The 124,852-nt window shown below is 42.9% G+C and overlaps 2 protein-coding genes across 2 annotated transcripts; both read right to left on the reverse strand.

The window, feature by feature from the left end:
• Positions 1 to 38,384: 38,384 nt before the first annotated feature.
• Positions 38,385 to 40,004, reverse strand: LOC138671533 (eukaryotic translation initiation factor 3 subunit A-like). Its single transcript, XM_069759710.1, has one exon. The coding sequence runs from the start codon at positions 40,002 to 40,004 to the stop codon at positions 38,385 to 38,387; it is 1,620 nt and encodes a 539-aa protein (XP_069615811.1).
• A 9,214-nt stretch (positions 40,005 to 49,218) lies between these two features.
• STYXL2 (serine/threonine/tyrosine interacting like 2) lies at positions 49,219 to 121,568 on the reverse strand. Its single transcript, XM_069760596.1, has 6 exons — positions 121,455 to 121,568; positions 109,321 to 109,444; positions 76,178 to 76,272; positions 62,314 to 62,545; positions 58,090 to 58,307; positions 49,219 to 52,194 (listed from the first exon to the last, which is right to left on the reverse strand). The coding sequence occupies exons 2-6, from the start codon at positions 109,431 to 109,433 to the stop codon at positions 49,481 to 49,483; spliced, it is 3,372 nt and encodes a 1,123-aa protein (XP_069616697.1). The 5' UTR covers positions 109,434 to 109,444; positions 121,455 to 121,568; the 3' UTR covers positions 49,219 to 49,480.
• Positions 121,569 to 124,852: the final 3,284 nt, after the last annotated feature.

Below are 124,852 nucleotides of genomic sequence, written 5' to 3' on the forward strand. Positions count from 1 at the left end.
AGTTATATTCTTGTACACAGGAGCAGTATTATAGTAGTTATATTCTTGTACATAGGCGCAGTATTATAGTAGTTATATTCTTGTACATAGGAGCAGTATTATAGTAGTTATATTCTTGTACACAGGAGCAGTATTATAGTAGTTATATTCTTGTACATAGGAGCAGTATTATAGTAGTTATATTCTTGTACATAGGGGCAGTATTATAGTAGTTATATTCTTGTACATAGGAGCAGTATTATAGTAGCTATATTCTTGTACATAGGAGCAGTATTATAGTAGTTATATTCTTGTACATAGGGGCAGTATTATAGTAGTTATATTCCTGTACATAGGAGCAGTATTATAGTAGTTATATTCTTGTACACAGGAGCAGTATTATAGTAGTTATATTCTTGTACATAGGAGCAGTATTATAGTAGTTATATTCTTGTACACAGGAGCAGTATTATAGTAGTTATATTCTTGTACATAGGAGCAGTATTATAGTAGTTATATTCTTGTACATAGGGGCAGTATTATAGTAGTTATATTCTTGTACATAGGAGCAGTATTATAGTAGCTATATTCTTGTACATAGGAGCAGTATTATAGTAGTTATATTCTTGTACATAGGAGCAGTATTATAGTAGTTATATTCTTGTACATAGGGGCAGTATTATAGTAGCTATATTCTTGTACATAGGAGCAGTATTATAGTAGTTATATTCTTGTACACAGGAGCTGTATTATAGTAGTTGTATTCTTGTACATAGGGGCAGTATTATAGTAGTTATATTCTTGTACATAGGAGCAGTATTATAGTAGTTATATTCTTGTACACAGGAGCTGTATTATAGTAGTTATATTCTTGTACATAGGAGCAGTATTATAGTAGTTATATTCTTGTACATAGGAGCAGTATTATAGTAGTTATATTCTTGTACATAGGGGCAGTATTATAGTAGTTATATTCTTGTACATAGGGGCAGTATTATAGTAGTTATATTCTTGTACATAGGAGCAGTATTATAGTAGTTATATTCTTGTACATAGGAGCAGTATTATAGTAGTTATATTCTTGTACATAGGAGCAGTATTATAGTAGTTATATTCTTGTACATAGGAGCAGTATTATAGTAGTTATATTCTTGTACATAGGGGCAGTATTATAGTAGTTATATTCTTGTACATAGGAGCAGTATTATAGTAGTTATATTCTTGTACATAGGAGCAGTATTATAGTAGTTATATTCTTGTACATAGGAGCAGTATTATAGTAGTTATATTCCTGTACATAGGAGCAGTATTATAGTAGTTATATTCTTGTACATAGGAGCAGTATTATAGTAGTTATATTCCTGTACATAGGAGCAGTATTATAGTAGTTATATTCTTGTACATAGGGGCAGTATTATAGTAGTTATATTCTTGTACATAGGGGCAGTATTATAGTAGTTATATTCTAGTACATAGGGACAGTATTATAGTAGTTATATTCTTGTACACAGGAGCTGTATTATAGTAGTTATATTCTTGTACATAGGAACAGTATTATAGTAGTTATATTCTTGTATATAGGAGCAGTATTATAGTAGTTATATTCTTGTACATAGGAGCAGTATTATAGTAGTTATATTCCTGTACATAGGAGCAGTTTTATAGTAGTTATATTCTTGTACATAGGGGCAGTATTATAGTAGTTATATTCTTGTACATAGGAGCAGTATTATAGTAGCTATATTCTTGTACATAGGAGCAGTATTATAGTAGTTATATTCTTGTACATAGGGGCAGTATTATAGTAGTTATATTCTTGTACATAGGAGCAGTATTATAGTAGTTATATTCTTGTACATAGGAGCAGTATTATAGTAGTTATATTCTTGTACATAGGGGCAGTATTATAGTAGCTATATTCTTGTACATAGGAGCAGTATTATAGTAGTTATATTCTTGTACACAGGAGCTGTATTATAGTAGTTATATTCTTGTACATAGGGGCAGTATTATAGTAGTTATATTCTTGTACATAGGAGCAGTATTATAGTAGTTATATTCATGTACACAGGAGCTGTATTATAGTAGTTATATTCTTGTACATAGGAGCAGTATTATAGTAGTTATATTCTTGTACATAGGAGCAGTATTATAGTAGTTATATTCTTGTACATAGGGGCAGTATTATAGTAGTTATATTCTTGTACATAGGAGCAGTATTATAGTAGTTATATTCTTGTACATAGGGGCAGTATTATAGTAGTTATATTCTTGTACATAGGAGCAGTATTATAGTAGTTATATTCTTGTACATAGGAGCAGTATTATAGTAGTTATATTCTTGTACATAGGGGCAGTATTATAGTAGTTATATTCTTGTACTTAGGAGCAGTATTATAGTAGTTATATTCTTGTACATAGGAGCAGTATTATAGTAGTTATATTCTTGTACATAGGAGCAGTATTATAGTAGTTATATTCCTGTACATAGGAGCAGTATTATAGTAGTTATATTCTTGTACATAGGAGCAGTATTATAGTAGTTATATTCCTGTACATAGGAGCAGTATTATAGTAGTTATATTCTTGTACATAGGGGCAGTATTATAGTAGTTATATTCTTGTACATAGGGGCAGTATTATAGTAGTTATATTCTAGTACATAGGGACAGTATTATAGTAGTTATATTCTTGTACACAGGAGCTGTATTATAGTAGTTATATTCTTGTACATAGGAGCAGTATTATAGTAGTTATATTCTTGTATATAGGAGCAGTATTATAGTAGTTATATTCTTGTACATAGGAGCAGTATTATAGTAGTTATATTCCTGTACATAGGAGCAGTTTTATAGTAGTTATATTCTTGTACATAGCGGCAGTATTATAGTAGTTATATTCTTGTATATAGGAGCAGTATTATAGTAGTTATATTCTAGTACATAGGGACAGTATTATAGTAGTTATATTCTTGTACACAGGAGCTGTATTATAGTAGTTATATTCTTGTACATAGGAGCAGTATTATAGTAGTTATATTCTTGTACATAGGAGCAGTATTATAGTAGTTATATTCTAGTACATAGGGACTGTATTATAGTAGTTATATTCTTGTACACAGGAGCAGTATTATAGTAGTTATATTCTTGTACACAGGAGCTGTATTATAGTAGTTATATTCTTGTACATAGGAGCAGTATTGTAGTTATATTCTTGTACATAGGAGCAGTATTATAGTAGTTATATTCTTGTACATAGGAGCAGTATTATAATAGTTATATTCTTGTACATAGGAGCAGTATTATAGTAGTTATATTCTAGTACATAGGGACAGTATTATAGTAGTTATATTCTTGTACACAGGAGCAGTATTATAGTAGTTATATTCTTGTACATAGGAGCAGTATTATAGTAGCTATATTCTTGTACATAGGAGCAGTATTATAGTAGTTATATTCTTGTACATAGGGGCAGTATTATAGTAGTTATATTCTTGTACATAGGGGCAGTATTATAGTAGCTATATTCTTGTACATAGGAGCAGTATTATAGTAGTTATATTCTTGTACACAGGAGCTGTATTATAGTAGTTATATTCTTGTACATAGGGGCAGTATTATAGTAGTTATATTCATGTACATAGGAGCAGTATTATAGTAGTTATATTCTTGTACACAGGAGCTGTATTATAGTAGTTATATTCTTGTACATAGGAGCAGTATTATAGTAGTTATATTCTTGTACATAGGAGCAGTATTATAGTAGTTATATTCTTGTACATAGGGGCAGTATTATAGTAGTTATATTCTTGTACATAGGAGCAGTATTATAGTAGTTATATTCTTGTACATAGGGGCAGTATTATAGTAGTTATATTCTTGTACATAGGAGCAGTATTATAGTAGTTATATTCTTGTACATAGGAGCAGTATTATAGTAGTTATATTCTTGTACATAGGGGCAGTATTATAGTAGTTATATTCTTGTACTTAGGAGCAGTATTATAGTAGTTATATTCTTGTACATAGGAGCAGTATTATAGTAGTTATATTCTTGTACATAGGAGCAGTATTATAGTAGTTATATTCCTGTACATAGGAGCAGTATTATAGTAGTTATATTCTTGTACATAGGAGCAGTATTATGGTAGTTATATTCCTGTACATAGGAGCAGTATTATAGTAGTTATATTCTTGTACATAGGGGCAGTATTATAGTAGTTATATTCTTGTACATAGGGGCAGTATTATAGTAGTTATATTCTAGTACATAGGGACAGTATTATAGTAGTTATATTCTTGTACACAGGAGCTGTATTATAGTAGTTATATTCTTGTACATAGGAGCAGTATTATAGTAGTTATATTCTTGTATATAGGAGCAGTATTATAGTAGTTATATTCTTGTACATAGGAGCAGTATTATAGTAGTTATATTCCTGTACATAGGAGCAGTTTTATAGTAGTTATATTCTTGTACATAGCGGCAGTATTATAGTAGTTATATTCTTGTATATAGGAGCAGTATTATAGTAGTTATATTCTAGTACATAGGGACAGTATTATAGTAGTTATATTCTTGTACACAGGAGCTGTATTATAGTAGTTATATTCTTGTACATAGGAGCAGTATTATAGTAGTTATATTCTTGTACATAGGAGCAGTATTATAGTAGTTATATTCTAGTACATAGGGACTGTATTATAGTAGTTATATTCTTGTACACAGGAGCAGTATTATAGTAGTTATATTCTTGTACACAGGAGCTGTATTATAGTAGTTATATTCTTGTACATAGGAGCAGTATTGTAGTTATATTCTTGTACATAGGAGCAGTATTATAGTAGTTATATTCTTGTACATAGGAGCAGTATTATAATAGTTATATTCTTGTACATAGGAGCAGTATTATAGTAGTTATATTCTAGTACATAGGGACAGTATTATAGTAGTTATATTCTTGTACACAGGAGCAGTATTATAGTAGTTATATTCTTGTACACAGGAGCAGTATTATAGTCGTTATATTCTTGTACACAGGAGCTGTATTATAGTAGTTATATTCCTGTACATAGGAGCAGTATTATAGTAGTTATATTCTTGTACACAGGAGCTGTATTATAGTAGTTATATTCTTTTGTACATAGGAGCAGTATTATAGTAGTTATATTCTTGTACACAGGAGCAGTATTATAGTAGTTATATTCTTGTACACAGGAGCAGTATTATAGTAGTTATATTCTTGTACATAGGAGCAGTATTATAGTAGTTATATTCTTGTACATAGGAGCAGTATTATAGTAGTTATATTCTTGTACACAGGAGCTGTATTATAGTAGTTATATTCTTGTACACAGGAGCTGTATTATAGTAGTTATATTCTTGTACATAGGAGCAGTATTATAGTAGTTATATTCTTGTACATAGGGGCAGTATTATAGTAGTTATATTCTTGTACATAGGAGCAGTATTATAGTAGTTATATTCTTGTACACAGGAGAAGTATTATAGTAGTTATAGTCTTGTACACAGGAGCAGTATTATAGTAGTTATATTCTTGTACACAGGAGCTGTATTATAGTAGTTATATTCTTGTACATAGGGGCAGTATTATAGTAGTTATATTCTTGTACATAGGAGCAGTATTATAGTAGTTATATTCTTGTACATAGGGGCAGTATTATAGTAGTTATATTCTTGTACATAGGGGCAGTATTATAGTAGTTATATTCTTGTACATAGGAGCAGTATTATAGTAGTTATATTCTTGTACACAGGAGCAGTATTATAGTAGTTATATTCTTGTACACAGGAGCAGTATTATAGTAGTTATATTCTTGTACATAGGAGCAGTATTATAGTAGTTATATTCTTGTACACAGGAGCAGTATTATAGTAGTTATATTCTTGTACACAGGAGCAGTATTATAGTAGTTATATTCTTGTACATAGGGGCAGTATTATAGTAGTTCTATTCTTGTACATAGGAGCAGTATTATAGTACTTATATTCTTGTACATATGGGCAGTATTATGGTAGTTATATTCTTGTACATAGGAGCAGTATTATAGTAGTTATATTCTTGTACACAGGAGCAGTATTATAGTAGTTATATTCTTGTACATAGGGGCAGTATTATAGTAGTTATATTCTTGTACATAGGAGCAGTATTATAGTAGTTATATTCTTGTACATAGGGGCAGTATTATAGTAGTTATATTCTTGTACATAGGAGCAGTATTATAGTAGTTATATTCTTGTACATAGGAGCAGTATTATAGTACTTATATTCTTGTACATAGGGGCAGTATTATAGTAGTTATATTCTTGTACATATGGGCAGTATTATGGTAGTTATATTCTTGTACATAGGAGCAGTATTATAGTAGTTATATTCTTGTACATAGGAGCAGTATTATAGTACTTATATTCTTGTACATAGGGGCAGTATTATAGTAGTTATATTCTTGTACATAGGAGCAGTATTATAGTACTTATATTCTTGTACATAGGAGCAGTATTATAGTACTTATATTCTTGTACATATGGGCAGTATTATGGTAGTTATATTCTTGTACATAGGAGCAGTATTATAGTAGTTATATTCTTGTACATAGGAGCAGTATTATAGTACTTATATTCTTGTACATAGGGGCAGTATTATAGTAGTTATATTCTTGTACATATGGGCAGTATTATGGTAGTTATATTCTTGTACATAGGAGCAGTATTATAGTAGTTATATTCTTGTACATAGGAGCAGTATTATAGTAGTTATATTCTTGTACATAGGAGCAGTATTATAGTACTTATATTCTTGTACATAGGGGCAGTATTATAGTAGTTATATTCTTGTACATATGGGCAGTATTATGGTAGTTATATTCTTGTACATAGGAGCAGTATTATAGTAGTTATATTCTTGTACATAGGGGCAGTATTATAATAGTTATATTCTTGTACATATGGGCAGTATTATAGTAGTTATATTCTTGTACATAGTGGCAGTATTATACTAGTTATATTCTTGTGCATAGGGGCAATATTATAGTACTTATATTCTTGTACATAGGAGCAGTATTATCTACTATATACTGTAATTGTTTAAGGGTCACTTCCGTCTTTCTGACTGTCTGTAACGGAAATCCCAAGTCGAAAAACTGCCACGACCAATCAGCGACGGGCACAGACCGGTGGCAAAATGGCCGCTCCTTCCTCCCCGCAGTCAGTGCCCGCTCCATACACCCCTCCAGTCAGCGCTCACACAGGGTTAATGGCAGCGTTAACGGACCACGTTATTCCGCGGTGTAACGCACTCCGTTAACGCTGCTATTAACCCTGTGTGACCAACTTTTTACTATTGATGCTGCCTATGCAGCATCAATAGTAAAAAGATCTAATGTTAAAAATGATTAAAAAAAAATAAAAATCATTATATACTCACCCTCCATTGGCCCCCCCGGATCCAGCCGAGGCCTTTCCCGCACCTCGCGACGCTTCGGTGACCGGTCCATGCATTGCGGTCTCGCGAGATGATGACGTAGCGGTCTCGCCAGACCGCACGTCAACATCTTGCGAGACCGCAATGCACTCTTGGGAGCGACGGGCACAGTCCGGCCACTCCCTACTCCCCTGCAGTCAGTGCCCCCTCCATACTCCCCCCTCTTCCCCCCCTGTCAGCGCCCGCCGCCCACATACCGTTGTAGCAGTCCGTTAAACCGACTGCGTTACACCGCGGCATAACGTGGTGTAACGCAGTCTGTTAACGCTGCTATTAACACTTTGTGACAAACGTTTTACTATTGATGCTGCCCATGCAGCATCAATAATAAAAAGATATAATGTTAAAAATAATAAAAAATCGTGTCGCCTCTGCAGCAGCTTTTCCTGCAGCTCGCGATGCTCCGATTCCACCGCTTTGCTGATTGCTGGCACCCAGCCGGCGCGACCAATCAGCGCCATTGGCGCGGGATCTAATGTTAAAAATAATCTAATATATAATTGCCTAGAATACTACTTCCTGCAATTTGTGCCAACTTCCGTGGCTTTGTCCGGAGCTAATGTCCGGAGCTAATGTGCGGAGATTAATTGCCTAGAATACTACTTCCTGCAATTTGTGCCAACTTCCGTGGCTTTGTCCGGAGCTAATGTCCGGAGCTAATGTCCGGAGCTAATGTCCGGAGCTAATGTCCGGAGCTAATGTCCGGAGATTAATTGCCTAGAATACTACTTCCTGCAATTTGTGCCAACTTCCGTGGCTTTGTCCGGAGCTAATGTCCGGAGCTAATGTCCGGAGATTAATTGCCTAGAATACTACTTCCTGCAATTTGTGCCAACTTCCGTGGCTTTGTCCGGAGCTAATGTCCGGAGCTAATGTCCGGAGATTAATTGCCTAGAATACTACTTCCTGCAATTTGTGCCAACTTCCGTGGCTTTGTCCGGAGCTAATGTCCGGAGCTAATGTCCGGAGATAATGTCCGGAGATAATGTCCGGAGCTAATGTCCGGAGATAATGTCCGGAGCTAATGTCCGGAGATAATGTCCGGAGATAATGTCCGGAGCTAATGTCCGGAGATAATGTCCGGAGATAATGTCCGGAGCTAATGTCCGGAGATAATGTCCGGAGATAATGTCCGGAGCTAATGTCCGTAGCTAATGTCCGGAGATAAGTGACGTCAACAGTGTCCAGTGTCTGATTGGTTGCCGCCTGCTGCGAGCGACCAATCAGAAACGTGCCGTACTGTGACACACTCCGCCCGCCATTTTGGTGTGATTTTTGAATTTTTACCTCACAGCAAGTTTCTACTGTGTGGAGGCGGGCCCAGTGACGTTGCTCTTCAAGCTCCTGCCGAATTTCGTCAAAAAAATGATAATACCATTTACCAAAACTATATATATTTAGTTGTGAAGTGGTTCAGTGACATTTTCACACCAATTTTGAACTTTTGTTTGGTGTTTTCTCCATATACTGCCTATTATTCACTGACTGTTATACTGAGAGACTGCCGTTTATTAACCTCTTCTTTGCCACATTGGGTATATTGCTCTATTATTTGCCACATAAGGACATTGTCCATTATTGCCCAGCAATTTCTCTGCAATATAAACTGCCTATTTATTAATATCTGCATTCCTGCAAAGAACTATTGCCTATTATTAACTGGCTATTTTCCTACTACCTGACACTGCCTCTTATTAACCTGTTGTTTGCCACCACCACGCTTAAAGCTGTTTAGCTTAGCCAACATGAGCTCTAATAGTAAGGATACTAATGACACAGAGCCCAAAGCTGCTGATGGCGCACGTAAGATTAGGTCTGATAGAAAGTATACTAATAATGCAGAGCAAAAAGACGCCGATGCCGGACGTAAGCGCAAACAGCGTGCTAACAAGAGTACAGAGGATAGATGCAAGTGCCTGGATACTGTTAAGTATACTAATGACACAGAGCCCAAAGCTGCTGATGGCGCACGTAAGATCAGGTCTGATATAAAGTACGGTAATGATGCAGAGCGAAAAGCCTTAAGCAAAGAACCGTTGTTGTGGCAAAGTTGTCGTCTGATGTCTTTCATCCCTCCCCTCATAAGCATGTTCATGGATCCTGTGTAACTGTACCTTAAATAACAAGAATTGTCAAGAGCTGGTGAGTGCAGCCATTTTTTGTTCTTTCTTACTATTATTTATTAATTGTATTATTCTTACATTTGAATAAATAAAGTATATATGGATTCTAGACTCCCGATTCTTTAGAATCGGGCTGCCATCTAGTTAAAAATAAAAAATCATTATATACTCACCTTCCAGATCCAGCCCAGGCCTTTCCCACTCCTCGCGACGCTCCGGTGACCGTTCCATGCATTGCTGGATCTGGGGGGCCGACGGAAGGTGAGTATATAACTATTTTTTATTTTAATTCTTTTTTTTAACAGAGATATGGTGCGCACATTGCTATATACTACGTGGGCTGTGTTATTTACTACATCTCTGTGCTATATACTACGTGGCTGGGCAATATACTACATGGCTGAGCAATATACTACGTGTCTGGGCATTATACTACGTGTCTGCTATTTACTACGTGGCCTGTGTTATATACTACGTGGCCTGTGCTATATACTACGTGGCCTGTGCTATATACTATGTGGGCTGTGCTATATACTACGTGGGCTGTGCTATATACTACGTGGCTGGGCAATATACTGTTGTGAATTCTGCTTTTGGGTTCCCTCCAGTGGTTGTAGGTGGTAATGCAGTTGTCCCTGAATTGCAGTCCTGGCCAGGTGTATCTGCTGATTGCAGTTCTGACTGGGGTATTTAGGTGTGCAGGATTCTTTAGTCCTTGCCAGTTGTCCATGTTTCTGGGAGGTTTTGGATCTTTGTCTGGTTCCTCCTGCCTTGCTGCCAATTCAGCAAAGGTAAGTGTCTGGTTTTTGTTTCTGTGGCACACATGCTGTGTGCTTAATAATTCTGTGCTATTCATTTGTTTTCTCTTGTCCAGCTTAGATTGTGTCAGTGTTTTCTCAGTCTTGTTGGATTCTCTGGAGTTGCAGATATACGCTCCACATCTTTAGTTAGATGGTGGAATTTTTTGTATTTTCTGCTGTGGATATTTTTGGAAGGGTTTTAATACTGACCGCTTAGTATTCTGTCCTATCCTTTCTTATTTTAGCTAGAGTGGCCTCTTTTGCTAAATCCTATTTCCTGCCTGCATGTGTCTTTTCCTCTACTACTCACAGTCAATATTTGTGGGGGGCTGCCTATCCTTTGGGGTTCTGCTCTGAGGCAAGGTAGAATTCCTATTTCCATCTATAGGGGTATTTAGTTCTCAGGCTGTGTCGAGGTGTCTAGGGTTTGTTAGGCACACCCCACGGCTACTTCTAGTTGCGGTGTTAAGTTCAGGATTTGCGGTCAGTACAGTTTCCACCAACTCAGAGAAAGTTCCATGCGGCTCCAAGGTCACCGGATCATAACAGTACAACTGGCCGATAATGAGTTAAATGCATCTCAGAAGAAGGGAAGAAAGGTGTTGAGCCTTTTTTTTCTGCACTCTGCTTTCTCTTCTCTTCCCTCTTTTTCTCTGGGTGGCTGAGGAGTCTTGTGCTAGCATGGATATTCAGGAATTAGCTTCTCGTGTGGACCAGCTTGCTGCTAGGGTACAGGGTATTTACATAGTAACATAGTAACATAGTTAGTAAGGCCGAAAAAAGACATTTGTCCATCCAGTTCAGCCTATATTCCATCATAATAAATCCCCAGATCTACGTCCTTCTACAGAACCTAATAATTGTATGATACAATATTGTTCTGCTCCAGGAAGACATCCAGGCCTCTCTTGAACCCCTCGACTGAGTTCGCCATCACCACCTCCTCAGGCAAGCAATTCCAGATTCTCACTGCCCTAACAGTAAAGAATCCTCTTCTATGTTGGTGGAAAAACCTTCTCTCCTCCAGACGCAAAGAATGCCCCCTTGTGCCCGTCACCTTCCTTGGTATAAACTGATTATATTGTTCAGACTCCTGTTTTAGAGCCGAAGATTCCTACTCCTGATTTGTTTTTTGGTGACAGGTCCAAATTTTTGAGTTTTAAAAACAACTGTAAGCAGTGGCGTAGGAAGAGGGGTGCAGGGGGGGGGGTGGCCGCCCCGGGCGGCACAATGTGGGGGCGGCTATCAGCACGGCTGCGCGCACTCATTCTCTGCTCCTTCCTCCCAGCATTATGAGGACTGGAGCAGAGCGCTGGCAGTGCGCGCGGCCGTGCAGAGTTGCTGGCTGCAGTGTAGCAGGGGCACACAGTCACACACGCTGTGACTCACCCCCGCACCTGCAGTCAGCAGCAGAAGCTCCGATCCCGCCCCTCCAGCAGCGTCACAGTTCTCACAATGTGAAGAGCCATGGAGGGGCGGGGCTAAATGTCGGGGGCGGAGCCACGGACAAGCAGGAAGAAGAGGCAGAAGGAAATATGAAAATCAGAGCGGGAGACAGAAAAGATGTGAGAACAGAGACAGAAAACAACAGAGAGGCAAGACACAGGTGAGAAGTATATATATATATATATATATATATATATTACATCATTGTCTAAGGGTCACACTTCCGTCTCTCTGTCTGTCCTTCTGTCTTTCTTTCTTTCACGGATATTCATTGGTCGCGGCCTCTGTCTGTCGTCGCTGATTGGTCTCGGCAGCTGCCTGTCATGGCTGCCGCGACCAATCAGCGACGGGCACAGTCCGATTAGTCCCTCCGCTGCAGTCAGTGCCCGGCGCCTGCTCTATACTCCCCACAATCAGCGCCCGCTCCATAATCCCCTCCAGTCACCACTCACACAGGGTTAATAGCAGCGGTAACGGGCCGCGGTGTAACGCACTCCGTTACCGCTGCTATTAACCCTGTGTGTCCCCAACTATTTACTATTGATGCTGCCTATGCAGCATCAATAGTAAAAATATGTCATGTTAAAAATAATAAAAAAATGAAAAAACCTACTATACTCACCCTCCATCGCCTTTCCCGCTCCTCGCAACGCTCCAGTGCCCGCCCCATGCAAGCGGCAGCTTCCGGTGCCAAGGATGGTATGTGAGAAGGACCTGCCATGACGTCACGGTCATGTGACCGCAACGTCATCACAGGTCCTGCGCTCATACCAACCCTGGGACTGGAAGCTGCCTCGTGCGATACAGGGCCAGAATTCATCGGAGGGTGAGTATATGTTTATTTTTTATTTTAAGTCTGTATACTACGTGGCTCTGTGCTGTATACTCCATCACTGGGCAATATACTATGTGGCTGGGCAATATACTACGTGACTGGGCAATATACTACGTCGCTGGGCAATATACTACGTGGCTGGGCAATATACTACGTGGCTGGGCAATATACTACGTGGCTGGGCAATATGCTACGTGGGCTGTGCAATATACTACATGGCTGTGTTATATACTACGTGGCTGGGCAATATGCTACGTGGGCTGTGCAATATACTACATGGCTGTGTTATATACTACGTGGCTGTGTTATATACTACGTGGCTGTGCTATACGCTATGTGGGCTGTGCTATATACTGCGTGGGCTGTGTTATACACTACGTGGCTGTGCTATATGCTACGTGGGCTGTGTTACATGCTATGTGGCTATGCTATATTTCTCTGCTGTATCTGCATCATGAATCATGCTATGTGTTAAAGGGGGGGCCCACTGAGACTCTTTCGCCCGGGGCCCTCTAAAACCGCGGCCGGCGCTGCACCTGTTTAACGCTATTGACGTGCGGGCCCGCGCCCGCACGTCAATAGTTAACAACAGCCACCAGCCATTTGGAGGCTGGCAGCTGAAGTCGGCCGCAGCGCACACGTCGACGGCTTCTGACGTCATTGTCAGTCGCCGGCGAGTGCACGCTTCAGCTGCGTGGAGAGAGCAGGAGCGCGGTCAGGTAAGCAGAACTTGTTTTTTTTTTTTTGCAGACCCTATCATGTGTGTTGCCCTATTTTTGGTAAGCTTTGTGTGTATTGAGCCGAGGGGGGGGGGGGGGGCGCCAAACTCGGGAGCAGCCCCGGGCGGCAAAAGCTCTATCTACGCCCCTGAATGTAAGCTGTTTTTTGGCTCTGAGACCTCGATCCTCTGGTGATTCCATTCAGCAGGTTAAAATCATCATCTCCCTGCTGCGTGGCGATCCACAGGATTGGGCATTTCCCTGGAATCTGGGAATCCGGCTTTGCTTAATGTAGACTCCTTTTTTCAGGCTTTAGGATTATCATATGATGAACCTAATTCTCTGGATCAAGCGGAGAAGACCTTGTTGGCCCTGTCTCAGGGTCAAGAGGTGGCAGAATTGTATTGTCAGAAATTTAGAAAATGGTCTGTGTTGACTAAATGGAATGATGATGCTTTGGCGGCAATTTTCAGAAAGGGTCTTTCTGAATCCGTTAAAGATGTTATGGTGGGGTTTCCCACGCCTTTCGGTCTGAGTGATTCTATGTCTCTGGCCATTCAGATTGACCGGCGCTTACGGGAGCGCAGAACTGTGCGCGCTGTGGCGTTATCCTCAGAGCAAATTCCTGAGCCAATGCAGTGTGATAGAATTCTGTCTAGAACGGAACGACAAGGTTTCAGACGTAAGAATAGGTTGTGTTATTATTGTGGCGATGCTTCTCATGTCATTTCTGTCTGCCCTAAGCGGACAAAGAGGATCGCCAGTTCATTTACCATCAGTACTGTACAACCTAAATTTCTGTTATCTGTGTCCTTGATCTGCTCATTGTCATCATTTTCTGTCATGGCGTTTGTGGATTCAGGCACCGCCTTGAACTTAATGGACTTTGAATTTGCCAGGCATTGTGGTTTTTCCTTGCAGCCTTTGCAGAACCCTATTCCTTTAAGGGGCATTGATGCTACACCTTTGGCTAAAAATAAGCCCCAGTTTTGGACACAGGTGACCATGCGCATGGCGCCAGCCCATCAGGAAGATTGTCGATTTCTGGTGTTGCTTAATTTGCATGATGCTATCGTGCTGGGTTTTCCGTGGTTGCAGATACATAATCCTGTTTTGGATTGGAAGTCCATGTCTGTGACTAGTTGGGGTTGTCAGGGGATTCATAATGATGTTCCTTTGATGTCAATCTCCTCTTCTTCCTCTTCTGAAATTCCAGAGTTTTTGTCTGATTTTTAAGATGTATTCGATGAGCCCAAGTCCAGTTTCCTTCCACCGCACAGGGACTGTGATTGTGCAATTGACTTGATTCCAGGCTGTAAGTTTCCTAAGGGTCGACTTTTCAACCTGTCTGTGCCTGAACATACCGCCATGCAGAATTATATTAAGAAGTCTTTGGAGAAAGGGCATATTCGGCCATCTTCTTCACCGTTGGGAGCGGGATTTTTTTTTGTTGCTAAGAAGAATGGCTCCTTGAGACCCTGTATTGATTATCGCCTCTTGAATAAGATCACGGTCAAGTTTCAATACCCTTTACCTTTGCTTACCGATTTGTTTGCTAGGATTAAGGGGGCTAGTTGGTTTACTAAGATTGACCTTCGGGGGGCATATAATCTTGTTCGTATTAAGCAGGGTGATGAATGGAAAACTGCGTTTAATACGCCCAAAGGTCATTTTGAATATCTTGTGATGCCATTCGGGCTCACTAATGCTCCATCTGTTTTTCAGTCCTTCATGCATGATATCTTCTGGACTTATCTTGATAAATTCTTGATTGTATATTTGGACGATATTTTGATTTTTTCCGATGATTGGGAGTCTCATATGCAACAGGTCAGGATGTTATTTCAGATCCTTCGTGACATGCTTTGTTTGTGAAGGGTTCTAAGTGTCTCTTTGGGGTGCAGAAGGTTTCTTTTTTGGGCTTCATTTTTTCTCCCTCATCTATGGAGATGGATCCGGTTAAGGTTCAGGCCATTCATGATTGGATTCAACCCACATCCGTGAAGAGCCTTCAGAAATTTTTGGGTTTTGCAAATTTTTATTGCCGTTTCATTGCTAACTTCTCTAGCGTGGATAAACCCTTGACCGATTTGACGAAGAAAGGCGCTGATGTGGCGAATTGGTCCTCTGCGGCTGTCTCTGCCTTTCAGGAGCTTAAACGCCGATTTACTTCTGCTCCGGTGTTGCGCCAACCGGATGTTTCTCTTCCGTTTCAGGTTGAGGTTGACGCTTCTGAGATTGGGGCAGGGGCCGTTTTGTCTCAGAGGGATTCTGTTGGTTCCTTAATCAAACCGTGTGCCTTCTTTTCCCGTAAGTTTTCGCCTGCTGAACGCAATTATGATGTCGGCAATCGGGAGTTGTTGGCTATGAAGTGGGCGTTTGAGGAGTGGCGACATTGGCTTGAGGGAGCTAAGCACCGTATTGTGGTCTTGACCGATCATAAGAATCTGATTTACCTCGAGTCTGCCAAACGGCTGAATCCTAGACAGGCTCGATGGTCCTTGTTTTTTTCCTGTTTTGATTTCGTAGTTTCGTATCTTACGGGTTCTAAGAATATTAAGGCTGATGCCCTCTCTAGGAGTTTTTTGCCTGATTCTTCTGAGGTCCTTGAACCGGTCGGCATTCTGAAAGAAGGGGTGGTCCTTTCTGCCATTTCCCCTGATTTACGACGGGTTCTTCAGGAATTTCAGGCTGACAGACCTGACCGCTGTCCAGTGGGGAAACTGTTTGTTCCTGACAGATGGACTAGTAGAGTGATTTCTGAGGTTCACTGTTCTGTGTAGGCTGGTCATCCTGGTATTTTTGGTACCAGAGATTTGGTTGGTAGGTCCTTTTGGTGGCCTTCTTTGTCATGTGATGTGCGTTCTTTTGTGCAGTCCTGTGGGACTTGTGCGCGGGCCAAGCCTTGTTGTTCCCATGCTAGTGGGTTGCTTTTGCCATTGCCAGTCCCTGAGAGGCCCTGGACGCATATTTCTATGGATTTTATTTCTGATCTTCCGGTTTCCCAGAAGATGTCTGTTATCTGGGTTGTTTGTGACCGGTTCTCTAAGATGGTTCATTTGGTGCCTTTGCCTAAATTGCCTTCCTCTTCGGATTTGGTTCCTTTGTTTTTTCAGCATGTGGTTCGTTTGCATGGTATTCCGGAGAATATTGTGTCCGACAGAGGTTCCCAGTTTGTTTCTAGGTTTTGGGAGGCATTTTGTGCTAGGCTGGGCATTGATTTGTCTTTTTCTTCTGCATTTCATCCTCCGACAAATGGCCAGACCGAGTGAACTAATCAGACTTTGGAGACTTATTTGAGATGCTTTGTGTCTGCTGATCAGGATGATTGGGTGGCCTTCTTGCCATTGGCCGATTTTGCCCTTAATAATCGGGCTAGTTCAGCTACTTTGGTTTCGCCTTTCTTTTGTAATTTTGGTTTTCACCCTCGTTTTTCTTCTGGGCAGGTTGAACATTCTGACTGTCCTGGTGTGGATTCTGTGGTTGACAGGTTGCAGCAGATTTGGGCTCATGTGGTGGACAATTTGGTGTTGTCTCAGGAGGAGGCTCAATGTTTTGCTAACCGTCGTCGGTGTGTTGGTTCCTGGCTTCGGGTTGGGGATCTGGTCTGGTTGTCTTCCCGTCATGTTCCTATGAAGGTTTCTTCCCCTAAGTTTAAGCCTCGGTTTATTGGTCCTTATAGGATTTCTGAGATTATTAATCCGGTGTCTTTTCGATTGGCGCTTCCGGCCTCTTTTGCTATCCATAATGTCTTCCATAGATCTTTATTGCGGAAATATGTGGTACCCGTTGTTCCCTCTGTTGATCCTCCGGCCCCTGTGTTGGTTGATGGAGAGTTGGAATATGTGGTTGAGAAGATTTTGGATTCTCGTTTTTCGAGGCGGAGGCTTCAGTACCTTGTCAAATGGAAGGGTTATGGCCAGGAGGATAACTCTTGGGTTTTTGCCTCTGATGTCCATGCTGCTGATTTGGTTCGTGCCTTTCATCTGGCTCGTCCTGATCGTCCTGGGGGCCCTGGTGAGGGTTCGGTGACCCCTCCTCAAGGGGGGGGGGGTACTGTTGTGAATTCTGCTTTTGGGTTCCCTCCAGTGGTTGTAGGTGGTAATGCAGTTGTCCCTGAGTTGCAGTCCTGGCCAGGTGTATCTGCTGATTGCAGTTCTGACTGGGGTATTTAGGTGTGCAGGATTCTTTAGTCCTTGCCAGTTGTCCATGATTCTGGGAGGTTTTGGATCTTTGTCTGGTTCCTCCTGCCTTGCTACCAATTCAGCAAAGATAAGTGTCTGGTTTTTGTTTCTGTGGCACACATGCTGTGTGCTTAATAATTCTGTGCTATTCATTTGTTTTCTCTTGTCCAGCTTAGATTGTGTCAGTGTTTTCTCAGTCTTGTTGGATTCTCTGGAGTTGCAGATATACGCTCCACATCTTTAGTTAGATGGTGGAATTTTTTGTATTTTCTGCTGTGGATATTTTTGGAAGGGTTTTAATACTGACCGCTTAGTATTCTGTCCTATCCTTTCCTATTTTAGCTAGAGTGGCCTCTTTTGCTAAATCCTGTTTCCTGCCTGCGTGTGTCTTTTCCTCTACTACTCACAGTCAATATTTGTGGGGGGCTGCCTATCCTTTGGGGTTCTGCTCTGAGGCCAGGTAGAATTCCTATTTCCATCTACAGGGGTATTTAGTCCTCCGGCTGTGTCGAGGTGTCTAGGATTTGTTAGGCACACCCCACGGCTACTTCTAGTTGCGATGTTAAGTTCAGGATTTGCGCAGTACAGTTTCCACCAACTCAGAGAAAGTTCCATGCGGCTCCAAGGTCACCGGATCATAACAATATACTACGTGGGCTTTGCTATTTACTATGTGGCTGGGCAATATACTTCGTGTCTGTGCTATATACTACGGGCGCTGTGCTATATACTAAGTGGCTTGGCAATATACTGCGTAGCTGTGTTATATACTACATGGCTCTGCTATATACTACATGGCTGTGTTATATACTACATGGACTCTGCTATATACTACGTGGCTGCGCTATTTACAACGTGGGCTGTGTTATTTACTACGTGGCTGTGCTATATACTATGTGGGCTGTTATATACTACGTGGGCTGTGTTATATACTACGTGGGCTGTGCTATATACTACATGGCTGTGCTATATACTTCGTGGCTGTGCTATATACTATGGGCGCTGTGCTATATAGTATGTGGGTGGGCAATATACTACGTGGCTGTTTTATATACTGCGTGGCTCTGCTATATACTACGTGGGCTGTGTTATTTACTACGTGGCTGTGCTATATACTACGTGGGCTGTGTTATATACTATGTGGGCTGTGCTATATACTACATGCCTGTGCTATATACTACGTGGCTGTTCTATATACTACGGGCGCTGTGCTACATAGTATGTGGCTGGGAAATATACTACGTGGCTGTTTTATATACTGCGTGGATCTGCTATATACTATGTGGCTGTGTTATATACTATGTGGGCTGTATTATATACTACGTGGGCTGTGTTATATACTACTTGGGCTGTGCTTTATATACTACGTGGGATCTGCTATATACTACGCGTCTGTGCTATATACTATGGGCGCTGTGCTACATAGTATGTGGCTGGGCAATATACTACGTGGCTGTTTTATATACTACGTGGCTCTGCTATATACTACGTGGTTGTGTTATATACTATGTGGGCTGTATTATATACTACGTGGGCTCTGCTATATACTACATGGCTGTGTTATATACTACGTGGGCTGTGTTATATACTAAGTGGCTGTGCTATATACTACGTGGGCTGTTATATACTATGTGGGCTGTTGTGAATTCTGTGGCAGAGCTCCCTCCTGTGGTCACAAGTGGTACTTCGGCTGATTCTCTCTGTGAGCTTCTGTTGGAGGGAAGTGGTACTGCGGCTTCTGAGTTTCCTCCCTCAGGTGATCTGGTGAGGTCGTTAGGTGCTTCTCTACTTAACTCCACCTAATGCTTTGATCCTGGCTTCCTGTCAATGTTCCAGTGTTGGACTTGCTTTTCCCTGGATCATTCCTGTGGCCTGCTGCTCTGCATAGCTAAGTTCTTCTTTGCTATTTGTTTGCTATTTTTTCTGTCCAGCTTGTCTAATTTGTTGTTGGAAGCTCTGGGACGCAAAGGGTGTACCTCCGTGCCGTTAGTTCGGTACGGAGGGTCTTTTTGCCCCCTTTGCGTGGTTTTCTTTAGGGTTTTGTGTAGACCGCAAAGTTACTTTTTCTATCCTCGATCTGTTAAGAAAGTCGGGCCTCACTTTGCTGAATCTATTTCATCTCTACGTTTGTCTTTTCATCTTAACTCACAGTCATTATATGTGGGGGGCTGCCTATTCCTTTGGGGTATTTCTCTGAGGCAAGGTAGGCTTATTTTCTATCTTCAGGCTAGTTAGTTTCTCAGGCTGTGCCGAGTTGCATAGGCAGAGTTAGGCGCAATCCACGGCTGCCTCTAGTGTTGTTTGGAGAGGATTAGGGATTGCGGTCTGCAGAGTTCCCACGTCTCAGAGCTCGTTCTATGATTTTGGGTTATTGTCAGATCACTGTATGTGCTCTGACCGCTATGTCCATTGTAGTACTGAATTACCTTTCATAACAGTGGGCTATGTTATATACTACGTGGGCTGTGCTATATACTACATGGCTGTGCTATATACTACGTGGCTGTGCTCTATACTACGTAGGCTCTGCTATATACTACGTGTCTGTGCTATATACTATGGGCGCTGTGCTACATACTATGTGGCTGGGCAATATACTACGTATCTGTTTTATATACTACGTGGCTCTGCTATATACTACATGGCTGTGTTATATACTACGTGGGCTGTATTATATACTACGTGGGCTCTGCTATATACTACGTGGCTGTGTTATATACTACGTAGGCTGTGTTATACACTACGTGCCTGTGCTATATACTATGTGGCTGTGCTATATACTACGTGGCTGTGCTATATACTACGTGGCTGTGCTATATACTACGTGGGCTGTTATATGCTATGTGGGTTGTGCTATATACTACGTGGGCTGTGCTATATACTACGTGGCTGTGCTATATACTACGTGGCTGTGCTATATACTACGTGGGCTGTTATATACTACATGGGCTGTGTTGTACGCTACTTGGCTGTGCTATATTTCTCTGCTGTATCTGTGCATCATGAATCGTGGTATGTGTTAAAGAGGGGGGCCCACTGAGACTCTTTCGCCCGGGGCCCTCAAAAACCTGGAGCCGGCCCTGGCTTCACTGATTGGTCACGCCCAGCCGACCGCGAACAATCAGTGACAGTCGCAGTCCGCCCCCGAATTGGCTTCGGAATTTGAACAACGCTTCGCTAATTAGTCGCGGCCGGCCAAATCCTGTGTATAAATTGCATTATTCTGAAAACTTCATAAATAAACTACATTCATATTCTAGAATACCCGATGCGTTAGAATCGGGCCACCATCTAGTAGTTATATTCTTGTATATAGGAGCAGTATTATAGCAGTTATATTCTTGTACATAGGGGGGCAGTATTATAGCAGTTATATTCTTGTACATAGGGGGGAAGTATTATAGTAGTTATATTCTTGTACATAGGGGCAGTATTATAGTAGTTACGGTTTATTCTTGTACATAGGGGGCAGTATTGTAGTAGTTATATTCTTGTATATAGGAGCAGTATTATAGTAGTTATTTTCTTGTATATAGGAGCAGTATTATAGTAGTTATATTCTTGTACATAGGGACAGTATTATAGTAGTTATATTCTTGTACATAGTGGCAGTATTATAGTAGTTATATTCTTGTACATAGGAGCAGTATTATAGTAGTTATATTCTTGTACATAGGGGCAGTATTATAGTAGTTATAATCTTGTACATAGGGGCAGTATTACAGCAGTTATATTCTTGTACATAGGAGCAGTATTATAGTAGTTATATTCTTGTACATAGGAGCAGTATTATAGTAGTTATATTCTTATACATAGGAGCAGTATTATAGTAGTTATATTCTTGTACATAGGAGCAGTATTATAGTAGTTATATTCTTATACATAGGGAGCAGTATTATAGTAGTTATATTCTTGTATATAGGAGCAGTATTATAGTAGTTATATTCTTGTACATAGGGACAGTATTATAGTAGTTATATTCTTGTATATAGGAGCAGTATTATAGTAGTTATATTCTTGTACATAGGATCAGTATCATAGTAGTTATATTCTTGCACATAGGAGCAGTATTATAGTAGTTATATTCTTGTACATAGGGAGCAGTATTATAGTAGTTATATTCTTGTACATAGGAGCAGTAGTATAGTAGTTATATTCTTGTATATAGGAGCAGTATTATAGTAGTTATAGGAGCAGTATTATAGTAGTTATATTCTTGAACATAGGGGCAGTATTATAGTAGTTATATTCTTGTACATAGGAGCAGTATTATTTTAGTTATATTCTTGTACATAGGAGCAGTATTATAGTAGTTATATTCTTGCACATAGGAGCAGTATTATAGTAGTTATATTCTTGTACATAGGGAGCAGTATTATAGTAGTTATATTCTTGTACATAGGAGCAGTATTATAGTAGTTATATTCTTGTACATAGGAGGCAGTATTATAGTAGTTATATTCTTGTATATAGGAGCAGTATTATAGTAGTTATATTCTTGTACATAGGAGCAGTATTATAGTAGTTATATTCTTGTACATAGGAGCAGTATTATAGTAGTTATATTCTTGTACATAGGGGCAGTATTATAGTAGTTATATTCTTGTACATAGGGGCAATATTATAGTAGTTACAGTACAGACCAAAATTTTGGACGCAACTTCTCATTTAAAGATTTTTCTGTATTTTCATGACTATGAAAATTGTGCATTCACACTGAAGGCATCAAAACTATGAATTAACACATGTGGAATTATATACTTAACAAAAAAGTGTGAAACAACTGAAATTATGTCTTAGATTCTAGGTTATTCAAAGTAGCCACCTTTTGCTTTGATGACTGCTTTGCACACTCTTGGCATTCTCTTGATGAGCTTCAAGAGGTAGTCATTGAAAAAAGTGAAATAAATTAACTTTTTCATGATATTCTAATTTTGTGAGATGCACCTATATGTTAGTAGTTACCTTTAGTTAATAAAACTGCACTAAGTTTTAATCTGCATCTTCATTTCTTCATTCATTTTTATACCCCCTAATATGCAAGTTACAGTCTGATTAAACTTTAAATGTTTTAATTTATGGATCTGTGTGTTTCTTCCAGTAATATAGGCTGGTTGTGAAGTCTATGTATTTCCTAGTAATATATACTGGATGTGAGGTCTATGTGTCTCTCCCAGTAATATAGGCTGGATGTGAGGTCTGTGTGTCTCTCCCAGTAATATAGGCTGGATGTGAGGTCTGTGTGTCTCTCCCAGTAATATAGTCTGGATGTGAGGTCTGTGTGTCTCTCCCAGTAATTTAGGCTGGATGTGAGGTCTGTGTGTCTCTCCCAGTAATATAGGCTGGATGTAAGGTCTGTGTGTCTCTCACAGTAATATAGTCTGGATGTGAGGTCTGTGTGTCTCTTCCAGTAATATAGGCTGGATGTAAGGTCTGTGTGTCTCTCCCAGTAATACAGGCTGGATGTGAGGTCTGTGTGTCTCTCCCGGATATACAGGCTGGATGTGAGGTCTGTGTGTCTCTCCCGGTTATACAGGCTGGATGTGAGGTCTGTGTGTCTCCCAGTAATATACTCTGGATGTGAGGTCTGTGTGTCTCCCAGTAATATAGTCTGGATGTGAGGTCTGTGTGTCTCCCAGTAATATAGTCTGGATGTGAGGTCTGTGTGTCTCTCCCAGTAATTTAGGCTGGATATGAGGCTTGTGTGTCTCTCCCAGTAATATAGGCTGGATGTGAGGTCTGTGTGTCTCTCCCAGTAATATAGGTTGGATGTGAGGTGTGTGCGTCTCTCCCAGTAATATAGGCTGGATGTGAGGTCTGTGCGTCTCTCCCAGTAATATAGTCTGGATGTGAGGTCTGTGTGTTTCTTCCAGTAATATAGGCTGGATGTAAGGTCTGTGTGTCTCTCCCAGTAATACAGGCTGGATGTGAGGTCTGTGTGTCTCTCCCGGTTATACAGGCTGGATGTGAGGTCTGTGTGTCTCCCAGTAATATACTCTGGATGTGAGGTCTGTATGTCTCCTGTTATGACCTGGTGGTTAGGAGCACCCGACCTGATAGTTAAACTCATACATGACGAGCTCTGGGATGTGGGAGCTCTGCTGACCGCAAGCCCTAATCCTATCGCACACACTAAAAATAGCCGTGGAGCGCTCCTGACGCTCCCTAGGCGCCTCGTCACAGCCTCAGAGCTAGCTAGCCCTAGAGATAGAAAATAAAGCCTACCTTGCCTCAGAGAAATTCCCCAAAGGAATAGGCAGCCCCCCACATATAATGACTGTGAGTAAAGATGAAAGTTACAAACGCAGAAATGAAATAGGTTTCAGCAAAGGGAGGCCAGACTTACTAAATAGACAGAGGATAGGAAAGGAATCTTTGCGGTCAGCACAAAAACCTACAAAAGACCACGCAGAGTGTGCAAAAGGGTCCTCCGCACCGACTCACGGTGCGGGGTGCCACTCTGCATCCCAGAGCTTCCAGCTAGCAAGACAAAATCAGGATAACCAGCTGGACAAAGAAACAATGAGCAAAAATAACAATAAGGAACTTAGCCTCTGCAGGAGAAGACAGGTCACCAGGCAGATCCAGGAGCGAACTGAACCAATGCAAAAACATTGACAGCTGGCATGGAGTAACGATCTGAGTGGAGCTAAATAGAGAAGCCAACCAAAGGATAAACCACGTCACCTGTGTAAGGAACCTCAGAAGCAGCAGCTTCACTCATAGCCACCAGAGGGAGCCCATAGACAGAACTCGCCGAAGTACCATTCACGACCACAGGAGGGAGTTCGACAACAGAATTCACAACAGTACCCCCCCCCTTGAGGAAGGGTCACCGAACCCTCACCAGTGCCCCCAGGCCGATCAGGATGAGCCAAATGAAAGTCACGAACAAGATCGGCAGCATGAACATCAGAGGCAAAAACCCAGGAATTATCTTCTTGACCATAACCCTTCCACTTGACCAGGTACTGGAGTTTCCGTCTCGAAACACGAGAATCCAAAATCTTCTCCACCACATACTCCAACTCCCCCTCGACCAACACCGGGGCAGGAGGATCAACGGAGGGAACCATAGGCGCCACGTATCTCCGCAACAACGACCTATGGAACACATTATGGATGGCAAAAGAAGCTGGAAGGTCCAAACGAAATAACACAGGATTAAGAACCTCAGAAATCTTATATGGTCCAATGAAACGAGGCTTAAACTTAGGAGAGGAACCCTTCATAGGAACGTGACGAGATGACAACCAAACCAAATCCCCAACACGAAGTCGGGGACCAACACAATGCTGGCGGTTAGCGAAACGTTGAGCCTTCTCCTGGGACAATGTCAAATTGTCCACCACATGAGCCCAAATCTGCTGCAACCTGTCCACCACCGCATCCACACCAGGGCAGTCCGAAGGCTCAACCTGCCCTGAAGAGAAACGAGGATGGAAACCAGAATTGCAGAAAAAGGGAGAAACTACAGTAGCCGAGCTGGCCCGATTATTAAGGGCGAACTCAGCCAAAGGCAAGAAGGACACCCAATCATCCTGATCAGCAGAAACAAAGCATCTCAGATATGTCTCCAAAGTCTGATTAGTTCGTTCGGTTTGGCCATTAGTCTGAGGATGGAAAGCCGGAGAAAAAGACAAATCAATGCCCATCTTAGCGCAAAAGGACCGCTAAAACCTCGAAACAAACTGGGAACCTCTGTCCGAGACGATGTTCTCCGGAATGCCATGCAAACGAACCACATGCTGGAAAAACAATGGCACCAAATCAGAGGAGGAAGGCAGTTTAGATAAGGGTACCAAATGGACCATCTTAGAGAAGCGATCACAAACCACCCAAATGACCGACATCTTTTGAGAAACAGGGAGATCAGAAATAAAATCCATGGAAATATGCATCCAGGGCCTCTTCGGAATCGGCAAGGGCAAAAGCAACCCACTGGCACGAGAACAGCAGGGCTTAGCCCGAGCACAAATCCCACAGGACTGCACAAAAGAACGCACATCCCGTGACAAAGAAGGCCACCAAAAAGATCTAGCCACCAAATCTCTGGTACCAACGATTCCAGGATGACCAGCCAATACTGAACAATGAATCTCCGAGATAACTCTACTAGTCCATCTATCAGGGACAAACAGTTTCTCCGTAGGACAACGGTCAGGTTTATCAGCCTGAAACTTTTGCAGCACACGCCGCAAATCAGGGGAAATGGCAGACAAAATTACCTCTTCTTTAAGAATACCCGCCGGCTCCGGAACACCCGGAGAGTCAGGCACAAAACTCCTTGACAGGGCATCAGCCTTCACATTCTTAAATCCCGGAAGGTATGAAACCACAAAATCAAAACGGGAGAAAAAGAGCGACCATCGAGCCTGTCTAGGATTCAACCGTTTGGCAGACTCTAGATAAGTCAAATTCTTGTGATCCGTCAAGACCACCATGTTTAGCTCCTTCAAGCCAATGTCGCCACTCCTCGAATGCCCACTTCATAATTGCGCTCAGCAGGCGAGAATTTTCTAGAAAAGAAGGCACAGGGTTTCATCACCGAGCCATCAGAGCTTCTTTGCGACAAAACAGCCCCTGCTCCAATTTCAGAAGCATCAACCTCCACCTGAAAAGGGAGCGAAACATCTGGCTGGCACAACACAGGGGGGCAGAAGCAAAACGACGCTTCAACTCCTGAAAAGCCGCTACAGCCGCAGAGGACCAATTGACCACATCAGCACCTTTCTTGGTCAAATCAGTCAACGGTTTAGCAATACTGGAAAAGTTAGCGATGAAGCGACGATAAAAATTAGCAAAGCCCAGGAACTTCTGCAAGCTCTTCACAGATGTCGGCTGAGTCCAATCGTAAATGGCCTGAACTTTAACAGGGTCCATCTCGATAGTAGAAGGGGAAAAAATGAAACCCAAAAATGAAACCTTCTGAACTCCAAAGAGACACTTTGACCCCTTCACAAACAAGGAATTCGCACGAAAGACCTGGAACACCATTCTGACCTGCTTCACATGAGACTCCCAATCATCCGAAAAGACCAAAATGTCATCCAAATATATAATCATAAATCTATCCAGGTACTCTCGGAAGATGTCATGCATAAAGGACTGAAACACAGATGGAGCATTAGAAAGCCCGAATGGCATAACCAGGTACTCAAAATGGCCCTCGGGCGTATTAAATGCTGTTTTCCATTCATCACCCTGTTTAATTCGCACAAGATTTATACGCCCCACGAAGATCTATCTTGGTGAACCAACTAGCCCCCTTAATCCGAGCAAACAAATCAGACAGCAGCGGCAAAGGATACTGAAATTTGACTGTGATCTTATTAAGAAGGCGGTAATCAATACAAGGTCTCAAAGAACCATCCTTCTTGGCCACAAAAAAGAACCCTGCTCCCAATGGTGACGACGACGGACGAATATGACCCTTCTCCAAGGATTCCTTTATATAACTCCGCATAGCGGCGTGCTCTGGCACAGATAAATTAAACAGACGGCCCTTAGGAAACTTACTACCAGGAATCAAATTAATAGCACAGTCGCAATCCCTATGAGGAGGTAAGGCACCAGATTTGGGCTCTTCAAATACATCCCGGTAATCTGATAAAAACTCAGGGACTTCAGAAGGAGTGGATGGCGAAATTGACAGCAATGGAACATCACCATGTACCCCCTGACAACCCCAGCCGGACACAGACATAGATTTCCAATCCAACACAGGATTATGGACCTGTAGCCATGGCAACCCCAAAACGACCACATCATGCAGATTATGCAACACCAAAAAGCGAATATCCTCCTGACGTGCAGGAGCCATGCACATGGTCAATTGAGTCCAGTACTGAGGCTTATTCTTGGCCAAAGTCGTAGCATCAATTCCTCTCAATGGAATAGGATACTGCAAGGGCTCCAAGAAAAAACCACAGCGCCTGGCAAACTCCAAGTCCATCAAATTCAGGGCAGCGCCTGAATCCACAAATGCCATTACAGAATAGGACGACAGAGAGCAAATCAGAGTAACGGACAAAAGAAATTTAGACTGTACTGTACCAATGGTGGTAGACCTAGCGAACCGCTTAGTGCGCTTAGGACAATCGAAGATAGCATGAGTGGAACCACCACAGTAAAAACACAGCCCATTCCGACGTCTGTGTTCTTGCCATTCAGCTCTGGTCGAAGTCCTATCACACTGCATAGGCTCAGGCCTATGCTCAGAGAATACCGCCAGATGGTGCACAGCTTTGCGCTTACGCATGCGCCAATCGATCTGAATGGCCAAGGACATAGACTCATTCAGACCAGCAGGCGTGGGAAATCCCACCATGACATCCTTAAGGGCTTCAGAAAGACCCTTTCTGAAAATTGCCACCAGGGCACATTCATTCCACTGAGTAAGCACAGACCACTTTCTAAACTTCTGACAGTACACCTCCGCTTCATCCTGACCCTGACACAAAGCCAGCAAGATTTTCTCTGCCTGATCCACTGAATTTGGTTCATCATAAAGCAATCCAAGCGCCAGAAAAAAACGCATCTACATCTCGCAATGCAGGATCTCCTGGTGCAAGGGAAAATGCCCAGTCTTGAGGGTCACCACGCAACAAAGAAATTATGATTTTTACTTGTTGAACGGGGTCACCAGAGGAGCGGGGTTTCAAAGCTAGAAACAGTTTACAATTATTTTTGAAATTCAAGAATCTAGGTCTATCCCCAGAAAATAAATCAGGAATAGGAATTCTAGGCTCTAACATAGGATTCTGAACCACAAAATCTTGAATGTTTTGTATCCTTGTAGTGAGATGATCCACACAAGAGGATAGACCCTGAATGTCCATCTCTACACCTGTGTCCTGAACCACCCAAAGGTCTACGGGAAAAGAAAGACAAAACACAGTGCAAAGAAAAAAAAATGGTCTCAGAAGTCCTCTTATCCCTCTATTGAGATGCATTAATACTTTGGGCCAGCTGTACTGTTACTGTTGTGAATTCTGTTGTCGAACTCCCTCCTGTGGTCGTGAATGGTACTTCGGCGAGTTCTGTCTATGGGCTCCCTCTGGTGGCTATGAGTGAAGCTGCTGCTTCTGAGGTTCCTTACACAGGTGACGTGGTTTATCCTTTGGTTGGCTTCTCTATTTAGCTCCACTCAGATCGTTACTCCATGCCAGCTGTCAATGTTTTTGCATTGGTTCAGTTCGCTCCTGGATCTGCCTGGTGACCTGTCTTCTCCTGCAGAGGCTAAGTTCCTTATTGTTATTTTTGCTCATTGTTTCTTTGTCCAGCTGGTTATCCTGATTTTGTCTTGCTAGCTGGAAGCTCTGGGATGCAGAGTGGCACCCCGCACCGTGAGTCGGTGCGGAGGACCCTTTTGCACACTCTGCGTGGTCTTTTGTAGGTTTTTGTGCTGACCGCAAAGATTCCTTTCCTATCCTCTGTCTATTTAGTAAGTCTGGCCTCCCTTTGCTGAAACCTATTTAATTTCTGCGTTTGTGACTTTCATCTTTACTCACAGTCATTATATGTGAGGGGCTGCCTATTCCTTTGGGGAATTTCTCTGAGGCAAGGTAGGCTTTATTTTCTGTTCCGCAGGACTGGCGCATAGCAAATGTGGTGCCAATATTCAAAAAGGGCTCTAAAAGTGAACCTGGAAATTATAGGCCAGTAAGTCTAACCTCTATTGTTGGTAAAATATTTGAAGGGTTTCTGAGGGATGTTATTCTGGATTATCTCAATGAGAATAACTGTTTAACTCCATATCAGCATGGGTTTATGAGAAATCGCTCCTGTCAAACCAATCTAATCAGTTTTTATGAAGAGGTAAGCTATAGGCTGGACCACGGTGAGTCATTGGACGTGGTATATCTCGATTTTTCCAAAGCGTTTGATACCGTGCCGCACAAGAGGTTGGTACACAAAATGAGAATGCTTGGTCTGGGGGAAAATGTGTGTAAATGGGTTAGTAACTGGCTTAGTGATAGAAAGCAGAGGGTGGTTATAAATGGTATAGTCTCTAACTGGGTCGCTGTGACCAGTGGGGTACCGCAGGGGTCGGTATTGGGACCTGTTCTCTTCAACATATTCATTAATGATCTGGTAGAAGGTTTACACAGTAAAATATCGATATTTGCAGATGATACAAAACTATGTAAAGCAGTTAATACAAGAGAAGATAGTATTCTGCTACAGATGGATCTGGATAAGTTGGAAACTTGGGCTGAAAGGTGGCAGATGAGGTTTAACAATGATAAATGTAAGGTTATACACATGGGAAGAAGGAATCAATGTCACCATTACACACTGAATGGGAAACCACTGGGTAAATCTGACAGGGAGAAGGACTTGGGGATCCTAGTTAATGATAAACTTACCTGGAGCAGCCAGTGCCAGGCAGCAGCTGCCAAGGCAAACAGGATCATGGGGTGCATTAAAAGAGGTCTGGATACACATGATGAGAGCATTATACTGCCTCTGTACAAATCCCTAGTTAGACCGCACATGGAGTACTGTGTCCAGTTTTGGGCACCGGTGCTCATGAAGGATATAATGGAACTAGAGAGAGTACAAAGGAGGGCAACAAAATTAATAAAGGGGATGGGAGAACTACAATACCCAGATAGATTAGCGAAATTAGGATTATTTAGTCTAGAAAAAAGACGACTGAGGGACGATCTAATAACCATGTATAAGTATATAAGGGGACAATACAAATATCTCGCTGAGGATCTGTTTATACCAAGGAAGGTGACGGGCACAAGGGGGCATTCTTTGCGTCTGGAGGAGAGAAGGTTTTTCCACCAACATAGAAGAGGATTCTTTACTGTTAGGGCAGTGAGAATCTGGAATTGCTTGCCTGAGGAGGTGGTGATGGCGAACTCAGTCGAGGGGTTCAAGAGAGGCCTGGATGTCTTCCTGGAGCAGAACAATATTGTATCATACAATTATTAGGTTCTGTAGAAGGACGTAGATCTGGGGATTTATTATGATGGAATATAGGCTGAACTGGATGGACAAATGTCTTTTTTCGGCCTTACTAACTATGTTACTATGTTACTATGTTCTATCTCTAGGGCTAGCTAGCTCTGAGGCTGTGACGAGGCGCCTAGGGAGCGTCAGGAGCGCTCCACGGCTATTTTTAGTGTGTGCGATAGGATTAGGGCTTGCGGTCAGCAGAGCTCCCACATCCCAGAGCTCGTCATGTATGAGTTTAACTATCAGGTCGGGTGCTCCTAACCACCAGGTCATAACAGTCTCCCAGTAATATAGTCTGGATTTGAGGTCTGTGTGTCTCTCCCAGTAATTTAGGCTGGAAATAAGGCTTGTGTGTCTCTCCCAGTAAGATAGGCTGGATGTGAGGCTTGTGTGTCTCTCCAGTAATATAGGCTGGATATGAGGCTTGTGTGTCTCTCCCAGTAATATAGGCTGCATGTGAGGTCTGTGTCTCTCCCAGTATTATAGGCTGGATGTGAGGTCTGTGCGTCTCTCCAGTAATATAGGCTGGATATAAGGCTTGTGTGTCTCCCAGTAATATAGGCTGCATGTGAGGTCTGTGTGTCTCTCCCAGTAATATAGGCTACATGTGAGGTCTGTGTGTCTCTCCCAGTAATATAGGCTGGATGTAAGGTCTGTGTTTCTCTCCCAGTAATATAGGCTGGATGTGAGCTCTGTGTGTCTCTCCTAGTAATATAGGCTGGATGTAAAGTCTGTGTGTCTCTCCCAGTAATATAGGCTGGATGTGAGGTCTGTGTGTCTCTCCCAGTAATATAGGCTGGATGTGAGGTCTGTGTGTCTCTCCCAGTAATATAGGCTGCATGTGAGGTCTGTGTGTCTCTCCCAGTAATATAGGCTGCATGTGAGGTCTGTGTCTCTCCCAGTAATATAGGCTGGATGTGAGGTCTGTGTGTCTCTCCCAGTAATATAGGCTGGATGTGAGCTCTGTGTGTCTCTCCCGGTAATATAGGCTGGATGTGAGGTCTGTGTGTCTCTCCCAGTAATATAGGCTGCATGTGAGGTCTGTGTCTCTCCCAGTAATATAGGCTGGATGTGAGATCTTTGTGTCTCTCCCAGTAATATAGGCTGGATGTGAGCTCTGTGTGTCTCTCCCGGTAATATAGGCTGGATGTGAGGTCTGTGTGTCTCTCCAGTAATATAGGCTGGATATGAGGCTTGTGTGTCTCTCCCAGTAATATAGGCTGCATGTGAGGTCTGTGTGTCTCCCAGTAATATAGGCTGGATGTGAGGTCTGTGTGTCTCCCAGTAATATAGGCTGGATGTGAGTTCTGTGTGTCTCTCCCAGTAATATAGGCTGGATGTGAGCTCTGTGTGTCTCTCCCAGTGATATAGGCTGGATGTGAGCTCTGTGTGTCTCCCAGTAATATAGGCTGGATGTGAGGTCTGTGTGTCTCCCAGTAATATAGGCTGGATGTGAGCTTTTCTACAGCCTCTTTTCTCTTCCCTTCTTTCTCTCCAAACTGTGGAGATCTGTGTACAATCCCTCCCATACCTACTGCTTTTTCTACGATTACGCTCACACTTGATTATAACATGGCTGAGTGCCAAGCAATGTTTTACCAGATAGCGCTCGGTCCAATGTTATACTATGGGGCAGTGCAGATCTCCGATATGCTGCAAGTGCATTCGATAATTGGATCGCATTCACTCATTCAAGTCTATGGTTGCATGAGAAACATCGGACTGCAATCAAATGTCATACAAGTGCAGTCCGATGTACTCTTACAGAGCCAATGGAGAAGATAGAGAAATTAAGATATAAAAAAGAATGGAGACCAATGTATCAAAGTGAATGGGAATGAAGGGCATCATTGAAAACGGGGGGGGCAGCAGTCTCTGTAAAATGTTCTGTGCATGAAATGTTATTGAGAACATGTGCAGACCTCAGGCTGCCAGAATAATGACCATAAACTGGGAACAGCTATAAAACAACCACAAAAGTATCAAACTCCATCAGGAGCGGCCCCTGTGACTTTTACATAACTTTCCTAACACCTGATTATTGGTTTGCAATTACAGGAATATAAGAATACAATGTAACAGATCCTCACCGCAGGCGAGACCGGGTAAGTAACTGTAACGACAGGGAAGGACAGAATTTTCCCATGTTCTTCGCACTCTCCGGGTGACATTAGCTGCGTTACACACTCTCTGACATCCGCATTGATTTTTGCGCTACGTGCAGTAATTATGCTTTTCATTAGTTGTCACAAAATATATTTCAGATCATTTCCAGCTACTAAAGTGCTCTATTATGTAGTACTGGACACGAATCAATACCAACGAGCGTAGATCAACCGGAATCCTCGGGAATGACAATTCGGCAGAGCGCCGCGTATGTGAAGCGTCATTTATCCTTAAAGAAAGAATCCAAAGAGGTTTGTTGTTTTTTTGTTTTGTTTTTTTTTACTATTGAAGGAGATTTTTAGTTTTTATAATCTGTTGTTTCGGAACCTCCTATTAGAAGTTAACGAGACACTATTCAAAAATATGGTACGATGACCCTCTAGATGTAGACTAAGGACTTGCGCTCATGAGCATGGTTGGAATCGCAACATACTTCAATAAATGCTATATTCAGGTCCTCGACTCTCTGCCCATGATGTTGACCACTCCGAACTATGCAACCCAGAGTATCATGAGCAATATGACACCATATTCCCGATAATTATGCCCATGTGTGAGTCCATAAATTCATGGCATGCACGAAGCTGTAGGACGTCAGAGAACTACGTTGAGAGTCAATATTTCCCAGTGAAGATGAATTGGAGCAATGACGATTCCAAAAAGATTTTGGGACGCTACCATAACTCATCCAAGAAGTCGTGAAACAGATCATAAGTTCAGGAGATCTCCAGATTCTCCAGCTTTAGCTGAGATCCATGACCATGACTCCATGACAAATAAGAGGTCAAGCAACAGTGGGACTAATTGGAGCATGGAGAAGAGCATGGAGATAACACTGCTAATCAAGAGCATCATCAATGGTCATCTCACATTTAAGAGAAAACGTTAATGGCCTTCAAATTATTTCATATTGACTTGAGGAGCTTCAAGACTGGAGAAAATGATAAATCCAAAAAGAAACCCATCATCCAACAACGCAAGATATATCTCAGAAGAAGATTTGGAGCTCTTCAGCCTCAGCTAGGATCCATGTTCATGACTTCATGATAACGAAGAGGCTGGAATTCATGGGTACATTCAAAACAACAATCAGAGGAGCAATGAAAAGACTGTCTTATCTGAGAGGAACAACCGTGGTCATTTCATATTTCCAAGAAAACATCTGCATGGTCCTTAAGCTGTTTCATTTTCGCTTGGGGACCAACCAAATTGGAGAAATCTTCAACTCATTCTCAATAACATTGTGAAACATCTAAGAAGAAGATCCAAGGAGCAGCAACTTCTTCAGACTCCGATATGATCCATGTTCACTGCTGCATAAGAATATAGAATCCAGCAACAATTTGATTTATAGGAGCAAACGGAAGATCAAGGGGAATGCAATGATATCCAAGAGTAACATTACTGATTGCCTCACATTTACAAGAAAATATTTGGATGGTCCTCTATCCATTTCACATTGACTTGAAGATTATCCAGAAAGTAGCTATTTGTTGAATTCAAAAAGACTTCAGGACGCAACAACAACTTTTCATCCAGAAAGACGTGAGACATCTCAGAAGAAGATTTGGAGATCTGCAGTTTCTCCAGCCTCAGCTACGATTCGAATTCATGACTCATTGACAAGGTAAAGAACCATAATAAAGGAATCCTTGTAATCAAGAAGAAAACCAAGATTCAGGGAGAAGATACTGCTAACCAAGAGTGACATCAGTGACCATCTCACATTTACGAGAAGACACGTGGATGGCCCTCAAACCATCCAGATAAGAGCAATGATGAATCCAAAAATATTTCAGGACACAGCGAAACCTCATTATTCACAAAGTTGTAAACCATCTCAGGAGAAGATCCAGAAATCTACAGGTTCTTCAGTCTCAGATGTACCCAGTACCCAAAATGGTGCACATTACAGAGTCTCACGTAGGAAGATGACTCTCCATTCAGTCCATACAAGGCCAGTTGATCGGAGGATCACAACCTGGCTTCATCTTCCAGGGTGGGTTTCTCCACCTGTGACACGCACACAGAGAGGAGGTAACGACAAGCATAGGAAGATGACAGTTCATAGAGTCCATACAAGGTACAAGGCCAGTTGTTCTGAGGATCACAACCTGGCTTCTCCAAACGTATCCATGGTTCAGCGATGGTCAATAGAGCAGATCTGTATTCTTCCAATCAGGGCCGAAAACCCCTAGGTTGTTTCCTGTGGAAAGATAGATCCGTGTCCCTCGTGATGGAGCCATGATGTAAAATGGCTGCTGTCCTGTCTCTGGTCCTTTGAATGTATGGATGTCTTGGCAGAATCTCTCTGGCTGTTTCTCTCTCTGTCTCTATAGAGGCATATAACCTATTTTTAGACTTAAAAAGTGTCCCTCATTCCGTATTTACATAAAAGAGTAGGAATAGAGACTAGATCAAGTAAAATTACTTGATTATTTAATCCATTTGCATACTTTTTTCCTCTCTGCTTTCGAAGTCAACAAACTGCTGCTGACGTTGGGGGAGGTGGGCTCAAGACATTTTTTGCAGCAAGTTGCACATTTCGAGACCATGGACGATGTATTTAATGGGGATTTCCTCTTAGTGTTATACCTGATACTGATTGTATCCGAGGATAAATACATTTTGGGCAGAAATGCTCTTTAAGCGCCTCCATAGCTTTCTATATGCTAAGTCCTCCGAAGCTTCTCATTCACTCCTCCAAATTGTCTTTTTCTCCATACATTGGCATAAAATCCGGCATTAAGTGCACCTCTCCGGCGCCGGCATTATACCCGCAGATACGTTATATATCCAGTCATCCCATTAAGAGCAGAAGAGCCTCAAATAACATTACACAGTGGATGGAGTCACAGCTGAGCGATAATTCACAGCCACTAAGCAGCTTACCCCATGTTAAACCCCTCTGTTCCACCAAGAAAACTTTCACTTCTACCAAATCTGCAACATGGAGGGAAAAAGAATGGATTAACCGTTTCCATGCTGCACCTCATTTACTGATGAAGCCGCGCAGACTGTACGATTTATTGCTCGGCTTTATAGTCCGTTTGCTCCAACATAGGACAGCCCATCAGCTCAACAAACTACATTCTTTGCAAACATTTTGCCCAAAATTGCATTTATAAGGCACCACAAAACTCCCCGCTGAGGGTTCGTTACAATTGTATCCAGCATGGAGAATCCTCTGGGAGCTAAATCCATGAGCAGCACATTGTTACAATGTATCAATGCAGATGAAGTGTAGTCCATCCTGGGGAGCTCACAGAGGATTGTCCAGACTGGATACAATAGTAACAAACCCTCTGCGATAAGGAGTATTAGATCTTTGCAGTTTTTTTTTATCTTTTATTCTGGATTATCTCAATGAGAATAACTGTTTAACTCCATATCAGCATGGGTTTATGAGAAATCGCTCCTGTCAAACCAATCTAATCAGTTTTTATGAAGAGGTAAGCTATAGACTGGACCACGGTGAGTCATTGGACGTGGTATATCTCGATTTTTCCAAAGCGTTTGATACCGTGCCGCACAAGAGGTTGGTACACAAAATGAGAATGCTTGGTCTGGGGGAAAATGTGTGTAAATGGGTTAGTAACTGGCTTAGTGATAGAAAGCAGAGGGTGGTTATAAATGGTATAGTCTCTAACTGGGTCGCTGTGACCAGTGGGGTACCGCAGGGGTCGGTATTGGGACCTGTTCTCTTCAACATATTCATTAATGATCTGGTAGAAGGTTTACACAGTAAAATATCGATATTTGCAGATGATACAAAACTATGTAAAGCAGTTAATACAAGAGAAGATAGTATTCTGCTACAGATGGATCTGGATAAGTTGGAAACTTGGGCTGAAAGGTGGCAGATGAGGTTTAACAATGATAAATGTAAGGTTCTACACATGGGAAGAAGGAATCAATATCACCATTACACACTGAATGGGAAACCACTGGGTAAATCTGACAGGGAGAAGGACTTGGGGATCCTAGTTAATGATAAACTTACCTGGAGCAGCCAGTGCCAGGCAGCAGCGGCCAAGGCAAACAGGATTATGGGGTGCATTAAAAGAGTTCTGGATACACATGATGAGAGCATTATACTGCCTCTGTACAAATCCCTAGTTAGACCGCACATGGAGTACTGTGTCCAGTTTTGGGCACCGGTGCTCAGGAAGGATATAATGGAACTAGAGAGAGTACAAAGGAGGGCAACAAAATTAATAAAGGGGATGGGAGAACTACAATACCCAGATAGATTAGCGAAATTAGGATTATTTAGTCTAGAAAAAAGACGACTGAGGGGCGATCTAATAACCATGTATAAGTATATAAGGGGACAATACAAATATCTCGCTGAGGATCTGTTTATACCAAGGAAGGTGACGGGCACAAGGGGGCATTCTTTGCGTCTGGAGGAAAGAAGGTTTTTCCACCAACATAGAAGAGGATTCTTTACTGTTAGGGCAGTGAGAATCTGGAATTGCTTGCCTGAGGAGGTGGTGATGGCGAACTCAGTCGAGGGGTTCAAGAGAGGCCTGGATGTCTTCCTGGAGCAGAACAATATTGTATCATACAATTATTAGGTTCTGTAGAAGGACGTAGATCTGGGGATTTATTATGATGGAATATAGGCTGAACTGGATGGACAAATGTCTTTTTTCGGCCTTACTAACTATGTTACTATGTTACTATGCTGCAGGTAATAGTGAATGTTTCCATTCGTTGGCAGCAAATAGAGATCTAAAAAAAAGTTTATTAAAAAGTTGCAATTAACCCATTGAAGGACTAATCTTACAAGTGATAACCCCTTTTAGAATGCGGTTCCTGGTACCAATCCAAGTCCTTCTCCATCCTGCTCCATCCAGGCCCGTCCTGCTGTGTCCTTCTCTGTCCTGCTCCGTTCTGCTGTCCTCCATCCTGCTCCGTCCAGCTCCATCCTGATGTGACCTTCTCTGTCCTGCTCCATCCTGCCCAGTCCTGCTCTGTTCTGCTCTGTCCTCCATCCTGCTCTGTTCTGCTGTCCTCCATCCTGCTCCGTCCTGCTCTGTTCTGCTTTGTCCTCCATCCTGCCCCGTTCTGCTCTCTCCTCCATCCTGCCCCATCCTGTTCTGTTCTGCTCTGTCCTCCATCCTGCCCCATCCTGTTCTGTTCTGCTCTCTCCTCCATCCTGCCCCATCCTGTTCTGTTCTGCTCTGTCCTCCATCCTGCCCCGTCCTGTTCTGTTCTGCTTTGTCCTCCATCCTGCCCCGTCCTGTTCTGCTCTCTCCTCCATCCTGCCCCATCCTGTTCTGTTCTGCTCTGTCCTCCATCCTGCCCCGTCCTGTTCTGTTCTGCTCTCTCCTCCATCCTGCCCCGTCCTGCTCTGTTCTGCTTTGTCCTCCATCCTGCCCCGTCCTGTTCTGTTCTGCTGTCTCCTCCATCCTGCCCCGTCCTGTTCTGTTCTGCTCTGTCCTCCATCCTGCCCCGTCCTGTTCTGCTCTGTCCTCCATCCTGCCCCATTCTGCTCTGTCCTCCAACCTGCCCCGTCCTGTTCTGTTCTGCTCTGTCCTCCATCCTGCTCCGTCCAGCTCCGTTCTTCTCTATCCTGCTCCATCCAGCTCTGTTCTTCTCTATCCTGCTCCGTCCAGCTCCGTTCTTCTCTATCCTGCTCCATCCAGCTCCGTTATTCTCTATCCTGCTCCGTCCAGCTCCGTTCTTCTCTATCCTGCTCCGTCCAGCTCCGTTCTTCTCTATCCTGCTCCATCCAGCTCCATTCTTCTCTATCCTGCTCCGTCCAGCTCCGTTCTTCTCTATCCTGCTCCATCCAGCTCCGTTCTTCTCTATCCTGCTCCATCCCACTTCCTCCTGCTCTGTCCTCCGTCCTGCTCTGTCCTTCTCCATCCTGCTCCGTCCAGCTCCGTTCTTCTCTATCCTGCTCCGTCCAGCTCCGTTCTTCTCTATCCTGCTCCATCCCACTTCCTCCTGCTCTGTCCTCCGTCCTGCTCTGTCCTTCTCCATCCTGCTCCGTCCAGCTCCGTTCTTCTCTATTCTGCTCCATCCCACTTCCTCCTGCTCTGTCCTCCGTCCTGCTCTGTCCTTCTCCATCCTGCTCCGTCCAGCTCTGTCCTTCTCCATCCTGCTCCGTCCAGCTCTGTCCTTCTCCATCCTGCTCCGTCCAGCTCCGTTCTTCTCTATTCTGCTCTGTCCCACTTCCTCCTGCTCTGTCCTCCGTCCAGCTCTGTCCTTCTCCATCCTGCTCCGTCCAGCTCTGTCCTTCTCCATCCTGCTCCGTCCAGCTCCGTTCTTCTCTATCCTGCTCCATCCCACTTCCTCCTGCTCTGTCCTCCATCCTGCTCCGTTCTTCTCTATCCTGCTCCATCCCACTTCCTCCTGCTCTGTCCTCCATCCTGCTCCGTTCTTCTCTATCCTGCTCCATCCCACTTCCTCCTGCTCTGTCCTCCATCCTGCTCCGTTCTTCTCTATCCTGCTCCATCCCACTTCCTCCTGCTCTGTCCTCCGTCCTGCTCTGTCCTTCTCCATCCTGCTCCGTCCAGCTCTGTCCTTCTCCATCCTGCTCCGTCCAGCTCTGTCCTTCTCCATCCTGCTCCGTCCAGCTCCGTTCTTCTCTATCCTGCTCCATCCCACTTCCTCCTGCTCTGTCCTCCATCCTGCTCCGTTCTTCTCTATCCTGCTCCATCCCACTTCCTCCTGCTCTGTCCTCCATCCTGCTCCGTTCTTCTCTATCCTGCTCCATCCCACTTCCTCCTGCTCTGTCCTCCATCCTGCTCCGTTCTTCTCTATCCTGCTCCATCCCACTTCCTCCTGCTCTGTCCTCCGTCCTGCTCTGTCCTTCTCCATCCTGCTCCGTCCAGCTCTGTCCTTCTCCATCCTGCTCCGTCCAGCTCTGTCCTTCTCCATCCTGCTCCGTCCAGCTCCGTTCTTCTCTATTCTGCTCTGTCCCACTTCCTCCTGCTCTGTCCTCCGTCCAGCTCTGTCCTTCTCCATCCTGCTCCGTCCAGCTCTGTCCTTCTCCATCCTGCTCCGTCCAGCTCCGTTCTTCTCTATCCTGCTCCATCCCACTTCCTCCTGCTCTGTCCTCCATCCTGCTCCGTTCTTCTCTATCCTGCTCCATCCCACTTCCTCCTGCTCTGTCCTCCATCCTGCTCCGTTCTTCTCTATCCTGCTCCATCCCACTTCCTCCTGCTCTGTCCTCCATCCTGCTCCGTTCTTCTCTATCCTGCTCCATCCCACTTCCTCCTGCTCTGTCCTCCATCCTGCTCCGTTCTTCTCTATCCTGCTCCATCCCACTTCCTCCTGCTCTGTCCTCCGTCCTGCTCTGTCCTCCATCCTGCTCCGTCCTGCTCCGTTCTTCTCTATTCTGCTCTGTCCCGCTTCCTCCTGCTCTGTTCTGCTCTGCCCAGCTCCGCCCTTCTCCATCCTGCTCCGTTCTGCTCTGTCCTCTGTCCTGCTCCGTCCAGCTCTATCCCGCTCCGTTCTGGCTGTCCGAACTTGCCCCTTCTCCATCTACTATTCCACAGCGTAAAAATTCCAAACGTTGCAAACTTTTTTGCGCAACTTTGAATTCTGGCAAAAACATGTTGATAAATTGGCATCGGTGGCTTATGATAGCTGGAGGACAATCAGTTCAATAGACTATTCCCAAAATTGAAAGTTACCTCTCACAGGATAGGGCATATTTTACTGATTTCTGGTGGTCTGACCAATGGGACCCCCAACCATCCTGAGAAATCACTGACTACAGAACTGTCCTCTGCTATTTTTGGCAGTCTCATAGACAATGAATGGAGCATTTGCACCTCCTCTTCATTCATGACAGGGTAAAGCCCCATTTTCAGGATTGCTGGGGGTCATAGCGGTCGGTTAGGGGATAGCTTTCAGGTATGGGACTATCCATTCAAAGTGCTACGACTTGAGTCCACCGGAATGGAAGCGACATGTACAGAGCGTCTTTCCGTTCTAGTTCATAGTATGGGGGGCCCAAGTATAAGAGCCATTTATGATACCTATGAACCTGATGATTCTGCCGGGATCCACCGATCCCTCTGACGGGGCAGATTTCGGTAGAAAACTAAACTGGGATTTCGGATTTAAACATGTCCAATCCTCCTGCTTGGATGGAACACATGCATGCTCAGTTGTGCCGCGCATGCGCATCTACGGGAGAGAATAGCTGACAGCCAAACAAGCAGTGGGCTGAGAACTGTCTGAACTGTAATCTTATAGTGAAATTAATGGGGGCATCCGAAGTGCTGAACCTCTCCCCCTCTACTAACGTCGACTAGTCTGAAGGGGTCGCTTTCACTCATCTTGTCCATAATGTAACTTCTCACGTCGAGCGGCTTTCTCAGTCATTAAAAAGTCACAGTTTTGTGGCCATAAACATTTCCATAAGAATGAATATAAAAATCCCTGGGCTCGTGCAGCCGACGCCGGAGGTTGTTACACCTATATCTGACTCCTAAATGAGGGATTCATTAATTAGCTCAGTGTAATGGGCATGCTTCACATTGGCATCCTCTATACCAGTGCCTGTGGTTCTGCAGCTGCTGCAAAACTCTTAACTCCAATCATGCAAGGACATGGGAGTAGTAATTCTGCAAAATCTGGAGAGACACAGGTTGGGGAGCACTGCTGTATGCCATGCATGAAAGGGCTCACACTGGAGATTTGGCGAGTTTATATTGTCAGCCATAATATAATGTACTGGTTTACAGATGTGACCGCCAGTAATAGGAATCCTGCTGATGTACCTTTAGTGTCGGGAATTAATGCTCAGCCATCCATGTTTTGGAACGTATAGAAAGACCAATTGTTTGCTGACCATTTACACAATACAGGGGAAAAAACCGCGACATTCATCAGTGATGTCCTATATTTTAAATGTAGAACCCAAGCATAGTTATGGAAACTAATAAAGCGTTACTATAATCAGGCCCATTTGGTTTCAGCTAAAGTGTCCAACATTTGGAAAATACCCTCATTGAAAATAAACAGCCCCTATAATAAATAAAGAGATACGTCTGATTTGTTTTTGCATCTTTCTTGCGACAAATAGAGCTTGCACAAAACTGATGGTGGTTCTGCTGATGTATTCCAGTTCTGGTGACATATTCAAGTAGTGATGGTTGTTCAGGTGCTGTATTCATGTAGTTATTATGATTATGGTGATATATTCATCGCCAGAGCCATCATCAGTACATGAATATGAAGCCAAAGTCATCATCAGTACATAATTAGGGTACCAGATCCATCAATAGTACATGGATATGGCACCAAAAATGTAATCAGTAAATAAATACATCACCAGAACCACCATCAGTACACGAATGTCACCGGAACCACCATCAGTACATGAATACATCACCAGAACGATCATAAGTACATAAATAGGTCACCAGAACCACCAATAGTACATTAATGCATCACTAGATTCACCATCAGTACATGACTACATCACCAGAGCCACCATCAGTACCTGACTGTGACACCAGGACCACCATCAGTACATGAATACATCACCAGAACCTCCATCAGTACATTAATGTCACCAGAACCACCATTATATGAATACAACTCCAGAACCACCATTAGTACAGTAATACATCACCAGAACCACCATTAGTACATGAATACATCAACAGACCCACCATGAGTACTTGACTATGTCACCAGATCACTGCCCCCCACCATGCTAACCCCTCTCTATATTGTGCCTCTATTTCACACTATTCCCTCTCCAAATCTATTTCACACTATTCCCTCTCCAAATCTATTCTGTGCGCCCTCTTCACACAATACCCTTATACTGCCCACCAAGCTGACCTCTTCAAACTGTAACCACTTCTCACTCTATATCCCTTCACAGTATGATTGTCACCACACGCATCAGTTTATTCACCCCCTCTGCCCAGCCCTTCAGTTTATTCCCCCATCCACACAGCCCTTCACCTCATATTCATTTCACCATATCCTTTGCTGGTTATTCATTATAGGGGGACACTACATCATTTTTTGTGGGGGTCTCCCATTTTAATAGCCAGTAAAGGCTAAGTATATACCTGTGAGATGATATTAATAGCCTGGTAAACTCCATGGGTATTACCCCCTTCCCAAGCTATAAACATCGGCCCCCAGCCGTCGGCTTTCTCTCTGCTGGTTACAAAAATTATGCGAGAGCCCACTCATTTTTTTTTTCAGAAAAATTATATTTTATTAGTTAAATACATGTACAGTAAGCTGCACACAGACTCAGACCAATTTTTCAATCGTTTATTGTGACTCTGGCCTAACAGTGATAATCCCCTGCTGATAAAACACTGATTGTGTTGAAACTACAGCACACAGTCCTAATAAGTGACACATCTCTGAAATCAGGCTCTCTGACCCTAAATCATACTGCTCTCAGATTAAATAGCGGAAAGCTGCTGACGGATTCCCTGTAATTTTACATTTCCTCTTCCCTGTCCTGAGTATTGCACGGTCGTATCGTGAGTCCAAGTGCTTGTAGCAACAAAGGATCAGACTTCAATCTATCTTAAAGTGTTGTTTTTTTCCCCATAAATCAATTAGACGCATGAAAATATGAAATTTATGTAATATACCTTAGCAGAGAAATCTGCTTCTTTCTTCTCCTGGACTGATAATTTATTCTTAAAATTCTCAATTCATGGATTAAATCTGTCTTACGTAACTTTAGACATGTCCATTAGGGTAAGTTCACACTACGTGTTCTTTTAAGTGTTTTTTTTTTCTGCAGCAAAACCTGCACTCTTGGCAGGAAAGAAACTACAGAAAAAAACGCAGGTTTTGCTTGTTTTTTTCTCGCTGCGTTTTTTTGTGCGTTTTTGCCACGCTACATGTGTCCCTTGTGAATGCTGAACAAAGTTTAGCTAAAAAAAAAACCTCATTCTATTTAATCAGGTTTTGGCACAAAAAATGCTGCAAAACCGAATACCTGAGTTTTTTTGGTGCAGATTTTCAATGCTATTTCACCACCCATTACTACAGTATCAATGGGTGAAAAACGTTGAAAAAACGCCGAAAGAAGTGACATGCTCTATTGTGCACAAAAAAAAAGAAAAACAGGCAAAGCACAAAATACGATTTCTGAAATCTCGTGGACTTTGCTTGCACTGTAAAACGCAGCTGAAAATTTGCATTAAAAAACGCTGAAAAAAAAAAAAGCCTAGTGTGAACATAGCCTTACTGAGAGAAAAGATGACAGTTAGTGCTCATAAAGTTCTATGTAACTGTCATTTCAATAGCACTTGTAGGAAAATGTCTGTGTCTGCCTCTAGCTCCTTATCTTCCATGGAATCTTATAAGCACCAACTGTCATCTCCTATCTCAGTATTGTGAAAGTCTTCGCGGCTCGTAGATTTAATCCTTGAAGTGAGAATGAACGATCAGTCCTGGCGGAGAAAGAAGCAGATTTCTCTGATAAGATATATTACAAAGATGCTTATTTTCATGTCTACGATTCATTTATTAAATAAAAATTATAACGACGGTTACTCTCTAATTGATTCCACCAAAATCGGTGGCCAACTTAAGCCACCAGATTGCTAGGACATCCCTTTGGTTTGAGAGGACCCCCCCAATAGGAAGACTCATCAGAGACCCCCCAATAGACGGTTATAACAGACCAGCTAGTCACAAACTTCAGACCTTACTCCGGCTACATTGGCGCGGTAATAAGCGGGTGGCAGAGATGAAGAACAGACACTTTTTTCTTTTTTTTCCATGCACTCTACTGTTTTCTTGCTGGTTGTGACAGGGCTGAAATATTTCTTTGCATTACTGCCGCAGTGCAAAAAAAAAAAAAAAAAGTTGAGCTAATCCTCTTACTCCAGATAGAAGAGAGGGGGACAGAGATCGTTATCGTCTTCTTCTCTGAGCTCCTGCCTTCTCCTTTCTTCACTGCAAGTTCCTTCTCGCCTAATTGAACATCAGATCTCCCCAGCTCTGGTTCACAGCCATCCAGGGGGCCTGGTCAAGGAAAACACAGCAAAAAACAAAACAGGAGGTCGGATGGAAGCTGACAATCCATAAAATATGTGTCCACCTGCGAGAAGGGCTTCTGGACATCTAGATGGATATTGATAATATCTAGATATTTTCTATCGCCAAGATTCTTCTCCCTCTTCCCCCATGGACCAGAGGTGAAATCCTAGGGAGGAGTTTGCATGCGTTTGCATCGCTAATCATGAGCGTGTGGGCCGTCTGGCGGTAGTTCCTACTCTTTACCATTTCTTGGCACATGATGGTAGTAAGAAACATGGAGAGTGGGACAAGGAAAGGATGGATGACCAGACAAGGGTGAGTATAAAACAGTCAAATATCTCAACTATTCCGGAACATCTGGAAAAAGTGAAGACCTCCCGGACCCCCTTTGTAGTAGTCAAATCGTTGCACCACTTACTCTCCCATAGAAAGCTGCAGATTTTTCATACTTCTCTCCAGGCTTCCCTTAGAGACTTGGAGTCCAATTGTGCTTTCGAGAGGCGAGGAATAGAGGGTTGACGGCCATTGCCCATTTTGAGAATTTCCTTCGATGTTCTTGGCATTCTGCCCTCCCGGATTGTGAAATGTGAACATAGTGCATATGCGCTTGTCCCCTTCATTTATGAGAATCTATGAAAGTTTGATTTATCCAAAAATGGAATTGGGATCATAAAAAAGGAAACAAACAAAACAGCATCATAATGGGGGGGACACAGTTTTATCTTTGGTCTTCTTTGTAGATCACTCATTTTATAACTTAAAAGATGTCTTAAAAAAAAAAGATCTAGTTTCCCCCTTCTGCGCACTCCATAGGGCGAACACCATGAAAGGAGGAGAGGAACATTCGGGAACACAGCAATGTTTTATTACTTGGGTCGGAGGGACATAAACATGAAAATACCAATGTGAAAAATAAAGAAAAACAATCAAAAGATAGATAAAAATAGCAGTCGCTTCTTCCACAACCTTGATTTTTTTTTTGTTATCAATATTTTGTTGATGGATCTTAAAGAGAATGTGTCACCAGAAAACAACAACTCGTAACTATGGCCTCAACCAGCGCTTTATGTGTCGTGTATCTTTTTTTTCAGTTTTCCATATTACTATCTATGGCTTCTTTCACACTTGCGTTGTGTGCTGTGTGTCGTTGTGCAGTAAAATGACGTGTCGACGTACGTTACGAAAATCGTGAAAAACGTGTGTGACGCATCCAGTGTAATGACGGATGCGTCGTTTGTGCTTTTGCCAGAATTTCAATGGAAAAATTGCCGGGAATCATATGTCCGGGGATGAGAGAGAGAGAGATAACTTTTTCCCGGATTTGAAAATCCTTCCGGGTATGCTCTGAGAGGAAAAACGTGATCCGTCGCTGGATTCCTGTGTGTGACGGTCAGCGACGGATCCTGCGTCCATAGGCTTCCATTATAGCCGACGACGGGCAGCGCAGGATGCGTCGCTGACCGATTTTCCGACATGCAGAAAAAACGTTCCTCTGAACGTTTTCTCCGCACAATGGACCACTATTTTCCAACGGATCCAGTGCACGACGGATAAAACGGATGGCAATCCGTCACAATCCGCCGCTAATACAAGTCTATGGGAAAAAACAGGATCCTGAATTCGCAAAAGACAACGGATTGTGACGGAAGCTGAAAAACGCGAGTGTGAAAGAGGCCTAACGTAAAATAAAAAGAAATGCAGATGTCTTTCAAGTTTCACACAGACCAATAAGCCAAATGCTAGATTCCTACTTCCTGTCCTGACTTTTCAGCTGTCTTATTATCATTACAAGCAGAAGCACAAAGTGAAATAACTCCTCTACCATAGATAACACAGGTGGCATCAGATGATGTCACAGCTCACCTCCTCCTCCTACATAATGACAGATAACACCTCTATATACAGCTGATAACACAGGATCCACCATTCACAATAGGTGATGTCACAGCTCACCTCCTCCTCCTCCTGTACAATGACTGATAACACCTCTATATACAGTAGATAACACAGGGTCCACCATTCACAATAGGTGATGTCACAGCTCACCTCCTCCTCCTGTACAATGACTGATAACACCTCTATATACAGTAGATAACATAGGATCCACCATTCACAATAGGTGATATCACAGCTCACCTCCTTCTCCTGTACAATGACTGATAACGCCTCTATATACAGTAGATAACACAGGATCCACCATTCACAATAGGTGATGTCACAACTCACCTCCTCCTCCTGTACAATGACTGATAACAACTGTTATGATTCGGTGACCTTGGAGCAGCATGAAAACTTTCACTGGAGTACCTGGTAACTATACTGACCGCAAATCCTGATCTTAACACCGCAACTAGAAGTAGTCGTGGGGTGTACCTAACAAACCCTAGACACCTCGTCACAGCCGGAGGACTAAATACCCCTATAGATGGAAATAGGAATTCTACCTTGCCTCAGAGCAGAACCCCAAAGGATAGGCAGCCCCCCACAAATATTGGCTGTGAGTAGGAGAGGAAAGACACACACAGGCAGGAAACAGGATTTAGCACATGAGGCCACTCTAGCTAAAATAGGAAAGGATAGAACAGAGTCCTGTGCGGTCAGTATTAAAACCCTTCCAAAAATATCCACAGCAGATTATACAAAAAATTCCTCCATCTAACTAAAGACGTGGAGCGTATATCTGCAACTCCAGAGACTCCTACACTCAGAGCAGGAATACAATAAAAAAACAAGCACACAGCTTGTGTGCCATAGAAAAAGAAACAGATACTTATCTTTGCTGAATTGGCAGCTAAGCAGGAGAAGCCAGACAGGGATCCAACACTTCCCAAGAAACATTGACAACTGGCAAGGACTAATGAGTCCTGCAAACCTAAATATCCCAGTCAGAATTGCAATTAGCAGATACACCTGTCCAGGACTGCAGGCCAGGGACAACTGCATTACCACCTACAACCACCGGAGGGAGCCCAAAAGCAGAATTCACAACAAACACCTATATATACAGTAGATAACACAGGATCCACCATTCACAATAGGGGATGTCACAGCTCACCTCCTCCTCCTGTACAATCACTGATAACACCTCTATATACAGTAGATAATACAGGATCCACCATTCACAATAGGTGATGTCACAGCTCACCTCCTCCTCCTTTACAACGACTAATAACACCTCTATATACAGTAGATGACACAAGATCAACCATTCACAATAGGTGATGTCACAGCTCACCTCCTCCTGTACAATGACTGATAAAAGCACTATATACAGTAGATAACAGAGGATCCACCATTCACAATAGATGATATCACAGCTCACCTCCTCCTCCTGTACAATGACTGATAATACCTCTATATACAGTAGATAACACAGGATCCACCATTCACAATAGGTGATGTCACAGCTCACCTCCTCCTCCTGTACAATGACTGATATCACCTCTATATGCAGTAGATAACACAGGATTCACCATTCACAATAGGGGATGTCACAGCTCACCTCCTCCTGTATAATTACTGATAACACCTCTATATACAGTAGATAACACAGGATTCACCATTCACAATAGGTGATATCACAGCTCACCTCCTCCCTCTGCCTTCACAAAGACCTTTGTCTGGATCAAATCATGCATAGAAAATGCTTCTACACAAGAGTCAGTGCCAGTCTATTTAGTTTCACAAAGTGAAATAACTCCTCTACCATAGATAACACAGGTGGCATTAGATGATGTCACAGCTCACCTCCTCCTCCTACATAATGACAGATAACACCTCTATATACAGCTGATAACACAGGATCCACCATTCACAATAGGTGATGTCACAGCTCACCTCCTCCTCCTGTACAATGACTGATATCACCTCTATATGCAATAGATAACACAGGATCCACCATTCACAATAGGTGATGTCACAGCTCACCTCCTCCTGTACAATGACTGATAACACCTCTATATACAGTAGATAACACAGGATTCACCATTCACAATAGGGGATGTCACAGCTCACCTCCTCCTGTATAATTACTGATAACACCTCTATATACAGTAGATAACACAGGATTCACCATTCACAATAGGTGATATCACAGCTCACCTCCTCCCTCTGCCTTCACAAAGACCTTTGTCTGGATCAAATCATGCATAGAAAATGCTTCTACACAAGAGTCAGTGCCAGTCTATTTAGTTTGGGCCAAGAGGTCAGTGTAAAACTTACAAAGTTTCTGATTTTTATCAATATAAATGGAGAATTTACTAATTAGAAATAATAATAATTTAGTGTAGTGTATACTGAATAATTATTTTGCAGAGTTTCTGTGTGAAGTGTTCTTTAATTTTCGAATACATTTCATTGTTCACCTGAGAGCAGGACTAGCTACGTACAGATTTACCTCCTGTGACGAGAGTGTCCTCATTCAATAACAGCAAGCAGACATCTTGAGAAAGGTTAGAAACTAAAAAACTGTAAAACTGTAAACGTCTAGACGCTTTAGATTAGATATACTGTATATTTATTATGCTTTCTCTACATACTTGCAAAACACTTTGAGAGACTCAAAAAAAATGGTGGCAAGAGCTCGGCAGGAGATATTTCTGCAACCTGCAATACACAAAGGCCAATGATGCACTGAAACTATTAGCGGGTCAACAATGGCACAAAAAAAAAGAGTTGGACTAGGCAACCGAAAATGGAAAGCTCAGCTTCAGCCTTCACTGAAAACTCATAGATGACGGATTGGAATTTGGAGATTCAGTCCTCCTCTTTGCGTCTCCTGAGTCTTGCTTTCATCTCTTCCTGTCGGCTCCTCCATGCCGCGATGATATCATCATCATCCATTTCTTCTGTTTCTTCTTTAGTCTTTCTATTACGAGAACATCGGCTTCCAGAACTGTTACTTTCTAAGGGATCACTCTCCTCTTCTTCATCGTTCTTAAACGTCCCTGTAAATATTCTTTGGGAGCCTAAATCAGTTGTGTCTGAGATATCGGTATCTTCATGATCTTCTAAGTAACTTCTTCTAGGTTGTCTGGTGGCCGGTAGATCTTCTAACCCATTTCTTTCTTGTAAGTGATCACTTGGATATGGTTCTGGACTCGGCGTTTCATAGACTTTAGCGCGCCTGGTATGATCGTACTCTTCTTCAGAAGACATTGAAAATCTTGATGTGGTCCTGGTTTTGTCTCTGTAGCTCTGATAGGATGAAGAACCTTCTTTGTCCCATGCTGATGACTTCTTAGAGTATCCATTGACTTGAGAGTCCATGTCTCGCTCATCTTCTGATTTTCTTGACCTTTCAGAAGATCTTTCGTTTTGAGACACCGAAGACTTCTCGGTGTTCACACCACTGAGCCAATTGCTTACATTTGTTTGCAAATCTGAATTTGTGTAGTTGGTGCTTGAAAAATTACTGAGATTGCCTAGGTAGGATGTTTTTTCATGTTTTTTATACTCCTGACCAGAGGATAGCTTAGAACTTTGTAATTGGGAGCTTAGAACACTTTTTTTCTTTTCATCTTCGTCTTCTTCTGTACCCTTTGCCTTTTTCTTTCTGTACATGTAGCTCCTCTTGTTGTCAGTGACAACTTTTTCCTTCCGATACTGGGTCAGTTTTTCCGTCAACTCTTCCCTTATTTCATGCTCTTTTTGGTTGAGCTTTTTCAGATCCACGTCATCCATATAAAGTCCAAAGAGTGGGACACTCGTTTGGTTAATTTTCCTCTTAGCGCTTGGTAAATTTGCAGTTGAGCTCGTTGATGAATTATAAGACAATACTGAATCTGAGCCTTTTAAGTCACGGTGCTGAAATCCAGAACCTGAGAGGCACGAACCTCCTGCTGCACCAAGTATGGAAGATCTTTCATCATCCCCTCTTCTTCCCAAATCTCCAGAGGCCATGCTCATTGCTGAAGGTGCTCGGGACATCATCATGATCTCGTTCTGCTTTTGGGCAATTGTTTCATTCACCACATTGGCGATCCAGTTCTGAATACCTGCTATGGAAATGGCATCTGCTCCAGGTGGTAAATTTGGTGGGAGTAATGTAGGAACTTGTGTTTGGCTACCAGAACTTCTAGCCTGGGACTGACGGGACCTGTTGCTCTGCATGCTCAACACTGAGGCTGCATCGTTACCACCGCTAGATGAAGGTGCAATCTGAAAAAGAGCAGATAACGGGATGCTACCACTTATTGAACTTTCATTATCCCAGCCACATATAGATTGACTTTCCTCCAAAGTCTGCTTCGAACGTTCTAAAACCTCAGCTCTCCTTTGTTTGCGCTTGATGCTTGCAGTGTCTTCTCCTTTGGCCAGTTCCACAATTTCCTCCTTATTTTCATTGCCTACTTTCTTCTGATGCTTTAGCTTCCAGGCCTGGTAGGCTGATATGTTTACATCCGATTGACTCATTTGGTCATCCTCTTTCTTTTCACCATTGTCCTCTTTGTTTTGGCCATCTGATGCTTCGGAGTCTTTCTTGTGATACCCAAACTGAATTCTCTTAACTTTCCATCTTTCCAGAGGAGTCAGCTTATGCTTGTTGTTTTTACAAAAGTTGAATAAAGAACTTGCTTCCGAGCAGAGACTTTCTTCATCGATATCCTTCTCCTTCTTTTTCTCCTTCTCGTCGCTCTTTGCGATGGCTTCCTTCTCGATCTCCATGAGCCGCTGGTTCCATATATTCCAGGTACTATCAGTCGATTCAGAGTCGGAGCGCCCTCTGGCCAATCGATTCATTCGACTTGCTTCAAATTGCTGCTTCAACATCCGAATTTCCTGGGAGGTGACACTTTCCACATCACTAATTTCACTTGGTGTATAACATCTCTCACTCATCATAGAACTTCCATCTTCTCCAGGATCTAGGGAATGATATTTTGCATTTTCCTTTTGCCAGTCATAAATCATCTGTCTTAACTGATCATCACCCAATTGAACCACTTCTTCTTCTAGAAGCTTTGCACTTTGCCCCACTTCTTTTTTTGGAACCTCTCTTGATGGAAGTCCTTGTTTTTGTCTCCACTCCGCATAGATCTTCTCCTCCTCGTCTTCGTCGATGAGCGTTGGCTGTTTGGATACTACACTTGACTTTCCCATCATGCTCATGGCACTTCCTATGATACTAGTTGAATCCTCTTCCTCAAAAGTAATGGAGTGAACTTTGGCTCCCATAATGCTCTCTCCATCTTCTACTATGACTATAGAGTGCGCCTTAGCTTCTATGACCGAGCTTTGACTATTGCTATCATCTTCGTCCCCTCCATCAGAGTATTCGCGTTCCTCCAGCAATTTCTCATTAAGATCTCGAAGCTGCATTATGAAACCATCATTGGGGTAGATGGCTCGTTTCTTGCGTAGAGTCATAAGGGCTTCGAGGATGGTCTTGTGATGGAAAATCATCAAATAGGCTGCAACCAGGATGGCAGCCCTGCTCATGCCCATCTCACTGTTCACCAAAACTTTACCTAAGGAAGGAGAGCAGAAAAAAAATTATTGATTTGTAAAATGAGTGCCCGTTAGTTTGTCATCATCATATTGATTATAAGACCACCATTAGATGGAAGGGCACACCTCTAGTATCTTCAAAGACATCAGGAGTGTCCTTTCCACGGTGCCAAGTATTATAAATGTCACATGTAGGCCATAGAAATAAAATAACGTTGGGGAATAAAAATGATCGCTTAAGGGCGCCAAACTAGTTTAAAATAGAATAAATACTCAGCATAACAGGTCTTCCAGCAGGCCCTGTTATGACGTTTACATAGTCTTTCCTAGACTGTGCTTCCAGGTGACAACCTCAACACACCAAAAAGGGCCAGCAATGCTGGCTCAGCAAGTCTCAACCAGAGAATTATCGTTTTTGGTGTTTCAAGAGCAGGACCAGACTAGTGGGGACAAAGTTAGCACTGGAGGTTAACCTGCAGGTGATTAATGTGGGAAGAAAAAAACCCTACATTTTATTCCATAGAACACCCCTTTAAGGTATGCTTCTACAAAGACTCCATAATGGACTCTCATCTTGACGGTCTTGATACATCAGATTGATATATGAAGATCCTACCACTTGGGTCCATCAGTAATCTATGGTTTGGTTGAATCCATCCAAATCCCTTGGGCAACGTCATTGGAGGAAAGGGTCAGCTAAAACGGTAATATTGGATATTTGGGGTATTACGGTAAATAGTTTTACCCTCTACGAAATACAGCAATAAGTCTGGAGATGTCCAACTGCTTCTCCCATAAAAGTTTTAGCAGGCCAAGATGACGGTCTATGGTTATCTCTTTATCCAGGGTTGTACATACTTTAGCAGTATGGGAACAGTTATTCACAGATTCAAAGATTAGGACTTTTTGATAAATTTGCTGTAGGGTCTTCCGTTATGTATAATGCCCTGTGTTCAGCTGCCGCCTCATAGCACAAGGGCGATGCTATTTGTGACGGCTCCAGTGGACATGGGTCAGGTCTCTGGCAAGAAATGATTTATATTCTGGAGGAATTTAGAAGGTGAAAACACAAGGATGATGCTAAAAAAAAGAAATCACAAGATCCAATGTGTGAATGTCATTTACTGCACTGCTGAAAAGCTGTTCATGGGAAAGTCTACTGGGGTTTTACTGAGATGTCAGAGTATTAAGAGATTTATAGCAAATTTTCTAGAAAGACTACTGGAAAAATGTATTTACTTAGAAATGACTGTGTAATTGATTATTTTACACCATTTAAGTACGATAATATGAAATTAGAGCAGATACTCTTATCTATCTATTTACAGGTGCTTGTAACTAAATTAGATTATCATCAAAAATTTAATTTATTTCAGTTCTTCGATACAAAAAGTGAAACTCATATATTCTATAGAGTCATTACACACGGAGCGATCTATTTCACTTGTTTATTACTGTTGATGTTGATGATTATTGCTTACAGCCAATGGAAACACAAAAGTCATTATCTCAGTAATTTAGAATATTTTATAACACCAGCTTGAAAAATGATTTTAATATCCAAAATGTCCTACTGAAATGTATGTTCAGTAAATGCGCTCAATACTTGGACGCGGCTCCTTTTGCATCAATTACTGCCTCAATGCGGTGTGGCATGGAGGCGATCAGCCTGTGGAGCTGCTGAGGGGCTATGGAAACCCAGGTTGCTTTGATAGGAGCCTTCAGCTCGTCTGCATTGTTGGGTCTGGTGTCTCATCTTCCTCTTGACAATACTCCATAGATTCTCTATGGGGTTAAGGTCAGGCGAGTTTGCTGCCAATCAAGCCCAGTGATACTGTTGTTTTTACACCAGGTATTGGTACTTTTGGCAGTGTGGACAGGGGCCAAGTCCTGCTGGAGAATGACATTTCCATCTCCATAAAGCTTGTCGGCAGAGGGAAGCGTGAAGTGGTCTAAAATCTCCTGGTAGACGGCTGCCCTGACTTTGGTCTTGATAAAACCCAGTGGACCTACCCCAGCAGATGACATGGCTCCCCAAACCATCACTGATTGTGGAGACTTCACACCAGACCTCCAGCAGCTTTGATTTTGGCCTCCACTCTTCCTCCAGACTCTGGGACCTGGATTTCCAAATGAAATGCAAAACTTACTTTCATCTGAAAACAACACCTTGGACCGCTGACAACAGTCCGGTTCTTTTCCTCCTTGGCCCAGGTAAGACGCTTCTGGCCTTGTCTATTGGTCATGAGTGGATTGACACAAGGAATGCGACACTTGTAGCCCATGTGCTGGATACGTCTGTGTGTGGTGAAGCAATGACTCCAGCAGCAGTCCACTCCTTGTGAATCTCCCCCACATTATTGAATGGCCTTTTGTGTCTTCCCCTCCTTGTGGAGTATGTCAATGATGCCTTCTGGACATCTGTCAGGTCAGCAGTCTTCCCCATGATTGTGGAGCTACTGAAACAGACTAAAGGGCCTTTATAAACACTTAGGAGCCTTTACAGGTGTTTTTTGCTAATTATTCTAATTTACTGAGATAATGACTTTTGGGTTTTCATTGGCTGTAAGCCATAATCATCAACATTAACAGAAATAAACACGTGAAATAGATCACTCTGTGTGTAATGACTCTAGATGATTTAGGAGTTTCACTTTTTGTATCGAAGAACTGAAATAAACTAACTTTTGATGATATTCTAATTTTGTGAGAAGCACTTGTATCTATCTTATATATATGTAAAAAAGACAAAAACATCTATTTATCTATCTTTCAATTATATAGCTGATATCTATCTATCTTTTATACATCTGATATTTATTTATTTGATATCTAATCCACTCCAGCTATCTACAGTGCCTTTAAAAAGTATTCACACCCTGTAAACTTTTCCACATTACAGCCACAAACTTAAATATATTTACTGGGATTTTATGTGATACCAACACAAAGTAGCGAGTATTTGTGACGAGTAAAGAAATGATACAGGGTTTTCTAATTGTTTTAAAAATATTAATCTGAAAATTATGAGGTGCATTTGTATTAAGGCTTCTTTCACACTTCCGTCTTCCAAATCTGCACAGGATCCATCAAGACGTTGAAATGACGGATCCTGTGCAGATTGCGGAAAACGTGTGCACTGGGCCTGTCTTTCTGACGGACGCGTCGATGCTATGTGCACCTGTTGTGTACGCGACTTCTCAGCGGTTTTCCGCTGCGAAAACGCATACACAACAAAAAACCAGGTTAAAAAAAATTAAAAAAAATCGCAGTATTTTCACCTACCGGCGTTCCTGCGCAGCGATGCTCCCGGCAGCTAGCGTTACTTCCTAGTAATGCATTGCGAAATCTCACGAGAAGCTGCCGGGAGCATTGGTGACGCTGCACGGGAACGCTGGTAGGTAAGAATATTGCGATTTTTTTTTTTTTTTTTTTAACATTATATCTTGTTACTATTGATGCTGCATAGGAAGCATCAATAGTAAAAAGAGAAAGAGAGCGAGCGAGAGAGAATTTCCCTGACGGGAAATTCTTCCACGCATGCTCTCTTTGAAAAGGCGCTGGATTCCTGCTTTCCACAGGCAGCGACGCATCCTGCGCCCATAGGCTTCTATTGTAGCCAGTGACGGGCAGCGCAGGATGCGTCGCTGACCGATTTTCCGACGTGCGTTCCTCTGAACGTTTTCTCTGCCCGACGGACCGTTTTTTTTTAATGCAGGATCCAGTGAAAGACGGATGAAACGGATGGCCATTCGTCACAATCCGTCGCTAATACAAGTCTATGAGAAGATGCAGGATCCTGCATTCTCAAAAAACGACGGATTGTGACGTGAGCTGAAAGACGGAAGTGTGAAAGAGGCCTAAGCCCCCCTGAGTCAATACTTTGTAGGACCACTTTTCACTGCAATTACTGCTGGAAGTCTTGTGGGGTCTGCCTCTATCAGCTTTGCACATCTAGAGGTGACATTTTGCCCCGTCTTTGCAGAGTCTGTCTCGCTCAGTGAGATTGGATGGAGATGTCTGTGATCAGCAATTTTCACGTCTTGTCACAGTCTCACTGGATTTGGGTGACTGGGCAGTTCACGCACATGAATATGCTCTGATCTAAATCCTAAACGCCTCCGTCTCAAGACATTTGCAGCCTCTAACAGGTTTTCCTCCAGGATTGCCCTGTGTTTAACTCCATCCATCTTCCCATCAACTCCTATCAGCTTCCTACCCGTGCTGAAAAAAGCCTCACAGCATGATGCTGCCACCACCATGTGTGACTGTGGGGATGGTGTTTTCAGGGTGGTGTGCAGTGTTTGTTTTCTGCCATATATAGCATTTTGCACTTAACCCAAAAACTTCTCATTTGGTCTCATCTGACCACAGCACTTTCTTCCACATGCTCGCTGTGTTCCCTACATGGCTTTTTGCAAACTGTGAAAGGGACTTTTTATGGTTTGCTTTCAAAAATGTCTTTCTTCTTGCCACTCTTCCATAAAGACCAGATTTTTGGAGTATATGACTAATAGTTATCCTGTGGACAGATTCTCCCACCAGAGCTGTGGATCTCTACAGCTCCTCCAGAATGACTATGGGCCTCTTGGCTTTTTCTCTAATTAGTGCTCTCCATGCTTGGCATGTCAGTTTATGTAGATGACCATGTCTTGGTAGGTTTGCAGTTGTGAGATGTTCAGCGCTTGGGCTGATTTTTTTTATAACCTAACCCTGCTTTACTCTTCTCCATAGCTTTATCCCTGACCTGTCTGGTGGGCTCCTTGGTTTTCATGATGCTGTTTGATCCCTGTTTTCACACAAACCCCTGAGGCCTACACAGAACCGTTGTAGTTATACTGAAAAGAAATCACCCCCAGGTGGACTCATGGCACTAATTATGTGACTTCTTGAGGCAATTGGTCACTCAGGACTTTATTTAGGGGTATCAGACTATAGGAGGGGGCTGAATACTAATGTATCTCACAATTTTAAGATTTATATTTTTAAAATGATTAGAAAACCCTTTATTATTTCCTTTACACGTCACAAATACTAGTAACTTTGTGTCAGCAGATAGAACATTTTCCACTACAGGTCTCGTTTGCTGGCGTGTTGCACTGGTAGGAGGGTGTAATGCGGGTATATGAGTTGAGAAGTATAATGCAGCCATTAATCCAAACTATTCGTGGAAAACCAAAATCTGGCATCTGACGGGCGATTGTGTTGTTATTCCCTCCTTATATTTTTATGCTTTGTTATTCTTACTCCGAAAATAACGTTGCAGCCCTGGTGATTCATCATGGAGTCAGGTCTGTCGTGGCGGTGGATTATTTTTATCCCCCGTCCTGCCAGTGGGGCCCCTATAACTGGGAAAGGGCTGATGTCCACTGAAGAGAAGTGAATGGCAGAATTGTATCACTGCTGCCGAAACGACAACTTACTGTTCTAGAATATGAAAAGTATTGATATCATCTGTGTATCTACAGCATATATAATAAGGGATGTATGACTCTGCTCGATATATTGTTCTTGTTTTGAGTTATTTTGTGTATTATACACCAATCACACTCAAAGCTGCGTTCAGGGAACAGTATATGTATACGGTTAAAAAGATATTCCCATCTTATGACATTTATCGCATATTTAACTTGTCCTTAATGTGCTATAAATGGAGGTCCCACATATTTACCTATCATGGACTAGGTGTCATATCATGTTTTACACTCTAGTCACATCCAAAGCTGCAATCAAAATCCAAATTGTGAGCAGGATGCTGGAGAGAACGTAATGTAGGTGCGAGGCGCAGGAGAGGCGACAGGCTGCGCTGTTTACAGCAGCATGCGGCGTGTCGCATGCAATCAGCAAATTCTGTTTCAATGAATACTCCGACATGACTGACACATTGTACTGATAAGAAAGTAACCGATTATTACCCCTGTAGGTGAGTAACGCTTCATCAAGGAACTCTGCCGCAGGTCGGAAGAACTTGGAGATGTCACATTCCGGAAAGTCGTCGACCTCCACACCCATGTATTGAATTTCCATCCCGGTGTAAAAATTGGGTCCTGTAAAGACGGTGGTGTTGTGTCCGGCATTCAGGATGTGGGTGATGCCCATACGCTTCAGACGCCCCTTGTTGACCGCCACGCTCCTGAAATAAATCAGTAAATCCTGCGTTTGTGAGATCCATCCTATAAAAACCCAGATATATTGATAACTACGATCTAGAAGCTTCTGTCCCCAAGTGTGAGCTCTGGTTATAGCACCACTGTCAGTAACGTGTAGTACTGCGGCCATGGGCGGACATACCGCATGTGCAGCCGGTGCGGCTGCACCGGGGCCCGGAGGTGGAGGGGGTCCTCTGCAGGGTGACTAATAATGAGGGCAATCTGGCCTGTTTATCTGGCCCCGAGGCTCTGGGGGGCCCCTGGCCAGATTGCCCTCATGTGTGGCGGGCACCGAGTGATCCCCGCAGCTCCGCTGCCTACAAGAGAAAATAGCAGCGGAGTGGCGCTACAGGGATCCATCCTGCTTCCTGCCCGCGCTTCCTCTCACACAGACAGCATCGTCGCTGGATGACATAATTATTCAGCGGACGGCTATGCCAGAGAGAGGAAGCTGCCGACGGTGATGCTTCAGCTGCAGGAAAGCGTGTGTAGAGGTGAGTGGTGGGGTGTGTGTGTGTGTGTGTGTGCATGCGTAGCGCTGCGGGGGAATGTGCAGAGAGGTGAATGGTGCTGTGTGTGTAGGTGGAGGAGAGGGCAATGATGGGGTAATGGGGAGAAGGCAATGATGGGGGTGATGGAGAGGGCAATAATGGGGATGGTGGGAGAGGAGGAAATGATGGAAGTGGTGGAATGGGCAATGATGGTGGTGGGGAGAAGGCAATGATTGGAGGTGGTGGAAAGAGCAATAATGGGGATGGTGGGGGAGGAGGAAATGATGGGGGTGGGGGAGAAGGCAATGATGGAAGTGGTGGGGAAGAAGGCAATGATGGAAGTGGTGGAGGAGAAGGCAATGATGGAGGTGGTGGAAAGGGCAATGATGGGAGTGATGGAGAGAGCAATGATGGAGATGGTGGAAAGGGCAATGATGGGGTGGTGGCGGAAAAAGCAATGATGGAGGTGGTGGAAAGAACAATGATGGTGGTGGTGGAATGGGCAATAATGGGGGAGGAGGAAATGATGGAGGTGGTGGAATGGACAATGATCAGGTGGGGGAGAGGACATCAATGGGATGTTTTGGAGGAGGACAATGAGGGGTGGGGGATTGGGATGGGAGGATGGGGGGCTTATAATGGACTTAGGAACAGGGGGAGATGGAGGAAGACATTATTATTGCTTATTATGTCTTAACACAGTCCCTTAGTATAGACTGTACTCACTTATTATGTCTAACACAGTCCCTTAGTATAGAGTGTACGTACTTATTATGTATAACACAGTCCCTTACTATATAGTGTACTCACTAATTCTGTATAACACCATCCTTAATTACATAGTTTCCTCTTTTATTATGTGTAACATCATCCCTTGTTACGGACCATTCTCTCTAGTTATATATGATGCCATCCCTTATTATATAGCTTCCTCTGCTGTTATGTACAGTGCTGTCTCTTACATAGTGTATTCTTGTTAATTTTGTTATTCACAGCTCCCTCTTTTATTACATAGTCCCCTCTCTTTTTAGATATAAAATGACTGCTGATGGAGGAGCCGGTGACCAGACGACCAGTCCATCATCTCCTCTATTAAAAAAGAAGCTTTCCCATGCTCCATCAGCCATCATTGCATTATACAGCTAACAAGACAGGACGGTATGTAATAAAAAACAGGGCTCTATATAATCCAATATGTAAGGGACGGTACTGTATATAACAAGAGACAGCTCTGTATAATAATATACATAATAAAGCAGACTATGTAATATACACTACTCAAAAAAATAAAGGGAACACTAAAATCCCACATCCTAGATATCACTGAATGAAATATTCCAGTTGTAAATCTTTATTCATTACGTAGTGGAATGTGTTGAGAACAATAAAACTTAAAAATGGTCAATGTAAATCACAACTAATATCCCACGGAGGTCTGGAGTTGGAATGATACTCAAAATCAAAGTGGAAAATAAAGTTACAGGCTGATCCAACTTCAGTGGAAATACCTCAAGACAAGGAAATGATGCTCAGTAGTGTGTGTGGCTTCCACGTGCCTGTATGATCTCCCTACAACGCCTGAGCATGCTCCTGATGAGGCGGCGGATAGTCTCCTGAGGGATCTCCTCCCAGACCTGGACTAAGGCATCCGCCAACTCCTGGACAGTCTTTGGTGCAACCTGACGTTGGTGGATGGAGCGAGACATGATGTCCCAGATGTGTTCAATCGGATTCAGGTCTGGGGAACGGGCGGGCCAGTCCATAGCTTCAATGCCTTCATCTTGCAGGAACTGCTGACACACTCCAGCCACATAAGGTCTGGCATTGTCCTGCATTAAGAGGAACCCATGGCCAACCGCACCAGCATATGGTCTCACAAGGGGTCTGAGGATCTCATCTCTCGGTACATAATGGCAGTCAGGCTACCTCTGGTGAGCACATGGAGGGCTGTATGACCCTCCAAAGAAATGCCACCCACACCATTACTGACCCACTGCCAAATCGGTCATGCTGAAGGATGTTGCAGGCAGCAGATCGCTCTCCACGGCGTCCCCAGACTGTTCCTCCTTGTACAAAGGCTGAGGTAGCGGTCCTTCTGCTGGGATGTTGCCCTCCTACTGCCCCCTCTACGTCTCCTGGTGTACTGGCCTGGTAGCACCTCCAGCCTCTGGACACTACGCTGACAAATACAACAAACCTTCTTGCCACAGCTAGCATTGATGTGCCATCCTGGAGGAGCTGCACTACCTGAGCCACTTGTGTGGGTTTTAGAGTCCATCTCATGCTACCACAAGTGTGAAAGCACAACCAACATTCAAAAGTGACCAAAACAGCCTGAAAACATTGGTACTGAGATGTGGTCTGTGATCCCCACCTGCAGAACTGCTCCTTTATTGAGGGTGTCTTGATAATTGCCAATAACTTCCATCTGTTGTCTATTCCATTTGCACAACAGCATGTGAAATTGATTGTCAATCAGTGTTGCTTCCTAAGTGGATAGTTTGATCTCACATAATTTTGATTTACTTGGGAGTTATAAATAAAAATACCGCGCTATAAGGGGTCCAATTGAGACTGGCTGTTCAAATAGACAAATATAAATATATTCCTAAATATGATTCAAATTCATATATACAACACTATTGCCCATTACCATTCAATAATCACTGAGAAAACTAGTAGACCTAATATTGGCCCAAATCTCTGCCACACATGGATATATGTGTCAGCCTCAAAACTGCACTAAACAGCACTTGTCAATAAATTCCGTTCGCAATTGCACACCTAAATGCACCACATACCTTATGATTTCATGGAGGTCAGTTTGGTTAGGTCTCCTAGTCTGGCAGGTGAAGGATTAGATAATGTGCAAGTGTCCACTCCCCAGGTGGATAAAAGTTTACCGCAAGTACATGCAGGGCTGAATGGATGAACTCTGTGCATACACTGCCCGATGGTTTTCGTCAGAAGAAGTGCGGCACACTTCTAAATGCGTTGGTTGTTTCTGGCCCCAGTGAGACTTCATAGTCAAGTGACGTCACGCGCGGCTGAACAGTATCTGCCATTTTTTCTATTTCTCTGTGTAACCAGGAACACCACCGGCCGGGACGTCCCTGGCTCTGCACGGAACTGCAATCTCTCTCCGCCTACCGCACAAACGCACAGAGTTCATCCACTCAGCCCTGCATGAACTTGCAGTAAACTTTTATCCACCTGGGGAGTGGCAGTGGACACTTGCACATTATCTAATCCTTCACCTGCCAGACTAGGAGACCTAACCAAACTGACCTCCGTGAAACTGACCTCCCAGAAGAGGCATGATACTATGTTAGAGTCCCGTCAAAGAATTGGCCTCATCATGGTTGATGGGCTCTCCTGAATTGGCCAATGTATGTGCTAAGTACCTTCATTTCTATAAGTATATTCTGTATAGCAGTAATGCAGTTAATATTTTCATTCATCCATGTAAAGTTGTTGTCTTCTATAATTTAAGACTCACTTTTCGGAGATGAAGACATTGGGCCAGACTTCATCGACCTCGTTGAGTGGAGATTCCATATGGTCCTTGAGAAGTTCTCTCTGCAGATCCATGACACATGGGGTGTTGAACAAGCTCCGGTCGTCTATCTTCTCCTTGACACGGTTGTAGAGGTCTTCCACGAAAAGTTGTTCGGCCGACTCCAGGAGCTCTGGGCTCATGGGCTCCACCTTCACCTCTTTGGTCTTCAGCTCTGCCAGGGAGATAAAAATGCCAAATATGTTTGCATCACAAGTCAAGGTGAAAGATACTGCTGTTGCTTTGGGCAGAAGGCTTTGCTAACTCCTTTTCCCAAACCTCACTCTTTAATGATGCCAAAAAAATAAGAACTACACCCAGGGTCTCTCCTGGTACGGTGAGGTACAAGGAGATATGTGAGAATGACTGGAGGGGGACTTTGGTCATTCTCACCCATCTCAGCCTATCAGGTGAGGTTCAGAAACTTTTGCAAAATTCCAGCTCTTTGGCAAACAAGTTCCTCTCTAAAATATTGCTTGTGTACCATAATGACAGTCTCCATTAACAGTACCAGGGTTCTTTATAACATGTGCCAGTCAGTAGCCCCCCAGTAGTGCTAGCAACATAACAGTGCCCTCATTAACAATATCAGCCTGTGAGTACCCCCATTAATAGTGCCAAAATATCCCTATTAGCACTGTTAGTAACCCTGATAAGTAGTAGCCAGCTAGAAAGTGTTTCTGTAAGTGTTAGCCAGGAATTTCCACCATAACAGTGCCCCCTGTGATAATGTTATCCTAAGAGTACCCTGTTGTCAGTGCCAGAATAAAAGTGTTCCCATAAAAAGTGGTAGTTGGAGAAGATACAGTTGGGAAAATAAGTAATTGATCCGCTGCCGATTTTGCAGGTTTTCCCACCTACAAAGAATAGAGAGGTCTGTAATTTTTATTGTAGGTACACTTCACCTATGAGAATCAGAATCTAAAAAATAAAACCATACATAATTAATTTGCATTTTATTTCATGAAATAAGTGGTCAGCGACCAACCAGCAAGAATTTGGCTCTCACAGACCTGTTAGTTTTTCTTTAAGAAGCCTTCTACTCTGCGCTCATTACCTGAATTAATTGCACCTGTTTGAAGACACCTGTCCACACACTCAATCACACTCCAACCTCTCCACCATGGCCAGGACCAAAGAGCTGTCTAAGGACATCAGGGACAAAATTGTAGATCTGCACAAGGCTGGGATGGGCTACAGGACAATAGGCAAGAACTTGGTGAGAAGAAGCAACTCTTGGCGCAATTATTAGAAAATGACTGTCAATCGTCCTCGGTCTGGGGTTCCATGCGAGATCTCGCCTCGTGGGGTAAGGATGATTCCAAAAAAGGTCAGGAATCAGCCCAGAACTACACAGGAGGACCTGGTCAATGGCCTGAAGAAAGCTGGGACCACAGTCTCAAACATTACCATTAGTAACACACTATGCCGTCATGGATTAAAATCCTGCAGGACACGCAAGGTCCTCCTGCGCACGCCAGCACATGTCCAGGACCGTTTAACATTCGCCAATGACCATCTGGATGATCCAGAGGAGGCATGAGAGAAGGTCATGTGGTCAGATGAGACCAAAATGGAACTTTTTGGTATCAACTCCTCTCGACATGTTTGGAGGAAGAAGAAGGATGAGTGCAACCCCAAGAACACAGTCCCAACCGTGAAGCATGGTGGCAGAAACATCATACTTTGGGGGTGCTTTTCTGCAAACAGCACAGGACAAGTGCACAGTATTGAAAGGAGGATGGATGGGGTCATGTATAGTGAGATTTTGGCTATCAACCTCCTCTCAATAAGAGTATTGAAGATGGGTTGTGGCTGGGTCTTCCAGAAACACATAAGCAGGGCAACTAAGGAGTCGCTCCATAAGACACATTTCAAGTTCCTGGAGTGGCCTAGCTAGTCTCCAGACCTGAACCCAATAGACAATCTATGGAGGGAGGTGAAACTCAATGTTGCCCAGTGACAGCCCCGAAACCTGCAGGATCTGGAGATGATCTGTATGGAGGAGGGGGCCAATATCCCTACTGCAGTGTGTGCAAACCTGGTCAAGAACCACAGAAAACGTCTGACCTCTGTAACTGCAAACAAAGGTTTCTGCACCAAATATTAAGTTCTGTTTTTCTATGGCATCAAATACTTATTCAATGTAATAAAATGCAAATTAATTATGTAAAAATCCTACAATGTGATTTTCGGGATTATATTTTTCTAATTCTGTCTCTCACAGGTGAAGTGTACCTACGATAAAAATACAGACCTCTCCATTCTTTGTAGTTGGGAAAACAATGCCCTTGTGTAGAGTGCTGGCCAGGGAGTGCCCATATAACAGTACCCCAATTATCAACGACAGCCTGATAGTATTCCCGGTAACATTGCTAGATGATAGTGCCCCTTATAAATTGTACTAACTGGTGTCTCTGATAAGAAAAATGGTTATAAAGCGTCCTTGTTAGCAGTTCTGCCCAGATAAACGGTGTCTCCAAAACAGTGCCAGCCAGAGTCCCAGATAACAGCTCTGGCTATAAAGAGTCCTTGTCTATAGTTCTAGAGAGAGCCCCCATTAACAGTGTCAGGTAGAACGTGTTCCCATAAATCTTGCTAGCCAGAAAGTGTCCATAATAACTGTTTGCCAAAAAAATACCCTTGTACACTGAAAGCCAGAGAGTGCCCAGATAAATAGTGCCCTAATTAATAATGACCCCCAGATAGACTGTGCCCCTTATAAACTTGGCTAGCCAGTGTCCTTAGTGCTGGCGGACAAGTCACCTTGTAAATGGTACAAGCCTAGGACAGTCCACTTAATTAAACCATCATTAACAGTGCCAGATAGAAAGTGTCCCCATTACCAGTTCTAGCCAGAGTCCCTATAGACAGCGCTCATCCATAAAGTGTCCTATCACAGTGCCCACTAGACACTACCCGTATACAGTGCCCCCATTTATAGTCATCCTTAAAGTACCCCCATTCATAGTGCAAACCATAAACATCCTGTAAGCAGAAAATGCACTCGTGGGGTATCCTACTGACCCCTTTAAGCAGCACCAGACAGAAAATGTCGCCTTGAACAGTACCCACAGTGATAATGCCAGAAAGAAAATGCCTCTCTATAAGCAGTACCATGCTCATAAATCATGCCCCTATTAACAGTGGCAATACACCCCTGAGCAGTGCCAGATAGGAGGAACCAAACAATGTCCCCATAAACAGCACCCCTATTAACAGTACCATTCGTAAAATGCCTCTAAATGCAGTGCCAGTCAGGGGTCATCTGTTATGATCTGGTGGCCTAGGAGCAGCATGAGACGGACTCTGGAGAAGGTGGTCCCTGTACTGACCGCAAACCCTGAACCTAGCAGCGCAACTAGAAGTAGCCGTGGGGGGTACCTAACACTCCCTAGACCCCTCGGCACAGCCTCAGAACTAACTTCCCCTAAAGACAGAAACAGGAAACCTATCTTGCCTCAGAGAAAATCCCCAAAGGATAGATAGCCCCCCACAAATATCGACGGTGAGAGGAGAGGGAAATAACATACGCAGATATGAAATCAGAATTTAGCATAGGAGGCCATACTAGCTAAAAAGAAAGAATAGAACAGAGTACTATGCGGTCAGTAAAAAACACTAGAAAATATCCACCACAGAAAATACAAGTCACCACATCTGACTAAAGACAGGGAGAGTATATCTGCATCTCCAGAGAAATAGCTTGGCTGCAAAAAAAACCTTCACAGACAAAGCTGGACAAGACAAAAACATGAATATGCACTGAACTATAAGGTCCACAGCAGGAGGACAGCAAAAACAAAGCCAGGACTTATCTTTGTAGAAAAGCACAGCAAACTGGAAAGACCAGCAGGGAAGTGAATCCTTAAAAGAACAATGGACAACTGGCAGGGACTAAAGAGTTCTGCAAGGCTATATACCCCAGTCAGTTTTGCAATTAGTAGATACACCTGTCCAATCCTGCAGTCCAGGCACAACTGCATTACCCTCTACAACCACCGGAGGGAGCCCAAAAGCTGAATTCACAACAGTCCCCATAAACAGCGCCATCACACTTTGCCTCCCTGCCCTGGTCTCGATCTGTAGAGATCACTGCCAATAAAATGGGTTCATAGCCCAAAGACCGATGGCTGCTGACGAAAAGTTTCTTTCCCAGAGCTCTACCCTTGTTTTGGTGAGTTGCCGAGACTGAGCACTACCACAATTTATTACTTGCGTGGTTCCCCTTTAATCATGACTTGGGTATAGCACAAATGTCCAATGGTTTTTTGATGGTTTTAGAAGAATGGTAAAAGTGAGGCTCGGCCTCTGGCGCATTTTTTTTCGTAGTCAGCATTATATAAATACTTCTTTTGCTGCCATCATCAGTTTCTCAGCTTTTTCTCGTTCTGTGCAGTGTAAAAGAAAAAAAAAGTCCCGTGCTGCTTCCTATAAACGTGGGTAGCTTGATACCATCAGCAATATACTATTGATAATTGGAAACCATCAGCAATACACTACTGATAATTGGAAACCATCAGCAATATACTATTGTTAATTGGAAACCATCAGCAGTATACTGTTTTTCATGTGCTTTTGATACTAAGATGATACAAAAAGATGAACAAAGCAATATAGTACATACAATTACATAGTATAAAAGGGATAACAAAAAAATTATTAAACCTGTGTCACGGAAAAAAGCTGAATTTGGGTTTGTGTATCTTGTCAGTCCTGGAAGGCACCGCTTGCTGTGGGTTCTGTCCATTTTCCTAAGGAGTCCCTCCCTCCGTTAAATTCACCTGAATTTGGAGGGAACAATCTTCAGCCATGGAGGCGGGGTTTTTGGGTGTTTGATTCACCCTTTCCTTACCCGCCGGCTGCATGCTGGCTGCAATATTGGATTGAAGTTCATTCTCTGTTCTCCATAGTACACGCCTGCGCAAGGTAAGATTACCTTAGGAAAATGGACAGAACCCACAGCAAGCGGTGCCTTCCAGGACTGACAAGATACACAAACCCAAATTCAGCTTTTTTTTTTTTAGCTGAAGGTTATGGCCGCATACTTCCTGTTTATGAGCTCATATGGGGGTTGGTTGTGGGATGTGTTAGGTCTTTTAGCATTTAATGAGATCCCTAACTTACAGGATATCTTCACCCTTCACCCTGGAGATCCCGGGTCGTAGACATTGTCTTTATGTTTCCGATTGCGATTTTAACTTTCTATAGAGATGATACATGGCATGGATAGCATCATCCGTCCGATTGTTATTAAGTTGGAGGAGTTAGAATTACCTTATGGTGATGTGAATGAATGCGTTCAGTTTGTCCCTTTGTCGCTACGACTCTGAAACTATATCTCCCATAAATATCGGATCCATGCAAACCCCAATATTCATCACTGATCAGTGGCTCCAAAAAGTCTCAGAACTGTGCTTTGATCAGAGGAAGCTTATGTCTGGGAAGTGTGCTTTGCCTCTGCGTAATCCCAGATTTGGTGTCTGGCTGTCAGAACAAATCTCCGGATGTAATTACCTGGTTACTGTAGGAGGTCCCTACTTCAATGTAGGTTGCAGTGTCAGCTCTCTCACTCCTCCAGTTATAATTAGTTTATCTCTTCCTGAGCTACAATTAAGCCCATATATTCAATGTGAGGTCCTTCTTCAGTGGAGGTTGAAGTGTCGGCTCTTTCTCCCTTCCCCAGTTATAATTATTCCCATTTGGTATCACCGTATTCGCACTGACGAGGAGAATCGTGTCATCGGGTCATTTTTACCTAACTGAAAAATAATAACAGTTTGCAGTTTTATAGTCTGGAATATACATAAAATCTTAATTTTTGGGACCTTAAGGAACATTTAACTCTTAATAATTGAATATTTTGATATTTTTGATTATCTTTGCACTCAGTGCTCCCCGCGCTGGGCCGAGTTCCCACACACCACAGTAAGAAGCACTGAACCTGGTAAGTACAGCCGGCTCAGTCTCTGACTCTTCCCCATCCTGCTCTTTACCAGTAAAAATCTTTGTCGGAGCTTCTGAGGGCGTCAGAAGTATTTTGTGAAAGCAGAAGTTGGACTGTAAGGAGACATCAAAGATGCTGAGAGCTCAGTACAGGGCGCATATGTCGGCTTTGATTTTAAGTCCTTCAGTGGTAAAGATTGCTGGAAAATTCCTGTGGAGCAGAAAATGCCGGCTATTTATTTGACTGCATTAAACCTGATGTGTCAGGATCTTCTTTTAAGAGCATTTCTACTGAAAAATCAAAAGGCAATGACCTGAAAATACAAGTCCCTTAGCCACCCTTCAGTGTAAAACCTTCATATACTCTTCAGCCATAATCTACTGTATTTTACATGGATAATACATCTCCTGAGTTACATCTTTTATTGTACTCCAGAGCAGCACTCACTATTCTGCTGGTGCAGTCACTGTGTACCTACATTACATTACTGATCCTGAGTTACATCCTGTATTATACCCCAGAGCTGCGCTCACTATTCTGCTGGTGCAGTCACTGTGTACATACATTACATTACTGATCCTGAGTTACATCCTGTATTATACTCCAGAGCAGCACTCACTATTCTGCTGGTGCAGTCACTGTGTACATACATTACATTACTGATCCTGAGTTACATCCTGTATTATACTCCAGAGCTGCACTCACTATTCTGCTGGTGCAGTCACTGTGTACATACATTACATTACTGATCCTGAGTTACATCCTGTATTATACTCCAGAGCTGCACTCACTATTCTGCTGGTGCAGTCGCTGTGTACATACATTACTTTACTGATCCTGAGTTACATCCTGTATTATACCCCAGAGCTGCACTCACTATTCTGCTGGTGCAGTCACTGTGTACATACATTACATTACTGATCCTGAGTTACATCCTGTATTATACCCCAGAGCTGCACTCACTATTCTGCTGGTGCAGTCACTGTGTACATACATTACATTACTGATCCTGAGTTACATCCTGTATTATACCCCAGAGCTGCACTCACTATTCTGCTGGTGCAGTCACTGTGTACATACATTACATTACTGATCCTGAGTTACATCCTGTATTATACCCCAGAGCTGCACTCACTATTCTGCTGGTGCAGTCACTGTGTACATACATTACATTACTGATCCTGAGTTACATCCTGTATTATACTCCAGAGCTGCACTCACTATTCTGCTGGTGCAGTCAATTACATTACTGATCCTGAGTTACATCCTGTATTATACCCCAGAGCTGCACTCACTATTCTGCTGGTGCAGTCACTGTGTACATACATTACATTACTGATCCTGAGTTACATCCTGTATTATACCCCAGAGCTGCACTCACTATTCTGCTGGTGCAGTCACTGTGTACATACATTACATTACAGATCCTGAGTTACATCCTGTATTATACTCCAGAGCTGCACTCACTATTCTGCTGGTGCAGTCACTGTGTACATACATTACATTACTGATCCTGAGTTACATCCTGTATTATACCCCAGAGCTGCACTCACTATTCTGCTGGTGCAGTCACTGTGTACATACATTACATTACAGATCCTGAGTTACATCCTGTATTATACTCCAGAGCTGCACTCACTATTCTGCTGGTGCAGTCACTGTGTACATACATTACATTACTGATCCTGAGTTACATCCTGTATTATACTCCAGAGCTGCACTCACTATTCTGCTGGTGCAGTCTCTGTGTACATACATTACATTACTGATCCTGAGTTACATCCTGTATTATACTCCAGAGCTGCACTCACTATTCTGCTGGTGCAGTCACTGTGTACATACATTACATTACAGATCCTGAGTTACTTCCTGTATTATACTCCAGAGCGGTACTCACTATTCTGCTGGTGCAGTCACTGTGTACATACATTACATTACTGATCCTGAGTTACATCCTGTATTATACCCCAGAGCTGCACTCACTATTCTGCTGGTGCAGTCACTGTGTACATACATTACATTACTGATCCTGAGTTACATCCTGTATTATACTCCAGAGCTGCACTCACTATTCTGCTGGTGCAGTCACTGTGTACATACATTACATTACTGATCCTGAGTTACATCCTGTATTATACTCCAGAGCTGCACTCACTATTCTGCTGGTGCAGTCACTGTATACATACATTACATTACTGATCCTGAGTTACATCCTGTATTATACTCCAGAGCGGTACTCACTATTCTGCTGGTGCAGTCACTGTGTACCTACATTACATTACTGATCCTGAGTTACATCCTGTATTATACTCCAGAGCTGCACTCACTATTCTGCTGGTGCAGTCACTGTGTACATACATTACATTACTGATCCTGAGTTACATCCTGTATTATACTCCAGAGCGGTACTCACTATTCTGCTGGTGCAGTCACTGTGTACATACATTACATTACTGATCCTGAGTTACATCCTGTATTATACTCCAGAGCTGCACTCACTATTCTGCTGGTGCAGTCACTGTGTACATACATTACATTACTGATCCTGAGTTACATCCTGTATTATACTCCAGAGCTGCACTCACTATTCTGCTGGTGCAGTCACTGTGTACATACATTACATTACTGATCCTGAGTTACTTCCTGTATTATACTCCAGAGCTGCACTCACTATTCTGCTGGTGCAGTCTCTGTGTACGTACATTACATTACTGATCCTGAGTTACATCCTGTATTATACTCCAGAGCTGCACTCACTATTCTGCTGGTGCAGTCACTGTGTACATACATTACATTACAGATCCTGAGTTACTTCCTGTATTATACTCCAGAGCGGTACTCACTATTCTGCTGGTGCAGTCACTGTGTACATACATTACATTACTGATCCTGAGTTACATCCTGTATTATACCCCAGAGCTGCACTCACTATTCTGCTGGTGCAGTCACTGTGTACATACATTACATTACTGATCCTGAGTTACATCCTGTATTATACTCCAGAGCTGCACTCACTATTCTGCTGGTGCAGTCACTGTGTACATACATTACATTACTGATCCTGAGTTACATCCTGTATTATACTCCAGAGCTGCACTCACTATTCTGCTGGTGCAGTCACTGTATACATACATTACATTACTGATCCTGAGTTACATCCTGTATTATACTCCAGAGCGGTACTCACTATTCTGCTGGTGCAGTCACTGTGTACCTACATTACATTACTGATCCTGAGTTACATCCTGTATTATACTCCAGAGCTGCACTCACTATTCTGCTGGTGCAGTCACTGTGTACATACATTACATTACTGATCCTGAGTTACATCCTGTATTATACTCCAGAGCGGTACTCACTATTCTGCTGGTGCAGTCACTGTGTACATACATTACATTACTGATCCTGAGTTACATCCTGTATTATACTCCAGAGCTGCACTCACTATTCTGCTGGTGCAGTCACTGTGTACATACATTACATTACTGATCCTGAGTTACATCCTGTATTATACTCCAGAGCTGCACTCACTATTCTGCTGGTGCAGTCACTGTGTACATACATTACATTACTGATCCTGAGTTACTTCCTGTATTATACTCCAGAGCTGCACTCACTATTCTGCTGGTGCAGTCACTGTGTACATACATTACATTACTGATCCTGAGTTACATCCTGTATTATACCCCAGAGCTGCACTCACTATTCTGCTGGTGCAGTCACTGTGTACATACATTACATTACTGATCCTGAGTTACATCCTGTATTATACCCCAGAGCTGCACTCACTATTCTGCTGGTGCAGTCACTGTGTACATACATTACATTACTGATCCTGTTACATCCTGTATTATACTCCAGAGCTGCACTCACTATTCTGCTGGCGCAGTCACTGTGTACATACATTACATTACTGATCCTGAGTTACATCCTGTATTATACTCCAGAGCTGCACTCACTATTCTGCTGGTGCAGTCACTGTGTACATACATTACATTACTGATCCTGTTACATCCTGTATTATACTCCAGAGCTGCACTCACTATTCTGGTGCAGTCACTGTGTACATACATTACATTACTGATCCTGAGTTACATCCTGTATTATACTCCAGAGCTGCTCTCACTATTCTGGTGCAGTCACTGTGTACATACATTACATTACTGATCCTGAGTTACATCCTGTATTATACCCCAGAGCTGCACTCACTATTCTGCTGGTGCAGTCACTGTGTACATACATTACATTACTGATCCTGAGTTACATCCTGTATTATACCCCAGAGCTGCACTCACTATTCTGCTGGTGCAGTCACTGTGTACATACATTACATTACTGATCCTGTTACATCCTGTATTATACTCCAGAGCTGCACTCACTATTCTGCTGGCGCAGTCACTGTGTACATACATTACATTACTGATCCTGAGTTACATCCTGTATTATACTCCAGAGCTGCACTCACTATTCTGCTGGTGCAGTCACTGTGTACATACATTACATTACTGATCCTGAGTTACATCCTGTATTATACCCCAGAGCTGCACTCACTATTCTGCTGGTGCAGTCACTGTGTACATACATTACATTACTGATCCTGAGTTACATCCTGTATTATACCCCAGAGCTGCACTCACTATTCTGCTGGTGCAGTCACTGTGTACATACATTACATTACTGATCCTGAGTTACATCCTGTATTATACTCCAGAGCTGCACTCACTATTCTGCTGGTGCAGTCACTGTGTACATACATTACATTACTGATCCTGAGTTACATCCTGTATTATACCCCAGAGCTGCACTCACTATTCTGCTGGTGCAGTCACTGTGTACATACATTACATTACTGATCCTGAGTTACATCCTGTATTATACTCCAGAGCTGCACTCACTATTCTGCTGGTGCAGTCACTGTGTACATACATTACATTACTGATCCTGTTACATCCTGCATTATACCCCAGAGCTGCACTCACTATTCTGCTGGTGCAGTCACTGTGTACATACATTACATTACTGATCCTGAGTTACCTCCTGTATTACACTCCAGAGCTGCACTCACTATTCTGCTGGTGCAGTCACTGTGTACATACATTACATTACTGATCCTGAGTTACATCCTGTATTATACTCCAGAGCTGCACTCACTATTCTGCTGGTGCAGTCACTGTGTACATACATTACATTACTGATCCTGAGTTACATCCTGTATTATACCCCAGAGCGGTGTGGGGGGTGGGGGGGGGGCAGTTACTATTTCTACATTAGTTGACTGAGCAAGCTTTTTTTAAGTAATGAACAAGCATGGTATCCTGGGAGATTTCAGCTCTGAAGTTTGCAGAATTGTTAATGAAACTCTGGAGTATAGTTCAGGCTGCTCAGAAGGGGCAGAATATCTATCTTTTCATTGAGAATTTGGTGTAAAATCCAACACAGTTTATAATCTTTCCTGAGCAACCCAATAATTAAAAAGAACGTGCTGAAGAGAAGGAAGGAGCATCCGGCGAGGGCCCCCAAATAACGAGAGCGTATGACATTAAAAATGGATGGCGTGCCTTCCTCACACATACTGGTATCAGTGGTTACATGCTGAAAATTACACGGCTGGAGAGAGTGACCTCAAAAATTAACTCAATTGCTGAGTAAGGGGTCAGGAAGGGATTTGCCCCCCATGAGAATATATTAGTGACAGCCGGGTAGGAGGGAGGTGGAATTCATTTTCTAACGGCTTCATGTGGATAAAATGTAGAAAGATTGTAAAATTAGTGACTATGGAGAAAATTTTGTAAAATATCTATCTATTATATATCTATGTATCTATCTCTGTATCTATTAATAATACGGTAATAAATAATAATAATCTTTATTTTTATATAGTGCTAACATATTCCGCAGCGCTTTACAGTTTTGCACACATTATCATCACTGTCCCCGATGGGGCTCACAATCTAGAATCTATTATCTATCTATTATCTATCTATTATCTATCTATTATCTATTATTTATCTGTTATCTATCTATCTTTCTGTTATCTATATATTTATCTATCTACTAGATGGTGGCCCGATTCTAACGCATTGGGTATTCTAGAATATGTATGTATATAGCAGCCACATAGTATATAGCACAGGCCACGTAGTATATAGGAGCCATGTAGTATATAGCATGCAAATAGTACGTGGCCTGTGCTATATAGTATGTGGCTGTTATATACATACGTACATATTGTAGAATACCCGATGCGTTAATACAGGCCACGCAATATATAGCACAGCCCAAACAGTATATAACACAGCCCACGCAGTATATAGCAGCCACGTAGTATATAACACAGGCCACACAATATATAGCACAGCCCACGGAGTACAAAACACAGGCCACATAGTATGTAACACTGGCCACGTAGTATATAGCAGCCATGTAGTATTTAGCACTGCCCACGTAGTATATAGGAGCCATGTAGCATATAGTACTGCCCACGGAGTACAAAACACAGGCCACATAGTATGTAACACTGGCCACGTAGTATATAGCAGCCATGTAGCATATAGTACTGCCCACGTAGTATATAGCAGCCATGTAGTATATAGTACTGTCCACCTAGTATATAGCAGCCATGTAGTATATAACACTGCCCACATAGTATATAGCAGCCATGTAGTATATAACGCAGCCCTCGAAGTATATAACGCAGCCCACGCAGTATTTAGCAGTGTTGGCACCATATCCCTGTTAAAAAAAAAAGAATTAAAATAAAAAATAGTGACATACTCACCCCCTTGGATCCAACGGCGCTCTGGCGATGGGCGCGCGGCTGCCGCCATCTTCCGATCCCAGGATGCATTGCGAAATTACCCAGAAGACTTAGCGGTCTTGCGAGACCGCTAAGTCTTCTGGGTAATTTTGCAATGCATCTCTGGGACCGGAAGCTGGCGGAAGGTGCGAGCGCATCGTCGGACTACATAGGGTGAGTTATTATTATTATTATTATTTTAACATTAGATTTTTTTACTATTGACGCTGCATAGGCAGCATGAATAGTAAAACGTTGGGGACACACAGGGTTAATAGCAGCGGTAACGGAGTGCGTAACAAGCGGCATAACGCGGTCCGTCACCGCTGGCATTAACCCTGTGTGAGCAGTGACCGGAGGGGAGTATGCGGGCCACTAGCTGCAGGGGAGTAAAGAGGGACTAATCGGACTGTGCCCGTCGCTGATTGGTCGCGGCAGCCATGACAGGCAGCTGGCGAGACCAATCAGCGACTTGGATTCCATGACAGACAGAGGCCGCGACCAATGAATATCCGTGACAGACAGAAGGACAGACAGACAGAAAGACGGATGTGACCCTTAGACAATTATATAGTAGATTATCTATTATCTATCTATTATCTATCAATTTATCTATTATCCATATATCTGTTATCTATCTATTATTTATCTTTTTATTATATATCCATTATCTATCTATTATCTATCTGTTTATCTATCTATATATTATCTATCTTTCTATTACCTATCTATCATCTATCTATTATCTAGCTATTATCTATGATCTATCTGTTATCTATTATCTATCTATGATTTGTTATCTATCTATTATCTATCCATTTTCCATCTATCTATCTATATCTATCTTTCCATTATCTATCTATCATCTATCTGTTATCTATTTTTTATCTATCTGTTAATTATCTATCTATTATCTATATTTCTATCTTTCTATCTTTGTCTATCTGATGTCACAGACATAACGTAGGTTATTCCCTACCATAAACCATCTTGTAGACCCCCTCCGTCCATACATAAGCAGTGGACACAATCCTCCTCCTTCTCGGAGCGCTCGTTGACATTACCTTCGCTTATAATCTTCTTGGCGGCCACTGCGGATGACAGGTGTATTGGTTCCATGAAGATGCTCTCTGTGTACGCGTCCGAGACCATGGAGAGGCTGCAAATGCAAATGTGAAGGTCAAATATCTGTACAATTCTGAAAATGAATATTTTAGAGGAACGAGGATGTATCTAATCCTTTTGTGTGTGATACTGTCTGCTGTGCCTGTGTATCTAAGCTCATCATGTGTTATACTGCCAGCTGAGCTGTGCATCTAATCCTATCCTGTGGGTAACTCATATCTTCCAATCGCTTTGTGGGACAGTCCCAAGGAATGTTCTTCTGTTGGAGGACATGAGGGCTATGTCATGACTTCATCTCCACAGCACGGTGATGCCAATGTGTCTCCTCCATCCTGCTCCTCTATCTCAGGGCCTTGGGGTCCTATCTGTCTGTGTTCATTGATTAACTCTCTGCTTTTCCTAATGTCTGGGCTTTCCTGGGATTCAAACTCACAACCTATTTCATAGCAGGCAGCAGCTTCAGCTGTGAGTCTCACACCGTATTGTCAGTGATTGAACAATTTAGATGATGTTCTCCTTCTTTATAGGCACATTGAACTGGCCCATAGAGATACAGCTCGATATACCAGTGCACCTCTATGTACTAAAATATATAAGCACGGTCGCTCTTCCCCTGTATGACAGTATGTATATGATTAGCATACTTGTGGTCACCTACCGCATGATTTCTCCCTCATTTTCTTCTTGTAAGGTTGAGAGTATGGGTGCTGAGCCAAGAATCTAAGCTTATGGTATGTGATACTGTCTGCTGGGCTGAGTATCTAAGCCTATGATATGTGATACTGTCTGCTGAGCTCACTATCTAAGCCTAGGATATGTGATGCTGTCAGCTAGAACGAGTATCTAAGCTGATGACGTGTGATACTGTCTACTGTGCTCAGTATCTAAGCCTATGATATGTGATACTGTCTATCAGTATCTAAGGAGCTGATATGTGACACTGTCTGCTGGGTTGAGTACCTAATCTTATGATATGTGACACTGTCTGCTGGGTTGAGTATCTAATCTTATTATATGTGATACTGTCTGCTGGGCCGAGTATCTAATCCTATGATATGTGATATTGTCTGCTGGGCCGAGTATCTAATCTTATGATATGTGACACTGTCTGCTGGGTTGAGTATCTAATCTTATGATATGTGACACTGTCTGCTGGGTTGAGTATCTAATGTTATGATATGTGACACCGTCTGCTGGGTTGAGTATCTAATCTTATTATATGTGACACTGTCTGCTGGGCTGAGTATCTAAGCCTATGATATGTGACACTATCTGCTGGGTTGAGTATCTAATCTTATGATATGTGACACCGTCTGCTGGGTTGAGTATCTGCAGCGCCCCAGGGTCCTGGTCGTTGCAGTAATGTCACTCTGCCATTAAGGGGAGTGATGTTATGTCTGATTGCACTAAAGGAGTTCACCTGACCAGGTATCACAGTCACACATTACACTTCACACTCCGGCCACCAGGTAGAGCAAAAGGCACTATGTATTAGGCCACTCCTCACACTGGTAAAACTGGGGGTTGGATAGGAAGTTAGTGAGAACGCAGCCTGGGAGAGCTCCAGGTAGGACCTGTCAGGGGTGGGTTCCTAGCAGGTACCTAGCAGAAAAGACAGAACGTTACGGAGCCGCGCCTGCACTACCTTGCGGCGGCATCCTAAGGAAGGACACGAAGTGAAGGATATTGTGGAGAAGTGAGAAACGAAATCACAGCACAAAGAGATATCCAGTAGGAGTCGTGCCCCGAGATCGGCAACATCCTACTGAGGCGCGTAGCCGGTGGCCGGAACGCCGAGGAAGTGACAGACTCCAAGCATTACTTCAAACAGCGGCAGGACAGTTGATTTTAGGTTGGCTGTCTACCTTACATCACCTAAGCAGACATAGGGGGCAAAGTTGGAGAGGGGCGTCTCTCGGGTCCCAGAATAGCTCCGAGCCTTCCCATCAAACGGGTGCATCCTATCCAGACAATAACTTTGGGGACGGAGAGAAAGAGAAAGAACAGATACGACAGTTGCGAGGGCTATCCCGAATGCTCAGCAGGGAAGAACTACAACACACAGGCGCTAGTTGGTAGGCACTGATTTCTACCTGCAAAGGGAACTCTGGATGTGCCTTCGGACCGGCCGGACTCAGCCAGCCCTGTTAGCAGTGCTCTGGATTGCATATCCTGAAGTCTTTAGTAAAAGGTAAAGAGACTGCAACCTTGTGTCCTCGTTATTAACTGCGCCTCAGATCATCGCCACCTACACTACTGGGAAGCCCTGGGGATATACTTCACCTGTGGGAAAGAACACCATCTAGCTGCCATTCCATCACCCCAGCGGACCCCTAAGCAGCGTCGGTCATCCTGACCGAATACCACAGGTGGCGTCACGAATCCTTGACAAACTACATCACCCTTTCATTGGACGCCCCTTGGCAGGGTCACGGACCGGGTCCAGCCACCGTGACAACCCCAGCATCGAGACAGAGCGGACCGGTACTGAGTATCCCGCGGCCCTGTGTCTGGGGGCGCTCCAACTTGGCGTCATGAACAGGATCGTACTTAAGCCTGAAGAATTGGGTCATGTGTGCCTTGGAATTGTGTTGGAATTGTGCTTGAACTGTGATTTATTGCAAAGACTGTGTATTGCTATTTGCCGCCAAGATTTCCGCCAAAACTGCCGCCATTATAGCGCCACGAGGAGCGCAGGAGAAGTAGAAGGGTGTGGAGTTGTGGGCGTGAATGAACTGGGAAGCATGAAGAACAATGACCGCCCAGTCTAAATATCTCTGTACCTTGAGGACGTGTCCGTCAGCAGCCGAGATCCGCCTCCTGATCCTCAACGGTGGGCGGAGGCAAAGAAAACGAAACCACCCACAAAGGAGAGAGCGGGAAAAGGACCAGGAAGAAGTGAACCACGTGGAGGACGCCATGACAAGCCGCCCGGGATCGGAGCGTGGGGTTGGAACAGAGGACTCCCCCAGCTACCCAGAGAGATACCGCGGCCAGGCATCACCTGTTGGCCCTGACTTCCTGCAGGCTGGAGTGGACGAGCTCAGCAATCAACTCCGGCGGACGCAGCTGAGAACTGAGGCCGGGTGGAAGGAGACCGTCATCGGGGGCCTCACCAGACGTCTGTCGGCAGCCTCGTCTGGTCCGGAGCAAGAAAGAATTTCCAGCGCTCCGAAGCCAGAAAGCAAGGCCTTGCCAGAAAGCGAGATACTGCAAACAGAGATGACAACGCCACAGCGCAAGGCCCCGCAGTCAGCGTTTCAGATCCCAGCGGAGACGGAGCAGGCCGGCACCGGAGGGACCGCATCTGAAGCAGGTATGAAGAACGACCCTGCCCCAGTGACAGAAGACCTACTGGTAGGCCCCGTAGCAGCGCCGCCTGCTGCCATGACTAAGACTAACTCTGAACTGACAAATCCTAATACTACTACCACAGTGGGCATTATTGCCGCTACTGAACCTACAACCAAAACTGACATTCGAACCCAGATTATACCTGAAAAAGCGATTAGTGACATTGATACCGCATCGGATGAGAAAAGAGATATGCAAAGCCATAAGACCCCCATCTGGAGTGAGGGAGCCCCTTATGTGGCACCTGGTATCCGCTAGTATCCAGTTGGACTACCCCAACCGGTGCTACCCCCTGAGTTACAGCACTAAACCTCGGAGAACCGAAAAATGTAAATAGTTAACTGTTTCCTGCTTTTGCTGCCTTAAACCCGTCCTGGGTTATTTCTTAAAGGGATCCCTTTGTTGACCCGGGATCCCTATTGTTTTATGTTTTCTTTTGCACAAAGTTATCAGTGTTTCAAAAGACTGCCGAATCATGGACGGTGAATGATTCACAAACTGTGTTGTAAATAGTTTGCACCTTCTTAAAGGTGCTCCCTACTGGTTTTACAAAGGCAGAAGACTTTGCGAAGAAACTGTTCCTGATGACGACGTGAAAGTTTCTCTTGTCTTAAAGTTTATTAGTGACTTGTTGATTGATTGCACTACCTCAGAAAAGACAGATTTTTCCTCTTGAAGGGAATGTTTACTTGTTGCACTTGATGATGTTACCTTAAGTAGTAAGATAGTGATAATGTTTGCATAATAGATGCCATGTAGCTAGAGAGCTAGAAAGTGAACCCGTAGGGGTCAGTGAGTCTGAGAACCATAGAGAGATGGTTGCTGTGAACCAAGAAGAAGAGAGGCAGTAGGCCCGGACGAATAGCCAGGCGGTCCTGCATCTGTGTGAAGTTAGAAGAAGTAAAGAGAATGTTAGTTTTGTACCATAGTGTTTTATAGTAAGCCTTTAGTGGGTTCAGCCTATACGCCCTTAAAGGAAAAGTTAAATTATTGTTCAACGATTTGCACTTAGTAGAATACCCGGCTGGGTAATAGGAAATTATTGATAGTCAGTAGATTAGAATGTTATTTAAAATGTTTCTGTTTGTAACGTTCAAGTGACCTCACCTCTCATAAAGGGAAGCATTGTTATATTTACTTTTTCATAGCATTTCAAAATTTTGTATGTCTTTTCCCTAATATGTATTGTTGTTCCTCTTTCCCCAGTCCGGGAGTACTGGATTTAACCGGGGGGGAGTGCAGCGCCCCAGGATCCTGGTCGTTGCAGTAATGTCGCTCTGCCACTAAGGGGAGTGATGTTATGTCTGATTGCACTAAAGGAGTTCACCTGACCAGGTATCACAGTCACACATTACACTTCACACTCCGGCCACCAGAGGGAGCAAAAGGCACTATGTATTAGGCCACTCCTCACACTGGTAAAACTGGGGGTTGGATAGGAAGTTAGTCAGAACGCAGCCTGGGAGAGCTCCAGGGAGGACCTGTCAGGGGTGGGCTCCTGGCAGGTACCTAGCAGAAAGGACAGAACTTTACGGAGCTGTGCCTGCACTACCTTGCGGCGGCATACTAAGGAAGGACACAAAGCGAAGGATATTGTGGAGAAGTGAGAAACGAAATTGCAGCACAAGGAGATACCAGTAGGAGTCGTGCCCCGAGATCGGCAACATCCTACTGAGGCGCGTAGCCGGTGGCCGGAACGCCGAGGAAGTGACAGACTCCAAGCATTACTTCAAACAGCGGCAGGACAGTCGATTTTAGGTTGGCTGTCTACCTTACATCACCTAAGCAAACATAGGGGGCAAAGTTGGAGAGGCGCGTCTCTCGGGTCCCAGAATAGCTCCGAGCCTTCCCGTCAAACGGGTGCGTCCTATCCACACAATAACTTGGGGGACGGAGAGAAAGAGAAAGAACAGTTACGACAGTTGTGAGGACTATCCCGAATGCTCATCAGGGAAGAACTACAACACACAGGCGCTAGTGGTAGGCACTGATTTCCACCTGCAAAGGGAACTCTGGATGTGCCTTCAGACCGGCCGGTCTCAGACAGCTCTGTTAGCAGTGCTCTGGATTGCGGATCCCGAAGTCTTCAGTAAAAGGTAAAGAGACTGCAACCCTGTGTCCTCGTTATTAACTGTGCCTCACACCAACTTGACCTACACTACTGGGAAGCCCTGGGGATATACTTCACCTGTGGGAAGGTATACCATCCAGCTGCCATTCCATCACCCCAGCGGACCCCTAAGCAGCGTCGGTCATCCTGACCGAATACCACAGGTGGCGTCACGAACCCTTGACAAACTATCCTCACCCCTTTCATTGGACGCCCCTTAGCAGGGTCACGGACCGGGTCCAGCCACCGTGACAACCCCAGCATCGAGACAGAGCGGACCGGTACTTAGTATCCCGCGGCCCTGTGTCTGGGGGCGCTCCATATCTACTCTTATGATATGTGACACCGTCTGCTGGGCCGAGTATCTAAGCCTATGATATGTGACACTGTCAGATTACCTCAGCACACTACTCCCCACATCATGTAATGCTGCTGTCAGTATAGTCTATTTGGACAGTGTACTACTTCACCTATCATCTGTCATATATGATAAAACTACATGAGAATGTAAAATATTTCCATAATTCCATGATTTCTGGCTTCTGCCCTGAGATTGCAGCCTATGGTACGAGGGTGCAGACTGGGGGGGCTCTGACTGATGTGGCGGGGGCTCAGTGGGGAGCAGACCGAGGTTCTGGGCCCAAATCTGGGACATCTACGGTACATGGAGTTTGTTTACACATTGCAGCAGTCACAAAGCAAATCTCAGACCTGCAAACTATATGATGCGTCATAGTCACATGGTCATCACTGCACCAATCGTATCACAGCTCTCAAATCTTTAACGGCTCTGCTAAAATGAAAACCGTGCTGTGATTGGTCGCTATGGGCAACAATGACAGTGCCATGAAACTGCTTATATATATAGGGGTGCTCTGTAATAATATAATGAGTGGAGTCAGCTTGTGGTGGTCACCGCTGACCGGGCCCCCGACCCTCCACTGCATCTGCAGTTACCATGGAAACACATCTTTGCTTTACAGATAAAAGTGGCAGCGGCCTTCCATGCTCATCGCCTTATGTTTATCCCAGTGTACGGTCCTGGTAATCTGCTGCCAGACACAGGGCGAACGCCATGAGAAGACCCTGCCAGCAACATACTGTCCGCAAAATCCTGTATGCCTAAAAATGACGAAAGTATTAAATTAGTGATACCTTTATTGGCCAACATCATTGGTTAGTCACTTAAGGTATCACAAATTGAATACTTTTGCCATTTTTAAGCATAAAAGCATTTACATCGATTTTTCCAGCAAACATTGTCATTATTAATTATTATCTAACATACGGACAGATATCTGCTATAATCTACATATTCAGTGGGGTTTTCTGTCCTTGACTAACGAGACACTTCACAAATTAGAGGGTAAACGTGCAACGTCAGACTTATCTATATTTATCTATTATCTACAGTACAGACCAAAAGTTTGGACACACCTCATTTAAAGATTTTTCTGTATTTTCATGACTATGAAAATTGTACATTCACACTGAAGGCATCAAAACTATGAATTAATGTGGAATTATATACTTAACAAAAAAGTGTGAAACAACTGAAAATATGTCTTCTAGGTTATTCAAAGTAGCCACTTTTTGCTTTGATGACTGCTTTGCACACTCTTGGCATTCTCTTTGCTGGTGACACTGTTGGGGATTTATTCAAAACTGAAGGCATACTGAACCAGCATGGCTACCACAGCATCTTGCAGCGGCATGCTATTCCATCCGGTTTGCGTTTAGTTGGACCATCACCAGGCTGTGTAAGGGCTATTTGACCAAGAAGGAGAGTGATGGGGTGCTACGCCAGATGACCTGGCCTCCACAGTCACCAGACCTGAACCCAATCGAGATGGTTTGGGGTGAGCTGGACCGCAGAGTGAAGGCAAAAGGGCCAACAAGTGCTGAGCATCTCTGGGAACTCCTTCAAGATTGTTGGAAGACCATTCCCGGTGACTACCTCTTGAAGCTCATCAAGAGAATGCCAAGAGTGCGCAAAGCAGTCATCAAAGCAAAAGGTGGTTACTTTGAAGAACCTAGAATATAAGACATAATTTCTGTTGTTTCACACTTTTTTGTTAAGTATATAATTCCACATGTGTTAATTCATAGTTTTGATGCCTTCAGTGAGAACGTACAATTTTCATAGTCATGAAAATACAGAAAAATCTTTAAATGAGAATGTGTGTCCAAACTTTTGGGCTGTACTGTATCTATCTATCTATTATCTATCTATCTATCTACAGTGGGTACGTAAATTATTCAGACCCCTTTCAGTTTTTCAGTCGTTTCATTGCAGCCATTTGGTAAATTCAAAAAAGTTAATTTTTTCTCATTAATGTACACTCTGCACCCCATCTTGACTAAAAAAAAAAACAGAAATGTAGACATTTTTGCAAATTTATTAAAAAAGATAAACTGAAATATCGCATGGTCATAAGTATTCAGACCCTTTGCTCAGACACTCATATTTAAGTCCCATGCTGTCCATTTCCTTGTGATCCTCCTTGAGATGGTTCTGTTCCTTCATTGGAGTCCAGCTGTGTTTAATTAAACTGATAGGACTTGATTTGGAAAGGCGCACACCTGTCTATATAAGACCTCACAGCTCACAGTGCATGTCAGACCAAATGGGAATCATGAGGTCAAAGGAACTGGCCAAGGAGCTCAGAGACAGAATTGTGGCAAGGCACAGATCTGGCCAAGGTTACAACAGAATTTTTGCAGTACTCAAGGTTCCTAAGAGCACAGTGGCCTCCATAATCCTTAAATGGAAGAAGTTTGGAACCACCATAAGTCTTCCTAGACCTGACCGTCCAACGAACCTGAGCAATCGGGGGAGAAGAGCCTTGATGAGAGAGGTAAAGAAGAACCCCAAGATCACTGTGGCTGAGCTCCAGAGATGCAGTAGGGAAATGGGAGAAAGTTCCGCAAAGTCAACTATCACTGCAGCCCTCCACCAGTCCGGCCTTTATGGCAGAGCGGCCCGACGGAAGACTCTCCTCAGTGCAAGACATATGAAAGCCGCATAGAGTTTGCTAGAAAACACATGAAGGACTCCCAGACTAAGAAATAAGATTCTCTGGTCTGATGAGATGAAGATAGACCTTTTTGGTGATAATTCTAAGCGGTATGTGTGGAGAAAACCAGGCACTGCTCATCACCTGCCCAGTACAATCCCAACAGTGAAACATGGTGGCGGCAGCATCAAGCTATGGGGGTGTTTTTCAGCTGCAGGGACAGGACGGCTGGTTGTCATTGAAGGAAACATGAATGCGGCCAAGTACAGAGATATCATGGATGAAATCCTCTTCCAGAGTGCTCTGGACCTCAGACTTGGCCGAAGGTTCACCTTCCAATAAGACAATGACCCTAAGCACACAGCTAAAATAACAAAGGAGCGGCTTCAGAACAACTCTGTGACCATTCTTGACTGGCCCAGCCAGAGCCCTGACCTAAATCCAATGGAGCATCTATTATGTATGTATTATCTATCTACAATTATCTATCTAATATCAATAAAATTATCTATCTATGATATATCTATTATGTATCATCTATCTTTCTATCTCTTATCTATCTTCTATCTATCTATCTATCTATCTATCTATCTATCTATCTATTATCTACTATTATCTATATTATCTATCATCTATCTATATATCTATCCATTATCTATCTATATATCTATCTTACTATCTATATGTAATCTATTATTTTGTAATCATTATTATTATTTCCCTCCATCCTCCCCTTTGTTCGGTGCTGTTCCATCCTGACTCTCAAACCTTCCACAATCTTCTTCCGTTTTGCGATCTCTTCACCGCGCACGTTTGTGTTCACTTTGGTTCCGCTTGCAGCAAAGGGTTAAATCCTCCAGCCATAGAAAATTCCGCCAAACTCCATTCGTTTCTTACGCTTCGCTGTTATTTTAGTTGTTTTTTTTTTTTTATCGTCCATTCCTTTTTAATGTCGCTTATTTATTTATTTCATCCCCCCCCCCCCTCTTTTCCTCCCTTCGAAGCAATGTTCCAAAAATCCCAATTAAACATCCGCCAGACCGGTTGCAGATGTATGCAACCTTGGTACAAAAACATATCAGACGGATACATTTAAAGAAAAAAAAAAAAAAAAAACCCTGTTTCTGCAGTGAAAATAATGGCAGGGGATTCAATCAGCGAGCGCCGGTGGTTTCCGTATCCAAGGTGACAGAAATAGCCCTCTACATTCATCATGTTATATATTACCAACGGATCGATACCAGGGTAGCCATCTGGATACAGGTCGAGAGGGAAGGATCATCAAGCCTTGTGTTTTTCATGTCATTCACAAAGCATTCTGGGAGTTATGAGATGGACGCCTCATCTTGCGTTTTTAGCCCTGCTTTTCTCCGCAGAGGATTAAAGGATAGAAAAAGCCATATTTTTTTTTCTGTGCAGTAAAAAAAGGTTTCCTATTCATTGTAAATTATAAAAAATATATATACCGTATATTATGATTAGATTTTTTTCTATATTATATATATTATATTATATATTATATTTTTTATATTATACTTTTTTTTTAATTTTTTTACACTACATTATAATTTGAAAATTTGGAAAAAAAATTTATTTTAGTTTTTTTTTTATTTCTCCTTTAGTTTCCTATTCTATTTAGTCCTAATTTTAACATTTGATTTAACATAATTTTGCTTATTTTTTTTTTAAATTATTTTACAATAAATATAAAAAAGGTTAATAAATATAAAATACGACAGAAAAAAAAAAATAGAATAAAAAAATTCTTTTTTCCATTTCAGGATATTTAACACTTTAGTATATTTTTTGGATCAAATAATATTTTTTTTGCTTCTGTCCTTCAAACAGAACTGACTCCCAGGAAACTTAAAAGGCAGAAAGTCGGGGGGGGGTAAAAAAAAAAAAAAGCTGATATAAAAAAAATGATAGAGATTAAAAATGGAAATAAAGATAAAATAATGGATAAAAAAGGAGAACAATAGATAAAAAAAAGAAATAAAAAGGCAGAATAATAGGTAAAATAGATTTAAAAAATAGAAAAAAAAGCTAAAATAACGGATACAATTGATAAAATAACGGAAAAAGATAAAATAATAGATAAAATAGATTAAAAAAAAATAGAAATAAAAGCTAACATAATGGATGCAATTGATAAAATAATGGGAAAAAAATAAAATAGATAAAAATGAAAAAAGGTAGAATAATAAAGATAAAAAAGGAAAATAATATTAAAACAAAATTGGTTAAAAATATGGGATTGTTATATATAAATATAAGGTAGTCTTGTATATTTTTAGCCCAAGTCTATACTTACAGATTATTATCAGAAAAGGTGTGAAAAACATCCATCCACAGTGATATATCAGCCGCTCTTTGCTGGAACGTTGTAGCGGCTGAGAACAGCAATTTTATAGCGTTCAGTTGAAAATAGGACAGACATCATAAAAGTATTTATATGGCACGGTGGGATTCTGCCGTTTTCTAATAAACAGGGCATAGGGTTATATTAAAAAAAAAAAAAAAAAAAAGGAAAAATCTGGTTAAAAAATTCCCACTATAAACATATACTTAAAAGAATATTTATTTTTTTTAACAGTAAATAAATTAAATATTATTCACTGGAAAAAGATCCCACTGCTTCTCACTAAATGTACAGCAAAAAAGGCCACTTATTTGTAGGAATGTTTAGAAAGCTTTTTTCTTATTTTGGACCTTCGTAAAATGTAAAATTGTGTAAAATAATATTGTTAGTAATAATGAAATATATAAAATAATACACTATATTAATATTATAATTATTATTATTGTTATCTTATGATAGGTAAAAAAAAAACTCCACTGACTGAATCATGTAATGGGAAACAATAGAAATAGGAAAACTATAACTTGTGCAGGATTCTGGTGCAGGATTTTTTATAGTGATAAGTACAAGTGAGGATATCAACATAGAATGTAAGGAAGACTGAGATATTATGCACATAAGAGACTAAAACAAAAGCTGGGAATGTGCTCTGTGATACTGATACCGTGGATTCCTGATAAAAGGTTATGGTTTTATGAAGGTTTTCTTTTTTTTTTTTTTTTTTTATTAGTGAGTAATATGGACCAAACTCTAAAATGTATCTAGTCTATTTCTCCTCAATGATAGATAATAGATGATAGGTGGATAATAGATAGATTGATAATGGATAGATAGATGATAAATAGATGATAGATAGATAATATGTAGATAACAGATAGATAGATACATAGATAGATAGATACATAGATATGCTATATAAATTAATAATAATAGATAGATAATAGATAGACAACAGATAGATAGATAATAGATAGATTGACAATAGATAGATAATAGATAGATAATATATAGATAATAGATGATATATAGATAACAGATAGATAACAGATAGATAATAGATAGATAATAGATAGATAATAGATAGATAGATTGATAGATAATTGATAGATAATAAATAGATAGATAATAGATAGATATATATAGATAGATGATAGATAGATAATAGATAGATAATAGATAGATAGATAATAGATAGATAACAGATAGATAATTTATAGATAGATAATAGATAGATAATAGATAGATTATTGATAGATAATAGGTAGATAATTTATAGATAAATAGATAGATTGATAGATGATAGATAGATAATAGATAGATAGATAGATAATTTATAGATAGATAGATTAATAGATGATAGATAGATAGACAAAAACATAGATAATAGATAGATAGATAATTTATAGATAGATTAATAGATGATAGATAGATAGATGATTTATACATAGATAGATAGATAGATAGATAGATTGATAGATAATAGATAGATAGATGATTTATAGATAGATAGATAGATAGATTGATAGATAATAGATAGATAGATAGTTTATAGATAAATAAATCTGAACTATATGATCATTGTAATCTAGTACAGCCGGCATTGTCTTTGTCGCCGGCCTTGATTCTATCCGTCCATGTGGAGCAGTAATGTTTCCCTTCCGGTGATCAGGTGCTGAAATCCCCACAAGGAAATTTCCAAAGTATTTTAGCATCTCCGTGTGATGATCCCGTCCTTCCCTGAGGGGATATCGACCGGGAAACATCTGCCGTGATATGGCTGCCATAAGAAAGAATAGGGAAATTAAACTGAAGCTCTGGGGACAGGGATTAGTGGGTGTGATTACAATATACTGTATATATTCATTAAAAAAAAAGTATGTGCCCCCCACCCCACCTCCTGTAATGACTTCACTTGACCTATACCTCAACTATTTGCATCCAGACCATAAAATGTATATTTTGGAATTGATAAACAGGGGCAAAGATTAACAAATAGGCCAAAAACATGTAGGATCCCAGCTGTGAGGAGCAGGTATTGGATGTGATAAGTCACTAGTGACTGTCACTGGAGAGTTCCTGACTAGTGTTGAGCGATACCGTCCGATACTTGAAAGTATAGGTATCGGATAGTATCGGCCGATACCCGAAAAATATCGGATATCGCCGATACCGATATCCGATACCAATACAAGTTAATGGGACATCAAGTATCGGAAGCTATTCTCATGGTTCCCAGGGTCTGAAGGAGAGGAAACTCTCCTTCAGGCCCTGGGATCCATAGTGAGGTGTAAAATAAAGAATTAAAATAAAAAATATTGATATATTTACCTCTCCGGCGGCCCCTGGACATCACGCTGGTAAGCGGCCGGCTTCTTTGTTTAAAATGAGCGCCTTTAGGACCTGCGAATGACGTCGCGGCTTCTGATTGGTCGCGTGCCGCTCATGTGACCGCCACGCGACCAATCAGAAGCCGCGACGTCATTCGCAGGTCCTTAATTCCTAGAATTAGGAGTTTAGTGAATGAGAATGACGTCGCGGCTTCTGATTGGTCGCGTGGCGGTCACATGAGCGGCACGCGACCAATCAGAACCCGCGACGTCATTCGCAGATCCTAAAGGCGCTCATTTTAAAGAAAGAAGCCTGCCGGTTACCAGCGTGATGTCCAGGGGCCGCCGGAGAGGTGAATATATAAATATTTTTTATTTTAATTCTTTATTTTACACATCCCTATGGATCCGATACCGATACCCTATACCACAAAAGTATCGGATCTCGGTATCGGAATGCTCAACACTATTCCTGACATATAATCGGTGGCGCTAGGGTCCTGTCTTCTTTCTTTCTGAAGGGGCTATTTGCATATTTACATTACCAGAGGGGCATCGTATGTCCTATAAGTACCCCTACATCATCGCATGGTACTCTCCACAATGAGAAACATCCCCACTGAGACCACCTGTCCGAGGCCTCGCACCCAGCCAAATCCAGATCTCATGCTTTGCACTGATGAAGGGAAAACGCCCCAAAACACGTGTCTGCAAATGATGTTTGTGGTTCGGTTCCTTGTCCTAAGTCATGTGGCAAGGCTCTTTACATACTGACATTCAATGAATACAGGATAGAGCAGAACTTTACTGACGCTCAATGTGAATTGTTAGGCTATGTTCAAACGTTGCGTTTTTGCTGAGTTTTTTTTTTCTGCAGGCAATACCTGCTCTCTTGGCAGTAAAGAAGCTGGTTACAAAAAGCAGGTTTTGCTGCAATTTTATTGCTGCATTATTGTTGCCTCTTGTGCGCGGTGATAAAGTTTAGTGCGCCCCCAAAAATATGATTTAATTTCCTTAGTCTTTTGTAACCAAAACACATCACAAACTACCTTTTTTGCATTTTTAATGAGCTTGCTACCTATTTCTGTTTTTGTTTATATAAATGTTGGACAGATAATACAAGTTATATATAAAAGTCATAGATACATGAAATATACATACCGTACATACATACGAGGGGCGATCCCAAAAGTAATGATAATCAATACTACACACAATGAATATAGTCAAAAAATAAATTTATTTTTCTACATAGTCTCCTAACAAGTCTATACATTTAGTCCATCTCTTTTCTAAACTTAGAATTCCCTTCGAAAAAAAATTCTTGATCTTGACCCTCTCTTCGATCTGCCAATACAACTTCTTCAACTTTTTTCACGTTTTCTTCATTGAGGGACGTGGATGGGCGTCCTTCACGATGGTTATTTTCCGTCGATGTTCTTCCCAGCTTAAATTCCTTGGCCCAGCGTGCAACTGTGGAATATGGAGGAGAAGAGTCCCCCAATGTTTCCACCAAGTCGCTGTGTATGTCTTTGGTAGTCATTTTTTTTTCAAGCAGAGGTATTTGATGACAGCTCTGAGCTCGTTTTTTTCCATTTTGATGTTCACTCCTCGGCAGTTCATATTCAAATGAATGTAGCTCCCGGGAATCGTGGTCTATTTAAGTAATTTTTTTTTCCTGGACTAGTGGGTACCTAAGAGAGAAGTAATCATTTTATTTTAATTTCTGTGTGCAATAGAAATAACCGATTATCATTACTTTTGGATCGCCCCTCGTACATACAGTGGGTGCGGAAAGTATTCAAACCCCTTTAAATTTTTCACTCTTTGTTTCATTGCAGCCATTTGATAAATTCAAAAAAGTTCATTTTTCCTCATTAATGTTCACTCTGCACCCCATCTTGACTGAAAATAACAGAAATGTAGAAATGTTTGCAAATTCATTAAGAAATAAAAAAAAACTGAAATCTCCCATGGCCATAAGTCTTCAGACCGTTTGCTCAGTATTGAGTAGAAGCGCCTTTTGAGCTCGTACAGCCATGAGTCTTCTTGGGAATGAGCCGGTCAAGAATATTCACAGAGTTGTTCTGAAGCCGCTCCTTTGTTATTTTAGCTGTGTGCTTAGGATCATTGTCTTGTTGGAAGGTGAACCTTCGGCCAAGTCTGAGGTCCAGAGAACTCTGGAAGAGGTTTTCATCCAGGATATCTCTGTACTTGGCCACATTCATGTTTCCTTCAATGACAACCAGTCGTCCTGTCCCTGCAGCTGAAAAACACCCCCATAGCTTGATGCTGCCACCACCATGCTTCACTGTTGGGATTGTACTGGGCAGGGGATGAGCAGTGCCTGGTTTTCTCCACACATACCGCTTAGAATTATCACCAAAAAGGTCTATCTTCATCTCATCAGACCAGAGAATCTTATTTCTCATAGTCTGGGAGTCATTCATGTGTTTTTTAGCAAACTCTATGCGGCTTTCATATGTCTTGCACTGAGGAGAGTCTTCCGTCGGGCCACTCTGCCATAAAGGCCCGACTGGTGGAGGGCTGCAGTGATAGTTGACTTCATGACCTGGAAGACTTGCTGCAGTAAATGGAACCATGAATTCTGCTGTCTACCTAAATATTCTGAAGGAGAATGTGCGGCCATCTGTTCGTGACCTCAAGCACAAGGGCACTTGGCTTATGCAGCAGGAGAATGATCCAAAACACAACAGCAAGTCCAACTCTGAATGGGTTAACAAAAACAAAATTAAGACTTTGGAGTGGCCTAGTCAAAGTCCTGACCTTAATCTGCTTGAGATGCTGTGGCATGACCTTAAAAAGGCGGTTCATGCTCGGAAACCTCCAATGTGGCTGAATTGCAATAATTCTTCAAAGATGAGCGGCCAAAATTCCTTCAGAGTGTTATAAAAGACTCATTGCCAGTTATCGCAAACGCTTGATTGCAGTTGTTGTTGCTAAGGGTGGTCCAACAGTTATTCGGTTTAGGGGCAATCACTTTTTCGCACAGGTTCCTCTAGGTTTGGATTTCTTTTTCCCTAAGACCTCCATTTATAAAATGCATTTTGTGATTACTTGTATTATCTTTGTCTTTTTCACACAACTATGCTTAATTCTGCTCAATAATATGTAATTAACACAAATAAATAAATAATATATTAATATTGAGTAGAATTAATTTCACTGTATTGGTTCGGTCTCTTCAACAGTCACGGTCTCTCATGTGGACAAATGGAAAAATGAATCTTCTCTGGGAACTCCTTCAAGATTGTTGGAAGACCATTCCCGGCAGTGGCGTAGGAAGGGGGGTGCGGGGGGGGCGGTCCGCCCCGAGCGGCACAATGCGGGGGGCGGCCGGCGCTGCAGGAGAAGAAGAAAAAAAAAAAAGACGCCCCTTTAAATCTTCGGGCGGCGCCATCCGCCGCCACGACCAGGGCCAGCTCCCCCCACCACCGGGCCCCGCCCCCGCCCCCGCCCCCCGCTCTAATACTCACCTCTCCTGGTTCCTGCGGCGCCGGCAGCTGCAGCCTCCTCTGACTCTGCGACGTCTCAGAGCAGAGGGCGCGATGACGTCACTACTGTGCGCGCCGCTCTGCCTCTCTGTCCTGAGCGTCGCAGAGCCGGAGAGACGCTGACTGCACCGGACCTGCGCTAGGAACGGGAGAGGTGAGGATTTTACTTTTTTTTTTTTTTTTCTTTATGTCTGACTGTCTGGGGCTGGGGCAATGCTGGACACACTGGGGCAATACTGGAGACCATGGGGCAGAATGCTGGACACACTGGGGCAGTACTGGAGACCATGGGGCAGAATGCTGGACACACTGGGGCAATACAGAAGACCATGGGGCAGATTGCTGGACACACTGGGGCAATACAGGAGACTATGGGGCAGATTGCTGGACACACTGGGGCAATACTGGAGACCATGGGACAGAATGCTGGACACACTGGGGCAATACAGGAGACCATGTGGCAGAATGCTGGACACACTGGGGCAATACAGGAGACCATGGGGCAGAATGCTGGACACACTGGGGCAATACAGGAGACCATGGGGCAGATTGCTGGACACACTGGGGCAATACAGGAGACCATGGGGCAGATTGCTGGACACACTGGGGCAATACAGGAGACCATGGGGCAGATTGCTGGACACACTGGGGCAATACAGGAGACCATGGGGCAGATTGCTGGACACACTGGGGCAATACAGGAGACTATGGGGCAGATTGCTGGACACACTGGGGCAATACTGGAGACCATGGGGCAGAATGCTGGACACACTGGGGCAATACTGGAGACCATGGGGCAGAATGCTGGACACACTGGGGCAGAACAGGAGACTATGGGGCAGATTGCTGGACACACTGAATACTGGAGACCATGGGGCAGATTTCAGGACACATTGAGGCAATGCTGGAGACCCTGGGGCAGACTTCTGGACATACTGGGGCAATACTGGAGACCATGGGGCAGATTGCTGGACACACTGGGGCAATACTGGAGACCATGGGGCAGAATGCTGGACACATTGGGGCAATACTGGAGACCATGGGGCAGAATGCTGGACACACTGGGGCAATACAGGAGACTATGGGGCAGATTGCTGGACACACTGAATACTGGAGACCATGGGGCAGATTTCAGGACACATTGAGGCAATGCTGGAGACCCTGGGGCAGACTTCTGGACATGCTGGGGCAATACTGGAGACCATGGGGCAGATTGCTGGACACACCGGGGCAATACTGGAGACCATGGGGCAGATTGCTGGACACACCGGGGCAATACTGGAGACCATGGGGCAGAATGCTGGACACACTGGGGCAATACAGGAGACCATGGGGCAGATTGCTGGACACACCGGGGCAATACTGGAGACCATGGGGCAGAATGCTGGACACACTGGGGCAATACTGGAGACCCTGGGGCAGATTTCTGGACACATTGAGGCAATGCTGGATACCCTGGGGCAGACTTCTGGACACACTGGGGCAATACTGGACACTGGGGCAGATTGCTGGACACACTGGGGGTAATATGCTGGACACACTGGGGCAATGCTGGACACTGGGGGTAATATGCTGGACACACTGGGGCAGACTGCTGGACACACTGGGGAAAGGCTGGACACTGGGGCAGATTGCTGGACACACTGGGGGCAGTGCTGGACATACTGGGGCAGATTGCTGGACACACTGGGGGTAATATGCTGGACACACTGGGGCAGATTGCTGGACAACATGGGGGTAATATGCTGGACACACTGGGGCAGATTGCTGGACAACATGGGGGTAATATGCTGGACACTCTGGGGGCAGGACTTGAGGCATGGGCAGAATGTAGATACGGGGCATGATTGGAGACACGGGGCAGGATTGGATCATGGGGCAGGACGGATACGATGGAGGCTGGTGGGGCAGGATGGGGAGATCATATGGGGTAGAATGGATACTCATGAGGGCAGGATGCGAGAACATATGGCTGGAGCCAGGAATGAGATAAACGGGGCCAGGGTGGGGAATAGTGTTACCATAGGGGATAATTAAGGGATATTATTACTGCAGTGATGTATTTATTTTATTTTTTGAGTATACTGTTTTAAATGGGGGGCAGGCCTGTTACTGTGCAGAGTGACACTATATCACCTTTTTTTCTTCATGTGATGTAATGTAGAAGTTGTGAAAAATTAAGTAATGTGTTCTGCAAGCGGAGCTCGAGATAACTGTGTTATTTCCTGCAGAAATGAGTCCTGGCTGGAAGGAATGATGGCGGTCTGTGCTGGATGAAAGATGAAGGACTTCACCTAGAGACGTCACTGGTGAGTCAGTGTTAACTATACACTGACACTATACACTGTATACTATATAGAGGTCCTGTGTATAATGTCACCAGTGATCTCTGTATTACCTCTACACAGACACTGCTTACTAAGTACAGATCTCCTGTGAATACTGGCACTTATGGTGATAGTATTGTGGTTTTTTTTTTATTACTGATCAGTATTGTAGTATTCAGTCACTATGTGGTGGTAATATGTGGTCTGGAAATGGTGCGGTGGTATTTGTCCCTTGTATGTAGTATTATTCGGTCACTATGTGGCCTGGTCGTGGTGTGGTGGTATTAAGTCACAGGTGTGGCATGTGGGGGTGACACCATTAGGCCCAGTTTAAGTTCTACAAAACAGGAAAACCATTTTTGGTAACCTTTGTGTGTATTGAGCCGGGGGGGCGCCAAACTCGGGAACAGCCCCGGGCGGCAAAAGCTCTAGCTACGCCTCTGATTCCCGGTGACTACCTCTTGAAGCTCATCAAGAGAATGGCAAGAGTGTGCAAAGCAGTCATCAAAGCAAAAGATGGCTACTTTGAAGAACCTAGAATATAAGACATAATTTCAGTTGTTTCACACTTTTTTGTTAAGTATATAATTCCACATGTGTTAATTCATAGTTTTGATGCCTTCAGTGTGAATGTACAATTTTCATAGTCATGAAAATATAGAAAAATCTTTAAATGAGAAGGTGTGTCCAAACTTTTGGTCTGTAATGTAGATAATAGATAGATGATAGATAGATAGATAGATAGATAGATAGATAGATAGATAGATAGATAGATAGATAGATAGATAATAGATAGATAGAAAGAATGAGATAGATAATAGATAGATATATAGATAGATGATAGATAGATAGATAGATAGATAGATAGATAGATAGATAGATAGATGATAGATACAAAGTACAGTCAGTCATTAAAAGTGCAAATGACAGCACCGTAGAAGTTTGGAGAGGCCGCGCTTTATGGGGAATATGTCGGTACACTGCGGCCGCTGTTTGTATATGCAGATCAGTGTGCAGAGATACATATGCTAATGCCCCTCCAGCAGATTTCTGCATATGAAACACTTCCCCATCCACTCACCATAAGTTAAATAGGTTAATTAGGTATATTTTTGCATATCTAAGTTGCATATATTTGCATGTACAGCGCTCATTTGAATACATTTGCCGTGAATAATATGCATACATTTGCATACATAATTTCTATATCAGCCCGTGAGCAAATTGCTTTGTTCTTTTCCCCGTTGTGGTAAAGTTGCAGCTCGGCGATGAAGGTGCAGCATTAAAATAGCGCAGTGACTGACGCCAGTGACTCATTCCTCGCATACACCGCTCGTGTCATTATATCAAAAATAGATGTCCCATATGTGGCTCGGCTGCAGCATCGCTTCTTAAAGGGACAATCAATCTCTGTTAGGCCTAATCTCTGGTAGTCCTAGAGGGGCCGATAATATTTATTACTTGGGGTGCAAAAAGCATGCACCAAGAACATTTCCATAGAAAAACAGATCGTAACAACATCCCATCTCTACATAAATGTTATGCAGGCACAGATAGTACTGCCTCCCTGTCTCCCTTTATAAATGAAACAGGCACAGGTATTACTGCCTCCCTGTTTCCCTTTATAAATGATATAGGCACAGATAGTACTGCCTCCCCGTCTCCCTTTATAAATTTTATAAATGATACAGGCACAGGTATTGCTGTCTCCCTGTCCATTATTTAAATACATATACCTCAATGTCACATCTTGTATATTATGTGTGCACAGAGAGTGCAGCTTCCCTGTCTCAACATATAAATGAGGTACACACAAATAGCACTGCTTCCATGTCGCCACCTGTAAATTATGTAAGTACAGATAGTACTGTCCCTCTGTCTCTACCTGTGAGTGATATAGGCACAGATAGTACTGTCCCTCTGTCTCTACCTGTGAGTGATATAGGCACAGATACTACTGTCACTCTGTCTCTACCTGTGAGTGATATAGGCACAGATAGTACTGTCCCTCTGTCTTTACCTGTGAGTGATATAGGCACAGATAGTACTGTCCCTCTGTCTCTACCTGTGAGTGATATAGGCACAGATAGTACTGTCCCTCTGTCTCTATCTGTAAATGATATAGGCACAGATAGTACTGTCCCTCTGTCTCTACCTGTGAGTGATATAGGCACAGATACTACTGTCACTCTGTCTTTACCTGTGAGTGATATAGATATAAGCTGCTGTCCCTCTGTCTTTACCTGTGAGTGATATAGGCACAGATAGTACTGTCCCTCTGTCTCTACCTGTGAGTGATATAGGCACAGATAGTACTGTCCCTCTGTCTCTATCTGTAAATGATATAGGCACAGATAGTACTGTCTTTCTGTTTCTACCTGTGAATGATAAAGGCACAGATAGTACTGTATCCCTGTGCCGGGCTCCCTCTGCAGCTTATTCAGTAAGCGCTATAGCTTGCCGAATAAGCCCTGACCTGATCAAATTCGCTCAACTCTATAAATAATGTATATACAGATATCACTGCCTCATGTCTCTACCTGTAAATGATGTATATGCAGAAAGAACTGCCTCTCCCTGTAAATAATGTAGATAAATATAGTACTGCCTCCCTGTCTCTAACTGTATATGATGTAGGTACAGATATTACTGCCTCCATATCTCTACATGTCAATGATGTACTGTTGTGAATTCTGTGGCAGAGCTCCCTCCTGTTGTCACAAGTGGTACTTCGGCTGATTCTCTCTGTGAGCTTCCGTTGGTGGAGGAAAGTGGTACTGCGGCTTCTGAGTTTCCTTCCTCAGGTGATGTGGTGAAGTCGTTAGGTGCTGCTCTATTTAACTCCACCTAGTGCTTTTATCCTGGCCTCCAGTCAATGTTCTAGTATTGGACCTGTTTCCTCCTGGATCGTTCCTGTGGCCTGCTGCTCTGCATAGCTAAGTTCTGCTTTGCTATTTTGTTTGCTGTTTTTTCTGTCCAGCTTGTCTATTTGTTTTTTCCTGCTTGCTGGAAGCTCTGGGACGCAGAGGGTGTACCTCCGTGCCGTTAGTTCGGTACGGAGGGTCTTTTTGCCCCCTTTGCGTGGTTTTTGTAGGGTTTTGTGTTGACCGCAAAGTTACCTTTCCTATCCTCGCTCTGTTCAGAAAGTCGGGCCTCACTTTGCTAAATCTATTTCATCTCTACGTTTGTCTTTTCATCTTAACTCACAGTCATTATATGTGGGGGCTGCCTTTTCCTTTGGGGTATTTCTCTGAGGCAAGGTAGGCTTATTTTCTATCTTCAGGCTAGCTAGTTTCTCAGGCTGTGCCGAGTTGCATAGGGAGCTTTAGGCGCAATCCACGGCTGCCTCTAGTGTGGTTGGAGAGGATTAGGGATTGCGGTCAGCAGAGTTCCCACGTCTCAGAGCTTGTTCTATGTTTTTGGGTTATTGTCAGGTCACTGTATGTGCTCTGACCTCTATGTCCATTGTGGTACTGAATTATCTTATCATAACAGTACTGGAGGCCGAAAGTACTAATGATTCTCAATAGAGGGAAAAAAGAAGTTCTGAGACCATTTTTTTTTCTCTGCACTGTGTTTTGCCTTTTTTTTTTCCCCTAGACATTTGGGTGGTTCAGGACACAGGTGTAGCGATGGACATTAAAGGTCTGTCTTCATGTGTGGATCAGCTCACGGCAAGAGTACAAAATATTCAAGACTTTGTGGTTCAGAATTCTATGTTGGAACCAAGAATTCCTATTCCTGATTTGTTTTTTGGAGATAGAACTAAATTTCTGAGTTTCAAAAATAATTGTAAACTATTTCTGGCTTTGAAACCTCGCTCCTCTGGTGACCCAGTTCAACAAGTTAGGATCATTATTTCTTTTTTGCGTGGCGACCCTCAGGACTGGGCATTTTCTCTTGCGTCAGGAGATCCTGCATTAAGTAATATCGATGCATTTTTCCTGGCGCTCAGATTGCTGTACGATGAGCCTAATTCAGTGGATCAGGCAGAGAAGAATTTGCTGGCTCTGTGTCAGGGTCAGGATGAGATAGAGGTATATTGTCAGAAATTTAGAAAGTGGTCCGTACTCACTCAATGGAATGAAGGTGCGCTTGCAGCTATTTTCAGAAAAGGACTCTCTGAAGCCCTTAAGGATGTCATGGTGGGATTTCCTATGCCTGCTGGTCTGAATGAGTCTATGTCTTTGGCCATTCAGATCGGTCGACGCTTGCGTGAGCGTAAATCTGTGCACCATTTGGCGGTATTACCTGAGCTTAAACCTGAGCCTATGCAGTGCGATAGGACTTTGACCAGAGTTGAACGGCAAGAACACAGACGTCTGAATGGGCTGTGTTTCTACTGTGGTGATTCCACTCATGCTATCTCTGATTGTCCTAAGCGCACTAAGCGGTTCGCTAGGTCTGCCACCATTGGTACGGTACAGTCAAAATTTCTTCTGTCCGTTACCTTGATCTGCTCTTTGTCATCATATTCTGTCATGGCATTTGTGGATTCAGGCGCTGCCCTGAATTTGATCGACTTGGAGTATGCTAGGCGCTGTGGGTTTTTCTTGGAGCCCTTGCAGTGTCCTATTCCATTGAGAGGAATTGATGCTACGCCTTTGGCCAAGAATAAGCCTCAATACTGGGCCCAGCTGACCATGTGCATGGCTCCTGCACATCAGGAGTTTATTCGCTTTCTGGTGTTGCATAATCTGCATGATGTGGTCGTGTTGGGGTTGCCATGGCTACAAGTCCATAATCCAGTATTAGATTGGAAATCCATGTCTGTGTCCAGCTGGGGTTGTCAGGGGGTACATGGTGATGTCCCATTTCTGACTATTTCGTCATCCACCCATTCTGAGGTTCCAGAGTTCTTGTCTGATTACCGGGATGTATTTGATGAGCCCAAGTCCGATACCCTACCTCCGCATAGGGATTGTGATTGTGCTATCGATTTGATTCCTGGTAGTAAATTCCCAAAAGGTCGACTGTTTAATTTATCTGTGCCTGAGCACGCCGCTATGCGGAGTTATGTGAAGGAGTCCTTGGAGAAGGGGCATATTCGCTCGTCATCGTCGCCATTAGGAGCAGGGTTCTTTTTTGTAGCCAAGAAGGATGGTTCGCTGAGACCTTGTATAGATTACCGCCTTCTAAATAAGATCACGGTTAAATTTCAGTACCCCTTGCCATTGTTATCTGATTTGTTTGCTCGGATTAAGGGGGCTAGTTGGTTCACCAAGATAGATCTTCGTGGTGCGTATAATCTTGTGCGTATTAAGCGAGGCGATGAATGGAAAACTGCATTTAATACGCCCGAGGGCCATTTTGAGTATCTAGTAATGCCATTCGGACTTGCCAATGCTCCATCAGTGTTTCAGTCCTTTATGCATGACATCTTCCGAGAGTACCTGGATAAATTCCTGATTGTGTACTTGGATGACATTTTGATCTTCTCGGATGATTGGGAGTCTCATGTGAAGCAGGTCAGAACGGTGTTTCAGGTCCTGCGTGCTAATTTTTTGTTTGTGAAGGGATCAAAGCGTCTCTTTGGTGTTCAGAAGGTTTCATTTTTGGGGTTCATCTTTTCCCCTTCTACTATCGAGATGGACCCTGTTAAGGTCCAAGCCATCCATGATTGGACTCAGCCGACATCTCTGAAAAGTCTGCAAAAGTTCCTGGGCTTTGCTAATTTTTATCGTCGCTTCATCTGCAATTTTTCTAGTATTGCTAAACCATTGACCGATTTGACCAAGAAGGGTGCTGATGTGGTCAATTGGTCTTCTGCTGCTGTGGAAGCTTTTCAAGAGTTGAAGCGTCGTTTTACTTCTGCCCCTGTGTTATGTCAGCCAGATGTTTCGCTTCCGTTCCAGGTCGAGGTTGATGCTTCTGAGATTGGGGCAGGGGCTGTTTTGTCGCAGAGAAGTTCTGATTGCTCGGTGATGAAACCATGCGCCTTCTTTTCCAGGAAGTTTTCGCCTGCTGAGCGAAATTATGATGTGGGCAATCGAGAGTTGCTGGCCATGAAGTGGGCATTCGAGGAGTGGCGTCATTGGCTTGAAGGAGCTAAGCATCGCGTGGTGGTCTTGACTGATCATAAGAACTTGACTTATCTCGAGTCTGCCAAGCGGTTGAATCCTAGACAGGCTCGTTGGTCGCTGTTTTTTGCCCGTTTTGACTTTGTGATTTCGTACCTTCCGGGCTCTAAAAATGTGAAGGCGGATGCTCTGTCTAGGAGTTTTGTGCCCGACTCTCCGGGTTTATCTGAGCCGGCGGGTATCCTCAAAGAGGGAGTAATTGTGTCTGCCATCTCCCCTGATTTGCGGCGGGTGCTGCAAAAATTTCAGGCTAATAAACCTGATCGTTGCCCAGCGGAAAAACTGTTTGTCCCTGATAGGTGGACGAATAAAGTTATCTCTGAGGTTCATTGTTCGGTGTTGGCTGGTCATCCTGGAATCTTTGGTACCAGAGAGTTAGTGGCTAGATCCTTTTGGTGGCCATCTCTGTCGCGGGATGTGCGTACTTTTGTGCAGTCCTGTGGTATTTGTGTTCGGGCTAAGCCCTGCTGTTCTCGTGCCAGTGGGTTGCTTTTGCCCTTGCCGGTCCCGAAGAGGCCTTGGACACATATCTCTATGGATTTTATTTCAGATCTTCCCGTCTCTCAAAAAATGTCAGTCATTTGGGTGGTCTGTGATCGCTTCTCTAAGATGGTCCATTTGGTACCCTTGTCTAAATTACCTTCCTCCTCTGATTTGGTGCCATTGTTCTTCCAGCATGTGATTCGTTTACATGGCATTCCAGAGAATATCGTGTCTGACAGAGGTTCCCAGTTTGTTTCGAGGTTTTGGCGAGCCTTTTGTGGTAGGATGGGCATTGACTTGTCTTTTTCCTCGGCTTTCCATCCTCAGACTAATGGCCAGACCGAACGAACCAATCAGACCTTGGAAACATATCTGAGATGCTTTGTTTCTGCTGATCAGGATGACTGGGTGTCCTTTTTGCCTTTGGCTGAGTTCGCCCTTAATAATCGGGCCAGCTCGGCTACCTTGGTTTCGCCGTTTTTCTGCAACTCTGGGTTCCATCCTCGTTTCTCTTCAGGGCAGGTTGAGTCTTCGGACTGTCCTGGTGTGGATACTGTGGTGGACAGGTTGCAGCAGATTTGGACTCATGTAGTGGACAATTTGACCTTGTCCCAGGAGAAGGCTCAACGTTTCGCTAATCGCAGACGCTGTGTGGGTCCCCGACTTCGTGTTGGGGATTTGGTTTGGTTATCTTCTCGTCATATTCCTATGAAGGTTTCCTCTCCTAAGTTTAAACCTCGTTTCATTGGTCCGTATAGGATTTCTGAGGTTCTTAATCCTGTGTCTTTTCGTCTGACCCTTCCAGATTCTTTTTCCATACATAACGTATTCCATAGGTCATTGTTGCGGAGATACGTGGCACCTATGGTTCCATCTGTTGATCCTCCTGCCCCGGTTTTGGTGGAGGGGGAGTTGGAGTATATTGTGGAGAAGATTTTGGATTCTCGTGTTTCAAGACGGAAACTCCAGTATCTGGTTAAGTGGAAGGGTTATGCTCAGGAACATAATTCCTGGGTCTTTGCCTCTGATGTCCATGCTCCCGATCTTGTTCGTGCCTTTCATATGGCTCATCCTGGTCGTCCTGGGGGCTCTGGTGAGGGTTCGGTGACCCCTCCTCAAGGGGGGGGGGGTACTGTTGTGAATTCTGTGGCAGAGCTCCCTCCTGTGGTCACAAGTGGTACTTCGGCTGATTCTCTCTGTGAGCTTCCGTTGGTGGAGGAAAGTGGTACTGCGGCTTCTGAGTTTCCTTCCTCAGGTGATGTGGTGAAGTCGTTAGGTGCTGCTCTATTTAACTCCACCTAGTGCTTTTATCCTGGCCTCCAGTCAATGTTCTAGTATTGGACCTGTTTCCTCCTGGATCGTTCCTGTGGCCTGCTGCTCTGCATAGCTAAGTTCTGCTTTGCTATTTTGTTTGCTGTTTTTTTCTGTCCAGCTTGTCTATTTGTTTTTTCCTGCTTGCTGGAAGCTCTGGGACGCAGAGGGTGTACCTCCGTGCCGTTAGTTCGGTACGGAGGGTCTTTTTGCCCCCTTTGCGTGGTTTTTGTAGGGTTTTGTGTTGACCGCAAAGTTACCTTTCCTATCCTCGCTCTGTTCAGAAAGTCGGGCCTCACTTTGCTAAATCTATTTCATCTCTACGTTTGTCTTTTCATCTTAACTCACAGTCATTATATGTGGGGGCTGCCTTTTCCTTTGGGGTATTTCTCTGAGGCAAGGTAGGCTTATTTTCTATCTTCAGGCTAGCTAGTTTCTCAGGCTGTGCCGAGTTGCATAGGGAGCGTTAGGCGCAATCCACGGCTGCCTCTAGTGTGGTTGGAGAGGATTAGGGATTGCGGTCAGCAGAGTTCCCACGTCTCAGAGCTCGTTCTTGTTTTTGGGTTATTGTCAGGTCACTGTATGTGCTCTGACCTCTATGTCCATTGTGGTACTGAATTATCTTATCATAACATGTACTGTACATGCAATTAGTACTGCCTCTCCCTGTAATTGATGTAGGTAAGTATAGTACTGCCTCCTTGTCTCTAACTGTATATGATGTAGGTACAGATAGTACTGCCTCCATGCCTCTCCCTGTAAATTATGTACATGCAGACAGTACTTCCTCTCCCTATAGGCACAGATAGTACTGCTTTCTTTTCTTTACCTGTAAATGATGTACATGCAGTTAGTACTGCCTCTCCCTGTATCCCTGTAAATGATGTAGGTACAGATAGTACTGCCTCCCTGTCTCCACCTGTAAATTATGTAGGTTCAGGTACTGTAGTACTGCTTTCCTGCCTTCACCTGTAGGTACAAATAGTATCACCTTCTATCGCCTGTCCCTATAAATGACGCATACACAGGTATTATCATTTCCATCTATCTCAGTGTAAATTATGTAGGCACAGATAGTACTGTCTCCCTGTCTCTCCCTTTAAATGATGCATGCTCAGGTATTACTGTCTGCATGTTTCTCTAGGTCAGTTATGCAGGCACAGATAGGACTGCAGCTCTGTCTCTTCCATAGTTTCCCTGCTTCAGATGTAAGTACTGATAACAATGGCTCCTATCAGCGATGTAGGCACAGATAGTACTGCTTTCCTGTTTCTGCTGGCACGGTGGCTCCTGCAGCAACCTGTAATATTCACTTAGGAATGAAGTCAGGATCATAGACAAAGACTGAGTATGGGGCTATAAAATTGGTGGTAAAGAAATCTGGATTTTTCTATAAATTCTATGATTACAAATCAATTTGTTAGTATATGTATTTTGTGTGTTTGGGGGGAGGATGATATGAAAGTTTCAGACCATTAAAAAAAAAAAGTGCTTTTAACGAAGTTACGGTAAGTTTTTCCTCCTCTCTAGCGTACATGCTATATACATAATATCATCTTATTATATCCGTACTGGAGGCTGCAGGCTGGGATATAATGCTAATGAGCAAAGAAGGCCAGAATTAGTGCAGACACTTCCCATTTCCACTCACCAGGGGGCACTGTAACACAGATTTAATGCTGCATGCGCCTCTTGCAGCGCCCAGCACACCACCCATCAGGAGCAATGCCGGCAGCCATGCTTTATGATACCATTGTATCTTCCAACCTTCTCAAATAAAACTTCAGTGCAGACATAATAGTGGCGGTAACCTTTACTTGGGAGTTATGTGATCCGAGGAACATTCAGTGTTAGAGAGACAGCAATAATCGGAGGCAATAAACACCGACTGCGGAGCAAGGAGGAAGACCACAGCAGACGAGAAGTGGACAGAAATAATGATAATAGCGAATATAGTGAACCCATATATAATATAATGATAATATAGAAGAATAAAAAGTTTCAAATAAGTATCTAAAAGTTTAAATCCCCCCAAATAAACATATTTGGTTTCACCGTGTCCATAAAATTCTGATCTATTAAAATAAAATTTTAAAAAAAGATCTAAACCTGATGTTAAACACCGAAAAAAAAAAAATGCTACAATTTCTGTGTTTTGGTAATGGCATTTCACTTAAAGAAATGCAATAAAAAGTGAGAAAAGCATTGTATGTTGCCCTAAACGGCATTGATCGGGTTAATTATTTTTTTATATCGATAGATCGGGCAATTCTGAAAGCAGCGATACCAAATATATGTAGATTTGATTTTTTTTTTTAATTGTTTTATTTTGAATGGGGCAAAAGGGAGGGTGATATTAATTTTTATATATTTTTTAAATATTTTTAAAAACATTTTTTTCTACTTTTTGCATGATTCAATAGTCACCTGAGATTAGAAGCTGCAGGACTTTGGTCGCCTCTGCTACGTACAGGCGATGATCAGATCGCCTCTGTGTAGCAGAAATGCTCACTTGCTATGTTCTGGCTATGACAACCATAGAGGTCTGCTTATTCCAGCTTTATGTCTGGGAAAAAAAAAATGGAAAACCAAAACGCAGGTCTGCGGCATTACACCACAAGAATGAGAGTTCTCTGCCTGGAATGGGCAGCGATATCCATTTTCATTTTCCTTATCTCTCCCTATTCCCTATTGAGCGGTCTTGGTTTTAATATGAAATCCAGAAGCAGCCGAGAACTTCACCCCCACGCCGTGCTACTGTATGTGACCGATCCTTAGGGGAATCTACTCCACAAAAACTGTCCTGGGGTGACAGAAATGAATACCGATATCATACCCCAAGTATTAAGTATAGAAAATACTATATCCCTCAGTGTGTAGCAATATTTCACACTATCTTTACCACTGTAAACCTTGTTTGAAAACCTAAATATCAGGAATAACTACTGTATTACAACTTCACATGAAATATACCAGTCCCAAGACTACTATAATACTGTCCCCTATGTACAAGAATATAACTACTATAATACTGCCCATATGTAACATAGGGGCAGAATTATAGTAGTTATATTCTTGTACATAGGGGCAGTATTATAGTAGTTATATTCTTGTACATAGGGGACAGTATTATAGTAGTTATATTCTTGTATATAGGAGCCGTATTATAGTAGTTATATTCTTGTACAGAGGGGCAGTATTATGGTAGTTATATTCTTGTACATAGGGGCAGTATTATAGTAGTCTTGGGATTGGTATATTTCATGTGAACTTGTAATCCAGTAGTTATTCCTGATAATTAGGTTTAGGTTTATTTATTTAGGTTTATGTAACATAGGGGCAGTATTATAGCAGTTATATTCTTGTACATAGGGGCAGTATTATAGTAGTTATATTCTTGTATATAGGAGCAGTATTATAGTAGTTATATTCTTGTATATAGGAGCAGTATTATAGTAGTTATATTCTTGTACAGAGGGGCAGTATTATGGTAGTTATATTCTTGTACACAGGCTATGTACAAGAATATACCTACTATAATACTGCCCCATGTGCTATATACTACGTGTCTGTGCTACAGTCATGGCCAAAAGTATTGACACCCCTGCAATTCTGTCAGATAATACTCAGTTTCTTCCTGAAAATGATTGCAAACACAAATTCTTTGTTATTATTATGTTCATTTAATTTGTCTTAAATGAAAAAAACACAAAGAGAATTGTCCTAAAGCCAAATTGGATATAATTCCACACCAAACATAAAAAAGGGGGTGGACAAAAGTATTGGCACTGTTCGAAAAATCATGTGATGCTTCTCTAATTAGTGTAATTAACAGCACCTGTAACTTACCTGTTGCACCTAACAGGTGTTGGCAATAACTAAATCACACTTGCAGCCAGTTGACATGGATTAAAGTTGACTCAACCTCTGTCCTGTGTCCTTGTGTGTACCACATTGAGCATGGAGAAAAGAAAGAAGACCAAAGAACTGTCTGAGGACGTGAGAAACCAAATAGTGAGGAAGCACGAGCAATCTCAAGGCTACAAGTCCATCTCCAAACACCTGAATGTTCCTGTGTCTACCGTGCGCAGTGTCATCAAGAAGTGTAAAGCCCATGGCACTGTGGCTAACCTCCCTAGATGTGGACGGAAAAGAAAAATTGACAAGAGATTTCAACGCAAGATTGTGCGGATGTTGGATAAAGAACCTCGACTAACATCCAAACAAGTTCAAGCTGCTCTGCAGTCCGAGGGTACAACAGTGTCAACCCGTACTATCCGTCGGCGTCTGAATGAAAAGGGACTGTATGGTAGGAGACCCAGGAAGACCCCACTTCTTACCCCGAAACATAAAAAAGCCAGGCTGGAGTTTGCCAGAACTTACCTGAAAAAGCCTAAAACGTTTTGGAAGAATGTTCTCTGGTCAGATGACACAAAAGTAGAGCTTTTTGGGCAAAGGCATCAACATAGAGTTTACAGGAGAAAAAAAGAGGCATTCAAAGAAAAGATCACGGTCCCTACAGTCAAACATGGCGGAGGTTCCCTGATGTTTTGGGGTTGCTTTGCTGCCTCTGGCACTGGACTGCTTGACCGTGTGCATGGCATTATGAAGTCTGAAGACTACCAACAAATTTTGCAGCATAATGTAGGGCCCAGTGTGAGAAAGCTGGGTCTCCCTCAGAGGTCATGGGTCTTCCAGCAGGACAATGACCCAAAACACACTTCAAAAAGCACTAGAAAATGGTTTGAGAGAAAGCACTGGAGACTTCTAAGGTGGCAGCAATGAGTCCAGACCGGAATCCCATAGAACACCTGTGGAGAGATCTAAAAATGGCAGTTTGGAGAAGGCGCCTTCAAATATCAGGGACCTGGAGCAGTTTGCCAAAGAAGAAAGGTCTAAAATTCCAGCAGAGCATTGTAAGAAACTCATTGATGTTACCGGAAGCGGTTGGTCGCAGTTATTTTGGCTAAAGGTTGTGCAACCAAGTATTAGGCTGAGGGTGCCAATACTTTTGTCTGGCCCATTTTTGGAGTTTTGTGTGAAATGATCAATGTTTTGCTTTTTGCTTCATTCTCTTTTGTGTTTTTTCATGTAAGACAAATTAAATGAAGATAATAACAAAGAATTTGTGATTGCAATCATTTTCAGGAAGAAACTGAGTATTATCTGACAGAATTGCAGGGGTGTGAATACTTTTGGCCATGACTGTATATACTATGTGGCTGTGCTATATACTATGTGGCTGTGCTATATACTATGTGGCTGTGCTATATACTACGTGGCTGTAGTATATACTACGTGGCTGTCTGTGTTATAAGCTACGTGGCTGTGGTATATACTATGTGGCTGTGTTATAAACTACGTGGCTGTGGTATATACTATGTGGCTGTGCTATATACTATGTGGCTGTGCTATATACTACGTGGCTGTGCTATATACTACGTGACTGTGTTATAAACTACGTGGCTGTGGTATATACTATGTGGCTGTGCTATATACTATGTGGCTGTGCTATATACTACGTGGCTGTGGTCTATACTACGTGACTGTCTGTGTTATAAACTACATGGCTGTGGTATATACTACGTGGCTGTCTGTGTTATAAACTACGTGGCTGTGGTATATACTATGTGGCTGTGCTATATACTATGTGGCTGTGTTATATACTATGTGGCTGTGCTATTTACTACGTGGCTGTGGTATATACTACGTGGCTGTGCTAAGCGTGACGTAAATACATTCATATTCTAGAATACCTGATGCGTTAGAATCGGGCTACCATCTAGAATATTATATATATATATATATATATATAAACTGTACAAAAAATATTTTTTATCAATACAAAATAAATAATTACATCTTATATAGTATTATGTCCAATCTATCAAAATAATATAAAATTAGTTAATCCACATAATAAGCGCTTGAAAAAAACACACAAAAAAAATAGAAACAATCGAATATATCCCAGAATGTTATCCAGGAAAACTGCAGCTAGACATGTAAAGAACAAGTCGTCTCACAGCTCCATCAGCAGAAAGGTAAAAAGTTGTGGATCTCAGACAACGCGACACAAACTATTTTTTTTTTTCAAAGACCTTTTTTTTTTTTTTTTAACTTTTTAAAACTTTTTTTACTTCTGAATTTTTTTTCCAATCTGATCTTCAGAAATGAGCAGCCGTATGTTACTCACTTGCTGGGGGACGGGCTGCGAAGGTATCGGGCTTGGACGGCCAAAACATCATCATCCTCGTCGCATTTATCAGGGACCACTTGTTCATGGTCTTGGTCTTGGCCGGACGCCATGATGGGTCACCCTGAAAATAAAGAAGAAAAAAATTAGTGAATTTATATTTTATAGATTGGTGAGGCTCTCCAGCTATTGCGAAAATACGACTCCCAGCGTGCCATGATCTAGATGCTGAGAGTTGTAGTTTTCGCATCAGTTTGGAGACCACATCAGAGAACAGAAATTCATTTCTGGTAATGCTGTAAAACACTGCCTGCTTGGGGGGGGGGGGGGCATTGGGGGGGAAGAATCCCAACATGAGGGGCAGGAGCCTGGAGGTGACATCTATAGTGGCAAGAATACTCAATCACATGAATGACACTGCCATCTTGTGGTTGTCAATGGAGTTGTATGCAACTTTTTATAAAGCATCTTATGGATGATTTTTCACTGTTTTTGTAGGGTGGATGATGAAAAGTAGTTACAGGGTTCAATTCTAACAGCTTATAGGTCCAAAAGACCCCGCTACCACAAAAGAAGACACTACTATTATAAATAGCACATAGGAAGCGGGGGACCATCATGTGCTGCCGTATATTATTATAATAGTAAGATGTCGGAGGATGATGATTGATTATTCACTGTCCTCATGGATATTATGATATCGATGATACATTGAGGATATTGATTAGGATCAATAACAATAATTTTAAGGATGATAACAAATGTATTGATGCTAATTATTGTGTTGATGATGATGATGATGCTTGAAGACAGAATTGAATGCTTATGATATTGGTAATTGATTGACGATCATAGTAACATAGTAACATAGTAACATAGTTAGTAAGGCCGAAAAAAGACATTTGTCCATCCAGTTCAGCCTATATTCCATCATAATAAATCCCCAGATCTACGTCCTTCTACAGAACCTAATAATTGTATGATACAATATTGTTCTGCTCCAGGAAGACATCCAGGCCTCTCTTGAACCCCTCGACTGAGTTCGCCATCACCACCTCCTCAGGCAAGCAATTCCAGATTCTCACTGCCCTAACAGTAAAGAATCCTCTTCTATGTTGGTGGAAAAACCTTCTCTCCTCCAGACGCAAAGAATGCCCCCTTGTGCCCGTCACCTTCCTTGGTATAAACAGATCCTCAGCGAGATATTTGTATTGTCCCCTTATATACTTATACATGGTTATTAGATCGCCCCTCAGTCGTCTTTTTTCTAGACTAAATAATCCTAATTTCGCTAATCTATCTGGGTATTGTAGTTCTCCCATCCCCTTTATTAATTTTGTTGCCCTCCTTTGTACTCTCTCTAGTTCCATTATATCCTTCCTGAGCACCGGTGCCCAAAACTGGACACAGTACTCCATGTGCGGTCTAACTAGGGATTTGTACAGAGGCAGTATAATGCTCTCATCATGTGTATCCAGACCTCTTTTAATGCACCCCATGATCCTGTTTGCCTTGGCAGCTGCTGCCTGGCACTGGCTGCTCCAGGTAAGTTTATCATTAACTAGGATCCCCAAGTCCTTCTCCCTGTCAGATTTACCCAGTGGTTTCCCGTTCAGTGTGTAATGGTGACATTGATTCCTTCTTCCCATGTGTATAACCTTACATTTATCATTGTTAAACCTCATCTGCCACCTTTCAGCCCAAGTTTCCAACTTATCCAGATCCATCTGTAGCAGAATACTATCTTCTCTTGTATTAACTGCTTTACATAGTTTTGTATCATCTGCAAATATCGATATTTTACTGTGTAAACCTTCTACCAGATCATTAATGAATATGTTGAAGAGAACAGGTCCCAATACTGACCCCTGCGGTACCCCACTGGTCACAGCAACCCAGTTAGAGACTATACCATTTATAACCACCCTCTGCTTTCTATCACTAAGCCAGTTACTAACCCATTTACACACATTTTCCCCCAGACCAAGCATTCTCATTTTGTGTACCAACCTCTTGTGCGGCACGGTATCAAACGCTTTGGAAAAATCGAGATATACCACGTCCAATGACTCACCGTGGTCCAGCCTATAGCTTACCTCTTCATAAAAACTGATTAGATTGGTTTGACAGGAGCGATTTCTCATAAACCCATGCTGATATGGAGTTAAACAGTTATTCTCATTGAGATAATCCAGAATAACATCCCTCAGAAACCCTTCAAATATTTTACCAACAATAGAGGTTAGACTTACTGGCCTATAATTTCCAGGTTCACTTTTAGAGCCCTTTTTGAATATTGGCACCACATTTGCTATGGATCATGGGAATTGTTTATTGAGGATGATAATTGTGATAATTGATAATGATGATTGATCAGCGAGGGTGTTGATTTTTTTTTGGTAATCGATGATGATGATTGAAGAACATGATGATGATGATGACTGAGGACGATAGTTTGTTAATTGATGGTTATTATGGATAGTGAATGATTATGGTAATTGACTGGGGATGATAACTGAGTATGGTAATTGATAATGATCGATGATAGTTGATTATTGTAGTGGTCGGGGATGCTGATTGAGGATCATTATCGGATTATAGTAATTTGATGATGAAGATGAGGATGATAATTGATGGTGTTGACTGAGGATCATGATTAATTATGGTAGTTGATGATTGGGAATGATTAATTATGGTAGTTGATGACTGGGAATGATTAATTATGGCAGTTGAGGACGATTGATGATATGTCTTGATGGTAATTGTTGATCATTGCGAATAATCATTGATTTTGGTTATTTTGGTTATTAAAGATGATAATTGATTATTGATATTTGATGACGATCATTGAGTGTAATCATTTATTATAATTATTTATTATGAAGATGTTCGACGATAGTTGATGGTGACCGATTTGGATGGATGATGGACTGAAGATATTGGATGATGTAATTAATGGTCTATCACGATGATTGAGGATAATTAGTTATTAATTGATTTTGATGATAATCGATGATGGTAATGACTGAAGATGATAACCGATTATTGTAATTGATGATTGAGGAGATGTGAAGCTGTAATTGATGATTGATAATTGATGATCATTGACTGTAATAATAGATAATGGTCATTGGGTAAGAAGATGATTGAGGATGGTGATTGATGGTAATTGTTGATTGAGGATAATTGATGATAATGATAATTGATAGTGATTGAAGATCGTGACGATGAAGATGACCGAGGATAGAAATTGATGGTGTTGATGATTGAGAATGATTAATTATGGTGGTTGATGTTAATTCATGATGCTAATTGATAATGATCATTGAGGATACTCATTGATTTTGGATATTGGAGATGATTGAGGATGATAATTGGTTACAGTGGATGATGACTGAGGATATTTGATTATATAATTGATGGTTGATAACGATGACTGAGGATAATAATTGATGACGATAATTGAGGATAATCATTGATTATAGTTATTGATTATGAAGATGATTGACCATGATAATTGATGATGGTAATTGAATGTGATGACTGACAGTGATAATTGATTATTGTCATTTATGATTGAGGATATTTGATGCTGTAATTGATGATTGATGTTTATTAGATTTTTTTATGATAGTTGATCATTGATGATATTTGATGATGATCTTTGTGTGTAATAATTGATTATGGTCATTAAGATGATTGAGTATGATTGATGACTGATGATATTTAATATAACTGATGATTATGGTAGTTGATATTTGATGATCATTGAGTGTAACAATGATGGTTATTGATTAAGAAGGTGATTGAGGATGATAATTGATGACTGAAGATATTTGATGATATAATTGATGTTTATTATATTTGATTATGGTAGTTGATGATTGATAATAATTGATGATCGAACTGATGATGATGTTGATTATATTTGATTATGGTAGTCGATGATATAATTGATGATGATTTTGATTATTTTTGATAATTGTAGTTGATGATTGATGATGATCATTGAGTGTAATAATGATGGTTATTGATTAAGAAGGTGATTGTGGATGATAATGACTGAATATGATAATTGATGATGGTGATTAATGACTGATGACATTTGATGATTGAGGATAATATTATATTACTGACGATATAATTTCATGTTGGCTTTTGGTTCAGCTATGACTCTGTGTCTGATGGATCGAAATGGTGCATGAATGACATGCTCAGCTTATATTGGGTTCTGCCGTGGTTTTGTGTCTCTAGATTATACATGGTTATATCACCGTTATATGATGGTTATATGACTGTGATGGAGGTTCACAATGGCGGTATGAACAGATCCTAACGTGAGTCTTTTTATTGTTCTCCTCGCCCTCCTCAGTGTTTCCTCCCCTCCTCCTTTTTTTTAACATTTTTCTTACCAAGTCCCTCAAAAATCTCTCATTTCACACATCCCCGTGGCGCCAACTTTCCTTCCCTTTGTTTTGTCACTTTCTACTGTTTATTTCCATCGGCAGCCGTGGTCGTGCGGAGAGCTCTCCAGCGGGTCCCTCGCCTCGCGCCGACTCTTCCACGCAGACCAGACGAGGCTTTTCATTTTTCAGTTTGAAGTTCACTTCCATCTCACCCCCCGAGCTAGTCGTCAGACATTCAGCGGTGACACAATGTATTTGCCGGGCCTTCTCCTGCCGCCGGGCTTTTAACAGCCGAGCGCCGCCATTCCAGCGAGGGGCCGCGCTTTGTCATGACATCTGAAGAGCCAGACAGAGAGGACGATCTTCAAAGCGGCACATGGCGGGGACTCGTTTCCAGCCATGGGATGTTATGTCAAGCTGTTCTTATGAGCTGAGGGCCTCGTTCTGTGGACGCCGAACGACCGTAGAGGGAAACAGGAGGCATAAATGTCAGCACCGGCACGGTGCGAAGCGGCAGAATCAATCTCCCCCCGAAGGAAAGCGTCCGTGGCAGAATGTGAATAGCAATGTAACGGAGAACTGCTGAGCACGGGCATTCGCCAGAGAAGGCAGCGAGCAAGAGGAGGAGTAGTCATCATTGCACAATGCTGGGGGTAATGTGCAATATAGGGGGACACCTGGGCAACAGTATGAAAAACGCTGCACCCTCAATAACTAACATATACCTCCCTGTGCCCACCTGGCGGCACAGTGCAAGTCCAGCTCCAGAAATGGGGTAAGAGCCCTCTGAGGCTCAATATCTCATCAAGTCCACCTAATTTGGAGCTGGACGTGGCCCCCTGTACGACCAATGATATGTCTACCCCAGGCAGCGGGCCATGTATAGGTGGACACAAGTATCGGGCTAAGCAATGGAGAATAAAGCTGTAGAAGGGAGCAAGTAGCAATTATCTGGTTATAACAAGGAATCGTTCCCTCGACGCACGCTGTTTATGGAAGCCTGTATTCTGCGAATGGCGACGACTCGGGGGGATATTTGTGGTTGAGGCCTTACGCGCGACGTTCTAAGGAGTTGCTAAACCAAGAATAAGAGCAAAATAAAGAAATCTCAACGTTTGGGATCATCGACCAAAGACAGACGCTGTTTATGGTAGTCTGTACTCTGTATAGGTATCGGCTTGTGAAGTCTGTCTCCATGAGATCATTACACTACAGCAACCACTTACAGTGTGAACAGTCTCCTGCCATAGCCTCGCGGACCCCCTCAGATCCTCTCAGCAGAGTGCTGTTTATGGCAGCCTGTATCCCGTGAACGGTTATTAGGTACAGTGCCGCTGACGGGAGCAGGGACAGCCTCTATGATCAGTGTGATGGTGGGATATGCTATGTGGGCATCATTTTGTGTATATTTTTATTTTACTGATTATCATGGTGTTCTCTTGTAAGATGAGTTATTTGCTAATTGATGAATTGCTGTTATTTGCCATCTGATATCAGCCCCCACATTCCTGTACTGTTATCTCTCCACAGGGTCAGTGAATAATGTTGTTTGCTAATATGCTAATGACATATTGAACTAGCTTGTTGAAACAATGACCCCCTGTAGTGCCTTAATCCACCAGGCACCTTTGTCAGGTGTGGGAGGCCTGAAAACCACCCCATCCTGTCTGACTACCCCTGGACATAAGGAGAGGACATGAGCTGGGGGAAATTCAGATCCTGTGTGGAATGATGATGTGTTCACAGCACGTCAGAGAGAGAAAGAAGAGTATATGGACTGTTATCCTCTGTGCTGGATTGTTGGACTTTTATTCTGTAACTGACCTGCATTCGTGTTCTGGAATATTGTATCCTTTGTGTGGTGGATCGTATATGGACCTTTCGTATTTTTGCCTAAATAAAGGTCTTGGGATTGTTCACTCTTCGCTGGCTCTGCTGATTGTGTGGTACCGGAGAAGGACCTCGTGACAACTGGTGGCAGCAGAGGGATCAACAGAGCGTAACCTAATGGAGAACCACCCACAGAGTGAGTACAGAAATTAGACTGTATGCAGTTTACAGGAGAGAGCCAGAGAGCCTGGGCCTGAACTACCAGGGACTGACTAAAGAGGCCTTAATTGACCTACTGGTGGGTGCCAGCCCGGCCACCTCCTCCCATATGTCTGAAGAATGAGTACTGGAGACGAGGACCCCCACACCAAAAAAGCCAGTGGGTGGTGTGGTACGAAGAAGAGAGGGCGGTTCTGGGCCCGGGCGTCTCTCTGGAGTATAAGGTGGAGGCTGCCCGCCGGGCACAGCGGAGACAAGAAGCAATGGAGCTGGAAAGAGTGAGTAACGCAATGTGGAATGTAAACCCAACGATTCGGGAGCCTGTACGGATCACCCGGACAGAGTTTAAGCCTTTTGCTGAGGCTTCCGGAGATGTGGGGGGGTTCTTCAAGGACTTTGAGCAGCAGTGTGCTGTGATGGAGGTGCCCCACTCTGGCTGGATGCGTTTATTAGTGGGACTCCTGAACGGTAGCCTGGCGGAGGCTTCCCGATCCATTGACTCACAGCAGAACCAGGATTATAACATTGTAAAGCGGACTATCCTGGATTACCATGCTATCACCCCAGACTCATATAGAGCCAAGTTCCGAGACCTCCCATGCACCACGGGGGGATCGTTTAGGATGTATGCACATAAGATGTCCCAGGCATGTCGGAGATGGCTGGAAGCAGAAAACGCCTTTACTGTGGAAGATGTTATACAGGTGTTCCTTATAGAACAAATTCTTGCTAAGTGCCCAGCAGAGGTACGGGAATGGGTCTGGGAGCGCACGCCGTGCACCGTGGATAGAGCTGCAGCCCTGGCCGATGAAGCCCTTACTATCCAACCGCAATGGAGGAGGCTTCAGGACAATGAACCACAGCCTGCTCCCGCGTCCCATCCCCCTCCGATTATATCTGCCCCTCCACCCAGCCGCAGGCCGATGACAATCTCGCCTCACAATCCTGGGCCCCAACAGTTCCAACCACGACCTCGGGGTATCACAGAGAGATGTTATGGGTGTGGGCAACCAGGACATTTGCAGTCTGGCTGTCCCTCAAGGATTTGGTGGGAGCCCCACACAGCCCCACCTCGTCCAGTACATCTTGTGCACTCCATCCTGCCTGAGGAAGAGCTACCACCACCCCCACCAGAGTGGACCACCGACCACGGCACCATAGATACCCCTCCTGGAGAGTACGGACTCCGGCCTTTGTCCATCAGAAATACAGAGCAACGGCAACGCCACCTGCAGGATGTCTTAATTGATGGATACAAAGTGTTGGGATTTAGAGACACGGGGGCATTCCTGACTATCGCTGACCCCCGTGTGGTTCGACCTGAGGCAATTCACCAGGGTCCGGGAATTCCCATTGTCCTGGCAGGGGGTGTCCGCAAATATATTCGCGAGCTTTGGTACGTTTGGATTATGGTTTTGGAGAAAAACTGTGTTGGATTGGAGTTATGGGAGGACTTCCTGCAGATATCCTCCTTGGAAATGACATTGGGGAGTTACAAAGTCATTTTGTGGGAGCAGAAGGTCCGTGGGCCTCTCACTCTTCTGAAAGAACAATTGGAGGGAGATATCGCAGATACCGGAACGCCCATCATTCCCTACGTTCTAGAGTTCAGAGACTGTCTCGCCCAGCTAGCTACCTTGGCTAATTAACATCAGCGAATGGCCCAGTCCAGACAAAAAGCCTGGTATGACCATAAAGCCAGGACCCGGGAATTTATGGACAAGTGCTCATGATTATTGCAACCCCTGCCACTGTACAAGGAACTATAAACTATTGAGCAATGTGGACTAAAGCGAGCAGGCCAGAGGTCTGTATAGACCTTATAGCGTGCTCACTTATTATAAGGGGGGAGAGGTTGTGATGGTGTGATATGCTATGTGGGTATCATTTTGTGTATATTTATATTTTACTGATTATCATGGTGTTCTCTTGTAGGAGGAGTCCTTATTTGCCATCTGATATCAGCCCCCACATTCCTGTACTGTTATCTCTCCAGGGGGTCAGTGAATAATGTTGTTTGCTAATATGCTAATGACATATTGAACTAGCTTGTTGAAACAATGACCCCCTGTAGTGCCTTAATCCACCAGGCACCTTTGTCAGGTGTGGGAGGCCTGAAAACCACCCCAACCTGTCTGACTACTCCTGGACATAAGGAGAGGACAGGAGCTGGGGGAAATTCAGATCCTGTGTGGAACCATGATGTGAAGAGCATATCAGAGAGAGGAAGAAGAGTATATGGACTGTTATCCTCTGTGCTGGATTGTTGGACTTTTATCCTGTAACTGAACTGCATTCGTGTTCTGGACTATTTCATCCTTTGTGTGGTGGATCGTTTATGGACCTTTCGTACTTTTGCCTAAATAAAGGTCTTGGGATTGTTCACTCTTCGCTGGCTCTGTTGATTGTGTGATATCGGAGAAGGACCCCGTGACAGTCAGTTTCTAGAGATCGGCTTTGGTGAACCAGAGAGTCATTTCCAGTTCCTGGCCGTGATGGTCATGTCGGTGCTGTTTATGGTGGTTTGTATCCCACTAATGCTCTGCAGGCAGATATATTACCAATCGGTTTTACAGAAGTTTCTATGGAGCAGTTGCCGGACAATGATCTCCTGTCTTTGCCTAGATATTTAAGTCATAAGGAATAATTTTATTAGATGCAATCGCTTACAGGCAATCGCTTTGTAGAAACGCACCTGGATCCTGATGAAAGCTGGAGGAAATCATTATTTTATCTGTTATAAACCAGTGGTTTCGGTAAAAAGCTCAGGGGGGAGCAGCTATGGATATTTTTATCTCTACGTCGTTACTACGTACACGTTGCTAGGGGCTCTGGCGTTTCCAGGCAGCGATCAGGGTCTTATCCGCCGCTGATCCTGCTCTCGCCCTTCATAGGATCCGCATTTATTCGGGTAAACAATCACTCCCAGCATTTATGGAGCGGCCGCCCGCCAGCAAATCCTCGCCAGAAGTATTACAGCCACTGTTCTGCGCTAATCTACTTTGCAGATGACAGGAGGCAGTTGCTTAAATAGCAATTCCTGCATATTCTCCATTTATCTAGGGGGCAGTTTTGCATTTTTATGTTTGGCCTCAGCTTTGCAGCGGTTTTGGGACAAATCATGGAAGGAAAGTCCAAGGGAATTGTTATTCAAGCAATGACTTAACTGTCAGTATACCGGCACGATGCTACGGACGGAGGGTGGATTCAGAGGCAAAAAAAAAGGTCCTGACCTCGTCCTGCCTACACAGCTGATGGTTTGTTACAATGTGCAAAGGTAGAAAATCCTCAGCAGCGCAAATCTTTCTCATGGGATTTATACTAAGTGTTATAGTTCTTACCTGTGCTGACACATTGTAGCAAAACTTCAGCTGAATACTGTTTTGTAGTTCTTAACTGCACTGACACATTGTAGCAAAACTTCAGCTGTATACTAAGTGCTACCGTTCTTAACTGCACTGACACATTGTAGCAAAACTTCAGCTGTATACTAAGTGCTACTGTTCTTACCTGCACTCTGACACATTGTAGCAAAACTTCAGCTGTATAGTAAGTGCTACCGTTCTTACCTGCACTGACACATTGTAGCACCGCTGACCCAGTCACGTCATCAGTTCGTCGGCATGACAACCAGAGGTCTCCTTGACACCTCTATGGTTGTCAGTGCCGGATTGCTGTGAGCGCCACCCTGTGGTCGACGCTCATAGCAAGGCTGTAATTCAGCTACATAGGAGCGATCTGATGATCGCTCCTATGTAGCAGAGCCAATCCAGTGGTGCCAGCTTCTATTGAAGCATGGCAAAAGTTAAAATGTTTTTAAAAATATGAAAAAAATAAAACAAATATAAACGTTCAAATCACACCCCTTTCGCCCCATTCAAAATAAAACAATTAAAAAAAAAAACCAAACCTACACATATTTGGTATCGCCGGGTTCAGAATCGCCCGATCTATCAATCAAAAAAGCAATAACCTGATCACTAAACGGTATAGTGAGAAAAAAGACAAAAACGCCAAAATTTTTTGGGTCGCCACGACATTGCATTAAAATGCAATAACGGGTGATCAAAAGAACGTATATGCACAAAAATGGTATCAATAAAAACGTCAGCTCAGCACACACAAAATAAGCCCTCATATGACCCCAGATCACAAAAAATGGAGACGCTACGGGTATTGGAAAATGGCGCAATTTTTTTTTTTTTTTTTTTTTTTTTTTGGAATTTTTTTTTCACCCCTTAGATAAGAGAGAACCTAGACATGTCTGGTGTCTATGAACTCGTAATGTCCTGGAGAATCAGAATGTCAGCTCAGTTTTAGCATTTAGCGAACCTATGATTGTTCATAAATAAAGCATAATAAGTTTATAAGTAAAACTGTTCTACAATGAACACTATTATGTATATAGCTGAGAAGCGGATACAGTGTATCCAGTGTAGACAATGCTCCGTGGACTCCAGACTGAGATGTGTGCAGCTCACAGAGCATTGTCCACACTGGATACAATGTATCTATTCCTCAGCGGAGAGCAGGACCAGCTACGAGTGAAAATTAGGGAAAGTCTTTACAACTCCTATAGGCTGTACCCCCTGAGGTTGCATCTAGGAACACTGACTGACTACCTTTATGGGAGGTCTAATCGTGTCCATATTGATGGTCACCCAACTTTCACAAGCAGGAATAAGGATAATTAACAGTTTAATTCTTGAATAGAAAAACATGGCTACCTTCTTCCAAAAAAAACAGGACCACCGAGATGCTCCAATGTCACAAAAGGCAGCCATGTCTTTCCAATATTGGACTACCCCTTTAACATTTTTTTAACAATGTTGTTCCTCGGGGGCGGAGCAACCGGAACAGATTGTTACCTCCCAAGAACAAGGGAGGTGGGACCAATTAAGATTGGGCAGCAAAGGATAGGGGCAGCATACAATTGGTGCAATCAAACAATGTAATCTGGTCCTGTTCACACAGCTGAAGTTTTGTCACAGTGTATCCAGTGAAATACTGAGAGATTATAACCCCTATGACCCTATACCCAGACACCCGTGGACATCCGCCACCTCTATGGAGAAGTGTAACCAGAGCGCCCCCTTCTGCCCCCGCACTACCGATCAGCCGCGATTAGGAGTAAAGAGGTTTATAAACATGAAAAATACAATGTTACATTATATCAGACCAAAAAGTAATAAGAACATAAAAATAAAACATCAGAAAAATCCAACTCCGATTTGCCAGAAAATCAGCAACGAAACACTTGGATTTCTGCAGCGAATTTGCCCAAATCTCAAGTTACACCTGGATGGCGCCACGAAAAAAAGTCGCCAAATTTGCAACAATGTGTCCGAGTGCCCAGCGTTACATTACTAATTGCTGTAAGAGCTTCTACTATAATAGTGGGGACGGCATCACGCCGACCTCCTAGGGTAGAAGGATGATATCACCCGAATTTAGGACTGAGCTTAGACCGGGGCAGCTGGACGTGACAGGTCTCTGAGAGCCGGAGACAGGTGGTCGGCCTCAGCTAACGGAGCGACAAGGACCAAGACAAGAGCGACAAGGACCAAGACAAGGCCTTCACACAACAGCACGAAAATCCGCAGGTCCCCAAGAACTGGCACCTCGAAGACCAAGGCGGAAACCACCAACAGGAGCAGAACACGAGAGGAGAACATTTACCTGGAGTCCTGAGAACACCCTGGAGGAGAAGTGCTGGATCACACAGGGAGGGCCGGGGGGGCGACACTCTCCAAACTGTACTGTGACTGCTAAAATTAGGAGCAGGACAGCACTGGCTGCTGATATCTGTCCTCACAAGGAATGCCAGGGCTGGGAGGAGGGGAAGGGGCAGAGAGCATGGCGTCTGTATCCAACCCTGACAATGGCAGTATATAGTGGTTACATTCCTGTACATAGGGGGCAGTATTATAGTAGTTATATTCTTGTACATAGGGGGCAGTATTATAGTAGTTATATTCTTGTACATAGGAGCAGTATTATAGTAGTTATATTCTTGTACATAGGGCAGTATTATAGTAGTTATATTCTTGTACATAGGGCAGTATTATAGTAGTTATATTCTTGTAAATAGGAGCAGTATTATAGTTATATTCTTGTACATAGGGGCAGTATTATAGTAGTTATATTCTTGTACATAGAGGCAGTATTATAATAGTTATATTCTTGTACATAGGGCAGTATTATAGTAGTTATATTCTTGTACATAGGGCAGTATTATAGTAGTTATATTCTTGTACATAGGGCAGTATTATAGTAGTTATATTCTTGTACATAGGGCAGTATTATAGTAGTTATATTCTTGTACATAGGAGCAATATTATAGTAGTTATATTCCTGTACATAGGGGCAGTATTATAGTAGTTATATTCTTGTAAATAGGAGCAGTATTATAGTTATATTCTTGTACATAGGGGCAGTATTATAGTAGTTATATTCTTGTACATAGAGGCAGTATTATAATAGTTATATTCTTGTACATAGGGCAGTATTATAGTAGTTATATTCTTGTACATAGGGCAGTATTATAGTAGTTATATTCTTGTACATAGGGCAGTATTATAGTAGTTATATTCTTGTACATAGGGCAGTATTATAGTAGTTATATTCTTGAACATAGGAGCAGTATTATAGTAGTTATATTCTTGTACACAGGAGCAATATTATAGTAGTTATATTCTTGAACATAGAGGCAGTATTATAGTAGTTATATTCTTGTACATAGGAGCAGTATTATAGTATTTATATTCTTGTACATAGGGGCAGTATTATAGTAGTTATATTCTGGTTCATAGAGGCAGTATTATAGTAGTTATATTCTTGTACATAGGAGCAGTATTATAGTAGTTATATTCTTGTACATAGGAGCAGTATTATAGTAGTTATATTCTTGTACATAGGAGCAGTATTATAGTAATTATATTCTTGTACATAGGAGCAGTATTATAGTAGTTATATTCTTGTACATAGGAGCAGTATTATAGTAGTTATATTCTTGTACATAGGAGCAGTATTATAGTAATTATATTCTTGTACATAGGAGCAGTAGTATAGCGCCCCAGAGACCTGGTCGTTGCAGTATGACACTCTGCCACTAAGGGAGTGATGTTATGTCTGATGGCACTAAGGAGTTCTCCTGACCAGGTATCACCAGCACACATTACACTTCACACTCCGGCCACTAGGGGGAGAAAAAGGCTTTATTTATTGGGCCACTCCTCACACTGGTAAAACTAGTGGTCGGGGAGGAAGTTAGTCAGAAGCTGACTGGGTTGGATTCAGGCAACATCCCGTGGCAGGGGGTGTTGCAGGGAGAAGATTCAGGGGGGTGCCTGTCAGGCGTGGGAACCTGGCAGGTACCTAGCGAACAGAACAGAACATTACGGAACCGCGCCTGCACTACCTTGCGGCGGTATCCTAAGAAAGAGACACGAAGCGAAGGATATTGTGAGACAGTGAGAAACGAGATCAAGCACAAAGGAGAGCCAGTAGGAGTCGTGCCCGGAGAACGGCAACATCCTACTGAGGCGCGTAGCCGGTGGCCGGAACACCGAGGAAGTAACTGACTTCAGGCCTTACTTCAAACTCCGCAGGACAGTTAATTATAAGTTGGCTGTCTACCTTAAATTTCCTACGCAGACATAGGGGGCAACGCGTGGAGAGGGGCGTCTCTAGGGTCCCGGAAGAGCTCCGAGCCTTCCCGTCATACGGGTGCGTCCTAGCCAAAACATACCTGGGGGACGAGAAACTAGTAACACCTGGAACGAAATAGAAAGAAAGAGAAAGAACTAGAAAGAACGAACGAATGAACTAGAACAGAAGTTGTGAGGACTATTCCAAATGCTCAGCAGGGTAAGACTACAACACACAGGCGCTAGTGGTAGGCAACGATTTCCACCTGCAAAGGGAACTCTGGATGTGCCCATCGGACCGGCCGGTCTCAGATAGCCCTGTTAACTGTGCTCTGGATTGAGGATCCTGAAGTCTTCAGTAAAGAGGTAAAGAGACTGCAACCTTGTGTCCTCGTTATTGCCTGCTCCTCACACCATCACCATCCACCTTACTGGGAATCCCTGGGGACATACTTCACCCGTGGGAAGGTACACCATCCAGCTGCAATTCCATCATCCCCAGTGGACCCCACAGCAGCGTCGGTTACCCTGACCGAACACCACAGGTGGCGCCACGAAACCTTGACAGACTCCTATCACCTTTTATTGGACGCCCATTAGCAGGGTCAAGGACCGGGTCCAGCCACCGTGACAACCCCAGAACTGAGACAGAAAAGACCGGTACCGAGTAACCTGTGGCCCTGTGTCTGGGGGCGCTCCATTATTATAGTAGTTATATTCTTGTACATAGGGGCAGTATTATAGTAGTTATATTCTTGTACATAGGGGCAGTATTATAGTAGTTATATTCTTGTACATAGGAGCAGTATTATAGTAGTTATATTCTTGTACATAGGAGCAGTATTATAGTAGTTATATTCTTGTATATAGGGGCAGTATTATAGTAGTTATATTCTTGTAGATAGGAGCAGTATTATAGTAGTTATATTCTTGTACATAGGAGCAGTATTATAGTAGTTATATTCTTGTAGATAGGAGCAGTATTATAGTAGTTATATTCTTGTACATAGGGGGCAGTATTATAGCAGTTATATTCTTTTACATAGGGGCAGTATTATAGTAGTTATATTCTTGTACATAGGAGCAGTATTATAGTAGTTATATTCTTGTAGATAGGAGCAGTATTATAGTAGTTATATTCTTGTACATAGGGGGCAGTATTATAGCAGTTATATTCTTTTACATAGGGGCAGTATTATAGTAGTTATATTCTTGTACATAGGAGCAGTATTATAGTAGTTATATTCTTGTACATAGGAGCAGTATTATAGTAGTTATATTCTTGTACATAGGGGCAGTATTATAGTAGTTATATTCTTGTACATAGGGGCAGTATTATAGTAGTTATATTCTTGTACATAGGAGCAGTATTATAGTAGTTATATTCTTGTACATAGGAGCAGTATTATAGTAGTTATATTCTTGTAT

This window comes from Ranitomeya imitator, chromosome 3 (genome assembly GCF_032444005.1).
Source record: "Ranitomeya imitator isolate aRanImi1 chromosome 3, aRanImi1.pri, whole genome shotgun sequence".
NCBI lineage: Eukaryota > Metazoa > Chordata > Amphibia > Anura > Dendrobatidae > Ranitomeya > Ranitomeya imitator.

What these genes read in the sequence shown, in the direction of transcription:
- STYXL2 (XM_069760596.1), bottom strand. Translation starts at nt 109,433, where the DNA reads ATGGCGTCCGGCCAAGACCAAGACCATGAACAAGTGGTCCCTGATAAA. An exon ending in AATGTCTTCATCTCCGAAAA is followed by an intron (nt 58,308 to 62,313) that starts GTGAGTCTTAAA and finishes GATTTATTTCAG; the next exon opens with GAGCGTGGCGGTCAACAAGG. An exon ending in AGCGTTACTCACCTACAGGG is followed by an intron (nt 52,195 to 58,089) that starts GTAATAATCGGT and finishes CTCCTTCCTTAG; the next exon opens with GTAAAGTTTTGGTGAACAGT.
- LOC138671533 (XM_069759710.1), bottom strand. Translation starts at nt 40,004, where the DNA reads ATGGAGCAGGATAGAGAAGAACGGAGCAGGATGGAGGACAGAGCAGGA.